We start from the raw sequence: 143,654 nt of genomic DNA, 5'->3' as shown, positions 1-143,654 counted from the left end.
TTGGTCAAGTTGTCTTTCTCCTTTACGCAGGAAGGTTCTGCACAGAGTCGTTCGGGTAGAATGATAGGAGGACTGCTTCCTGTTCATATACTCCTCCCACGTATCCGCTGCAAACCAAAGAGGAAGCTCGGCAAGGTGAATTCATAGAGCAGCATAAATATATTCCTACTTTGGAAAAACGAATCCAAGCACATGTGAGCCTACTGTAAGCAACAAAATCATAAAACTTGCTAGCCGTGGTTCTAGGTACCGTATTTCTATGATTATCACAGCCCACAGTCACCTCTCCTTTTCCCGCGCTCAGAAAGTGCTTTTCATCACGAACATTGCTTTCTTTTCTTTAATTTAATTTTATTTTTTTTTACACAGCAGGTTCTTATTAGTTATCCATTTTATACATATTAGTGTATATATGTCAATCCCGAACATATTAACGAACGTTGTTTTTTCATCCACCGTTCAGTTAGCTCTTCTCTCCAGAAACCTGAACGTTGTATTTGAAACCACGGGCTCATCCCCTCATTTCCAAGCAATCATTAAATCTGTTGATTTATTAAATACGTCCTTGCACTCTACGCTACTGCCATCCCGGTCCCACTGTCCCCTCTCGCCTGCACGACCGCAGCAGCCGCCAGCTTGTCTCCTGTGTCCTCTCTGCACCCCAGCCCACTCTCAACAGGCGGCCGCGGTGGCCTTTGTGAGATATCAGTCTGATCGTGTCATTCACATAAGTAAAGCCCTCAGTGGTGGTCCTTTGCCACTAGGATTAACCTTAACATGAGCTTCACAGTCGTGTAAGATCCGGCCGTGCCCACGTCTCCAGCCTCTTCCTGCCCCTCTTTCCTTGGAGCTGCACACTTTTCTCTGACTCAGCACCTTTGCACATGCAGCTCCCCCTCTAATGCTCTTTCTTTTCCTTCCCCTCACTAATTCCACCCAACCCCAATCCCCAGTACAAGATTTGTTCACATGTTTTTAGGATCAGTGATGATGGGAGTTGGCACTCATCTTAAAAATTGTCTGGTTCACCCTTATTTATTTTATTTTATTTTTTTTAATTTATTTAATTTATTTTTTATTTTTGGCTGCATTGGGTCTTCGTTGCCGTGCATAGGCTTCACATTGCAGTGGCTTCTCTTGTTGCAGAGCACGGGCTCTAGGCACACGGGCTTCAGTAGTTGTGGCACATGGGCTCAGTAGTTGTGGTGCACAGGCTTAGTTGCTCCGTGGCATGTGGGATCTTCCCAGACCAGGGCTCGAACCTGTGTCCCCTGCATTGGCAGGCGAATTTTAACCACTGCACCGCCAGGGAAGCCCCCTTTATTTATTTTTAAATTCACGAGTAAAATGACTCCCTGAGAGGTCAAAGTCTAGCTTGAGTGGCAGCTGGGAGACAGCACAACCCAAATCTACCACAATCTTGGATTTTTCTTAAAGCAATATAAATGCTAAAGGCCAATGAATTGCATGGTAGATGGAACCTACAGAAAATGGGAAATTTATTATTCCCTAGTATATTTTCTGTGCCTTGAATAGTACCTGGCACATAGTAAGTCTCTATAAATATTTGTTGAATAGGTAAATGAATAAATTTCTCTACTTTGTACAATTAAATCTTTCTGTCAAGTAGTCAGGCTGTGAGAAAGGTGCACCCCATGTGGTGCTTTCAACACCTCATCCTTGCCCATCTCTTGCTGTACTATCTGAAAGGCATAAATATGGATAAGCTCAGAAATGAGTGTCTAAAATAACCAAGCAACACTTTTTTAAAAGCCTAAAGATACATGAAATAAATATGACTGATTGGAGAAGCATTTCCTTGCCTCTCCTTGGCTATATTATAAAGCAGTGGTTCTCAACCCTGGCTGGACATTAGAATCAGGTGGGAGGTTAGACCAGTAAGATTAGAATCTCTGGGAGAAAAAAACAAGCATCAGTATTTTTTAAAGCTCTCCTGGTGATTCTAATATGCAGCCAAGTTTTAGAACCACTACTAAAAATGTTTCCTGCTACCTCTTCAATCAGCCCTCTGCTTCTTTGCTGGTTTTACCACCTCCTTCTAACCCTTCACAAGAGGTTCCTCAAAGCTCAAAGTAGGAACTCCTTTATCAGATATGGTAGGGACTGATAGTTGGCTAGTTATATAAAAGTTGATTAAAACAAGGAATCATTTTAAAAAAACCACACACACGTACATGCTGTTGTCGATGGCAAGAAAGCGGAGACAAATTCCTCCCATCCCTGTACGCCCACCCTTTTGCAGTATGACTTCACTGCTCCTCTCATTAAGAGCTGAAGTTTGTCTTCACCCTCCTAAGTCTGATGAGGTCATCTGACTTCCATTGGTGAATGGAATCCAGCCAGTGTGATGCTGTGAATTTCCACATCTAGGCATCAGGAGGCTGTGCAGTTTCCGTTCTTGCTCTCTTGGAATACTGCCCTGAGGCCACCAAGGGAAGAAAGCCAGGCTGGCCTCCTTGAGGACAGAAACCACTAGGAGAGCTGGCCAACCGATGGCCAACATCAACGCCATAATGTGGATGAGACCATCTTAGACCACTCAGCTCTGGGGAGTCAACATGACCGCAGCTGCATGAGTGACCCTAGGTGAAGCTCAACTTTAAATGTGGGCCCACAGACTCATGAGCAAGTAAGATGGCTTCTATTTTAAGCCACTAAATTTTCAGCTGATTGTCACACATAACCGATACACATGCCTTAGAGATTGTATTCTGGCTTAAACAATCTTCAGTCACATGATGGAGACCTTATAATTTTAAATAAAGAGTCACCAATTAGTGTTTTCTTTCTGTTTCTACATTATCTTAATTGCATAAATCACACCCATAATATGGCATCTGCAATTTCAAGTTTTGGGTTTTTAAAAATAGTTCAAGAGGTTAAAGACATTTGTGGAGTTATCTGATTCAGATTCCTTCCCAAATTTTACACTATTTTCCCAATCATTTCCAGTTTTCTCACTCACACATAACTTGGTAGCAATTTTATATTAATAGCTCACCCTCATCACATTTTTCCAAACTTGATTTTCCTAGAAATGCTTCTCTTTCTTTTTGTACTTACATTTAATCAGCTTAATCTTCAGTTAAATTATTTAATTATAATAAGCACAGTCGGCACAAACAGGTTTGAGGACAAATACTGCTTACTTTTGTTAAGCATAACACTGATACTGGGGCGCAGAAATGCGAGACACACTGGCAAGGAGTCACTAGTAGCACTTGCTCAACGTGCCTGAACAAGTGGCACAACGTATTACACCTCAGTTAGGCGGAAGCCAGTGAAGACATTATCTTTTGTACATGCTTCTCTGTTCTGTACATGTGCTGCACGCCCTCCCCTTCATTGTTTCAAATTAGTTTCAGAGGTAGATTTAGTTCCACCCTAAACATCTGCCCGCCCCCCCCCCCCCCCCGCCAGTTTCTCTCTTGAGATTCTATCTTTTGGCTCTGGCGTTCCGTCACATTTGTAGGCTGAAACGTTGTCTTCTGCACGGTGGTGTTACTCACTGTCCTTTCAGGTGTGTAGTTACCTTTATGTGCAACTTGGCTCAGCCACAGTAACCCCCGCATTTGGCCAAGCATCAGCATAGATGTTGCTCTGAAGGTATTTTTAGATGAGATTAACATTTAACTCAGCAGACTTTAAGTAAAGCAGATTGCCCTCTAGAATGTGGGTGGGTCTCACCCACCCAGTTGAAAGTCTTAAGAGAAAGATACAGAAGTCCCCTGAGGAGGAAGGAATTCTGCCTCTAAACTTGAGACTTCCAGCTGCAGCATCAACTCTTCCCAGCCCTCCAGCCTGCTGACCTGACCTGCAGAATTCAGACTTGCCAGCCCTACAGTCTTGTGAGCCACTTTCTTTCCCTATCTATCTATCTATCCATCTGTCTGTCACCTATCTATCTTGGTTTTGTTTCTCTGGAGAAGCCTGACTAATACAGGTGCCTTAGGCTTTTTTTTCTCTAGAATGTAAGCTATCTAATGCAATGTCCAGAACCATACCTTGTAGGTAATGTAAGCATGTGGTAGTTCATTGAGGTCAAGACTTTCTTTATGTGTCTTCATGTTTTAGTTCTATCACAGTGTCTGACACTATAAATATTTGTTAAATGAATAAATATCTTATAATCAGATGATTGATTAATAATGGTTGAGAGAAAATATAAGTGGAAATGTTTAAATCCATTAAGAGATGCCCAGATGAGCACTGCCAACCAGGCTATGTGCAACAAATTTAGCATTAAACAATCTACAAAGTTCTAAAAGAAACCCAACTTGGATTTTGACTTAATATTTTCTTTCCAGAAATAAATATTTACAGAAAGAAGATGAAGATATTGGAATTCAAAATAGGTAGTTTTATGGAAAATATTTTCTGTGCACAAGCATAGTAAATCTATAATATTTCTTACTATTAAAAGATTTTAAATATTGAAAATATAATTTCAATTAGATATGGATAGATTTGTGGTTTTTTTATTTCTTACAAAAAAATTCTGACTATTCAGAGTATACCATTAGCATTTTCAAGCTAACTTTGTAGAAAGTATTTCCATTTTTTTCAACCAAAAAACGTAGAAGTAGAGACTGAATTCAGGGTGGACTTTACTACAGTTTAATCGCATGTAACATTTTAATGTTCAGAATATGAAGATTAAAGCTCATAAGAGAGTATTTGTAAAAACTAAATGAACTCTAAAGTTGTATTTTTATGTGACATTTTCTTTTTACATTAACAGATTTTAACATATGCTACAACAAAGGGAAAATTCATTCCATTAGGTGGCTTAGGTATACAACAGCAAAGAGAAATTGGTTTTATAGTGTTTTATGGTTTTAAAGTGTCCACTGGGACACTTTCCTCACACAACCTGATAAAAATTCTGTGTTGGGACCCTTTCTTATCTTCACCCTGTAGATTCAAGGTCCCATGAAGCGTGGCCTAAGTCCTACCACCGCCATGCGGCCCCCTCTGGCCAGGTAGGCCCACCAGCTCCTTGAGAGTTCCCTCCAAACTTCCTGAGGCAGGGGGTCTCCAGCCCCACCGTCCGGAGCCGCAGCTTCTCCTTTCTGAACACTTTTTTCTAATCCCTAAAACTAGGCAGTCTCGCTCAGCACAAGGATTTTAGGGTTCTTTCTTTGAGGCTCATGTAAGTTCCAGCTTCATTAGGAGGAAATGGGAAGAAACCAGTTTTATCCAGTTTTCAAGGGTGTGAGTGGGGGTGAGAGGTGAAAATAGTGGGAGAGAGCATCCAACGAAAAACACGAAAAATGGGAATGGAGTCAACTGTAGAGGACCCCCGAATCCAGGCAGAACCTCAGCTTGATTTGGTCATTACTGGGGCACACTCGGAGTTCTTGATCAGGAGTGTGGCATGCAGACAAAACAAAATGATTCTTGATTTCTCAACCTGCCACAGTGCAGCACTGACCCCTGATTTAACTAGACAGGAGACGAGGGCCTGGGACAGAAGATACAGAGACCAGAGCTAGGCGAGGCTAACGGACTATGAGAAAGCGGTCAGCCTGGTACATTAGGAAAAGCTTGTTTAGAACAGCTGCCTCTAACTGATGTTTGCATGTCTCCCTCCATGACTAATTTAGTTAAGAAATTACGAGGAATTTCTGCTGGTTCTGAGAGACATGAGAATACTTTACTCAAGGCAGCTGTGAGATTTCCCTGTCTACCTGTGTTTCCCTGGGCAACACAGCAGTAACACCAGCCAACCTTGGATCATGTTGGTCGTTACCAAGAGCAGCCACAATTAGACAGAGGCCAAGGGGGATACAAGTGGTAGACTGAGGAGTAGCCAAGGTTAACATCAGAAGAGCATCACCAGCCATCAAGTTCAAGGGCCAGTGGGAAGCTGTTAGTAGGTGAGACCGCAGGCCAGGCACTGCGGCAAGAACGCAAAGCAGGATATATAGTCAAGACACTTCTGTGGCAGATGATAGAGATTACACTAAAACCAGTTGGCCAAAGCTGAATTTGTAGCTCACGTAACTGAGAAGTCCGGCAGCGTGTGAGGTTGTGGATGATGATGAAATCGAGACCTGGTCCCAGTCTCTCTCCTGCTTTCCCTTCTGTTCTGCTGTCTTAGCTCTGTCCTCAGTGCCCAGCTTACATACTGTCCTCTGAGCACCTGCGGCAGAAACGAGAATGGTCCGCTTCCCTGTAGCCCTGTTCAGAGCCAAGAGGTAGGTTTCATTGGCTCTACCAGGGCCACATGCAATCGCGGTAGCCAGGGGGATGCAATGCTTGAACAGCAAGGGCTGGGTCACCACAGTCCTGGAAAATGCAGAGAATAGATGTTTTCCCAACAAAAGTCAGGGTGCTATCATCCTAGGAAGAGTGATGAATGCTCGACAGGCAAAAATAAGAGAACGCCCATGACAGGAAAAGTGGTTCCCGTGGAGGATAGTTACCATTGGTGCCAGTTAAGGCCTCAGGCAAAGAGGCACTAGCTCAAGGTTTGGAGAGGATGTTGGGGATTTCAGAGAAGAGGGAGATAATTTTTCTTAAATGGTTTCCTGTAGACTTGGAAGTAGAGGAATAAACCACATGACAACCCTCCCCAATCTCACTGTCCCTGTCCAGCACCCTGATTTTTCTACCCTGGGCCATCTGTTAAATAGATTTAAACCAAACTAATTATACATTCTCTGGGCCAAATTAATTAATCATTTCTTCTGGGATTAACCTCTGGAAACATGCCAGATACTGGAGAGGTGGACCGGTAAAGTTCCTTTGGATCATTTGTAGCATCTGCCACATGGTGTCTTTCAAAACACATAGTTAGGATTAAGCTTTTTCTATCAGCAATGCCTTGCTGTCAAATCATAATATATAGTTTATGTTAACATCACTTACATTGCAGATTATACACAAACCTAATGACCTAATGACTTTTAATACTTGTTTATACAGTAGCTGAGTGTTTTTAAAATTTTTGCTGTATAACATGATAGCACCAATGGATATATTTTCATAAATCTGAAAAAATAAGTAAACTAGCTTGGAAAGATTTATTCTGAGTGAATCCAGAGTCACTGAGTTCTCATAATACCATTCAAATTTTGGAGCACAGGCCATATTTTTCCTTCCTTTTCTTTGTTATTTTATAGTGATCAAATATTAAACTGACATTAGGAGTTACACATGCAAAAGCAGAAACAGACCTCTCCAGTTAGAGGTCAGGGAGCATTGGCTCCGAGGTGGCGATGCCTGTGAACCTGGCAGGACATTGCGCTCTGGGTGCCCAGTGAGGGCACAGAATGGCCAACAGTAAAGGGATTCAGCTCGTTAAAGGGTAGATGCAGAGAAATATGATATTTGAAGTTCCATAATGTGGAAGAGAGACGAGAGGCCCCAGGGTTAAACTAGGACCGGGAAGAGAAAATTCAGGAAGGAATTTTGGCTCACTCGGAACTATCCAAAGGTAGCCTGAGTTTCCTTTGGTGGAAGGCATCAGGTATTTCTTAGCCCTGAAATGGTCAAGAGGAGTCTGGATGAGCACTAAGCAGTTCTGAAGGAGGAGTTTCTCTGTGTGAAACTACTCTCCCCGCTGTGCAAGGGACTCTGTCCTTCTTAAGGATCTTGATTGGTCAACCAACTTCAACCTCTATTCTCTGTGAGCTCCTTCCCACCGTGACTGAAGTTTCTCTCACCCTAAAAACAAACATAAACCCAAACCCTGATGTTGCTCATGCCGCATGTCTCCTCCAGCTGTTGATATTCCGGCCAAGCTTCTTGAAAGCATCGTCTAGACTCCGTCTGCATTACTGCACCTTGAATGCACTTCCCAGACCAGTCATCCTGGTGTGTGTTTGCACTACTCCTCTGAATCTGACCTTGCCAGGGTCATGGATGATGGTTTCCATGTCAGCAAATCCGGTGGACACATCTCAGCCCTTGGGCTGGATGATCTCTCGGCAGCTTCTATGGCTCTACACATTGCTGACATTCCTACCACCTCCCTGACCATGACTCCAGGTCTCGTTTGTCATCTCTTCCCCCTTTAAAGCAGAGGCACAAGATCTGCATCATCACACGCATCCTCAGGGGTTCCGATGTCAGGGATTCGTGGACCACACTTGGAGAAATGCTGCCTCACACAGTGGCATCCCCCAGGCCCCTTTCCTGACCCTACTTCCTCTCCTACACACTCCCCTGGCTTCACTTACCAATTAAGGTAATTATTCCCAAAGGACTCTTCCTTGGGTTCCTAAACTGTAAATACCACTTCCTTCTCAACATCCTCACTTGGACCTCAGATTAAATATACCCACAGCTTACTCCTCATCTCCTCCCAGCCTCCTCTTGTTACAGAGTCTCTATCAGGCCAACCTCTAGGGGAACAGAGCAGAGCAGGGTGCGAGATGGAGCCTGGAGGGAGGGGAAGAGAGAATAATTAGTAGGACCTGCCATTCATCTAGCAACCCAGAAACAGCCTTTACAGATCGCTCTCACTCATCCCCAGAAATGCAGTTAATCACCAAGTTCTGCTGAATGCACCCCTAAATGCTATTCTCACCTAGCCGTTGCTTTCCTTCTGCACGACGCCACCCTTTCTCCAATCACCGTCTTCTCTCCGGGGCTGCTGCACGGTCCCGGCTGGTACCACGTCTTCGGGGCTCCCATCGCCCCGAGCAGGAGCCACATTCTCGGTCTTGCCCCTGGGTCTCTCCTGCCCTCTCCTCACCCCACATCCCAGCACCACGGCCTCCTTCCAGTTCTCAGATGCCCCTCCTTCTCCTACAGGCTTCAGCACATGGCCTACTGTTCTTCTGTCTGGAACAATCTTTGTCTAAATCCTTATCATCACTTGGGTCTCAGTTTAAATGCCGGCTCCTCTGGAAGGCCGTTCCCACACCCCAGGGTCCTGAGTTTACTATTTATCCTCCCTGGTAAACTGTAAGCTCTTTGAAGACGTAGCTAGTGTCTGTATTCTCACTACGGAATTTGTAGTGTAGATTCAAGCTTCAGAGGCCCTTTAGGGATCAAATTCAGGAAAAATACAGATGTTTGCAATTGCCTAATGTTGTCTTGGGCAAGCGCATGTCTGTCTGAGCCCCAGCAGAGTATGAGGGGCCCGTCTGGAGACCTGCTTCCTCAGACACACACCCCGAGCTCACTTCCAAGGTGCTGGCTGGATGCCTGCCGACTGCCCCTTCCTTTCTGCTTAAGAGAATTTCCTGCCTTTGGCTTTGTCCCTGTTCCATCCAGATACACAGACCATCAGAATTACATCTGAATAGCCAGGCTTTATACCCAGGACTCCGGGGAACATTGAAAGACCTGGGAACACAGAAAATCTTTTACTGATTTCCCTCAATTCACTGCATGTCAGGATCCCTGTAACGCTGAAAGAAAGATATTAATAAGAAGAAAGACCTTGGAATTGAACACAAAATCTTGGGTAACGTGGGCCCCCTGAGATGATTGTCTGACCAGAAGTCCCTTAAAGACAGAAAATTTATCATAAACCAACAGGAGGGGTCACCCATGCCCAGCCCCCTGGGGCCTTCACATTATATCACTTTTGTGTACAACAGTACTGGAATGCCGTCCAAGTTGGTGGCCCGGCCAAAGGCTCCAGAACGCCTGGCTAGACAGATTATGCCGCCTAAGTGCCTTGAGGCCTTCGTGGTGCAAATGTGGCCCATATGCCCTGCTTTTGGTTGGCACCGTCCCTCGTGGCTTGCTGCTCCGAAAGCTGGGAGCCCCAGCTGCCTTCACGCATTAGCTGGGGTAAGCACAGAGCCCACATCACAGCCTGGAGGTTCTCCTGTGGGTGGTTGAGGATGAACAACACACAATTTGTCCCCGGTCCTCGGTTTCTAAGGGCATCCAAGGGAGAGGTGTGCTGCTATATGAGTACTTTATGAGGAGAGCTACTCAGAGAAAGATCGTTGATAAATTCATTGGAATGGGTGTGGGGAAGTGCTTTTAAGTGGTAATTTTTAAAAAGCAGATTGTCTAAACCAATACAGTTCAATGGCAAAAACGTTGGCCTGGCTGCTGGTCTCTACTTTGCCACAAGCTGTGTGACATTAGAAAATTTCTCAAACTCTCTGTGCCCCAAACCTGTGCAAGGAGGAGGCTTGCTCGCCAGAGCACCTCCCAGCTGTAAAAGACGAGGCAGTCTTTCCTGCCTCCCATACACTGGAATTCTAGAACCATCCTTTTAAAACTCTTACGTCAAATGTGCTTCTTAACCTCCGCTCTAGCCTGTTACCTCTGAGCACACATAAAAGCCAAAGCCAAATCCTGACGTTACTGGAGTTCTAATTGCAGATTCTTTTTTCCAGCTTTGTAGTTCACTGCAAAACAAGCATTTAAGAGGAATAAAATAACCCTCAGATCGTCACAGCTCCCTGCAGCCTCCCAGGATCCCTAACCAGAGAGAAGCCAGAGTCTCCAGGGCAAGACGAAGAGTTACAGGAGTTCTCGTCCCTGTGCGGCTGTGGCTGCCTCCATCTCAGCGTGGCTGCTTCTCTGTTTACCTCCCACTCTACTTGCTGTGCTCGTTTGCAGGACTAAACGATTGCCAGTCCTCTCAAAGTTCAAATTTATGGATAAAATTATTTAGTGCTTGTAAAATGGACACAGTGGCGTGAACTTGAAATTTGTGTAGAATTTATGTCAGTGGCTAAAGGATTGCTTTCCTTTCACGTGTCTCTCCCTGTACGCTCTGACGCCTCCCTCCACCCTACCCTGCCCCCACTGGCCCTTCTGTGGCACAGGCTGTCGCTCCAGTCACACCGGGTCCCCCGGCACTTCTTTCGCCCTGCCGCCTCTCCACCTCTAGACCTGAGTGCTGCAACCTCGGCCCACACTCCTGACACCACTGTCCCCAGACAGGCTCCTCCTGCAGATCCTGACGGAGGCTGTGGCCAACCTGGGTGAGTTATCTAGCCTCTGGCCTGTCAGGAAATCCATCGTAAAGGGCTTTAATGAGGCTCCAGTGAGACAGTGTACGTAAGGTGCCTAAACTCTTCTTCCTACATCTCTGATAATTCTCTGTGAGCAGCTTATTTTCATGTCATCCGCCTCCCTCTTAAAAGTCAAGTAAAGCCTCATTCCTTTAAGATAAAGTTCTGCATGGCTGGACTCATAATAAACTGGAACTTCCCTGAACTGTTTCACAGCTAAACTACTAGATGTTAGGCCTGGCTCCTTTATCGGCACCCGAAGGATATTTTCCAAGTTCATAAGTCTTGCATCAAGAGCACCAGATTGAGTGAGAGAGTAGCATGGACATATATACACACTACCAAATGTAAAATAGATAGCTAGTGGGAAGCAGCCGCATAGCACAGGGAGACCAGCTCGGGGCTTTGTGACCACCTAGAGGGGTGGGATAGGGAGGGTGGGAGGGAGACGCAAGAGGGAGGGGATATGGGGATATATGTATACATATAACTGATTCACTTTGTTATACAGCAGAAATTAACACACCAGTGTAAAGCAATTATACTCCAATAAAGATGTTAAAACAAAAACAACAAAGAGCACCAGATTGTGGACCTGCCCACCTCGTGGGCACTGTTGGCCAGGACGTGTGCGTGGGGCTCAGAGCTGGGGCCCCCAGCTGCTTCCCAACCATCTGGGGGGAAGACTTGATTATGTTCCTAATTTCCATGCCATTTAGACCAACACTGTTATAAAAGACAATAAATATGAATTATCAGAAAAATAAAAACTTTCAAAGATGTCCAAAAGCAAGTCCAGGTTTTTATTAGCTCAAAAAGACATAAATCATATTGCAATCAATATAGTTAGAGAAAGTATCGTGTAGACAAATTACCAAAAATACACAAGCAGTTCATTGCAAAATGGACACACTTGTACACGTATAACTCTGTCATTTTGCAATCAGAACTAAACAAGAACTTATGAAAAAAGCAATTGCCCACGTGCATGCTTGGAAAGGATACTGCAAACACCAGCATTTAAAGCCTTTGATGTGAAGAATGAGGCTTCTTGCCTTGTTTATCTACTCGAAGTAGGAGAGATGGACAGAGGAGGGCAGAAGTCAGGGTGAAGCCTTCGGAAACCTACAGCAGTGCAGCCTTGTCATCTGCCGATAAAAAGTTTGTCCCCTGGCAAGTCACATGACTTGTCCAAAAACACACCTGTGAGCACAGCCCAATCAGATGTCTCTCTTCTTGGTCCATTCATGTATCCAAAGAGTACATATTGAGCTTGTACAACAAGCCAGTGTGGGGATCCTCTGACCAAGCACAACTCCTGTCCTCATACAGCCCCTGGGGAACAAACAGGCAAACAGGTAGTTACAAGTAACAGTGATGGCTGAGATCAGCCTTAATGCCACTCCAGAGGCTGGGGAAGATTTCCCTGGGAGAGGTCCTGGGAGCTGAGTCTTAAAGGACCAGAAGGAATTAGCCAGACAAAGGAGTGAGGGAGGATGGGGAAGATTCCCACGGAGAGAGCAGGACACAGCAACCCACAGGGCTCCACAGGGCAGGGCTGGGGGCCAAGGGGCTGCTTCCTCAGCCTCAGGCCTCAGCCACACCTCACCGCCTTCCAAGGAGAAACAAACCATACACACGTTATCACCTTAGCAAGTACAGCAGGATACTCAGCGCATTGCTTCCTTGATTAAGGTAGTTTGTAAAAGTAATACAAGCACGTTTGAGAAAATTTTGAAAATATACAAAAGGGGAAAATTCTTACCTATAATCTTACCACTGAGCATTGCTAACATAACCATTTGGATAAATTTCCTTATATTCATTTTTATATGCACATTTTGTGCACAAAATGCAATCATAGTATATGTACGATTTTGTAATTTGCTTTTACAGTAACAGGAAGCATTTGTTCGTGTTACTAGTCAGTCATCACTGGTGCCTTTAAGTCCGAGAGGCAGCGACAGCATGGAAACCGTGCCTCAGCCTCTTGCTTCTCTCATTCCTGGAGGAGTGTCAGACCAGACACACGGCATCCAGGCTGGGAGGCAAGTGTGTCTGCCAGTCTTCGACCAACAGCTGAACACCTGCTGCCTGCCAGGAGAGTGACAAGAGAGGTCCCCATGTCACTGCCATTTCGGCATGGAGACATGGCTTAAGAAAACCAACAAAACCTAAACAAGATGACTACTAGGCATGTTGTATTAGCATTGTGAAGAAATAGCAGGGTGAAGAGGTTGAGAGTCCCAGCTGGGGCCAGGGGGTTAAACTGCTCTAAATTCAGTTGTTTCACATATAAAGTGGAATTATTGTTTCAAGGCCTATTTCATAGAATCTTTTCAAATCAAGATGATAAAGCCAAGCAGAAAAATTAATATTGGGATGATTATTATTAGTGACATAGGTCATTTCTATGTAGGGTAATTGATAGTGTCATGTTTAGACTAAAAATTTCACATGAAATATTACTGGAAACTCATGTTAAAGACAGAAGTGGTTAGGAAGGAGCAGGCTGCGTGGCCTTTTCTACTGATTCATTACCTCATAGAAGTTTCCAGGAAATACATTGTGAAAATACCATTTCCTGGTCCCTTTAAAGTGCGTCCCGGACAAGCAGCCAAGATGCAAACACTTCAGCTCTTGGAGGGTTTCACCACCCATCCCCCGCCCCCGCCCTGCAGCTGGGAGGCAGAGAACATACATCTTTGCAGGTGGAACCTGCGGCCTTAAGTCCCCCCCAGAAGGAAACAAAGTTGTTTAGAAAAACGGCTTCTCCAGGAAGGAGCTTAACCTGCCTTCATTTACAAGATCTTTCAGTGACACTCAGTTCTATATGTGTGACTCGACTTTTGTTGAATTTGACTAACATCTATCCTTCAGTTCCTCCAATCTTTCTGTTCACCTGGCAAGTTGAAGTATTATGTCTCATCATATCACTCATTTTAATTACATTGCATGGTGTGGCCTAATGAGAAGAAATACACATGATAGGGACCTCCCTGGCGGGCCAGTGGTTAAGACTTCGCCTTCCAATGCAGCGGGTGTGGGTTTGATCCCTGATTGGGGAGCTAAGATCCCACATGCCTTGTGGCCAAAAAACCAAAACATAAAACAGAAGCAATATTGTAACAAATTCAATGAAGACTTTAAAAAAATTAAAAAAAAAAAAAGTACACATGATAGAGCTAGATTTGTAATAATGGCTGTGACTCATTCTCCTCATCATTAAACTAAGGAAATGTCCTCAGGACCATATTGCTGTTAGAAAGGAAAACAATCACTGTGCAGGAATGCTCTGTCTAAAACTGTAGACGCTGTCCATATGCAGCTATTGAGAATTTGAAATGTGGCTAATCTGAATTGAGATGGTCTGTAAATATAAAATACATACATTTCAAAGATTCAGTGTGAAAAAGATTGTAAAATATCTCAATAATGTTTATATTGATTACATGTTGATGTAATTTGGATGTTTGGATTAAATAAAATGTATTAAAATTTTTAAAAAATGAAAAAAGTAAAACGGCTTCTCTGGGATTTGACTAGAGTGAGCATCCCTCACAGGGCTGGTCCTCAGCTAAACATCAGAGGCAAATTTATGCTCACCTCACACTGTCCCATTTACACTTTTCTGTTTTTCACTGTTTTCCCACTTTTTGATGAACTTTCCCCTGCTTGACTACTTCAATTACATGGTCTTCTTTTCCTGTTTATTTTCTTCTAATTGAAACTTCAGTTTCTAACATACTCTCATTATTGTTTATGCAAAGCCTGCTTTTTAAAATTAATTTACTTAAATAATTTAGCAAATACCTATAAAAGAACTATCCAAAATAAAAATGAGGACATTATAAAACTACCACCTCTGCCTAACTAGCCCCCAATCCATTCTGCTCCTTAGACGGCATTATCTTGTGCTACTTGCCTTTCCGTCCATATATTCCTAGCCTATACACATGTTCCTAAAAATCATGTGGCTTCAGTTTTAGTTGTTTTTAATTCTTTGGGGATTTTCATTCAGCAATCAAAATCAAATCACTAGAATTCATACATCTTGTTACATGTAGCTGTGGTTTCTGATTTGGGGTGCTAAAAATAATTCATGTTTGAATATAGGACAATTTACCCATTTTCCTGTTGGTGGTCATTTGGGTTGTTTCCAGACTTTTGCTATCACGTGAAGCACTCTCATTCATGTCTTTTGTGTACACTGGCAGGGAACTACAAATGTTCAAACTGACAGTGTAAGACAAGCTGCTTTCCACCCTCACCAGCCATGTGTACAGACCCTGTTGAGCCACATCTTTTCCCGCCTGCGGCATCGTCAGACCCATCACATCACCTGCTTGAAGGGGAGCAGATAGTGATTTGCATTTTCCTGATACTGAGCCCCTCTTCATTTATCTGTTGGTTAGGTATTTCATTTTCTGTGAAGCATGTGCTGCGGCTTTTGGACATTAAAAATTTTATTATTAGTCCTTTTCTTATTGATTTATAACAGTTCTTGGAATTCCAGTTACTAATCCTTTGTTAATTATGTGTTGCACATATCTGTTCCCGTTTTGTGATAGGTTTTCAATTTCCTTAAGGTAACTTGAGTTTCCGTTATCAACAACACTTGTGGGCTCATTTAAGAAATCTTTTACTGTCCAGGTCTGGAAGATACTCATCTGTATTTTCTACTGGTGTCTCCCTGTTTTTCACTTTTTTAATAAAACTGAGCAATACCGCCACATGCACAACTTCAGCTGTTTCTCAAGTTGTGCACAGCAGCAGCTGACGTGTTAGCTTCACCAAGGTCACTGGCTTTTAAAGCATTTTTCCTAAATGTGGAGTGGAATACCTGAATTCAATCATGTGATTTGACATATCAGCTTGTGGGTGAGAACCCTCTCTCACAGGGTCCTTGCAATGCTCTTCTGTCTACTTGGGGGAAGAGACAGATTCCTTAGAACTGGCATCCTCAAAATGCACGGGGCACATGGGTTCCCACGGTGGGTCTTGGGAGCGCTTGGTATGGACTGTATTTCCCTTGCACTAGAAACCTTTTTCTCAGAATTACTAAAACTGAATGATTTTCAATCATCCTACCCTCACTGCTCATGTTCCAAAATCAGCAAAATTCCTTCTTGCTGTGAAGAGCCTTTTAAAATATTAGAAACAAGGCATTATCTTGATTCATCTCAAAACCAAAATTAGTCTACATAGATGCACTACTACTAACATTAGTAGTAAGTTTATTACAAAATGCAGGCAACTTGCACTGTGATTCGAAAGGAATAATTTTGGTTTCAGTTAGTCAAAGCTTTCCATTCTAAAAACAGCACACACATTGCTTTACTCACTTCAACCAGAAAAGCAATAAAGGAAAGGAGTCCAACTTAGTATCTGAATCTTCCAAATTCAATGACTGGAAAATGAAGGCAGATGGGTTGCACCTGGGTAAAGTATTCCTCAACCAGCAAACCAGGAAATTCCAGGCTGTGTCAATATTCACAAGAGGTAAGCAGGAGTTCAGACGACCGTGTTTCCCGGATCTCAGAAACACTTGTCCTCTCCCAAATAACTTAACATTTTTTGAAGTATAACACACATGGGAAAGGTGCACGAAACACAGATGTGCAGTCCAATGAACTATCACAAAGCAAACACCACCCACATAAAAAAATAGGACATTTGCCATATCCTGTGCCCTCGCCCAACCAGTCCTGCTCTGTTCCCCAAAGGGAACTGCTCTCTAATCCTAGCACAACAGTCCGGCTTTGCCTGGCTTTGAACTTTGTGGGATGGAACACCATGCATTCTTTTGGGTCTGGCTTTGTTGGCCCAAGTAGCGTCTGCTGTGATGATCAGCTCGGATCTCCTTTCCTGATTCTTCCAGCTGCTGGAAGGGCTGTCAGCAGGGGGCCCACAGCCATCAGCTCTGCTCAGGGATTGCTTGGCATGTCCAAGGTCACATCTTTTCCCAGGGCACCTCACAGCCATTGATGGGTCCAGGTGGGGGTCAAAGTCCCAAATGAAGGGCCACTGCAAAGGGTCATCCCAGCCTCAGCATTTTCTGTAGTTTCAGCTGAGGCCTCTTTTGAGACTGTCCCAGCTCAGATTTGTCCTTTGCCCAATCCTGCCTTAAGTGAGGTGGAAATACCAGAATTGCCATGGAGAATGGTGAAGGAGGGATTGATGGGCTCAGAGAGGTGGGCTTGCTAGAGTGGAGAAGCACCCTGAGGAAACACCATTGACCAAAGCAAAGTGGAATTTGCTGGTGGAGAGAAAAGTGGTGGCCCTCTGTGCAAGCTGGACTGATGGTTGCAGGGGCCGTAACTGGATGGGCTCTCTGACAGCAATGGGATTACAGGGCCCTAAACAGTACAGACCAGGTGGCTTCACTTCACCTTCAGGAGTCAAGTGCAAGTATCTTAGTCTGTGACGAGGCTGGGGTGGCAGCCAGGAGGAGCCTGACCCAGAGAGGCTGTAGGGGGATTGTGGCAGAAAAGTGTCCCCAAGTGCAAAGTAGACTGGCAGTCAACAAAGGCACTAAACAATCTGTATAATCAAACCAAGGATGTTCATGACCCCAGTGAACGCTTATGAACTCCAGTTTGGGGACACAAAACCCCACTATTTGAAGGAGTCATCAGGCCCACAACAGGAAGGAACCAGATACACTGTAGCAAGTATACACAGTACTGATTTCCTTAGTCCTTCCCCCAAAGGAGCTACAGCCAATTACTTACGTAACCATTCAATAAGGAAGGATGGACAATGCAAATATTTCAAAGACTGTTGAACACTGCAGTCCAAGTTGACATCAATATCCAAAGATCTAGAATATCATCATGCCCCTCTGTTAAAATGGGAGCACTCAGGGCCAAGTGATGGAGTCCTGGCTCAGGTCCAGCTCAGAGTGGACCCACCAGATACCTGGACACACTTGTGGTGATTTCACCGTCCCCAGATGTGTCGTTGGAATGGACATTCTCAGGATGTGGTATAACTTACACAATGGTTCTTTCTCTGCACAACCCTCTTTCTTTCCCTTTCCTTCCACGAATGCTGATACAAAGAATGTTCCTTAATAAAACCCCAGCATGTTCACCTCCAGCTTTTAATTATGGATTAAATTTCTTTAAAACTCTAGAGCTACCCAGGTTTTCTATTTCTTCTTGGGTCGTATTTTCTCAGTTGCACATTTCTAGTAATATGTCCATTCTATCTAAATTGTCATGTTAATCTCATTTATTATTTCTAGTGGCTTTTTAAAGTAAATTCCATGAAATTTCCCATTTAGACCATTACGACTTCTGCAAATAGTGACAGTTTTTTCTCTCTTCCAATCTGTATGCCTTTTACTTATTTTTAATTGCTTTATTGCAGTTACTAGTACTTTCAGTAAAATACTGAATTAGAGTGGTACAGATGGACATTCTTGTTTTCTTTTCAATATTAGGAGGAAAACAATCGATCTTTCACCATTAAGGTCTTTTGTTCTTTATCAAGCTGAGAGAATTTCCTTCTGTTCCTAGTGTGCAAAGAATTTTTATCCTGAGTGGATATTGAGTTTTATCAAAAGCATTTTCAGCATTTATTGATATGATCATGCAGTTTTTCTTTTTTGTCCATAATACGATGTATTACATTGTTTGGTGCATTACTTTGATTATGATATAATATGATGCATTACATTGTTTGATTTTTGACTGTTGAACAAGTCTTGTATTTCTGAGATAAACCTAACTTGGTCATCATGTATTATCCCTTTTTAAATATGGATTCAATTTACTGATATTTTGCTAAGGACTTTTGTGTGTATTCATGAGGGATATTAGTCTATAGTTTCATTTTCTTGTAATGTCTTTTTCTCATTTTGGCATCAAGATAATGCTGGCCTCATAAACTGAGTTGGGAACTTTTTTCTCCTCTTCGGTTTTCAGGGAAAGAATGTGTAGAGTTGTTTGTTTGCTTGTTTTTCCTTTGAATGTTTGCTACAATTTACCAGTAAAACCATCTATGCCTGGAGGTTTTCTTTCTTGAAAAGTTGATAATTACAAAATTCTTTAGTAATATAGAGCTATTCAGACTATCTGTTTCTTCTTGAATGAGATTTGGTAGTTTGTATCTTTTAAGAAATTGGTCCATTTAATCTAAATTGTCAGATTTATGGGCATAGAGTTATCTATAGTAGTCCCTTATTTTCCTTTTAATGTCTTTAGTTTCTTTAGTAATATCCCTTTATTAGTTTCTGATAATAATAATTTGTGTCTTTTCTCATTATTTATGGAGCAGTCTGGCTAGGGGTTTATCAATTTTAGTGAACTTTTCTCAAAGTATAAGCTTTTGAGTTCACTGATTTTCTCTATTGTTTTTCTGTTTTTAATATTATTGATTTTTGCTTTCATATTTATTTTTTTCCTTTGTCTTCCTTTGTGTTTAATGTTCTCTTTCTCTAGGTGAAAATTTTTCTTTTTTTTTCCAATATAGATATTTAATGCTAGAAAATTTCCCTCTAGCCATTGCTTTAGCCAGATACCACAAGTTTTTAAATGTCTTATTTTTATTTTCATTTAATTCAAAATATTTTCTAGTTTTTCAACGTATGTTAATCAGGCCTAGTTTATTAAACTATATTCTAATATTTTTGGATTGCTTGTTCTATCAGGTACTGAGAGAGGTACTTGAAAATCTCCCAATATTATTACAGGTTTTGGGGTTTTTTTGCTTTTTTGTTTTTGTTTTGTTTAGTTCTGTATAGTTTTTCTTTATATATTTGAATCTATGTTATTTGGGGCATACATATTTAGAATTACTAGAGTGTCCAGTGAATTGTACTTTTATTAAGAAATCTATCTCTTTATCTCAAGTAACGCATTTTTTCTTAAAGTCTACATTGATATACAGATATATAATCTTTCTTTTGGTTTATGTTTGCATCGTATTTTTTCCCATCCTTTTACTTTCAACCTGTTTTATATTTACATTTTATATGAGTCTCTTAGAAGAAGCATATAAGTTTTGGGTTTTAATTTTATTTTATAATTATTTGTTCTATTTACATGTAATTATTGATATATTTTAGTTGAAATCTACCAACTTATTAATTGCTGTCAACTTGCCTCATGTGGTTTATATTCTTCTTTTTCTCTATTCATCTTCCATAAGATTGATTATTTTTTGTTCTTTTCTTTTTTCCTTTTAACTATTAGTAGTTATAGATTCTATTACTATTCTCTTTCTGAGACTCTCAGAAAGAGAGAGTCTCTTTTTGAGACTACTACAAGCATATTTTAATTAGAAAATTCAATTTTAAATTAGCATTTTTCTTCTTAAAATTTCAAGGAACTTTGAACACATTTAACTTCATTTACCACCTCACAAATCATATGTTGTTTATATCATGTATATTTTTTAAAACTCTCCATACATTATTGTTGTTGCTGTTACTTTATTAAATCCATCTTCATGCAGATTTACCACACATATTCACTCTTTTCATTGTTCTTTATTCCTCCCTGAATTTCTGGGATTCTATTGTCCAGTATCACTATCCTTCTGCTTAAAATATTTAAACAGACTTTATATATTTCCTTTAGAGAATTAGCCCTTCTTGTAACAAAATCTCTCAGTTTTGCTTATCAAAAATGTTTTAATTTTTATGGGCAGAAGACCTAGATAGACATTTCTCCAAAGAAGATATACAGATTGCCAACAAACACATGAAAGAATGCTTAACATCATTAATCATTAGAGAAATGCAAATCAAAACTACAATGAGATATCATCTCACACCGATCAGAATGGCCATCATCAAAAAATCTAGAAACAGTAAATGCTGGAGAGGGTGTGGAGAAAAGGGAACCCTCTTGCACTGTTGGTGGGAATGTAAATTGATACAGCCACTATGGAGAACAGTATGGAGGTTCCTTAAAAAACTAAAAATAGAACTACCATACGACCCAGCAATCCCACTACTGGGCATATACCCTGAGAAAACCATAATTCAAAAAGAGTCATGTACCAAAATGTTCATTGCAGCTCTATTTACAATAGCCAGGACATGGAAGCAACCTAAGTGTCCATCATCGGATGAATGGATAAAGAAGATGTGGCACATATATACAATGGAATATTACTCAGCCATAAAAAGAAATGAAATCGAGTTATTTGTAGTGAGGTGGATGGAGTTAGAGTCTGTCATACAGAGTGAAGTAAGTCAGAAAGAGAAAAACAAATACAGTATGCTAACACATATATATGGAATCTAAGGGGAAAAAAAATGGTCATGAAGAACCTAGTGGCAAGACGGGAATAAAGACACAGACCTACTAGAGAATGGACTTGAGGATATGGGGAGGGGGAAGGGTAAGATGTGACAAAGTGAGAGAGTGACATGGACATATATACACTACCAAACGTAAAATAGATAGCTAGTGGGAAGCAACCGCATAGCACAGGGAGATCAGCTCGGTGCTTTGTGACCACCTAGAGGGGTGGGATAGGGAGGAGTGAGAGGGAGGGAGATGCAAGAGGGAAGAGATATGGGAACATATGTATATGTATAACTGATTCACTTTGTTATAAAGCAGAAACTAACACACCATTGTAAAGCAATTATACTCCAATAAAGATGTTAAAAAAAAGTTTTAATTTTTAAATTTCCTTATTATTAAATAATATTTTTACTGAATATAAAATTTTAACTTGGTGCTGTTATTTCCTTTAGCATTTAGCAATAACATTCTGTTTGTTCTGGACTTTTTTTTTACCTGAGAGGTAAAGTATCTTCTAATTATTATTCCATTTAATAATTGTCTGCTTGAAAGATTTTCTTTTTATCATTAGTTTTGACAAGTTATACCATGATATGTGTAAATGTGGTTTTGGGGGGGATTTATAGTGACTCGAATTTGAGGTTTAATGTCTTTTATCATATTTTGAAAATTCTCAGCAATATTTTTTCAGATATTTTTTCTGCTTCATTCTCTCTCCCCTCTCCTTCTGCAATTACAATTATAGCCATGCTAGATTTTTTTCACTATTTCCCCTATGACTCAATCTCTTTTTCTGTATTCCATATTTTTGTTTCTTCATTCTTCATTCTATAAATTTTTTCCTAAACTCTCTCCCAATTCCACTAATTGTTTCTTTAGCTCTGTCTCTATTAATCTCATCCATTGAATTTTTAGTTTTGGCTATAGTACTTTTTTGTTCTAGCATTTCCATTTGGTTCTTATGTCTATTTCCATTTCTCTGCCAAAATACCAGCCTTGTCTTTTATTATCATTTTATTAAGAATGGCTATTTTAAACTTGTGGGTCTGTAGCTATTGTCTATTATTTCTTTCATTTTTTTTCAATCACATTACTTGTCTCCTTGAGACAAGGTTTTTTTTTTTTTACAGATGTATATTTTATATGGAAAAAAACAGAATGTTTAAGACCTAGGATGAAATTGTATTTCTTGAGAGAATTTTGTTTATTTTTAACAGTCAGCTAGGCTAAGAGCTTTAACGATTCCAGATCACCTTAATGTATTTCTAAGGATTGAGAGGATTTGAATCTGGCTTCAGCCCTTGCAAGGGCTGGTATATTTCTGAATTTCTTTTGTACTAGGTAAATCCCTGATACGTCAGGTCCCTCATTTTCTTGGAAGAAGCTATATTCCAATTTTCATCCCTCTTTCCCTGAAAGGCTATGCTAAGCTTCTGAGCCTTTCATTTGCCTTTGCCTTTTCAGGAATCAGTAAATGTTTCTATAGGAAAAGCATCTTTGGATTACCTCCTTTTTCCCAATCTTGGCCCCATAACTTTGGTAGCTCTCTGAGGCCTTCAAGCAAACGTTTTTATCTTTGTCCAGCTTTTCTAGTTGTCGTCAGTAGCCTTTTTCTGAATTACCTAGTCTACCACTAACAAAAGCGGAATTCCCCCAAAATAACTTTTAAATTTAACTCAGGAAACTTCTAAATGTATTACATATTGATTATGTTAGTTATAAGATTCTGCATTAACCACACTGCAGAGGTGAAAAAATACAATGGACCTTGCCTTTTGTGACAGAGGTAGCCAATATTCATTTGCCCCTTCATTTTCAGGAATAGAACATCTGGCTCTTTGGCTGGGTATATGGCCACCCAAAATATAGCCTAATTTTTCAAGCCTTTCTTATAGCTGAGCATGCTTGAGAAATGTTTGGTCAGTGGGATGTGTGTGTGATTTCCAGTCAGTGTCCTTAAAGGAAAGAACATGACTTCCTTCATTTCTTCTGCCATGCTGCTGTCTGGAATGGAGAAGCAATGGCTGGAGCTCCTTTCAGCCACCTTGGATGATTGGACGACCTTGGTGATGGAAGTTCTTCAAGACAACACAACAGAATGGAAGGAGACTGGATCCTTGACACGATAGACCATTGTGCCAATGTTCAAATTGACCACTTCTGGACTTCTGGGATGTTATAGAAAAGTAAAGGTCTGTCTTATTTAAGTTTCTCTTGTTTTCTTTAACTTGTGGCTAGAATGCCCCCAAGGAGCTTATCTACATGCATGAATTAAAAGGAAACCTAATATAAGATAGCATGTGATGTGTGGCAAATGGGTGATATAAATCATACGTATTATTAAAACTCACAGGAGGCAATTAGGGTCCTGTAAGTTACTTGAAGGTTTAGTAAGAGAGGAAGAATTTCAGTTTCACCTTGAAAGAGGGATAGGATTTACATATGCAAAAAGGAATGAATACAGTAATGAGCAGACAAAAGACATATTTATGACCAGGTAGCTGACCAAACTGGTAGAACAAACAACAGGATTCTAGCGGGGGAATGTGGCTGGAAGAATTGGTTGGTATGTGATTGGACAGACCCTTGAAAACAAGCCAAAATGACTGGATTCTATTTGCTGAAAACTTATAGACAAAGAACAAGCCTGATAAATATTTAAGTATTCTGAGAATTGAAGTCATCCAAGGACTGGTCCAAGCCATGAAATACCACCTGAGTCACCTTATTCTACTGTGCTTTGCATTAACACACTTGTCAAGAGTTTGAGAACGGAGATAAAGGATTTCCAGACCATGGTGTGGAAAACTGCTCATAAGAATCCCTTAGAGCTGGAGAATGGCAAGGAAAACAGTCAGTGGAATCTTTGTCTCGGGGGAGTCAGAAACCAAATCAAAATTTTTGATGCAGAGGAAAATTATGATAATTTAAACATTTTTTTTCTATCCCTCCAACAGGTTTTATCATTACACTGTCAGATGGGAAAAGTATTTGTTACAAAATTTTGATTTTTTTGCCAAGAAGGATATTTCATGAAGGGAAACCTGGCTTGAGAGATGCAGGCAGAGAATGCTCTGCTTATAAATTTTACTTTGTAGCATAATGTCTGATTACTAGAGGCAACTGTGAAAATGGGGCCAGAAGAAAGCCAACTCTCCATATAAATATGCTAAATAGTTTCCACAGAAAATTTTCTTGCAGGCACTTAAAAAAAATTAAAAATTCACTAGGAAAAAGTGGAATGTTTGTTGTTATAAAAAATATGAAAAAAGGCTGGTATTTGTGAAAAGGCCTATTTTGGAAATTATCACATCAACATAGGTAATGCTATTATTTCGACTAATTAGATTTTTCCCTTCCTCCTTAGGGACTACCTTACAGTTACACACCCAGGCCTGCGGGGCTTTGTGTGTTGTGGTGTGGGTCTATGTGACAGAACAGAGCAGAGACCACAGTTATTTTCATGGAATTTTTGGCAAGTATACAAAATACGAAAATTTTCACTTGGGTTATGAAGGGAATGTAATTTTGAACTCTATTATGGAAAGCACTACATTTTGAGGTAAATGTAAATACCCCATCTTAAACTTACTGCCAACTTCCTCAATAAATCCAACCAAAGCCGTCAGCCGTCAGTTGAGACAGCCCATTTCCACCAGAATTCTCTCCTTCTTTTATTCCAGTGGATTTAACTGAGACTGTAGCTGCCCAGACCCCGTGCAGTCAGGTGTGGCCGTGTGACGGCTGCTTGCTGATGGAACGTGAACAGAGGTGATGTGAACACCTGTGTCTCTGGTCCTTCACACCCACCCCCGACGCTGCTCCCATCTAGCCCAGCGGCTGCTGGAACAAAGCATCGACTCCACGCTTCCTTTTGCCCAAGCCCCTCACTTAGTGCCATTTGTTCTTCCAAGATCCGGGGCTGGTGGGAGGTTAGCAAGACTTCTCCCAGATGGAAGGAGGCCCCAGCTCCTCTGTGACACCTTCCTCAGGGAAAAGGAGACATTGAAAACTCAGGCCTGCAAAGAGACCACCATCCAGATGCTTTAGCCTTTTCCTGGATATACAGAGTTCTCCAGAGTTATAACAGGATTTCTCCTCTCACTGGGGGAGCACTAGGGTCTGAAACGGAGGGGAAGGGTAAATCGAACCTAACGCAGTAGAAAATGGCTTCATTTACTAAGCAGTATTAATTTCAGTTATTTTCACAAATAAATCTTTTAAAATTGTAAGTACCTGCTATGTTCTCTAGGTCCTATGTTGAACACTGGACATAAAAAGGTGAGTTATGTACGGAGCTGACCTCAAAATAGTAAGGTAGTTCATGACACAGTGTTTGGGGCTTGTTGACATCAGTGGGCGAGGAAGCACGTGTGCTGAAGAGGAGAAGAGACACTCTGGTTCCTCTTTTGAAAGCTCTGTTAAGAAGCTGAGGAGGAAGAGCTTGAAGGCAACTAGGTTGAGAGTACATTTGAGAATGTTTTATACTTGTTTGATGTCTTATTTATTCCCCCTGGGATGTAAATTATTTGAGAACATTAACAGCCTGAGGTAAAGAGCTAAGAGAGAAAGAAATGCTGAAGCCTCAAGAGAGAAGAATAAAATGAAAATGATGCCAGGAGGGAGGGAAGGTTATGGAATAGGTCAAGATTCCCGAGCGAGCTCTGCACACCCCCCATCCTCCACGGGCCTCTGAGAGACTCGCTCATCAGCCAACTATAAATCCTGGGAGTTTACAGCCCTTTTGAGAATTGTAAAAATGGGGAAACTTGGAAAATGGAAAGAACTGTAAAAATGGCTGTTCTTTCAAGTTTGGTATCTGTGACCTCTTTCATGTTTACCATTGCTCATGAGATGGGAGGGGTTAGCATAGGTAGTAAATAGCAATTCATATATTAATCTGGTTTGCCTGGAAAAATTCAAAAGTCAATGAGAACTTTATGAAAATCCTCCTATTTCAAAACCAAATCAGGGGACTTCCCTGGTGGTCCAGTGGTAAAGAATCTGCCTTCCAATGCAGGGGACGCAGGTTTGATCCCTGGTCAGGGAACTAAGATCCCATATGCCACGGAGCAACTAAGCCCACGCGCCACAACTACTGAGTTCACGTGCTTCAACTAGAGAGAAGCCCGTGCACCACGACGAAAGATCCTGCATGCCTCAACAAAGATCCCGCAGGCCGCAACTAAGACCCGATGCAGCGAAAAAAATAAATAAAATAAATATTTTTTAAAAATCAAATCAATACTTGCTCTATGTGTCCCTTTTTAGGGGATGGCAGCTTGGACACCCTCTACCACAGAAGGTCAACAAAGAAGGGGGAATGTGGTTGGAAGATACAGTGAAGGCGATACTGAAAGAACACCAGGATCTAAACTACAACCCAGGTTAGTCTCCTTCTGAATCTGGTTGGCTGAACAGCCCTTGTGTTTCATTCAATTTTCCTAACATAAATTTGTCAGGCGGTCTGTTCTCATTTTATTTCAGCCCATATGGTTTAAATAGAAATAGGATTCTCCTTTTTTTCTACATTTCCATCTAAATGAAATTCTATTTTTATTCAAGTGAAAATTTACTGGTGATCAGAGTATGTCTGTTCTAAAGATAGAGTTCACTGCCTAGAGATTCCGTAGGTGGTCTCACCTTGGAGTGGAGTCTTCAGCCGCTATCCACGTGAGACAGTGGGTTTCTGTTGAGGGGTTTCTGAGCCATCCAGGGCTACTCTTCAGTCAGACTTCATGGGTTGTTTCTTTTAAACAATTGGAAAACAAGAGGTCCTGGATTAACAAAACAAAATATTATATTGGGACCACTTGCTTCATTAACTTTATGTTAACATTGTCTCTGTTTTCTGATTCAGCTGTACAGTCAGTTTTCCTTTCAGCAAAAATGCTTTCTGTTTGCCATACAACATTGCATGGGGGATTCTCTGGTGGCGCAGTGGTTAAGAATCCGCCTGCCAATGCAAGGGACACGGGTTAGAGCCCTGGTCCGGGAAGATCCCACATGCCGCGGAGCAACTAAGCCCGTGTGCCACAACTACTGAAGCCCTCACACCTAGAGCCCGTGCTCCGCAACAGGAGAAGCCACCGCAATGAGAAACCCGTGCACCACAATGAAGAGTAGCCCCTGCTTGCCACAACTAGAGAAAGCCTGCGCCCAGCAACGAAGACCCAATGCAGCCAAAAATAAATAAATAAATAAAATCTATATTTTAAAAAATCGCACATATAGTCAACAATAACGTCTTGTGCACTTAAAATTTTCTTAAGAGGGTAGGTCTCATGCTAAGTATTCTTACCACAATAAAATAAAAAACTTTAAATGTTATTTTTTTCAACTCAACAGGAATTTCTACCCTTCTCTGTCTTTAAATTTTTTCAGAGTAAACTCAGGAGCAACACATAGTTTTAGCTTTTTTTTTATAGTCTCAAATCTAAATTTTTAACACTCTCAAATCTAAATTTTTAACTCTATCCTATGACAGTGAGATTTTGTACAATATCTTAATATGACAATTTCTTTAGTTAAGAAACAAGACCTTACTATCATCATTATTAATTTTATAGAATCACTAAGTTTCCTTATCTGCAAGTGAACATGCATTTACTTGGCGATTCCATGATGAGTGCGTTAAAGAAAAGCAACTGAAATTTTATGCCAGATTGGTAGGAAAGAAGAGTCACTTAAATATAAACTGTGCCTTTTGGGCCCATTATTCCTGCAGTATTTTCTATTTTACAAGCTCCATAGAATGCCGAGATGTGAAAGTGGCTGAAATGGGTTAACACAGGCTGAGGACAAGGACTGTCTTCTCCTCATTGTCCTTCAAAAGTCCTGATGCTTCCCACCCCCAAGGAAGCATAAACATAGGCGTATGTATGCGGAAGAGGTAATTGGACCACAGGAGATGTTTCAATATTGGGGGGAAATCTATTGGTCCTCCCAAATCCCAATATTACTTATTAAAATAGTTTTTTGGTTAATGACACATAGCCTAATGACCACAACTTACATTTATTCAATTTACTCTGTGCCAGACAAGTTAAAGTTCTTTCACAAGTACTGACTTATTAGTTCTAGTTGAATAGGTAGAGTCCTGATGCCACAGAGTTCACAAGTGTAGAGATGGAGACAAGAGCAGAGGTCTTTCATGCTCTGCATGAAAAATGAGAGAAATGTAGAGAGACCTGAGGTGTTGGGACTGGATGGTGGGAGGGGCCGGGGGAGGTGAAGATGGAGCCCTGTGGGGCAGTGCAGACACAAAGCTCAGCAAAGGGTTTTTCGCTCTCCAGTCTGTGAAATCAGGATTGTTTATTTGTTAATGGAGTGATCTCAAGGTCTCGTTGGGGGGATGCATCTCATGCTCACAAGGACCAGAAGTGGCCTGTTGTCCAAGAGAGCTGGAGTGGCAGATGGTGGGCCACTTTGAGTTTTAAATGCTCTGGGCTCTTACTGTGCATCTCATATAATAAGCACCTAACAATTATATGCAGATTGAATAAATAAAAAGTAAACAAATCTATGAAAAGACTTAGGAAAATATATATCAAAACATTACAGACATGATCCCTGAAAGATAGAAATGTAGACAGTTTTAATTTTCTTTGAGTCTACCAAGTTTTCTGCAATGAACGTTTATTATTTTCATGATTAGGAAAAAAAAAAGATTTAAAAACAGCATAAACAACAAACTCATCAAGTGAAAGTAGCATCAGAGTAAGAAATGATGGCAGGCAGGGGGACAGAGGAGGCACCGAACACGCCAGACTTTTGAGCACAGGTGTCCAGGGCGTGCGGAGCTCTCAGGGCAGAAGCTCGTGCTGCGAGGTGACTGCTCCTGGCCAGGTGCAGCTGCTGGGCACTTGAAAATGCAGATGTGTTGTACCTGCAAAATACACACCAGGCCTCAAAGAAAAAATGTAAAGTATTTTATTATGATAATTCCATGCATTTATGCCCTCTTTAATTCTCTCAGCATGTTTTATAGTTTTCACTGTGCAAGTCTTTCACCTCCTTGATTAATTCCTAAGTATTTTATTCTTTTTGATGCTATTGTAAACGGATTATTTTATAATTTCCTTTTCAGATTGTTCGTTGTTACTGTATAGAAATGCAACTGATTTTTGTGTGTTGACTTTGTGTCCTGCTACTTTGTTGAGTTCATTAATTCTAACATGGATTTTTTGGTAGAATCTTTAGGATTTTCTACATATAACATCATATCATCTGCGAACAGAGGTAATTTATTTCTTTTTTTTATTTTCTTTTTGTTTTATATAGCAGGTTCTTATTAGTTATCTGTTTTATGTATATTAGTGTATACATGTCGATCCCAATCTCCCAATTCATCCCACCACCACCACCACCCCGGCCACTTTCCCCCCTTGGTGTCCATACGTTTGTTCTCTACATCTGTGCCTCTATTTCTGTCTTGCACACTGGTTCATCTGTACCATTTTTCTAGATTCCACATCTATGCGTTAATATACGATATTTGTTTTTTTCTTTCTGATTTACTTCACTCTGTATGACAGTCTCTAGGTTCATCCACGTCTCTACAAATGACCCAATTTCGTTCCTTTTTATGGCTGAGTAATATTCCATTGTATATATGTACCACACCTTCTTTATCCATTCATCTGTCGATGGGCAGTTAGGTTGCTTCCATGACCTGGCTATTGTAAATAGTGCTGCAATGAACATTGGGGTGTATGTGTCTTTTTGAATTATGGTTTTCTCTGGGTATATGCCCAGTAGTGGGATTGCTGGGTCATATGGTAGTTCTATTTTTAGTTTTTTAAGGAACCTCCATACTGTTCTCCATAGTGGCTGTATCAATTTACATTCCCACCAACGGTGCAAGAGGGTTCCTTTTCTCCGCACCCTCTCCAGCATTTGTAGTTTGTAGATTTTCTGACGATGCCCATTCTAACTGGTGTGAGGTGATACCTCATTGTAGTTTTGATTTGCATTTCTCTAATAATTAGTGATGCTGAGCAGCTTTTCATGTGCTTCTTAGCCATCTGTATGTATTCTTTGGAGAAATGTCTATTTAGGTCTTCTGCCCATTTTTGGATTGGGTTGTTTGTTTTTTTAATATTGAGCTGCATGAGCTGTTTATATATTTTGGAGATTAATCCTTTGTACATTGCTTCATTTGCAAATATTTTCTCCCATTCTGAGGGTTGTCTTTTCGTCTTGTTTATAGTTTCCTTTGCTGTGCAAAAGCTTTTAAGTTTCATTAGGTCCCATTTGTTTATTTTTGTTTTTATTTCCATTACTCTAGGAGGTGGGTCAAAAAAGATCTTGCTGTGATTTATGTCAAAGAGTGTTCTTCCTATGTTTTCCGCTAAGAGTTTTATAGTGTCCGGTCTTACATTTAGGTCTTTAATCCATTTTGAGTTTATTTTTGTGTATGGTGTTAGGGAGTGTTCTAATTTCATTCTTTTATATGTAGCTGTCCAGTTTTCCCAGCACCATTTATTGAAGAGACTCTTTTCTCTATTGTATACCCTTGCCTCCTTTCTCATAGATTAGTTGACCATAGGTGTGTGGGTTTATCTCTGGGCTTTCTATCCTGTTCTATTGACCTATATTTCTGTTTTTGTGCCAGTACCATATTGTCTTGATGACTGTAGCTTTGTAGTATAGTCTGAAGTCAGGGAGTCTCATTCCTCCAGCTCCGTTTTTTCGCTCAAGATTGCTTTGGCTATTCAGGGCCTTTTGTGTCTCCCTACAAATTTTAAGATTTTTTGTTCTAGTTCTGTAAAAAACGCCATTGGTAATTTGACAGGGATTGCACTGAATCAGTAGATTGCTTTGGGTGGTATAGTCATCTTCACAATATTGATTCTTCCAGTCAAGAACATGGTACATCTCTCCATCTGTTTGTGTCATCTTTGATTTCTTTCATCAGTGTCTTATAGTTTTCTGAGTACAGGTCTTTTACCGCCTTAGGTAGGTTTATTCCTAGGTATTTTATTCTTTTTGTTGCAATGGTGAATGGGATTGTTTTCTTAATTTCTCTTTCTGATCTTTTGTTGTTAGTGTATAGGAATGCAAGAGATTTCTGTGCATTACAGAAAGTTGTATCCTGCAACTTTACCAAATTCATTGATTAGCTCTAGTAGTTTTCTGGTGGCATCTTTAGGATTATCTATGTATAGTATCATGTCATCTGCAAACAGTGACAGTTTTACTTCTTCTTTCCCAGAAGAAGTAAAAGAAAATCTTTTAGGATTTTCTACATATAACATCACAACATCTGCAAACAGAGATAATTTATTTCTTCCTTTCCAATTTGGATGCCTTCTATTTTTTTTTTTCCTTATATAATTGCTGTGGCTAGAACTTCCAGTACCGTTTTGCTCACACATTCTTTTCTTGACTTTCTCCACATCTTCTTTTTGTTCTTTGAGCACCTTTAAGGCAGTTGTTTTAAAGTCTTTTTCTGGTATATCTGCCATCAGGTAAAGGTACAGTACATTCAGGGATGGTTTCTGTTGATTTTTTTTTTTCCCTTTGAATGAACCATACTTTCTTGTTTCTTTGTATGTCTTGTGATTTTTTTGTTGAAAATTAATTTGAATCTAATAATCTGGTGACTCTGGAAATCAGATTGTTTCCCCCTTCCCTAAGGTTTGCTTTTTTTGTTATTGTTTTTGTGTATTGCTTTTGTTTGGTTTGCTTTGGTTGTTATAGGCCGTCTCAGTGCCAAAGATCAGCCTGAAGTGTAAACGTAAGATCTTCTCAGGTCTCTTCTGAGCCTGCACCTTTCCCAGGCATGTGTGGTCACTTTCTAACTTACCCTATATATGCAATCATTTTTGAATGTCCTAGTCTTAATGTCTGGTTCCCAAAAAGTGAAAAAGAGAAAACTGTTCAAGCCTTCAACAGGCCCAAGATAGTTACATCAGACAGATTCTGCCAGTGCAGCTGTGGTCTAGGTGGGGAGAGAGACCCCTGGTGCTCCTGCTCTGCCATTTTCCCAGAATCCTCCTGCATTCAGCTCTGATGCTTTCTGTCTTTCCAGGAATTTGTTAATTTCACCCGAGTTATCAGTTGCTCTTGTACTTCCTTGTACTGCCTTTTATTTCATGAGGTCAGTAGTGATGTCCCCTCTTTCATTCTTGGTTTCAGTAACTGGAGTCATCTTTCTTATTCCCCTGGTCAGTCTAGCTAAAGGCTTGTCATATTGATATTTTCAAAGAACTGACTTTTTGGTGTCACTGATGTTTCTATTGTTGTCCTATTTTCCATTTCATCTGGTACTGCCTTAATCTTTGTCATTTCCTTCCTTCTGCTTCCTTTGGGTTTATTTTCTCTTATTTTCCCAGTGCCTAATGGTGAAAGTCAAGGTTATTGATCTAAGATCCTTCTTCTTTTTTAATATAGACATTTAGAGCTATAAATTTCCATCTAAGAAGCATTTTAGCGGCATCTCATAAATTTTGGTATCTTGTGTTTTCATTTCCATTAATCTCAAAGTATTTCCGAATTTACCCTCTGACTTCTTTCTTGATCCATTGGTAATTTAGAAGTGTGCTGTTTCATTTCCACACATTTGTGTGTTTCCCAAATTTCCTTCTGTTAATGATTTCTAATTTGATTCCATTGTGGTTGGCAAAGATACTTTGTGTAATTCAATACTTTTAAATTTATTGAGGCTTGGTTTGTGGCTGAGCATATGGTCTATCCTGGAGAATGTTCCATGTTCACTTGAGAAGAATGTGTGTTCTGCCGAGGTAAGGTGGAGTGTCTTAAAGATGCTACTAGGACCCATTGATTTATATTGTTGTTCACGTCTTCTGTTTCCTCGTTGATCTTCTGCCCAGGTATTCTACCTAGTATTTAATGTGGAATACTGAAGTTTCCAACTATTATCCTTGAATTGTCTATTTCTCCCTTTAATTCTATCAGTTTTTGTTTCATGTATGTTTGGAGACATGTTGCTAGGTGTATATATGTTATAATATCTTCCTGGCTGGTTGACACTTTAATCATTATGCAACATCCCTTTTTATCTCTAGTAACTAGTTTTGTTTGTTTTAAAGTTTATTTCATCTAATATTAGTGTAGCTACTCCAGCTCTTTTATGTTTGTTCTTTGCCTGGTATGTTTTTTCCCATTCTTTTACTTGCAATTTGTTTGTATTTTTCAATCTAATGTGTGTTCTTTTGGACAGTACATAATTGGATCTTGTTTGTTTTTTTTTTAATCTAATCTGACAAATTTTGCCTTTCAACTGGATTATTTAATCAATTCAGTTTGAATGCTATCATAATATTGTTGAATTGACATATGCCATTTTGTTTTTTGTTTTTATATGTTTCATATTTTTGGTTCAGGTGTTCCTCCCTTATTGCCTTCTTTTGCATTTAGAGAATATAGTGTAACATTTGAATTCTTTTAATTATTTTTAAATATAATTTTTGTGTTATTGTCTAGTGTTTGCTCTAGGGCTTACAGTATACAACTTAAGTCATCAAAATCTACTTCAGATTTATACTAATTTATTCCAATGACGTATAGAAACTTTATTCCTATATAGCTCCTTTCCCTCCCGTTTTTGTGATATTACTGTTATATATGTTCCAAGTCCAATGATACATTTTATTAATTATTGCTTTATATAATCTTATGTCTTTTATCAAAGCTAAGATAAGAAAGGAGCATAAGTATGCATTTGTAGCATCTGTCATATTAACCTTTTTAATTAATTCTTTTTGGTTTTCTTAAGTTATTTCTGTGGATTTGAGTTAGTCTGGTCTCATTTCCTTACTCCAATGCACTTTGTTCCCTCCCAGTCCATTGGCCAGTATATTACATTTCAGTATGTTATTGGCCCCCAAATGTAATATATACATATTGTTTTATGCAATTATTTTTTAATCAGTCAAAAGAAAAATGGAGAAGAAATGTGCAGTGTTGCTATATTTTGTAATTAGCTACATAATAATCTTTTCTGGTGCTCCTTTCATGTGTGCATGAATTTGAATTACTGTCTTGTGTCCCTTGTTTTCAGCCTGAAGAACTTATTTCTTGCAGGCAGGTCTTCTAGCAAAAAAGTCCCTCAGTTTTTCTTTATCCAACAAGGTCCTTGTCCTGACTTCATTTTGAAAGATACTTTTGCTGGACTCTTTTTAGTTTCCACACGTTGAATATGCCATTTTGCCTCCTCTGGCCTCAACTGTTTCGGATGAGAAATCAGCTGTTAATCTGAATGTTTTGGGATGAGTCGGCTTTCTCTTGCTGCTTTCAAGCTTATGGCTGTCTTCAGCTGTCAACATTTCAGCCATGATGTATCTATTTGTGGATTTCTTGGCTTTTACCCTTCTTTCTTTTCCTTTAATTTTTTTGATGGGTAGATTAATGGTTTTCCTCATGTTTGGGAGGTCACCAGTTATTGTTTCTTTGAATAGTTTTTCATTTTCTTTCTCTTCTCCTCAATTACCTCCTTTGCACATATGTTGTGCACCTAATGGAGCCTCAAATTTGTCTTCAGTTCCCCCCCTCTGTTCTGCAGTGCTGCAGTGTGTGATCTCTACCGATCTTTCTTCAAGTGTGCTGATTCTTTCTTCTGCCAGCTCAGCTCTACTGTTAAGCCTCTCTGGTGAAGTTCTGATTTTGCTTATTGTCATTTTCATCTCCAGCATTTTTACTTTATTCTTTTCAATAATTTCTCTCTTTATTAATATTCATATCCTCTGTTTAATGAGACACTGTCATCATACTTGCCTTGAGTTCTTTAGGCATTTAGTTCTTTGAACATCTTTATTATAGCTGCATTGAAGTCTCTGCTAAGTCTACCATTTGGGCCCCTTCAAAGGCAGTTTCTCTTGCCTGCTTTTCTCCCTGTTTATGGATCACACTTTCTTGTTTCTTTGCATATCTCAGAATTTTTGGTTACAAACAGGATATTTCAGATAATACATTGTAGCAACTCTGGATACTGATTTTCCCTCCCTGGTGTTGTTGTTTGCTTGGTTGTTTATTTGTTTAGTGCCTTGGCTGACCCAGTTCTCTGAAGTCTATCTCCCCACCAGCTTGCCCCCCTGATAACAGGTGCAACCCCTAATATCTCCAACCAGATTTTCCCCCCATTTATTTTTATTTCTTCTAGTCTGGCTACCTAAGTTTCACCTCTTGGTCAGCACAAGTCACTTTTTTGTCAAAGGCTGTGTTTAAGCCCCCTTAGTCAGGGAGATTTTTCACCATTGAATATGTTATGTGTGTGGGGCTTGGAAGCAGCTAACACAGCTCAGAAAGTTTACCTTCTTTGCCTCCTATTCATCCAGACAGCGGTAGCTTGTGTTTTCCCTTTCTGACCTCTCCTGAGAGACACTGCATGAGGCTTGAATACAGTCTTCCTGCTGCCAGGGTTGACTCGCTATTACTTACAGGCCTGGCTCCCTAGGAGTTACCACTGGGTCAGAACAGCTTACTGTTTGCTCAGTTTTGGCCACAAGTCCCTTGTGCCTGTGTGACTCTGCCATGTGTTGATGGTCTGTGTGTGGCTGGGAAGTGTTTTCAAGTCTGCTGTTCTTGACGTGTGCACAGCCTCATGGATGCCCAGGGTTGATGTGAGCCCAGCAGAGCCCCTGCTGTCCCTGGTTGTCTCCACGAAACTTTGGCTGCTCTGGCATTTTGCTTACAGCATGGAGCTACCAGCCCTCTTCTTAGTTTCTCTCTACCAAGATGTCTATAATTGTTGACAAGGCGCTTGGGCGAGGGGTTCCCAGTGAAGTCAGGCCCTCGGGCAGGCTGCAGAGATCTCCAGGTTGTGTCCTGCCTTCCTTCTGCACCACTGCCGCAGAGTGGTGTGGGGAGGGGGCCCTCTTTTCCTGGAGTGACACCCCTGCTCTACAAGTGGGTGCCAGGAGGGGAGAGGGGGCAGCCCTGATCTTCTTGCTTGGTTGCCCTCCCAGCATGGAGTCTCTGCCCTCGAGTGGGCTGGGGTGCAGATCATGGGGCTCAGCTGCTGGGGAAGAGCTTCCCTCCTACAGATGGGAACTGAGGAGAGGAGAGACTGGTCCCCTCGGGTGCACCTGCTTCGGCCACGTGGTGCAGGGGGAGGATGAGAAATGGCGGCAGCTCGTCCTTCCTAGGATGAAACCACAGCCCCAGCCCGGGAGCTGGAGGAGAGGGAGGCCATGTGCTCGGCTGAACCTGCCCAGGATGAAGCCTCTGCAACACAGAGCCTGGGGGACGGGAGGAATCGGCCTGGTCATGGCTCAGATGTCTCTACATTAACATGGTAAGAAGTAGGCAGAGAAGTTTTAAATCATCGTGGCCAATGCCAGTTGAGGCTCCATCAGAAATCATGATATTAAGTCACTATAGACGCTTGTACCTCAGCAACGAGTGCTTTTGCACAGCTTTAGTAAGCTAGTCTCAATTTTCTAAGCAGATGAGAGTTTTGACAGGCCCCCCAAAAGGCAAGAGGAAACGTGCAGGGCAGGGTGGGCGTCCCTCTGGGACAACCCACGGCCCCCAGGCAGCTCAGTGTGCACAGGTGTCCCAGACAGCGTGGAGGGAGAAGGCAAGAGAGCCAGAAGTCACGATGACCTGCTCAAAACTGCCCACAATTGACGCGAATAAATCAAGAGTCTCCTGCATGCTTGGATGAAAAATCTGCAAACTTTAAGAAGCTAGAATTTCTTCTGTCTGGAAAATAAAATCATAAATCCTGGTCAGGCAGGTCAGTCCACCCACAGGAAGTTCAGAAGCACTTTCTCTGGCTTGGTGTGTAGGAGCTTCTGGTTTAGATGAGGCGGACAGTAATGTACCGCTTTTCAGGGAAGATGGAACATAGCAGGGCCCAGGCCCCTTGTTCTATTAATGAGGCCCAGAGAGGCGAAATGATTTGCTGACGGTCCCCCAGGCGTGAGGGGCCAGTTCCAGCTCCACTCCCTCTATCTGATAGCGGAGGAGCTGGAGGACACAGCACCCCTCCAGCAGCACTGGGCCAACAGGCTTGAAAGTGGAGACGTCTGCTCTCCCACAGAGACTGTGTCAGACTCAGGAGGGCTGGTTGGTAAGAGAGGTTCTCCAAGATTAAAGTGAAATTTTAAAGCTTAACACATTAGTAAGTCTAGCCTCTCCCATCTCCACGTACTTTCTTCCTTTAGCTTTAATTTTTTAAAACTCACTCCTTTGGGTTAAAGCCTTGGAAGCTGGTATGAAAGGCCAAAAGCAGGTCACCTGAGTGGCTTGCCATTGTGGCCACCATTAACAGCTTGATGTTTAATACTTTGTTGGATTGAAGCTTGCCCAGTTGAGGAACGTTTGGGAAAAGGCTCAGTGTGAGGAAGACCCAGGCTGGTCAGTCCACATGGAAGCCCCCAGGCAGGTGGTGAGGATGCAGGTGGGGAGATAGACCAGGGCCGTTAACAGAAGCAAGACCACCACGAGCAACTGCTAACTCCTGCCAGGTCCTTACTCTGTGCCTGGCACCGTTCTTATTTATGCTTCACCTTATTTAGTTTTCACAGCAACCTATGTCAGTGACATTATTATTATCTTCATTTTGCAGCCCAGTACCTCTGCTGCCTTACACACAGTGATAGCATTGGGATAAACTCAGGTTACGTTCTGGGTCAAAAGCTATGCTCCGCTCCACTGCCAAAGCAAAGCAAACACGATGATTTTCCCTAATGCCATCTCCATGGATTATTGTCTCCCGGGGGTAATCTTTATAAATGACTCTCAGTGACATCCCAAGTTACAGCCAATGCCATAGGAAAGGCAAGGTGAAGGAGATCTGACAATGTGCAAATCCATCTCCACTGCTAGAAAAGTATACCTAAGTACCAGGCTTAGCATCAGATCCCTGGTTTCATTTAGTAAAGGGTATGGAGCTTTATATGTTCCCTCAAAGTTTATTCCAGGATGTGACAATGCCAGTTTCGGAACAGGCAACGGTAACTCTCCCAGGGCCAACAATTGCATCTCTACAGTTTCCAGCCACCCAAACATCTTCTGGAAGTTGGCCTGAAAGATGTAAACTTCAGAGCACTTGCTTGTATTTCCTGGTCTTTGCCGTTGGTCGGGCTCCCGGCCAGACCTCCTGCGGTGAGGGCTGTGTTGTACACACAGCAGGGTTTTGCGGACTGAACTGAATTCTGGCTGTAAGAGTAAATAGAAAAATTTTTTTTTAATTTTCGAAGTGTTTCTCTATCCTGGAAATAAATAAAACTTGAGCTTGGGAGGTCTTCACAGAGTCCTAACGGTTTCACCTTGTTGTGCAAAGCACTGGAGACTCCGAGTGGAAGACCCCGAGGGGAGAGAAGCGGCAGACCGCGCCCCACACCACACACACACACACGCACACGCACACGCGCGCACACGCATGCACACACACGCACACACACACACCACGCACACACACACGCACACGCACACGCGCGCACACGCACACACACACACACGCACACACACGCACGCACACACGCACACCACGTACACACACACACACGCACACGCGCGCGCGCGTAAATGAGACATTCAGGAAAGGACTTCATTTGCACCGAAATCTTACTTTTTTACATCAGGAGTAGGGAGATATTGCCTGAAATACCTGAGTAATTATCTCCACTTCATTTTAGGTTTAAACACCAAATTTGTGACTTAAGAAAAAGTGATGAAGGTAAAAAGAGGTTTTTTTGTTTTGTTTTGTTTTTTTATGTGGGCCATTTTTAAAGTCTTCATTGAATCTGTTACAATACATCTTCTGTTTTATGTTTTGGTTTTTTGGCCGCGAGGCATGTGGGATCTTAGCTCCCCGACCAAGGATTGAACCCGCACCCCCTGCATTGGAAAGTGAAGTCTGCACCACTGGACCGCCAGGGAAGTCCCAAAGGGAGTTTATTTTTATTTTCAGCTGTAACTTAGAAGCAGTTCTGATGTCTGAGCACAGGGTGCATTGGAAACGCTCTCATGACCTCAGCATCCCCATCTCCAGGACATGTCCACCTCAGGCAACCCCAAGCCTCCACCTGGGACCCGGGGCGGGGGAAGCCCCAGTGGCACGTGAGAACTGGAGGAGAGAGGCCTTGGCATTGGCGCCCCTTGGATGGGACGACCCTGGGGCCCCTCCCGGTCGTCCACAGCAATACTCCGCTTATTAATGACCTTCTCCTCCCCACGGCCCCACCAGTGACTCAGGGGCCACCTCCCAAATAAACCACTTGCTCAGAGTTAGCTGCAGAGTCATTTGTGACATAGAGAAAAAGCTATAATTTCCTACTGATGGAACCAAGAAGGGCATTGTTAAAAAACAGTGCCTGCTATTTGCTTCAAGAACTGTTTTTGATTGGCTTTTGTAGTATTTTCACTGTCTCTCAAAGCCATGTGAATGTATAAAAATATAAAAATATTCTTAAAATCCAACTAACTGGCTGAAAAGTATTCAAAAAGTTAAATGTTAGAGTTCTCAGTCCTTCTCCAAGTGGACTTGAGTGGACGCCATGATCTGGGCAATGAAGCCACTTGCCTGTGACGACAAAAATTGCTGCTTCAAATTTCTGGAAACTTCTGGAAAAAAGCACATAAAATGAGCAAATTGTAAGTACATAAGTCAATGAATTTTACACACACATACAACCCCATGTATCCAACCCCCAGATCAACATATAGAACCTTTCTGACACCCTCGCCACTCATGATTCTGACCTCTATCACCGTAGTTAGGATCTTCTGCTCTCAAACCTGGTATCGTTGGGCTCACCCTTTCTAGACTCTTCTGTCTGGTTTCCTTCCCTTTCTGGTTTTCCTGTCGTGAAAAGTCTTAGGGTGATAAGCTGACGACGAGCTGCCCTGCGCCTAAACGGTCAGAGACGCTGAGCCGCTGAGTCCCAGCCACGAGAGTCTGCATGGAAACGACACATGCGGGGCTCAGCCTGGTCCTACAGCGGTGGAGTCTTTGGTCCTGTCATCTGCATGACCGCGGTGGGTCACGTGGACGTGCAGGCACAGGTTCTCCCTTGTTGAAAGTTCACAGTTCGTGGCTACTGCGCTTCACCTACAGACACGAGCTGGGCATCCAGGTGCCCCCTGCTCCCCTCCCGTCCCTTCTGTCTTCTCAGAAAACAGCCTCGATTCCCATTTCCATAGCACCGTGCTGTCCAAACGCAGCCCCATCATGATATGATTTATTCCCGTGGTGACCTTTGAGACAGATGATGGGCATGACATGGGTAATCTCCACGGTGAAGCCGAGACAAAAGAAGAGCGGGTTCCCAGCCGACGTGAAGCTGAGGGGCCTGAAGACAGGGCTGTAGAAGGGCCGTGTCTCTCACTCTGGCAGCGTCTCGGCCTTGCTCTTCCCTGCCCCACGCGTCACCAGGTGGCACCCGTTCCTCTGGGCACCGCCCGCCAGGTCACAAGCAGGGGAGCCCCGACGCCACCTCCCCTGCCGCTCAGGGGCTGGGAGAGGCCCCAGGTAGGAGAGGCCACTTGGAGAGACAGAGATGCGGACACACGAGTGAGAAGCCGCATGAGAAGTGGCTCCTCCGGCCTCAGCCAAGAGGGTCAGACAGCGGCCCCGTCCTTCCTGCACTCCTGACCCAGAGTCACGTGCAAAAGAAAACGGCTGTTTTAACCCCCTAAGTTTTGCAATAGCTTGTTACAGAGCAAAAAATAACCAAAACACACCCTGGTGGGGAGGGGCGCTGCCCACCTACGTGCTCTTCTGAGCTCACAACGCAGCAGGGAGCAAACACCCAACCACTGATTTCATCCCAGAAAAGGCACTAAGATCTCTGCCTGGGGCTCAGCGACATTGTGTCTTCTGCGCTCTTCCCGTCTCGTCTTCAGTGACGTAAACCTAAGGAGTGGACATCGGGGAAGCTGAGAGGGGCCTCCGGTCAGGCAGCCGTGGGCTCTGTCAGCTCCTCCAGCAAAGTGAAGACAGAGGCTTGAGCCTCCTTCCTTAGGAACAGCCGAGCACGTGTGCAGTGAAGGGCTTGGTAAATGACACCCTGGTAACCAATGGCTCTAATTACGGGCGAGTCTTCTCTTTTAATGACTTCTAGCTTGAGGCCTAAGGCTAACATCCCAGGGGCTGCGTCTGAATCAGAGGCTGACCAGGAGCCTTCAAGGAAGGTGCTGGGTTCATGGTCCCAGCTCACCTGGAGGCCCTGTGTTTGTGGCCCGAGCAGGACCCCTCCCTGAGGATCAGGTGAGGAAAGGGATCATCCGTCAAGTTCCTTTTGCAGCTGCAAGATGTTCGACATCACTAGGACCTGTTTCGGCTACTTCTGCAGAACAAATTACTTCAAAACTTAGTGCCTTCAAACAAGCACTTTATTTTGGTTTTACACAAAACTGGGGAGCCAGGAATTTGGCAAGAACGTGGCTGTGCAGTTTTCACTTGGGGCCTTTCATGCAGTTGTGGCCCAATGTCAGCAGAGGCCACAGTTGTCCAAGAGCCCTGGGGCCAGACACCCACGGGGGGCGGGGAGCTCACTTCTGGGAGCACGGCTGGGCACGGAGCAGAGACCCTCATCCACACGGGTAACTCCTCACACGGCCTCCCACGCTGGCTCTCCCACTGAGTGTCCCAGGAGAACCAGGTGGAAACCATGGTGACCCAGCTTTTAAAAAGTGAAAAATTCAGAGTTTATTTTTAAGGACAAATTGGCAGACTATATAAAAATACAGTGAATAAAATAAACTTAAAGAGCAAAATTATTTCATGAACTTTAACTTCAAAAATAAGTTACAATTTCATTGGTTATTAAATTTCCTGTGAAATTATTTCTTCTTGTGTGGAGCTTTGCCAAGCTCATCCAGACCTGCCGTAAATGTGTCACTTCGCTGGGCTATAACCGCCTGGCGTGCAGAGGGAGGGCAGACGAGAGCAGAAGCGACGGGGCCAGGTGGGCTTGGTCACTACAGGGTGATTCTGAGTATTACTGAGGAAGGAACAGCGAGGAAGGAATTCCAGCGTGGGAAATGGCTCCAGAGAAGTCCCGGGTGGGAGTTCCCCACTTTTACTTGGACTGAGCAGAGTGTCGGAGTGAGAAGGTAACGAAAACGCGTCGTGCAGGGGAGAAGTCAGGAGAAGAGGGAAGAGGCCAGTTCTCGGCGCTGAGCCATGTGGCTCTGGGGAAGCACTCAAGGAAGAGCCAGCAGGTCTCCCCAACCCCCGTCCCTCCACCATCACCACACTGACCTCCTGAGTCCCCAGCCTTGGGCTCCAGCTCGAGACATGGCACTTTATTTTTCTATTTTCCTAGGAATTAAATTCTAAGAAGATGGCATTAAAATTGCATTTTCAAAAGAGCATTTCATAAACAGAACTGTAAGGAAATGGGAAATTAAAAGAAACATGTTCTTATTCAAAGGGAAGAGAATGAGAGCAGTGAAGCTGCATTAATAAAGGTCACATGGGCCTGTTTCTCATGGATTCTTCAATCTCTTTAATTTGTCCTAACTTACTCTGATTCCCTGTCCAGAAATTAAGGGCTTGCTACAAGCCTTTTGGGTGACTATACACTTTGGTAGTGAAATCAATAATTAACAACAAAAAAAAAAATTCCTCTTCCACCTAAAAAAAAAAAGAAAGAAAACAGGTCTACAGCATCTGCGTCAGTGGCTGGGCTGGGCCTTGTCTCCAGCTGCACAAGTCATGTGGCTTCTAAACGATAATGACCGTTTCTGATAACTGAGGTTTCCTTCGTCAATGAACAAGCAAGGACTCGCGTGTGCAGCCGGGGAATCCTCTTTGCTCCAGGGCAGAGGAGACGGTCGGCAGCGCGGGCCCCTCCTGGTCAGCCTGCTGGCTGCGCCGTCCTGATGCTGCGCCTCCCGGCCGGGCTTCCCTCTGGTCCGTGAAGGGCAGCGGCTCAGCCGGGGCAGAGTTAAATCGCCAGGTCCTCCTTTCTGAACCCCAGACACGAGGTGCCTCAGGAGGAGGCAGCACGAGGCAGACGTTAGTTATGGGCCCTAAAATCAGACGCTGGGCCTCCCCATCGGGCTCGCCTACCTCACTTCTGCTTCCTTGTCACTGAACCGGGACCGCTCATAACGTTACTCGGCAGGGCTGCGGGACTTCACTGAGACAGTCCCCGAAAGGGCCTCCCAGTAACTACTCGCTGCCGTGCCTCTCGGGCGGCACTGGCCTGGCGGCTGGCAAGGACGCAGCCCTCCCTCGGCAGGGGCCGCCCCCGCCCGGCTCCAGCATCTCCCAGAACCCGGAGCCAGACTGAACGCCAGCCCTGGGCTCCCGAGGCCTCTCCCTTCTTCCTGCCCTGACAGAGGCTGGCCATCCGGCGCCGTCCTGCCCTCCGGGCTTGGCCTCCAAATCCTCGCAACGTGGCCTTCCAAGAAGGTTCGACCAGCGGGTCACAGACAGCCACGGCCTAGGAGGCGGGCCTGGGGGGCTGCGAGGCCGCTAAGCATCCCCGCCCGCGGGTGAGGCAGGCCGCCCTCCGCCGGCCCGGGCTGCACACCAGGGCTCCCAACACCCTGGTGGCGGCGAGAAAACACCAGCTGCTGCGGAACCCGCGGGGAAGCTTCGCCGGCGACGACATCACGACGTCCGCCGGTCTCACACAAGCCGGTTACAGCCGCCCACACGCGCTGCGGAAATCGCCTTCCGCGGTCTTCCAGTGGCGGAGGCGGCGGCGGCGGCGGCGGCGGAGCCGGAGGCGGAGGCGGGGCGATGAACCGTCCTGCCCGCACCGCGCCTGCCTTTCGGTCTCCTCTTCCGGTTCCCCGCGTTCTCGCACTTTACAAGCTGCAGGGAGAGGGCACTGCATGAAGAATTAAAGCAGGATGTGAACCTCTGAGGCACGAACACCTTAAAGCAATCAGCTAAAGTGCCCTCAGTTACAACAAGGCACATTCTCAGGAGAAGCGTGGGTTGCTTTGTGGGTTAACGGAGCTTCGTTTTCTGCAGTCACATCACGTCCAACTTGGTTGTTGATTCATAAAGGCATTTGAGTTAAAGCTCAGTGTTTACTTCATGTATAATCATCTGAGTTCTCTGTGATGGGCTGGTTGAGTTTACCGGAACGAAGCACAAGGACGGCACAGCTTTTCCTGTCTCCCAGCAGATGGTAAACCTCCGAGGCCCGTGATAAGTCCCCAGTTCTCAGGGTTGCTTCTCCTCAAAGGTCGAGCACTGCCTTGCGCGCACTGGGTACTGACTGGTTGCTAACCAGTTGGACATTCAGGTTTTCTAAATTGCATGATCCTCCGAAGATGGGCTGGGGGTGGAATGTTGCACATCAATACGCAGCAAATACTGCATATTGAAGGCTCGACCCTCACCGTAGGGGGTGGCAGAAATGTGGGTCACGGCCCGCCCCTGAGGACTTTTCAACCCGGCTGAGAGGGGCGGACCTAAAGCAATCAGACAGCTGCGCAGATCGGTGTGTGATTAGCTGTCAAAATGAGTGGGACAGACTCCAGCCATCATCTCTGCTGAACGGTCACTCAGCCCAGGTCCTAACAGTGTCCTCCTCGCTGCCTTGCAGCTTCTGCACAGCTCTGTGGGGCCGTGAGACGGGACAGTGGTGGGAGGGGGACCGCGGAGCCCCTGGGTTCTGGAAATGCCCTTGATCTGGTTCCCCAGCTGTTTACATACGCAAAACTCGTCAGCTGGACATTTGTGCATTGTGCCCGTAGCTGTGTGTGATTTACACCTCAATTTTTTAAAGTAAAGAGGAAAATGGTGTTTTTAAAGTACGGCCACGTGCACCATTTAGTTCAGTCTGGAAACTTGTATATTCCTGCCACACAAAAGCCTCGCTGGCACCTGGCAGTATCCCCGGGGAAGTGACTGGCCACTGCCGTACTTTTCTCTCAGGTGAAGGGCTGACACCAGATTGCAGGTTGTGGGTCACATCGCAGTGAGGGTAACACCCTGCTTTGATAACAGGCTGCTTTCTCTGCTTCCAGGTGTGAAACAGTCCTGAGCTTTTGTCTTTTAAAGATGCAGAATAAAATAAATTATAGTAAAGGAAATTTTTTCCAGCTTTGAAAGCACAGAAGGTAAAAAGCCTCATTTTGTTCCTTTAAAGACTATAAATAAATAAGAAAATGCAGCTGAATCTAATTTTAAGTATCGGTTTAGCTTGCTTCCAGAGTGTTGGAGGTATCCAGAATAACCTCTGAGCCTGTCTACCAGCTCACTGTACAAGTGGGAAGGCTTATGTCCGAGAGGTAAAATGATGATACCATGGTCACGTGGCAGGACCGAGACAAAATTCCCGGATTCCAAGGCCCTTTATTCTCAGCTACCACGGCTTACTTAGGGATTGGGCAGCTTTGTCCTCAGTGAGAGGGAAGCTTTAAGTAGCCACTAGCAGTACGAGGTCTCGGGAAAGCCTTACGTAGTTGTGGACAGGGACTGACAAAATATTCTGTGTTCACTGTGTGACTCGCAGGACCCTCTCCCCTCCCTTTTCCAAAGTGCATCTGGAATTATGGAAAGGACCTCATAACAGAAATTAGAGGATAGGAAAAAAGACTAAACAACAGCAAATATACAGCAATATTTTAATGAAAGGAACTAGGACCAAACTTTCCAATATTTTTATTAATACCTCTGGTTTTGTGTGTAGAAGGAGTCAGGGATGGAGAATCATTAGGCAAGAAAATCCTGCACTTTCATGTGGTGCTTCAGATGCTCCTGGGAGAACATTGTTAACCATCCAAAGGGGCCTGAGTCATTAATTATCCTCCACTGTTCACTTTAGAAGCCAACTTTTAAATTTAGTCCCATTTGCCAGTTTACTCCCCAGAGTCTTATTTCTGCTGAATATGCTGTTAAAAACATTTCTTTATTTCATCTTCCTTTAAACTTACTCATTTTCTTCTCTTCTCCCTAAAAAAAAGACAGAAACAAGCCATTCGAAAGGCAGCACCATCTTTCAGATCCTGTGTGTGTGAGGTCTGTCCACGCCGCGGTCATGGCTGCCCCTGTGAAAGAAACACCAGACGGGGCCCTTCTCAAAACCTTCCAGCCCTTTGCTCATGGGGCTCAGCAAATCCCACCGCGTGGTGTGGCCCCCGGATCCTCCAGATCTGCTCCACATCCCAGCCCCACGCTCCGCCGCCCCCGGCCCTTCACTGCCCAGTCCCTCATCTCTGCCCTCCCAGTCTCTCCCTTTTCTCCTTCTGGCCCTGCTCTCTGGACCTGTCATCCCGTCGGTGCCCTCTGGGCACCCCCGCCCCTCTCCCCACCAGCCAGCTCTAAGGGAAGGACCCCGACCTTGCACAAAGCAGACACGTGACAAGCCGAGGCTCCGCCATGGACGTGGACGGAGTGATGAGCATCCTCCCTCCCCGCCCCCCCAGGGCCCCCAGATCAAGGGCATTTCCAGGCCCCCAGGGCCCTGCGGCAGGGCGCTCTCTGCCCAGGCTTCTCCTCTCAGACAGGAAGGGTCTGAGTTATCAATTCATGTTAGACATGGGTGCTTTAACACCTGTCACCTGCGCCCCAAAGCCGGGGCCTGGCATAGACCACAGCTTCTCCTCGCAAAAGCTGCCGTCTTGGCCTCTGCAGGTCCCGCCCGGCCTGGTGAGGGAGAGCTGGCACAGGGGGCCCTCCCCTGGGCCCCCTCATGCCCAGCTCCCCGCTCTGTTGGGTGAGGACCCCGGCCTGGCCTGGGACTAAACTCTGCTTAGATGGGTGGAGGATCTCCATTTTTCCCTCAGCAAGGAAAAACAAGATACTTGCCAAGCCTGGGGGTCAGGGCAGGCTCTCCTGTAGCAGGGACACTGGAGCTGAGAAGGGAAGACGGTGAGGTGCTCACCTGGGGCTCGGTGGGACCGCAGATGGCCCAGTCAGAAGGAACAGCAAGGCTTGCGCGCAGCAGGTTAGGAAGCAGGGTGAGAAGGGGGTGAGGGTAGGGAGGGGCCAGATCACCTGTGGCCTTAAAGGCACGGTGACTGTGGAATAAGTGCAAACCAGGACAGGTCTGAGAATGCAAGGGACACTGGTAACGGTGGTGCTGGGGCAGCGGGAGGGGCAGGCGCGGGCTCAGCTTGTGGTGCTGAAAGGCGTGTAGGTGGGCAGCGCAGAAGGGTGCTGGGCAGGGAGGTGTCGTGCGTGGTCACTGCGCATTTTGAAAGTGGGTTTGGAGGGTGTTCAGCAGCGCCTGTGTCTGCAGACGTCCCCCCACCCTCCGCCCTGTCACTGCAAGGAGCTCTTCATCAGGGCTCTCCTTCGAGCTCTGCAGGGAGTCCGGGCTCACGCGCTCTCCTGTCACGGCCCCGACCACCTGCGTGCCTGCGCGGTGCCTCCCTCGGGTCACACCGTCAGCACCCTGACTCTCACGGTGGCCTCAGGTAAGGTCCCCACGTCACTAGATCTTAGCTTTCTAAGCCGATGATGAGTTTCCGTCGAAGGCTGTGCCTCTCCAGTGGCTTTGTTGACAGTTTTGGAGGGTAGGTCTTTACGGTGAGGAACTGTTTGCTGCATCTCAAGATGCTGTGCCCCTGGCCTCACTGGGCTGACGCTCACAAGCCCCTGCCTTGCTGCACACACCCTGGGGGGACGGCTCCACCCGAGACAGCCAGTGGTCTGAGGCCTGTGCCCCCCTCCCTCACAGCTCGTCATCCTGGCGGCCAGCGAAAGCCGAATCTGCCTCCCAGGTGGACCCTAGAGCTGGGGGCGAGGAAGAGGGTGCGGGGAGGAGGGCGGGCGCGCAGGGCAAGTTCTGCCTGTCAGGACATCAGCTTCCGAAAGGCTGGCCCCGCCCCCGACCCAACGTCCTGGGTAGAAGCGGCCCTGAACCCTCGCCGGCCCCGAACCCTCGCCGGCCCCGAACCCTCGCCGGCCCCTTTACAGAAACGTGTGTGACTCAGGCACCGGAGACGCTAACCGCCGCGGAGAGGCTTGTGGAAGAAGAGCCGAGGAGATGGCAGCTTAACGTGGAAGCAGCTGCCTTGTGTGGCAGTGACCGAGAGGCAGGGGCAGGGGAGGCCCTCGGAGCCCCCGGGGCCCCCTCTGAAGGCTGACCCTGCCTGGGCAGCTCGGGCGCCAGCAGGCAGCTGCGGGGGCAGTCACGGCACCGTTCGGGGTAATTTAGAGCAAGAGGTGACAAGAACATGTCCAGATTGCAGAGCGTGCGTCGGGAAGCCAAACAGACTTCGAAGGTGCGTTGGAAGCTTTGCTCTGCTCTCCCCCTTCCCTTCCGCTGGGAACGACGCACAGTCTGCGCTAGTCCTGAGGGTTCGACCAAACGGAGTCAGTGGAGTGGACGTAAAAGGCACCCTTCAGTCGAGGTCCCTACACTCTCCAGGCTCTTAATCTTAAGCTTTTTTTTTTAATTTATCAGCTCTGGAAAGTCAGCCTGCCATGTAAAACGTTAAAGCTACAACTACCAAGGCTTTCCTGGTCTTAAAAAAGTACAGAATATCTCCTTGCTTTGTCACTTAATCGGCTGATTGGTTAATCAGTTGATCTGTTTTCTCTGAACTTAACCAAATATTGAGTAAATGTTGGAGTCCATCTGATTTATACTCTGGAAAGTACTTTGAAAGGTAATCCAGTACATTTATGAAGATATCATGCTATATTCCACCCACCTCTGGCTTCCATAGGCTTCCAGTTTCTAATTTGGGGCGTGGGGAGCTTGGAAGCCATTGCTCCTGCCTTCATAGCACGAAAAAGCTGAACAACCTGGACATCAAAAACTCATCTTAGACACATCAGAAAATTGAGGTCAGAGGGCAAACCACTGGCCCCCCAAATGAGAGACAGACCTGCTGGTACAGAGAACTACAGCTAACCAGACAAAAGCTCAGGTGCAGACACCTTCGTGGGAACCAGGGCTGGGGTGGGAAATCCTAATCTGTAATTTATTAATTGATGAAGGTTCACTGTGGACAAAGTTGAGAGTTAAGAACTCCAGGGGGGGCCCGGTACCAGGGGGACCTCACACTTTTGTGACTTTTACCTTCCGGAAGGACCAGGTGCTCACAGTGAAAATGCCTTCGTGCTTCCAGCAGCGGGTGGAAAGAAGGAATCATTTTTCAATACTCCAGAGTGCCCTGTCCCTAACAAGGCCTGCCTCTGGGGGGCTGGCTAACCAGAGCCTGACCTACCTGCAGGCAGGGAAACACTCAACTCCAGCCCCTGCTGGCCACCCCACCCTGCTTAAGGGGAAGAAGAAAACTGAGAAACACTTGTGAAGTTCAGTCCAGGGACATGGGCTTCCGTAAAGACTGAGGCCTCTCACAGGCCTGTAAGCCCCCTCCCCACACCTTACCTCTGCCACATCAGTAGGACCCCTGTGCAACAGCTGGGAAATACACTGAAAGACCTGCACACCTCAGACCTTTTTAAAAAAAGAAATATCTAAGGAAAACCAGAGACAACAGAGGAGGAGAAAACCAAGGACACAAGAGGAAATTTTAGCCTCCAATACCTACAGCTATAGCACACAGTCGACATAGCCCAACTCCTAGCCAGATGATCCTAAAAACTAATACCAAAGGCCAGTTTACTTTAGTTTTTTAACCAAGTTCATCACGTTGAACTTTTAACCAAAAAATTACAGGACAAACTATAAGACAAAAGTCAAAGTTTGAAGAGGCAAAGTAAGCATCACTGGAATTATCAAACGTGGAAATTAAGACAACTGTGATTAATATGCTAAGGACTCTAAGAGAGAAGAGGACAACACACAAGAACACACAGGTAACACAAGCAGAGCATGGAAATTCTGTGAAAGAATCAAAAGGAAAGTCTGGAGAATTAAACACCATTAACAGAAACGAATGTTTTTGATGGGCTCATCAGTAGTCTGGACATGGCTGAGAAGGAGTCAGTGAGCTTGAAGAAATGTCCATAAAAATGTCCCCAACTGAAATGCAATGAAACAAAAGAATGAAAGAGATGGAACAGAAGCTCCAAGAACTGTGGGGCAATTACAGAAGGTGTAACATGCACATGATGGGAAGAGCAGAAGAAGAAGAAAAGGAAAGAGAGAAATGAACAGGAAATATTTGAAGCAGTTACAACTAAGAATTTTTCCAAACTAATGACGGACAGCAAAGATCCAGGAAGCTCAGGAACACCAAGCAGAGCATGTACCAAAAAGTCTACACACAGACACAACATATTCAACTGCAGAGCGTGCACCAAAAAGTCTACACACAGACACATCATATTCAACTGCAGAGCGTGTACCAAAAAGTCTACACACAGACACATCATATTCAACTGCAGAAAATCAAAGACAAAGAAGAAATCTTGAAAGAAGCCACAGGCAAAAACTCTCTTACATATAGAGCAGCAAAGACAAGAATTACACCTGACACATCTTCAGAAACCATGCAAGGGAAAAAGCTTCCCTTGTGGACTCAAATCAAGATGGCAGAGTAGGAGGACACGGAACTCGCCTCCCCCTACAAACACATCAAAAATGCATCTATGCGTGGAACAATTCTCAGTGGAAACTAACTGGAAACCGTACAACCAAGGCTGCAAGAAAGATCCTCATGGAATCAGGTAGGAAGGGAAGAGAAGCGATCAGGCCAGGACCTGTGCCCCTAGAGAGGCTCAGAGGGAAGGGCAATTACTCAGGCAGAGACCCTCCCTGCGGCGTGAGCAGATCAAGCCACATATTGAGCACCTCGGTCCTGGGGTCCGACTGAGGAAAGACAGCCCCCTGGCTGGTTGGAAGACCAGTGGGACTAACGGGAGGGCCGTAGGAAGCCTGGAATCTTGTGAGGAGCTTGTGAGGGGGGACAGATGCGTGCTGGCTCCTGAGGCCGGGGCCGGGGGGTGGGCAGAGAGGGTGGGTTGAAACAGTGACTAGCTGACTGCCCAGGCGCGTGCCCCAGCCCGAGCCCAGCAAACACTCCAGCACCGCTTGCCTCACATGGCAGGCAGCTCCACACAGCAAGGGCCGCCATGGCCGAGGAAGAAGCCTGGCCGAAAGACGTGGAGACAGCTCAAACCCTACGCAGCGTCTGGGCAGGAAGGGGGCAGCCATTGCTGGTGTTTGCACAGGCAGTGACCAGAAGCAGACCAGATCAGTGGGCAGACTGCCACAGCCCATGCCCAGACCCTCGCTGAAAACCCACACCAGCCCCTCTTGCTCCAGCACTGCTCCCCTCTGGGCTCCCCTCTGGAGCCAGTGCTGGGAGGGGGAAGAGCATACATTTAAAGGAAACTGAGCCAGCTCAGACCTGAACCTCAGGGCTCCTAGGCCGGCAACCTGGAAGCTGACCCTGGCCCTGAGAGAGTGGCGATGTCCCTGCGCAGATGGAGAGCCCTGCCTCACTCCTGGCCGCAGCCCTAGCCCCTCCTTCTCCAGCCCCACCTCCTACCGAGGCGACAGCTGCCAGCACACCCTGAGGAAAGACGTGACTCGTTCACATCACATCCAGCTCTCCCGCCAAAGCCGCTGGGCACACGCAGACTCTATAGGGATGCTCCCGCATTAGGACACCCTTCAAGACTGCCAGAGGAAACTGTTTCTCCTAATTTCATAGAGAGAGAAAGATAAGCAAAATGAGAAGAGAGAAGAATTTGCCTCAACTGAAAGAGCAAGAAAAAAACTCTGAAGAAACAACAAATGAAACAGAAATAAACAATTTACTAGATAAAGAATTCAAAGCATTAGTAAGAAGAATGTTAACTGAATTAAGGAAAAGACTAGATAAACACAGTGAGAATTTTAACAAAGAACTAGAAAATATTGGGTTAGCCAAAATGTTTGTTCGAGTTTTTCCATAAGATGTTAAAACCCAAACGAACTTTTTAGCTAACGCAATATTAAAAAGAACCAATCAGAAGTGAGGAATACAATAACTGAAATGAAAAACACACTAGAAGGAATGAACAGCAGGTTGGGTGATACAGAAGAATATATAAGTGATCTGGAAGAGAGAATAATGAAAATCACACAATCAGAACAGCAGAAAGAAAAACAAGTTTTAAAAAATTAAAAGTTTAAGGAATCATTGGGATAGTATCAAGCATACCAGCATTCACATTATAGGGGTCCCAGAAGGAGAAGAGAGAAGGAGGTCAAAACTTTATTTAGTGAAATTATGGCTGAAAACTTCCCAAGCTGGAAGGAGGAAACAAATATCCAGGTACAGGAAGCACAGAAGCTCCCAAACAAGATGAACCAAAACAGACCCACACCAAGACATATCATAATTAAAATGGCAAAAGTTAAAGGGAGAATTCTAAAGGCAGCAAGAGAAAAACAAAGAGATATACAAGGGAACCCCCATAAGGCTATCAGCTGATTTTTCTGCAGAAACTTTGCAGGCCAGAAGGGAGTGGCATGATATACTTAAAGTGCTGAAAGGGAAAAATCTGCAACCTAGGATACTCTACCCAGCATGATTATCATTTAGAAAGGAAGGGGAGATAAAGAACTTTTCAGACAATAAAAAATCTAAAAGATTTCATCAATGCCAAACCTATCCTAAAAGAAATGTTAAAGAGTCTTCTCTAAGTGGAAAAGAAAAGGCTATAGGAAGAAGTGTCTACAGGAAAGGAAAAATCCCACCAGTAAAGGCAGGTATATAGTAAAGGCTGACAATCAACCACTTAAATAAGTTAGTATGAAGATCGAAAGACAAAAAAATGTAAAATCAAGAATAACTACAGGGACTTCCCTGGTGGTCCAGTGGCTAAGACTCCATGCTCCCAATGCAGGGGGCCTAGGTTCGATCCCTGGTCAGGGAACTAGATCCCACATGCATGCCGCAACTAAGAGTTCGCATGCCGCAACTAAGAGAGTTCACATGCCGCAACGAAATCCTGCACACAGCAATGAAGATACCACGTGCCACAACTAAGACCTGATGCAGCCAAATAAATTTAAAAATAATAATAATAACTATAAACTGTAAAGGGATAAACATGAAGATGTATAAAATGACATCAAAAACACAAAGTGTGGGGGAAGGGAGTAAAATATATAGATCTTTCAGAATGTGTTTGAACTTAAAGGACTACCAGTTTAAAACAAATAGTTATAGGTCAGGATATATGAACCCCATGGTAACCACAAATCAAAAACCTATAATAGATACACAAAAACAAGAGAGAAAGGAACACAAGCATACCACTTCACCGCCAAACCACAAGAATAAAAACAAAAAAGAAGAAAAGAAAAGGGAAAAACAAAAACAACTAGAAAACAACTAACAAAATGGTAATAAGCATATACCTAGAAATAATTACTTTAAATGTTGTCAACTAAAAAAAATGCACAACGTGAGAGGTGTGAGTTAAGTTTTATTTGGGGCAAAATGAGGACTGCAGCCTGAGAGACAGCATACCAGATAGCTCTGAGAAACCGCTCCAAAGAGGCAGGGTGAAGGTCAGTATATATGTGATTTTGGTGAAGGGGGAGTACATGCAATCAAGCACATATTTTTTACAGGTTTCTGCTAGTCTCGTGCAGGTTACTGCTAGTCACGAGGACCAGGCATCACCATGAAGGATTTTAGTGCTTTTCTAGATATGAAGAGATACAAGAACTGGGCTCATAAAATTGGCTCCTGAAAATATCTAACTATCTGAAGGCCTGTCCTGACAGTTTTTCCCAGAGCACAGAGCACCTCATTCCTGATCTCCACCCTGAACTCCTTTCAGGGGGTGTTGAAAGTCAGCAGCTGCAGCAGCACACGATTTGATCCTTGTAGATTAAGGTGGCAAATGCCAATGGAAAATACCAATTTGTAGTTGACAATGTCAATGGACTAAATGCACAAATCAAAAGACATAGGGTGGCTGATTGGATAATTATTAGAGAAATGCAAGTCAAAACTAAAACGAGGTACCACCTCACACCAGTCAGAATAGCCATCATCAAAAAGTCTACAAGTAATAAATGCTGGAGAACGTGTGGAGAAAAGGGAACCCTCCTGCACTGCTGGTGGGAATGTAAACTGGTGCAACCATTATGGAGAACAGTATGGAGGTCCCTTAAAAAACTAAAAGTAGAACTATTGTATGATCCAGCAATTCTCCTCCTGGGCATATATCCAAAGAAAATGAAAACACTAATTCGAAAAGATACATGCACCCCAATCTTCATAGTAGCATTATTTACAATAGCCAAGATATAAAAGCAACCTAAGTGCCCATCAACAGATGAATGGATAAAGAAGATGTGGTATATATATATGCAATGGACTATTACTCAGTTATTAAAAAAAAAATGAAATTCTGCCATTTATAACAATGTTGATGGACCTGGAGGGTATTATGCTTAGTGAAATATGTCAGACAGAGAAAGACAAATATCATATAATATCACTTATATGTGGAACCTAAAAAAGTAAAGCAAATGAATATACACACACACACAAAAAAACCAGAAACAGACTCACAGAGATAGAGAACAAACTAGTGGTTACCAGTGGGGAAAGGGAAGTGGGGAGGGGCAACATAGGGGTGGGGGTTAGGAGACACAAACTACTATGTATAAAATATAATAAGCAACAAAGATATATTGTACAGCACAGGGAAATATAGCAATTATTTTGTAATAACTTTAAATGAAGTATAATTTATTAAAATATTGAATCACTATATTGTACACCTGAAACTAATATGATATTTTAACTATACTTCAATTACAAAAAGAAACCATGCAAGCAAAAAGAAAGTAGAGGGAAATATTTAAAGTTTTGAAAGAAAGAAACCCCATCAACCTAGAATTCTGTTTCCAGCAAATTAACTTTCAAAAGTAAAGGAGAAATTAAGACTTTCTCAGACAAGCAAAATTGAGGGAGTTTGTTGGAAACAGTCCTGCCTTGTAAGAAATGTTAAAATAAATTCTTCAGAAAAAAAAAAAATATTATAGGTTAGAAATCTGAATCTCCATAAAGAAAAGAATAATGTTAAAGAAGGAATAACTGAAGGTAAAATAAAATCTTTTATTTATTTTTATTTCTAATTGATCTAACAGGTAACAATTTGCTCAAAATAGTAAAAGCAACAGTGTATTTTGTTATAGCTGATGGACGAGTAAATTGAATGACAAATTATAAAGGACAGAAGGATTTATGTGGGATACTTTGTTATAAGGTACTTTCGTTATTTTTGGTTCACTGTTGGTTTATTTTTTATAACTTTGTGAAATAAAACTTACTCAAAAGGACACTTCTATACTTTAACAGTTTCCCCCAAAAGACTTGTTAAAATTTCAAAGTGTTAGAACCAGAGTAGGGCTTGAGAGATTGTCTTGGCCGACTTCCTTATTTTACAGATGGAGACTCCCAGGCCTGAGAGAGAAGGGCGACACAGTAATGCCGGTCCCCATCTGGGATGCAAACCCAAAGCTCTTGATTCAGTGGGTTTTCTTTCCTTGTGTTTTGACTGTCTTGTGGTTACACCTATGCAGGGATATGTCCTCTTTCATAATATACCATTATTTGAAAGTGGACTTGAATTAGTTGTAAATGTATATTATATACTCAAGGGCTACCACTAAAAAGTAATTTTAAAAATGTATAATTGACATGCTAAGAGGGGATAAAATGAAACCACATAAAATGTTAAATTAAAACCAGAGAAGAAGAGCATGGAAGACCAAAGAACAAAAACAAACAAACAAACAAACAAAAACACCCCAAAAACGCAAGGAATAGAAAACAGTAACAAAAATGGTAGATTAATCCAACTATATCAATAACCACTTTAAATATCAATGATCTTAATATACACCAATTAGAAGGCAGAGATTGTCAGAGTTGATTAAAAAACAAGGCCCAACTATAGGTTGTGTACAAGAAACTCCCTGGTGGCACCGTGCTTAAGAATCCGCCTGCCAATAATGGGTTCAAGCCCTCGTCCGGGTAGATCCCACATGCCGCAGAGCAGCTAAGCCCGTGCGCCACAACTACTGAGCCTGTGCTCTAGAGCCCGCGAGCCACAACGACTGAAGCCCGCGCGCCTAGAGCCTGTGCTCTGCAACAAGAGAAGCCACTGCAGTGAGAAGCCCACGCACTGCAACAAAGAGCAGCCCCCGCTCGCCGCAACTAGAGAAAGCCCGTGCGCAGCAACGAAGACCCAATGCAGCCATAAATAAATAAATTTAAAATAAATAAATACATAAAGATACAGCTAGATTAAAAGGAAAGGAAAGGAGAAAGATACATCATGCTAACACTAATCAAAAGAAAGCTTGAGTAGCTATTTTAATTTCAGACAAAGCAGACTTCAGAACATGGAAAATTATCAAGAATAAAGAGGGGCATTACATAATCATTAAAGGGTAAATTCTGAAAGAATATATAACAATCCTGAATGTGTATGTGCATAGCAGCAAAGCACCAAAATACATCAGGCAAAAACTGATAGAACTGCAATGCAAAGTAGCTGAAACTATTTCTGTTGGACTTCAATACTCCTCAGTGAGTGGTTGGCAGATCAAGCAGGCAGGTAATCAGTAGAGACATAGTTGATCTGAACAACACCATCCATCAACTGGATCTAATTGACATTTATAGACTATGCCATTCAACAACAGCAGAATACGCATTCTTCTCCAGCCTACCTGGAACATTTACCAAGATAGATCACATTCTGGGCCATAAAACACACTTTAACAAATTTAAAATAATAGAAATCATACAATGTGTGCTCTCAGACCACAGTGAAATTAAACTAGAAATCAGTAACAAAAAGAGAGTTGGAAAACCCCCAAATCTGGGGAGATTAAACAACATACTTCTAAATAACATGTGGATCTAACAGAAGTTTTGTGAGAAATTTTAATATATTTTGACCTAAATGAACATAAAATCCAACTAATCAAGTTTTCAAGATACAGGGAAAACAGTGCTTAGAGGGAAATTTACAGCACTGAATGCATACATTAGAAAAGAAGAAATATCTAAAACCGGTCATCTAAGCCTGCACTTTAGGAAACTAGAAAAAGAAGTGCAAATTAAACCCAAAATAAGCACAAGAAAATAAATATAAAAATTAGAGCAAAAATCAAAGGAATGGAATACAGGAAGCTGAAAGAAAAAAATCAATGAAACCCCAATGCTGTTTTTTTGCAAAGATCAATAAAATTGACAAACTTCTAGGCAAGTTAACTCTGTGAGTTAACTAAAGAGAGAAGATACAAATTACTAATATCAGAAATGAAAGAGGGTCTATCATTATTGATTCCATGGACATTAAAAGGATAACAAATATTATGAACAACTGTGTGCCCACAAGTTTGATAACTTAGATGAGATTAACCAATTTCTTGAAAGACACAATCTATCAAAACTCATATAAAGAGAAATGGATAATCTGAATAGGTCTATAACTATTAAAGAAATTGAATCAATAATTAATACCCTTCCAATACAAAAGCACCAGGTCCAAATGGGTTGATTGGTAAATTCTACCTATCATTTAAGGAAGAAAGTATACAAATATTCTACAATCTCTTCCAGAAAATAGAAGTAGAGGAAATATTGCTAACTCATTCTATGAGGCCATCATTACCCTAATAACAAAACTAGACAAAGACATCGTAAGTAAAGAGAATTACAGACTAATATCGCTCATGAACACAAATGCAAAAATATTCAACAAAATATTAGCAAATCAAATTCAACAATGTATAAAAAGAATTATGCACCATATACAAATGAGATTTATTCCAGGTATGCAAAGCTGGTTCAACATTTGAAAATCAATTAATATAACCTTTCACATCAACAGGCTAAAGTAGAAAAATTATATTCTCACATAAAGTAGATGCCGAAAAAGCATTTAACAAACCCAACTCCCATTCATGATAAAAACTCTTAACAAAGTAGGAATTGAGGAGATCTTCCTCAATTTAATAAAGAATATCTAGGAAAAAAAAAAAAGCCTACAGCTAATATTATACTTAATGGTCAGAAACTAGATGCTTTCTTGCTAAGATCAGAAAAAAGGTAAGGATGTCCCCTCTCACCACTCTTATTTAACATCATACTGGAAGTCCTAGCTAATGCAACAAGAAAAGGTATACAGATTAGGAATGAGAAAATAAAACTGTCTTCTTCACAAGTGACATCATTGTCTATGTAGAAAATCCCAAAGAATCAACAACAAGAAAAATCACTTGAAGCCAATAAGTGATTACAGCAAAGTTACAGGAAAGAAGCTTAGTATACAAAAGTCAATTGCTTTCTTATATACCATTAGCAAACAATTGAGACTTGAAATTAAAAACACAAAATACCAGTAACATTAGCACAAAAAGTCTTGAACTACTTAGATATAAATCTGTAAATCAAACAAAATATGTACAAGATCTATATAAGGAAAACTACTGAATTCTGATGAATGAAACCAAAGGAGAGCTAAATATCAACAAATGGAGTGATATCCTATGTCCATGGGTAGAAAGACTCGATATAGTCAAAATGTCAGTTCTTCCCCCACTTGATCTATAGATTCACTGCAATCCCAATTTAAATCCCAGCAAATTATTTTGTGGATATGGACAAACTGATTCTAACATGTATATGGAGAAGCAAAAGACCCAGAATAACCAACACAATACTGAAAGAGAAGAACCAAATCAGAGGACTAACACCACCAGACTTCACAACTTACGATAAAGCTACAGTAATCAAGACCGTATGATATTGACAAAATAATTATCAAATAGATCAGTGGAACAGAATAGAGAACCCAGAAATAGACCCTCACAAAAACAGTCAGCTAATCTTTGACAGAGGAGGAAAAGCAATTCATGTTAATCTTTTCAGCAAATGTTGCTGGAACAACTGGACATCCACATGCAAAAAAGTGATTCTAGACACAAATCTTATACCTTTCACAAAAATTAACTCAAAATGGATCATAGACCTAAATGTAAAATGCAAAACTATAAACTCCTCGGAGATAACATAGGAGAAAATCTTGGGGACCTTGGGTTTGGTGATGACTTTTTAGATGTAACACCAAAAGCACAATTCAGGAAAGAAAAAATTGGTAAGTGGAACTTTATTAAAATTAAAAACTTCTGCTCTGAGAAAGACACTGTTAAGAAAACGAGAAGATAAGCCACAGACTAGGAGACAATATTTGCAAACCACTTATCTGGTAGAAGACTAGAATCCAAAATGTACAAAAGATTCTTAAAACTCAGCAATAAGAAAACAAATGACACAATTTTTAAAAATCAATAAAAGATCTGAATAAACACTTCACCAAATTAGATAGACAGATAGCAAATAAGGATATGAAAAAATGTTCCACCTCATATGTCATCAGGGAAATGCAAATTAAAAGAATGAGACGCCACTGTACAAACATTAGAATGTCCAAAATCCAGAACACTGACAACACCAAATGCTGGCAAGGATGTGGAGCAACAGGAACTCTCATCACTGCTGGTGGGAATGCAAAGCGGTGCAGCCACTTTGGAAGAGTTTGGCAGTTCCTTACAAAACTAAACGTACTCTTACCATACAATCCAGCGGTTACACCCCCTAGGTTTTACCCAAATGAACTGAAAACTTTTGTCCACGTAAAAACATGCTCACAAATGTTTTTAGCAGCTTTATTCTTTTTTTTTTTTTTTTTTGCAGTACAGTTAATCTACAATGTTGTGTTTGTTTCTGGTGTACAGCACAGTGATTCAGTTATACATACATATATACATTCTTTTTCATATTCTTTTCCATTATATTGATAGTTTATTACAAGATATTGACTGTAGTTCCCTGTGCTATACAGTAGGACTTTGTTGTTTATCTTAGCAGCTTTATTCACAATTGGAAGAAACCCAGATGTCCTTCAGCAGGGGAGTGGATAAATAGACTGTGGTCCATCCAGATACTAGAATATTATTCAGTGCTAAAAATAAATGAGCTGTGAAGCCTCCAAAAGACATGGAGAAGACTTAAATGCATTTTATTAAGTGTAAGTAGCCAATGTGAAAAGGCGACACACTGAGTCCAGCTTCATGCCACTGTGGAAAAGGCAAACCTATGGCGACGGTAACCACAGACTTTAGTTAACAATAACATTGGCTCATCAGTTTTAACAACGTGCCACGGTACAGCAAGATGTTAATAAAGGGAAAATGTGTGTGGAAGGGTGAGGGATATGGGAACTCGGTACTTTCCACTCAGTTTTACTGTGACCATGTAATGCTCTAAAAAATAAAGTCTATTTACAAAACCACAACTTTCCAGATGCGTCTCATACACCACCACCTTGCTTCCTTTCCTCTTGGGAACCCCTGAGGACAGGTCTCTCTCCAGATGTTTCTGAAGGCCTCCGGGCCGCGGGCCTGAGAGGTAATGTAACAGACCTCGGGGCAGCTCAGCCAGTCATGTCGGTGTTTAAGCCCAAAGGCCAACACGGTTATGATCAAGCCCCCCACATCCAAGTTGAGGGGCTAGACCATCGACAGGGTATTGCCAGGAGCGTGACCCCGAGGGTCTCTGAGCTCCAGTTCGGGACCCACCTCCAGGCTGGTTAGAGAAGGCTCCGGCAGGGGGAGATTCTCGGCAGGAAGTGTCCACTGAGCTCAGCATCTCCCTTCTCCATAAAGGTGCTGGGGGTACTTTCCCGCCCTCAAACCAAGTGAAGGGGCCTCAAGATCCATTTGGGGAGCTCGGCCTGAGTCCTCTGCAGGCGGAAGGGATGGCTCTGACTCTGGCCTGGGAGTCTGAAGGAGAGGCCACAGCTGGAGGGCTGCCCAGCTGCCGCAGCCCGCTCCCCGTTTGGCAAAGCAAAGGATGCGCTTTTCTTCTCATTAGCCAGATGTCGACACCGAGGACCATCTGAAGGTCTTCTCCTGAGAGGACCGTCTGGGGAGGGAGGCTGATCCCGACGGAAGGGAAACCTCTGGGGGCAGCAGGCGTCCTAAGAGGCGTCCTCCCTCTGCATTGAGGGGCTGCAGGACGCTGGGTCAGGAGAGGCCTGAGGAAGTCACAAAAGCAACCCCAGCTGTACCAGTAAGTAGGGCTTTCTGATGCCTCCCACCCTCCTTCTGACCCTGGAGGACGCCCAGCCTGCGGCAGTGAAGGGGGCAGAGGAGAGATGCCCCACCTCACGCTCACGCCGCTGTCCACAGCTCCTAACCGCAGTTTCAGGGCCTGATGCAGGACCGGGTTGGGGGGAGAGACCTTTTACCTTTAAGGAAGTCAAGAGCTTTGCCATCCCTAGTACTGGGCTTTTCGTGTCTGGAAGAAAGACTATCACCAGAAAAGGGCCCAGGACCACCGGGGTCTTGCAGGGTTGCAGCTGTAAGGGAGCTTTGCCCTAATGAATCCGTCTCACTGGACAGGTCGGTGAGAGTTGAAAACAGAAGGGCCTGGAAACCACACAGGGCAGATGAGCAGGTCAAGCGGGTCGCTGACCTTCCTGAGGCCAGAGCCCGGGCTCGGCCTGTGAGCGCCGAGGCGGGCACAGAGCCGGCAGTGGGCCAAGAGGGGCCCATCCCTAAGGCAGCACTTCACATCTGTATACTTTAAAAAATGTTCGTGAAGGCTTTCCATGGCTGGTATTTGATTTTATCTTCATAATCACCTTGAGAAGTAGGCCAAGCACATATTAGGAATTCTGCTCCACGGCCTGGGGATCTAATTCAGTCTTACGCGACAAGCACGCGTGGGACACCAGCTCTGTGCCACAGTGTAGCACGAGTGCTGGGGCCACCGAGGGGCCAGGATGCCCTGTGCCTATAGGAACCAGGACACAGCCAAAGAAGACGTGCTCTAAGTTTGCTTCCAGGAACCCACGAGGCACAAGGCCAGAGTCCAAGCTCAGAAGAGTGCTCCCCTGACCGCCTGCGGATCCCCCCAATCACAGCTGTGAGTGGGCAAAGGACTTAAAGCTCCAACTCCCCTGGCTTTTTTAGGGGGAGGAAGAAGTAAATTTTTCATTGAAGTCTAGTCTCCCAGCTTTCAAAAGACACGAAAAGAGGGACACAGGCAAATGCCGTGTTTCTTCATAGGTACAAGTTAAAAATGCACCTGGGGGTTGTGGGCATGTCCCCTCCCTCCAAGCAGATGTGGGCCCAGAGTTACTCATCCAGACAGAGCGGAGGGACCAGGCGACCCTCAGAGTCACGTGGGGCTTCTGTCCTCTTCTGGACGAAGTATAAAGTACCAGCATGGCATTTATTTCTGAAGCGATTTCACTGTCTCCTGATCACGAAGGCCCAAGTCTTCTCTCACTGAATCCATAGGTTTCCAGGCCTCTGACATGTGGGGTCAGCTTCCACCATCAGAGATTTGGTTCTCTCCCCTCAAAGCTCAGCCTGGAAATCCGGGGAAGCCGCAGGTGTGGGAGCGGAGAGGGGCGAGGGTGTCCAGGCAGGAGGGTGAGGGGGGCAACTGACAAGTGCCTCACAGGGTCCGCCCCTCCTGGGCCCTCAGAACACAGGCAGGTAGGTGCTGGTGTCCAGGGCCGCGTGGTCCGGGTCAGAAGAGGCCGTGGGAGCAGGAGACAGAAGTGGGGTCCTTGTGACCAGAGCTGGGGCAGGGACCGAGGCTTCCGCAGGCATCAGCACAGCACAGCCAGGGGGCTGCCACACCTGAGGGGGCCAGTGCCAGAGGTCCAGAGACAAGACCACCAGTCCCACCACATCAGGCACCCACAGAGGAGCCCTTCTCCCAGAAGCCCTGAGGACACACAGACCACACTCCCTGCAAGGGGAAGTGGAAAAATTCCTGGAAGAATGGCCATTTACCCAAAAGAAACAGAGTAAGCTTTAATTGACAAATATAAGTACCATCCATCCTAACATCCATTCTGAACAAGGAAAGAACAGTCAGACCATAAAGAACCTTGTGCTGTGCATCCACAGTGTGTTAAAATTTCTACTCTCGTATAATTCAGATTTTGCTCTCCATTGAGTGAAGACTGTCTTTCAGGGCCCCAGGCCTCCGGAGTTGACCATCTTTCTTACTCTGATGCTCTCAGCACAATCCTTGTCCCTTGGGCTTCTGTCCAGGTGCTCCATCTGATCGAGATGCCTTCTCCCTCCGTTCTGATCTCTCACCCTTAACCATTTTTCAGTCCCATTTAGACATTCACTCCTCCAAGCTCCTCCCAGGAAAAAAGGACTTCTCCTCCCCCCCTCCTCCTCCCCCTTCATCCCTCCTCCTCCCCCCCTCCTCCTCCTCCCCCTTCATCCCTCCTCCTCCCTCCCCCCTCCCCTCCTCCCCCACCCATTTGCCTGTATCTTGTTCTTACCACACTTACTCTCCGCATCACACACCCCCATCTGCTGGACTAGAGCATAGTATTTACACACGCATAGAGAATCTAGATTCTCACTGCAACCCGACCCTTGAGGTGGGGAGCAGGTGTCACCATTCCCATTTACACAGGCACTTGGCTCAAAGTTCATTGCTTGTCCGGCTTCAGATAGTGAGTAAAAGAAATATTTGTCAAATTGGGTCCAGAGTCAATAAGCTTCCAGATCCCAAGCTGCATACCCAGAGCCCAGATCTCACCCTGAGCCCAAAACCTGTCTCTACTAGTGTTCCCCACCAGACAGAAAGACAGATGATAGGTGATAGATAGATGATTAATAGCTGATAGACAGAGAGATGACAGACAGATAACAAAGTTATTGATGGATCTATTGGGGGATGAGTGTGGTCAGAGAGAATACAAACGACAAAGCCAGTGAGGTAAAACTTTAATAGCTGAATCTAAATAAAGGGTGAAAAGATGTCCTTTGTCCTAGTCTTACTTTTCTGTTAGTTTGAAATTATTTTCAAATAAAAAGTTAAAACCACTACAAAATTTCCTGTTTTATTTTTCATTTCCAGCGCTTCTCCTCGTGCCGGATAACAACTGGCTTTTACGCCACACTATCCTTCCGGAGGTTCCAAGGCAGGTGTGGGATGAGGCCGGTCCAAGGCCCCTGCAGCCAGCGCCACCCACGGCCCACCTCTGCAGCAGGGGGAGACAGGGGCAGGACTGAAGACCAGCCACCGCGCCAAGTCTGCCCCCCACCAAGATGCACTCCACGCGTCTTTTTCTAAGTTTTCGGTTGCCCCAGCCAACTCCAGTGGCTTCCAAGGCAGCCCACATGCTCTTCCTGCCACCTTCTTGGGGGTCTTTAGGTTGTTTAACAAGGACACAAGTAGGGGCCGGTCTCTGACCCCAAAGCGGGTCCCTCCGGAGTCGCTCTCCCTCCGAGCTGTGCGGGCCCAGCACGCCCACCTGTGCGCACCCCTCACCCGCTGCTGAACGGTCGGGGGAGCGAGCCCAGCACGGGGGTTACGAGGGAGGGGCCAGGGGCGCGGGGAGGGGGATACCGACGGGGGGCGGTAAGGGAGCGGCGCGGGACGTGGGGCGGATACGCGGCGCCGGGACGGAAGGGAGCTCGGGGGCGGGGGGCGCGGGGAGCGAGGGGCGGGGACGGGGTACCGCGGGGGCGGAGCGGCCGCCTCGGGGCACAACCCGGGCGGGCGGGGGACTTGCCGGCAGCCGCCGGGTGCCGCGCAAGGACCTCGGGAGGCGGGAGACGCGTCGCTGCGCACGGGCGGCCCGGCCCATGTCCGTGCCGCGGAGCCGGGATGAGGGCGCCCGCGCTGCTGCCGCCCGCGCTGCTGCCGCCCGCGCTGCTGACCTGCTGCGGCTGGCTGCTCGCCCCAGTGAGTGCGACCCCGGCGCCGCCCGCCCTGCCCTGCGCGCCGCCCCTCCCCGGAGGGAGCGCCCCCGCGCCCGGCTGCGCTGCGCTCCCGCGTCCGGCCGCGGGGCTGGGCCGGGGGCGCGGGGAGCGGGGCAGGTCACGGGGTCCCCACCTGCCCGCCGGGCTCGCGGGAGGGAGCAGGGCCGCCGGGGACGCTCCGGACCCTCCCCGCCGAGCGCGAAGAGCCGAGCTCCGCGCTCGGCCGGGTTGGAGACGGGCTGGGAGGTTGCGTTTGCTCTGTCCCCTCCGCCGTCCCGGGTTCGCTGGGAAAAGGATCCAATTTCTTGCTCGACGCCCTTCCCAGCGGAGCGGGTCCGGCCGCGTCCTCCCGGAGGCTGTGGCCGGCGAGGACGGTTCGCGGGTCCAGGGACGCCCGAGTCGGGTGGTGGGTAGGGCTTGGTCACCTCCGCAGGCCTCACGTTTCCGAGGGAAATTGGAGTTCGCTTTGTCCTTAACTACTTCCCCTTCCATCTCCTAGTACTGTTGCTGCTGTTTGTCTTGTTTAGGTGTGTGCCAGGGAGACGCGATGTAGCTACAGAAAGTTGATGTTTTTTTATCATTATTTAAGAGCACCAGAAAAAACGACATGCTGAATAGAAATTTGTTAAATGAGTGCATTTGTAGATTATTTAATTCTCAGGAATTCTTCCTTTTATTTGAAGACCCTTAAAAAAAAAACCACAAAAACTGTGAACCCTATTTCCTGCTTCCCTCTCTGCCAGACTAGAGTCAGTGTTGGCGTGTGTACACATTTCGCATTTTATATTGCGGCCAGATCACTGTCTGTATTGACTCATATCCCCTCTTAAGGTTGCGAAGCCAAGGATGGAGCTATTTAGGGAAAGTTGTAATTGCTGAGGATATTTCGGGTTCCAGGAGGGCATGAACCTAGCCCACCCCTCAGGGTTGCCAAACTCCCTTGTCTAGTGTGAAGACAAACGGAGTCTTTCCTCCCTCAGAGGGATGCTGTGAGGATAAGAACCTCCCTACTAATTTTAGTGCTTTGAAAGAGCTAGTTAAAAGTACCAGGAATGATTATGGTTAATGCTGCTTTAACTTCTAGGATGTCCCAAAATAAGTCATTGCTGTGCATATTCCAAGAATGTCAGATATCATGGTGTCTTTTAATACCTTAACAAAAATCCATTTTTCTTTTTAAGGCAAAATAATTTCCCTAATTCTGAAATTTAAGCTATTGACTTGTTCAGGTATGAAAAATACAGCCTGCTTGAAACCGGGAGTTTGTACAGTGGTGGTTGCCCAGTGATGAGCCGGGGGGAAGGGGGGGAACCCAAGCTTCAGATCTTTAAAAATGAGGGTAAATGTGGCAAAAGTATTCAGCATTAAGTTTCTTCTCTTAATTTTGTTAGGAAATGTTATTCCTGGTTAGAATTCTATTGACTTATTTCAATAGTAGGATAATTAAACATAGATGGCCATAATATACGCAAGAGTATGGTTTTCTTTAATAAAAAGTTTGTTCTTACATGAGAGCGGGGGGCACAGCTCCATCCTACAGCGTGAGTATTTGTGGGTGGTGGGAGGTGGCAATAAAAAGAGAGAACGTTGGACCTTTGTGAAAATAAAGACCAGAGAATATTACCTTCCAAGACTGAAGCAGTATGTGGCTTTGTCTTCTGCTCACGTTGATGGACAATGTTCGTCACCGTTTGTGTCGCATCTTTAGTTCCCGTGATAGAGCCTGACGTGAAGTCCCCCACCTCTTGCTCAGTGGAAGCCTCAGTGCTGTGACTCTCGCCCAGGCCTCTCCCTACTCACCCCTCATCTTTTTGAAAAGCTCCTTCACACCAAATTCTAAAGTTCAGTTTTGAATGTGACCTGCAACCTCTAAAAATAAAGTTGTCCCATTAGGGCTTTCCAGTGAACGCAGAGCCTGGCCTTAGATGAAGCACGCCGGCGTCTGGGGTTGTGTGCAGTCATTAAGAATGGGCTTATGAGTAAACATGTATTTACTTTGATTAAATCAAGGGCTATGAAATGGAGGACTCGAATATTGAAAGATTATTGGATTAAAGAGCTCTATTGCCACCAAATTAGTACTAACAACATAAAATGTATTACGTTAGTAAGTTTAGAACTACGTAAGTAGTTTAGAACTGTGAGGTTTTGGGGGCTTTTATGTAGAAATTTTGCTTGACTTTCCCATTATAGTGCAATTTTCAGTTATTTCTATTTCTTTTAACCTTGAGCAGGTGAACAGCATTCACCCGGAATGCCGATTTCATCTGGAAATACAGGAGGAAGAAACAAGATGTGCAGAGATTCTAAGGGCTCAAACAGAAAAATACAAAGGTAAGGCAGATGCCTGGTGAGTGAGACTGTGCCCCGGATGGTGTGGATGAGCTGACATGCAAGTAGCTTGCACCTCACTCGGAAAACTGGTGTTTAAGGTCACCTGTGTGTTTTAAAAAAAGTCTGCTTCCACTGTTTTTTAATGAACTGCTGGCAAAACTCATAGCATTGTGAGTAATGGGCAGCGGGGTGTGTTTGGGGAGGGGATCATTCACACAAACCTTTTAAAAGAAAGCCTCACCCTTAACAGTAATAGTTTCCATGGTCTGAGATAATAGCAGCAGTTACTAAAGTAATTTCTTTTTTTTTTTAATTTATGTATGGCTGTGTTGGGTCTTCGTTTCTGTGCGAGGGCTTTCTCTAGTTGCAGCAAGTGGGGGCCACTCTTCATTGCGGTGCGCGGGCCTCTCACTATCGCGGCCTCTGTTGTTGCGGAGCACAGGCTCCAAATGCGCAGGCTCAGTAGTTGTGGCTCATGGGCCCAGCCGCTCCGCGGCATGTGGGATCTTCCCAGACCAGGGCTCGAACCCGTGTCCCCTGCATTGGCAGGCGGATTCTCAACCACTGCGCCACCAGGGAAGCCCTACTAAAGTAATTTAATGGGCGTTGTTACGCTTTGCAAAAGCAACTCCATTTTCCATGGAATGAGTATTTATCCGATTTCTTGCATTTAAAATTCTTAGTTACATCACAGATGATTTTGATCCAGTTAAGAATGGTGGGAATTTATCAGAAATCAAACAGGAAAATGAGACTTTTGCTTTCCTGAAGAACAGACCGGTTATGAGTACAGTGAGCTTGCTGACTTTATTTCTCTACGTCCCAGAAGCAATGCCAGGACAACGTGCACTCACCCTGGGCACCTTCTCATGTCTGTAAACTTTGAAGGTTCTGGGATAACATCCAGATCATAAACAATAGCAAAAACCTCTTGTCCTTCAGTTTTCTTTTTCTCTGTTCTGTCATTATTTTGTTCTCTTCAAGAAAAAAAATTAAAATCAAAGTACAACCATGTGTTAAAAGTCTGGTGTCCTGCAGAGGACCTCAGATGGGAAGTCACAGATGTGGGCGTTGTTCTAGACCAGTGCTGCCCAGTAGAAGCAGGATGCAAGCCTCATGGGTGATCTTGAACTTTCTGGTAGCCACGTTAAAATAAGTGAAAAGAAACATGTGATTTTAATTTTAAAAATATATTTTATTTATCCAAATATATCTGAATCATTATCATTTTAACTTGTAATCAATAGAAAATATTGATGAGAAATTTTACTTTTTGGAAGATTAAGTCTTGGAAACTTGGTGTGCATTTTGCACTTACGGTGCATCACAATTCGAACCACACATTTCAGGTATTCATAGGTGGCCAGCAGCTCTGGTGTGCCCCTTCCTGTGCCCCTGGAGCCTCCACTCCCTCGCCTGAAAAATGAAGACTCTGGCCCTAGGGTTCCTTCCAGCCTTCAAGGCCTGTGATTCTGCAGTGCACACGAGATCCCGAGAGCCATGTGTTCCAAAAGGTCTGCTCGAACTCTGTCCAGAGGAGGGCAAGCGAGGTGGCTCAAACATGGCCTGAGGATCTACCCTGTACAAAGCCACGTGTGACCACTAGCCAGCTACTAGGATCCATGAGGCCGGGTCTTGCCAACCAGGGTCTCAGGACAAGACGGTTGTCATGGCCACTGAGGTCTGTTCCCTTCAGAGAAAATTAAGAGACTTAGGGGAGCTAAATGCTGAGAGGAGACAGGCTGAAACCCTTGGGAGCATCTAGTCAGTGGCAGGGACCAGGTCCCGTCAGCACAGGTCCCGTCCACGAGGCCTCCTGAATGGGGGGGGGGCCACTGTCCACCACATCCGCAGTGGGTGATCCTTGGCCTCTGTTGGGAGACTCCCGAGGGAGGGGCCTCTGCCCCCTCACACCATTATTGGGCAGTCAAGTTGTTGGGCTCTGGGGCCGCCCATAAGCGGCGTCTGCTGACTGGCATGAATCGGGGGCAGCCGTGAACAGAACCCCTTCTTCACGTGGGGCATCTGCGGGCACTGAGCGGGCTCACGGCTCTGCTTCCTCTTCCCGGGGCTGAGTACCCCCAGTTCCTACAGCCGTCGCCAGACACGCTGCCGGGCCCTCGGCCACAGGCTGTGGACACACGCAGACACTGGCGAAGCAGGAAGGGCGCAGAACTTTCCCGCTGACATAATGGAAGGCGGACCGAATTGTAGTCAGTTGGTGACTGTTGATAAATCCTCTGCCCACAGCCCACCTGTCCCTCACTCACCTGGAAACTGCTCACCTCCCCTTGCCCCTCTCACAACTGCTGTTTTGGGGGAAATCTCCCGAAATACCATCTTAGTGTTTCTTTCTTGTCGCTCTTCATTTCCCACACTCACCAAGAACATTTTGTTAACAAGACAAAACTGGCACAGCAGGCGGCAGGAAACACTTAACTTTTAAGGGATGGAGTTTCGCCGTGACTTTGCCTTGGAGGAGACCCCCTCGCGGTGGGTCAGGGTTGACCAGGCATCGGGGGGAGCACCTGCACGTCTGTGTCCACGACTCACCTGGACAGATGCGGCACCTGGAGGAACAGGGCGAGTCCAAGGAGGCTGGTTCCGTCCATTGCGGAGTAAGATGTGTGGTCCTTGATCAGGTTTCTTTGATAAAAAGGCTCTTGCTCTCTGGCTGGCTCAGGTGGATGGAGTGTGGCCTTAATTCGCTCAGAACAGTGTCCTTTTAGTTCTGCTCGTTCCGAGGGCTCGGGTCTGTCCCTGTCCCCGGGCCAGCGGCGCACGAGTGTGAGCTGTGGCGTGTGGCCGGGCAGGGTGACGTTTGGCCGCGGGGATGTGGGGAATGTCCCTCCCCACCCACTTCTTGCTGTGGAGAAATGCAAGCGCCGAATTGCCCAGCTTCCTATTTTCACAGGACGTCAGAAATGCAAACTTTAGGTAAAATGTTCCAGTTCTTAAACTTTGCAACTAGTACTTTTTAAAAAGTTCTGCAGGAGCAGGCAGACCTCCTGTGTGGTCGCTGCCTCAGCTGCCAGGTTGCTCTCTGTGTGGCAGCTGGGCCAGGCGGGCCCCAGCTGGGGAGCCCCTCGCGGTGCACAGATGGGCCGGGACGTTTCAAACACTCAGTAGGGCTCCCTCGCAGGCTCTGCCGCCTGGCCCAGCGTTCCTCAGGGTGACCTGTGTGTGGCCCACACAGACGTGCTGGACAGTGTGGACGGCACAGCCTGGGAAGATCTTGGCATCAGCTTGAGCAGAAAGAACGTCTTAGGTAAAGGCCATCAAACATCTCCCCTGTTTGGAGCTGTGGGGAAAGGTGTCATTAAGTCTTTGCAATGACAAGTGTCGGTCCTTGGACATTTTCTTATATTGCAGGCTCTTATTTTAATATTAGCTCGACAGCAAAGATACCTGCCCCTGAGCCCTTTCACCTTTGACCCGTGGCAAGAGCTCGCAGATGGCGGCCGCCCTCGGGAAGGAGGTGGCGCCACGGTAGCCAGCCTGGCGCCCTCGGCTTTCTGTAGAAAGGCAACTCGTGTTCTAAATTCCCATTTTTCTTTTTGCTCTTTGAAATCTGCATGGCTCGAATACCAAGGATATAAATAGTAATGAGTTACCAGAATGAAGATACTATAGATGAAGTGAAGGCCTTCTAGCTGGATGGGATGAGAGCGATTCCAGGGTCAACACTGTGCACCTGCTTCACGAAATTGAAAGTGAGATGAGATACTGAGGGTCTGTAGGAGCTACAAGAAATTGGTGTGAAAGAGCACCAAAGACGCCAAAAAACGAGTTTTCAGTTCTACTGAGATAATTTGTATAAGTCTAACAAGGAATTCTTTTTATTACATGTTGAATCCAAAACAAATTCAAACAAACCAACACATAAATCTAGACAAAACCAATTTTAATTCTCAACCCCTTTAAGGGATTCACTTTGTAAAAAAGAAAAGCTTAGGAGGTATTTAGAGCTTTGTGAGTTAATACTGATTCATCGCTAAGACTAACTTAATCCTGCCAATGAGGCAGTCAGGCCACGGAGGCCTGAAAATATAGCTCAAGGCAGCTCTGTCCCCGCATGGGGGGTGCTGACCGTGGTGGTAAGCAGTGACTCAGCTCTCCAGCTCTGCCCCGTGTTCCTGCCTGTGCGTGGGTCACATGGGAACTTTCCTGTGACTTTACATCATTTTTGCCCAGATCGGGGCGGGGAGGGGGGGCGGTGGTGGTGATGGTGGAATGTGGCCTATATTTCGGAAGGACAAGGAGGTACCTATGTTTCTTGACAGCTCCACAGTCTGGGCTGGGTCCTGAAGGTGCGTGGCTGAGGTAGGTATGACAGTGAACATTAGCTCAAGACCGGGGCCCTAGGAGGTGCTAGACTAAAAAACTTACTTTTCTCTGACGTTTCTTAAACAAAGAATACTGGACTAATTTTGATCCACTTGTCAAGGAGCTCTGGCGGGTTTGGATTTTGCCCCCTTCAAGCTAACAAGTTACCCTGCCACAGTTTTCTGGATGCCTGCAGAAGGCACAGGCCCTGTCAGCATCATCAGAGGTAACCTGCTCCTGGAAGAGCGGGCAGTGTGGGCGTCATGTTCCCACTCCTGTGGGTTCCCTTTTCCCCAAGTCCCTCAGGACCTGTGTGGAGAGGCCCACGGTGCATTTTTGTCCTGGCTGAGGAGCCCTGAGCTTGGTAGACCCCAGTGTCACAAGGAGGCTGCTGGTGTCCTGCCCAAACTTCGCTCCAGAGAAAGATGCATTCTTGGTTACTGAGATCAGCCTGAGGGCTGCACTCTCTTGTCTGCCAAGGCTGTTGCTCTACAGACGTCCTCAAAAAGAGCCCGGAACAAAGCTGCCAGTGCCTTTTCCCAAGACACGCCCATGCATTGTCCCCAGCTCCAGGAGGGCGGCTCTCAGGTGTGGACGTCCTGCTTCTCTTCTCCAGGGCGTGCTGTGGCCTCTGGGCCATAACTCCCCACTCTGTGCTCTTGGTCCCTCTACCACGTTGTCCACTGTCCTTGCAGCCACAAGATCCTGCACAGCACTTAAAAAGGTGTCAAATAAGCTTTTGCTGAACAAATTAATGAAAAACTTCATACTAAAAATTGATATATGCACATAGAAAAGATGCCATACATACACAGCATGTGTGTCCATCCCTCTTAGAATTCACGTGTGCACAGTGTGTATGTGCATCCCTCCCCATTTCACTGTGCAGATGGAAGCCAGCTCTGGTCTGTACTTTGTTTTCCTTTTTTTTTTTTTAACTTTAGCAATGTATTTGGCAACCGTTCTGAATTGGTTTATACTTTCCTTTTAAGAGCTATGTAGTATTCTAACAGATTTCCTTAGTCTGTCCCAGGCTCCTGGACTTTTAGGTAGCTTACAAGCAATACTCTAGTGACTGCATTTCTTCATGACAATAAAATATTTCACCAGCAATTGAGGGTTAACTTCCAGCCACTATGCATGAAATCGGAACATCCTTCTCATTATGACCAAATAACATCATTTTAAGAGACTTGCTTATTTCTGTGATGGTTGTGTCACACAGAATATAACTAATTACATCCCACTTTTCATCTCGTCTTTCCTCCCTGCACCTCTTTGTCACAGAGGAAACTAGGCAGCTTCATGAGCGTGTTCTCTTCAGAAAGTCCCGTGGGAGAATGACCCTTGTCTGCGACTCTTCTCTGACCGCACCACCCCCAGGGGGAATGACCCTTGTCTGCGACTCTTCTCTGACCGCCCCCCCCCCCCGAGGGGGAATGACCCTTGTCTGCGACTCTTCTCTGACCACCCCCCCCCCAGGCAGCGCTGCCTCTGGCCCAAGGGCAGGTGGTGGTGGTTGTCCCTCTCCCTGAAGAGCGTCTATTCCTCGTCCTTAGCTGACCTGCGAGTGGGTCGTGTGAGCAGACTTCCCTCCATCTTACATCCTTACATCCATGTGGGGTCCGAGGGCGCCTGCTGCCCTTCTGAGTTCAGTGTGATGTGAGGCCCATTATTCCCTTTCAGTTTTCTCTCTGATGTAGGTACGTTCTTGTTCTCGTCCAAGTAGCTCTTTGAGCTGATAAGGCAAACAGCCTGATCTGTTTTTTTCCTTAAGGTGAGTCTTTTTGTATGCGATTTCTTCTAATTTCTAAACTCAATAAGATCAGCTACCGGCCTTGGATATTTAAATAATAATTAAGTATTGGTTTGATTTTCTGAAAGTAATGGCTTTAACTTTACTTTTTATAGGAAACAAATCTCGCTGAAAAAATTCTACTCTGAGTTAAACTTTTATGCTTAAACTCATGAAAGGAATCATGCGCGAGAAGTCAATTACTAGCAGGTAGAGCATCAGCACACCTGGAAGCCACAGGTGAGAAGGAGGCTGGGTCACAGGAAGGAGCTTTGTGCCACTTGGCATTGCTGCTGATGGGAACCAAGCTACTTCTCCCGCCCATCTTTCTAAGGTGCTGGTGACCCCAAGACACAGCTCAGCCAGCTGCTCGCGGTCTCCTCCCCCGCGAGCACCTCTCCGCCTTCCCTGCCCCCACTTAGTGTCACACAGGCCGCGTCCTGAAAATGTCCCGTCACTCTTCCCGCGGGTGGGGCTGGTTCTGAGGCTGTGGCTCCCCCTCCAGATGAGCCTGCGGTGCAGGTTCCAGCCTGTTGAGTGGTTTGATGTGGTCCACCGTCTCGCGTCCTGTGATGTGAAAGCACAGGGTCCCTTTCTGGGGTGGGAGAGCCTGCTGGAGGCTCCTCGGCACACTGCACTTCAGTCACAAGTGGCCAGTGAAGCCGCTGTCCCGGCTGCAGTCCCCGCCGTCTGGCGCTGGCTCGTGGGCTCGTGGCTTGTGCTGCCACGATGGCGGCACAGTTACACGTGTCAGCCACATGCCCCCCCAGGTTCCTGGGGCTTCAGCTGTGCATGTTTTGGTTGCTTGGGCCGGTCGCAGCCCTTCCCGGGCACCCATTCACTTGCGAGTTTTTGTAGAGTTTTCTGGGTCAAGCATCCATTCCAGTGGTTGTCCCTGAGCCCTCATAGCCGGGCCTGTTCCTGGGGGGTCGCCTTGGATCATGGAGTGGACTGTCGTTGCTGGAGCCTTGGCTGGCTCTGTCGTTCACTGATTTTTCCAGCATGTTCTTACTGAGCAGATACCAGGCTAGAAGGGTGATGAGAAATTGGGCAGGACATGTCATCGCCTCTGGGAACTCCAAATCAAGCCCCCGATGGCGATGCACCGGGTGGGGAGCAGGGATAACAGGGCTTTGAGTCAAACGACTGAAGGATTTCTGAGGGGAAATCTGAGCATCTGAACATGGAATAGCATCAGTCTACTCTGAACCAGAAGCTGACCGTGACAGAAAAATGGCTAAGGACTTATTTTATCTCTACTTGGAGATTAAGGCAGAAAAACGGTGAGTGGGGAAACTACCAAGAAGAATGGAAGCTTTTTGATCATAAGCTGATTGGTGGTCAGTACTTTGGTAATTGACTATATAAATTTGCGGTGTGTTCGGGGACCGTGGTCTTGGCGTCCATGTGTGTCCTGTGCTCGGCCCTGGAGTGGATTCACTCCATGCAGCCCTGTTCCGCCTGCAGCTGGTCACCACCACCCGACCCTACCCGCCGCCTGGCCGAGGCCCCCAGCCTCCGTGGCCTCTGCACTTGGTGTTGCCTTCCTCGTGATGACGAGCGCACCCTCTTGTATTCCAGGGTGGGGGCCCATCTAGGTGCCCCTCAGCCTCTGGGCACCAAGGCATCTGCCAAGGACCCTCCTGTCTGGCGTCTGTTGACCCAGGAGCAGACGTGCGGACCCTTCCCGGTGTCCAGGGCGGAGGGAAGGCTCCGAGGGTCCACTCTCAGGACAAGAATGGGAGATGTCCACCGAGCAGGCGTTGGGGGTCCCAATCTTGATGCTGGAAGGTGGTCGTCAGCCCATCAAGGTGAGGAAATGGGAGTGGACTTTCCAGTCTCTCATCCAAGCTGGTGGCAGAGCCCAGCTCCCTGGACCCTAAGTCAAGCACGCTTTTCACAAAGCCATACTTGGCATCTTAGAAAGAGAGGCATGCTTTAGATGAAGGTCTTCTCCCTCTCCAAAGCCTGCTTCAAAGGTGAGGGGCCTCCTCTGAACCCCCACGGCTACAGGGAGATTGACCTCATGTCCATCTAATTGTCTGCACCTTCCGCTGAAGCTTCCCCTTGGGATGAGGATCCCCACCAGTTTACTGACTTAGTGACATCAGCCCCTTCTCTCCTCCGGCCCACGGCGAGGGCTTTGGGGCCTGGGGCAGCACGTTGATTTGGTGAGTCCTCCTCGATTTCCTGGCCGTCAGCTTCCTCACGACACGCCTGGTTCTCTGTGTATCAACAGGAACCGTCAGAGGCGGCCGGGGTTCAGCTGCAGGCGGAGGCCCTGCAGTGCAGGACGTTGAATCAGGGCCCAGAGCGCCCCAGATGTCTGCACCTTAAACATCGCCCTGGCTGTGACCTGCCCTGGGTGGGGCTCCCGCAGCTCAAGAACTGACACTTTCAAGGCACTTCTTATCCATCCCAGGGAAGCGTTACTACCGCTTTTCAAGCAATCTCTGACTTCTTACAGCTACTTCCTTCTCTGCAACGGAAGGACTGAGGCCTGTGTGAGTGGACACTGAGGGTGAGGCCAGGCCTCCTGGCTGCCCGCTGGGCCCCAGTGACAAGGACAGCACGTGCCTCCTGTGTCCCCCCAGCAAGCGCTGTCGCTCTGCTCCTGCGTGGCCCCGTGCAAGGCACCCAAGCTCACCAAGTTCGGGGGGGTGGGGAGCGTTTGCTCCTGGGGCTTGTTCCAGAGCTTGGAGCTGGTGGGCTGGCCGTGCGGGCAGGTAGGAGAGGTGTGTGTCGGCACACAGATCAGCTGGGTCCAGCCGCCGGGAGGGCTGGGGACGCGAACACGGAATGCGTGGGTGAAGGAAGGAGAGCAGCGTTGACCCGCAGCCTGGAGCTGGGCCCCAGAGGATTCTGAAAAGCGGGGTGTCTGCTATGAGCTGTGTTTCGGGACGGTTCACAGAGCAGACACTTCTGAGAGGAGTTGGGGGGCCTTGCAAGCGGGTCACGTTGCAGGTGGAGGTGACGCAGGCGTGCTCGACGGAAGAGGACAGGAGGCTGGCGGAGCAGAGGCCGGGCTGCAGGGAGATGGTGGCGGAGATGGTCCCACGGCCGCATGGCGGTGGGGGAGCCACCCCAGGAACGCAGGAGAAAGAAGATCACACAGGAGGAGCTGGGGCCCGGGGAGAGCGCCTTCGGGGGGTGTGGTGCTGCGGAGCCTGAGCAGAGGCAGAAGGGAGGGCTGGGAGGGAGGTTGGAGACCGCCCACTAGTGGGACCATCTGGGGCAGCAGGTCCTGGAGGCAGGAGGAGTGGCCAAGGGCAGCCCTGAAGGGCTTGGCCCAGAAGGAGGAGGAGGGAGGGGACTGAGCGGCCGGCACAGCTCCCGGGGTGGACGGGGCTGGAGGGGCCAGCACGATGGGACCCAGGGCACTGAGCTGTGGACGTGCCAGGGGCCCTGGGCCCCCAGCCCTCGCACACAGCCTGGGAGGATGGTCCCGCACGAGGCCGGTCTTGGCCAGGAGCTGTGGACGCCACAGCCAGGCGTCCTGCCCTGGGGGGCACGCGCAGCTGTTGGCTGCTGTACTGTATGAGGACGATCTGTCTTAGCACTGGTAGATGGATGTCCCGGCTCGATCCCGGGACGTCAGCCAAGTCCTGCTCATAAATCCACGGAAGATTATCCTGGGAATAACATGGCAGGACTCCCCACGCATCCAGTTCCAGCCTGTCAGCTGAGTCCAGACTTCCCCTGTCGGACGCGGCTCGGCTCTGCCTGCCTGGGAGCTCATGTGGCACCACCAACAATGCCCCAAGTGGTCACAGACATTGGAGGGAAGGTTGTTGAGGATTTGTACAAAGGACAACAGCAGACATCTCGATGGGTGAAAGGCGCAGCATCTGCACAAATTTAGCTCCCCATCAGTTTTCCTAAACTGACCCCATTGCAAGACCTCACTGGGACTCCCGAGGGCCCCCGTTGTACAGATGTCGGGAGAGAGGCGTGAAGGTGCTGGGCCCATCTCGGAGGGACCTGCGGTCAGTTCTCGGGCAGCTGTGCTGGCCGGGACCCCGACCGCAGGCACTAGGTTCACTCAGCTCAGTTTGGAGGACATTTTGATGTTTGGGGTTTATTGGATTCAGCATATTCTTTAAATAGGTTCAAACTGGATCTCTGTATGTTCCTTTGAAAAATTCTTTTGTTCAGTTAACAGCTTTGGTTAGTTCTGGGTTTCGAGTCTTAGTTTAACGTTAGTTCAAGTCCCAAAATATGACTCCCACCAATGGAATCCATCTGAACTGAAGTCAAACTTTGCTACTTTCATATTCAAAGTTCCAAAGTGATTTGATCGAGGTGCCATCTGGTGGCATTGTCCCCCCAAATGGTCTTTCCCAGGCCTTGTTTCATAGTTCACCTCTAGCCCACCAAGGGTGGGATCATTGTAGCACCCTAGTTAAACAGAATATTGGGGTGTCCAGGAGTTGTCTGAAGAATGAGTTCCCGGTAAAATACTCCTTGCAGCCCTCTAAAGGCATTTGGAGTCGGAGCTTTGTCGCGGCGCCTGGGTTTGCCCCTGTGTAAAATCCAGGCTCTCATACAGGGGGCCTAGGAAGCTGCGTGGCCCTGGGCCTCGGTCCACACCCGAAGGCTTGACCTGCTGTGTGGACTCAGTTACAAGCTGGGGGATGTTGAAGAGCCAGCCCATGTTGGTGCCCTTGTCGGCTTGTGAACTTGCAGTGTTCCTGCTGCAGGAAGACCTGGTGAGGCCCTCCTGGCCCAGGTGCCTCCATCAGGTACCTCGGGCAGCCTCAGACCAGTGGACGCTCGGTGAACATTTGTTGGAGAGACGAATGCTTGTCACTGCAAGTTTTAAGAGGGTATGGCTGCAGCTGGTCCAAACGCTGTGCCGAGTCATGAAGAAAGGACAGTGCGCTGTTTGGAAGATGAATTGTTCCATCTCTGTCTGCACGGGTAGGGGGTTGTTATCAAACGCCCTGAGCTTGTTCTGTAAGTTGCTTTTGAGTCCTGACTGCAGCAGCTCCCCTCCCAGCACGTAGCCAGATTTCACCTGCACTGACTGTCTCTGAGAAGTGCACATCCCAGACATAGGCTGTTATTAGTTCTGGTGGGTTGTCACTCTGGGCGTTTCCCCTCAAAAGGCTCCTTTCCACTCCATTTCTGCCACTAGCAAGTACTGTCGTCATGCCTGACTGCAGCATTTCTAAAAAGGCGTTTGGCTCCATACCCAGCATGGATGTAGCTCTCCTTATCTCACTACACGTATTTTAAGAATAAATGATGTAGATATGCATCCTTAGAGCAACAGAAAGAAAGACCCCTCCATTTGGTAGAGTTTGATCATCCCCGTTAGTGGTGAGATTAGCTGGACTCTGTAGGACGCAGAGAAGCAGGATATTTATAATTGGGCACCCGGACCGGAAGCATCAGAGGTGCCCAAAGAGCAAATCCGAAGCTGAGGGCGGGGCTGACGGGGGTGGGGGCCAGCGTTTCGGAGCTTCCAGATCCAGGAGAGGGTTCGCAGCGATCGCGTCACCATCTGCAGGGCTGGGGGTCTGGACCCGCTCAGCACCACGTCTGCTTCCTCGGTGAGCGCTGAGACGCCGGGACACAGCCGCTGGAACAGCGGGGCTCCCTGTGCCGCCGCTGCGGGGATAACGTCCACGTCTCGACCTTGCGCACCCTGAGGTCAGGAAACAGACCCCCGGGGTCCTTCTTGTGCTGTGTGGCCAGCTCAGACCGCTGGGGAACCGTGACTTGCCAGGAATGGAAGTATTTTGAGGGGTGGTCTCAGCAGAAAGTCAAAGCAAGGTGGTGGTGAGCTTATGGAGAGATTTCTGCCGGTCGTGACTGCAGCTGCCCTTTGAAGGATCCAAACGCAGGACGAGGGCTGTGAGTAGAAGTTGCAAACAGCCTCATTTTGGCCGTGGGGCATAGGACAAATTTGACAGTGACCGGAGGCCCCAAGGGGATGGCTGCTCATGGCCGCGCTGTTCTCAGGGCCCTGGGAGAAGTGAGAGGGTCGGGGCTGCCCCGGGCCACCTCTGTGGTCTTTCGAATCGGGGCGCCTGCTGGTCTGGGGAAGCACGTTCGTTGGTCAGAGTCCTCCTGGCCCCGGGGGCCTCAAAGACTGGCTTGTGTACTTACCTGCAGGAAACAGTAAATCACGTCCCCATCTGTAAGCCTGAAGCAGGGCCCTCAGACAGGCAGGCGGCTGCAAAGCTGTGTCTGCACAGGTGGCTGCGGTTTTATTTTAACAAATACAGTTAACACCCTGCAGACCAGCCCGGTGGTGAGCACGTCTGTTTTGCTGCCCTGTCAGTTTTTATCTGGTTTAGTATTTCCCTACGAGAACACAGAGCAGAGGCCTCGTCTTCAAGGAATGAAAATAAGTGAGCTGCACGGAAGCAAAAGAGAGTAACTTGCTGGGCGGCGTTTTCGGGGCTCTGAGATTGGTCCCATCAGAGCATCCCCACGGCCTCATCTCCGCCTCCACCAGGCGTGGCTTTCTTCTGTTTTGTGTGCTCTTTGCTCGTGGCCACAAGGGTCAGCTCGCGAGGCCTGAGGCAGGCAGCTTTCCCTCCCTGGGGGACCCTGGGGCCACCTCCCTCCCGCCCAGGGCCAGGATTCCATGTTGCGCCGGCTATTCTAGGCCCACACATGGCTCTGCGGGTCGAACTGTGGCTTCCCCTAATGATCGTAGTGAGCAGTTTTCCAACAGAAAGGCTGCTCCTTTCTGTGTGATTGAAAATCTGTATAATCAACATGTTGGAAGGGAGGTGTAGGTGCCACCACCCAGGTCCAGCAGTTGTCAGCCTCCTGCCCTTGCTGTGACAGCTTGTGCAAGACACGTTCCGTGGACCGTTTCCGCAGAGCTGCAATGCCCTGACTCTAGGGTTGCTTAGACTGTGCCTCTGAAAATTAAGGCAGCAGGTCAGCTACCTCGCAGAGTGCCCCACGTTCTGGGTGAGTCTCGGTGTTTCCTTCCGGGTTGAATTCTTCTAGCCCCTGTGTTTCCTTTACGCTGCAGTTTGGACATAAAGGTTTGATTTGACTCAGGTCAAGCCCTTTGGGAAGAAGGCGTGCAGGTTATATGTGTGCTCTGTGGCGTCAACATTCTGGTGCCCGTTATGTCCCTCAACATCCCATTATGCTGTTTGGTCACCTGCTTAAAAGTGACCTCCAGAATCTTGAAAATGAAATTCTTTTTTCTCTTTGCAATTGGCAGGTGGTCTGTGGGGCTGCTGGGCTTTCCCAGGCTTTCCCACCTCCTGGCTTTCGTGCCCTGTGGATGATTCATGCTTGAATCAGCCGGTATTTAGGGTCCAAAATGTCAACTTTTAAAATTCTAACCATTCTTTACACGTATTAATTAACGTTCTCTGTAAAGAAGAGCTTTTCCTCATCATTTGGGGAAGAATTACAGTTCCTTCCGAAAGAATGGGATAAAAGTCCAAGCACCTTGGGGACACCTATTAAGTACTTAATAACTAGAATTCTGATCAGACAATTATTTCATCACTGCTATTTATATCACAAGTAAAGTGGGTGTTGGAACATGTAGCCATTAAAAATGATGGCACATCTCACAAATGACATGAAAAATACGAGATGTCTGTTGTTAAGTGAGAAAGCAAGGAATACGCCAGCATATAGGATATCCTGTGTTTGTGAGAAGAACGTACATAACGTCTCTGTGTACGTGGTGTATGGGCAGGTGTATAGGATGTCACCAGGCCCTGTAGGGGCAGGAGCCAGACGCCCAGGAGGGGCCAGGGGGAGGCCACTCCGAGGAGGTGTTTCCCCAACGCTCTCAGCGTAGAAGGCAAAGGGGGCGGGGGCAGGACTGTTTGGGGAGAGGGTTTCTTTGGGGAGAGTCCTTGGAATGCTCTGTGATGTCTGCTCCCCTGTGGATGGGAGGGGGGTCCCCCACCCAGTGAGAGGACTGTCTTGTTGCTGGGGGACACAGGGATGAGAGGTGGCTGGCAGCCGTCTTGGTGCAGCTGGGCAGAGAGGTCCACTGGGTCTGTAATTGTCCTCTGCTCAGGAGGACAGCCACCAGGGCGAGGGCCAAGAGGGGTCGGGGCCGCAGCTGGGGGGAGGCGGCCCCTGGTCCATGGGAAGAGGAGGTGCTGGCTTCCACCACGAGCACCTGTGCCAAGACCCCTGAGTGCCTCCAAGCCCCCTGGAGCCCCGAAAACCACCACCAGCAGATCCAAACCCCAGTCTGCCCTCCACTCCCACTAGCCTGAAATAAGTCAGGTGGAGAAGGCATGTTAACTAAGGAGACCAGACTGTGCCTTAGACCAGAGTGGTCAGAAACACGAGGGGCCCCACCTGAGTTTCCTGCAGGACAGAGACTGTGCCCTGAGCCAGTGTGAAGGGCCCGGCTCCACCTGCAGCACAGGCGTGTCCCCAGGTAGTCCATAAACATGAGCGGGTTCACCCGCCGCTGCAGGCTGCACACGGGCTCGCAGCACGGGCCACACCTCCTCGTGCCTGGACTGACGCACCTGAATGCACGGTCCGGGGCGTGTGCTGCTTTCGTAGTTTAAGATCGCACGCCTGCAAGAGTCTGTCGAATTTTAAGGGTGTCTCAGTGAGGGGCTCGTATCGTCCCCTTAGGTACTGAGGAGTTCTAAGTGGACAGAGCCTGGTGTAACAGGATGTGGCAAAGGCTCTGATGTGCGTGTAATGGGTCTCAAGGCCTTGGGGGGGTCACTGAGCCTCTTTAGGCGTGCACCCCTGCTGTGAAGCAGCGTGTTCGCCGAGAGCCAGAAGGCCCTTCCCGACTCTGAAGTTCTGCGGTCTTTCTTTTTTTTTTTTTAATTTATTTTATTTTATTTATTTATTTTTGGCCGCGTTGGGTCTTTGCTGCTGCGCACGGGCTTTCTCTAACTGTGGCGAGCGGGGGCTACTCTTCGTTGTGGTGTGCGGGCTTCTCATTGCGGTGGCTTCTCTTGTTGTGGAGCACGGGCTCTAGGTGCGCGGGCTCAGTAGTTGTGGCGCACGGGCTTAGTTGCTCTGCAGCATGTGGGATCTTCCCGGACGAGGGCTCGAACCCGTGTCCCCTGCATTGGCAGGGGGATTCTTAACCACTGCGCCGCCAGGGAAGCCCCTCTGTGGTCCTTTTAATGACCCCACAGCTGGCCCTCTGCCCCAAAGTTCTTGTTCACCAGGCAGAGCCCTGGCACTTATTTAAGGGGCTCACGAGGAGAATGACAGATGGAGTGAGAAAACGTGACATTCCTTCTTAAAGTGCTTTTTTCCTGTTCAGATATGTCTAGTAACTAGTGTGGCCTGAATCACCCCAGACGGAAGCACAGGAAACAAGAGCAGCCGTGACAACAGATCCTGTCCCCGAGGCACCGCCCAGCCAGCGCGTGGCCTCTCCATCCTCAGCCCAGCAGCGGGCTCTCGGACCCCACAGCGGGGACAACAGCCCTCACCAGGGGCTCCAGGGTCAGGGGCCCTGGGGGCCACACTCCGCCCAGGAGGTGCAGGTGGATCGGCGACGTTCCACCGTGCCCACCCCCAGGCCGAGCCACCTGCCCAGTGCTGCCAGGGACGGCCAAGGGCGAAAGCGGCCTGGCTGGGCTGGGCCCCGCTGTGTGTCTGTGCCCCACCCAGCCCAGCCCACAGCACAGAGGCGCTGTGGGCAGGGCTGGGGAGCCTCTGGCAGCTCAGCCCAGCTCCGTTCAGTGCCTCATTTACTCGTCTGTGCGATGAGCCTGGGGACACCCCAGGCCTGTGAGTTTGGGGGATGGAATGAACTCATGAGGGCGGCACCCGGCCCCTCTGCTGCTGTCACCGTTCATCCGGGGAGCAGTGCTTTCCCCAATGGGCTCGTGGGCTGGGCTGGTCATCGGCCCTGCCTTCTGGGTCTGTGGAGGTGCCGGGGGCCGTCGAGTGAAGCGTCCAGGGACGCCCGGCCCTTCGGCGGTGGCGTGAGACCGGGAGGCACCCCGCCGGCCAGACGGGCCTCCCTGTGCCAAGCAGGCCCCTGGTGAGCCGCCCGGTTGGCTCACCTGCTCTGCATGGGAGGAAGCCAGGCTTGACGAGGTCGGGGCTGTGGCCTGACGAGCTGTGGGCTCCGAGCCCACCCTCCCTCCCGTGCCAGGTGGGGCGTGGCTGCCGTGCGCCCCTGAGCGGCTCAGCACCACCTCAGGGACGGGGGTCAGCCTGGGTCTCTGGCGCAATGGCCAGGGGTGGGGCACGGGAACGTTCTAGCAAGTCCCCGGGGGCTGCTGCTCTGGGGCCCCGTCAGCACCCGCACTCGTAATCCTCGAGGTCCCGTCTAGCGCCTGCACCCCAGGACTGTGGGTCTCAGCCCTGGGTACACGTTGGAACCTCCAAGAATCTTAAAAACCGAGAAGCGCTGTCCGGGAGAATCAAACCAGAACCCTGGATGTGGGTACTAACAGCAGGCCCCGGGGGCGTGTAGGAAGGACCCGGGCATACCCTCCACTGCCGCTTGGCTGCCGCATCACCAGCCTGGGCTGAGGGGGCGCTGGCCTGCCCTCTGACGGGGTCGTCCACGGGGCACACGAGGTGCTGCCGGTCACGTGAGCCTTGGAGACCGCGTCGTTCTGGCCACGGCAAATTCTATACGAGGAGTGACCAGGGAGCAAGAAGCGCCATTTCTCTGCTTTCTCTCGAGCAGGGTTAAAAAAATAAAAAGCGAATAAAAATGTCCGTAATGAAGGGACTTGGCCTGGAGGGTGTGCTGGTCATGGTGCGGAGGCCAGTCGAGCTGAGCTGACCCCCAGCTGAGGCCTCTGCGTGGCTCTTCCTGCCATCGAGTAGCAGCTGCTTTTCAGTGTCCCTCGCCATCTGCCCTTGTGTCATCTACACACTGACACCCGCACTCGGCCGCCTGCCCACTGGGGTCGGAGCCAGGAGACAGGAGAGGAGGTGACGGGCCCTTCTTCCCATCTCGCTGCGCCTGTTCTCACCTGTCCACCGACACAGGCGTGGCTGATGCACAGAAGCTCCTGGAAACAAGTAAACGGTGTCCAGCGCTGTGTCCGCCACAACCAGGCAGTTGAAAGTCCTCTGACGGGACTGGGCTGGGCTTCCCTGGGGCTCCGGCTTCATCACCGGGGGCAGAGGAAATGGGGTTGTGAGACCTCCACCCCAGGAGCTGCGGCTTGAGGAGTGTTTACCCACCCGGTCATGAGGTCCCACCAGCCCATCACAGAGGAGGACGGATGGACCAGGTCAGCACCTGCTGTCTGCAGGCTGGGGATCCAGTGACCAGCACGGCTCTGGCCTCGGAGCCCGAGAGCACTTCCTGGGCTTCCCTGCAGCTTCCGATTCTGGAAGAAGCTTTGCCACTTATGACTTCAAATTTAAACTAAACTTTTGAATGGAAGGTGTTATTGGTAATGTTAGCTGTTGCCTGGCCTCCTACATTAGTGCCAGAAACAGTTTTATTTCTCCTTTTCCTTTCCCCATGCCCCTGCTCCTGCAGCACTTCCCCCGTGCTCCGTCTTGAGCAAGGTGACCCAGGGGATGAGGCCTCCTGCCACTGGGTGCCCGGGTGCTGGTCTGCCCACCCTCTCCTCGCAGGCCGGGCCGCAGGAGCGGAGACCCCTCCCTGGAGCTCCTGGTCGCGGTGGGAAGCGCCTCCATCACACTGTGTCCACCGTCGAGAGTCAAGCCTGCCTGGGTACCTCTGCTGTCCCACTGCTGTGCTGTCTCTCTCTGTGCGTTGGTGTTGGTAGGGGACTGGCTTTCTCTCTTGGTAAAAACGTGGACAGATCAGAGCACGGCCACTGCTGGGGATGCCCCGGGAACCTCACCCAGAGAGGGCGGGAGACCACATCAGTCGTGGTCACAGCCTCACCTGAGACATCAGCCCTGCGTTCGCTGGACGAGTGCTCAGAGCCGTCCTTTGTCTGCTTGCGCACCTGGATTCGGTTCATGCCTCTGGCTCTGTGTCCAGGGCTTCCATCATAAAACACCTTGAACGTGGAAGACTGGAGTGGTAGGAGCACATCTCCCCAGGTCCCAGGAGGTCACGGAGGGCCAGTGGGGACAGTGGTCTTCCAGGGAGAGGGCAGTGACAGCAAGACAGGTTCTGGCCCCAACCTCGCTCTGCGAACCCATGAGCAGGAAACACAGTGTTTGTAAAAGCTCTGCCCTAGATGAAGTGTAACACCTAAATAGTGAGACTCACCTGATTTTCTTGAAAATTAATTGCTGTTTGTATCATTGAAATAATGAGAAAATAAACCCAGGACTCAAAACAACACGTGTACCATCGTCTGTGAGAGTATGACTTGCCCGGGGATATTTTGGAGAGAAAGTTGGTTTTTCGGGTACAAGTTTCCTTTCCATGGTGGCAGGTTCCTCCCCCTTCATAAGACTGCATCGGGCCAGGTGAACTGCAGCTGTCTCCCCTGAGTTCCAGGATATTGACAGGCACGTGTTCTAATAGCAGCCTTTCCTGAGCACAAGTCGTCCGTGTCCCGAGTGTGTTCCGTTCAAGTTGCCGTGAAGTTTAAGAAAGGTCTGGAGGCTGCACCGTGCGTAAGACCAGTTTTTCTGAACCTCTTGATCTAGAATGTTCCTTTCAGGGGACTAAGCTGCCTTCCCAAGAGGAACTTAGGAGGCCACCACCGCCGGTTTACGCTGGGCTCCTATGCGCTCTTTCCCTGCGAAGCCTGGCGGTTGGTTCACGGAGGCACCTCGGTCAGGCCCTGGTCGGGGCTCCTCCGCCACCTCCTCTCTGCAGCTTCTGGGACACTTTGCCAAGTTTACAACGTGTCAGTGCCTCCCAAATCTGTTACTCACCCAACTGCTAAATTAAACAGTATGGAAGCTGAGGAGTACAAAAAAAGCACTTGTTTCTGGGAAAACCAATTTGTGTGCTTTGGAAAAACTAAAAAAGTGAGTTGCTAAGCAGCCGTAGGGTTGGAGGTAAGAATGACGGCTAGGATGGAGTCTGGAAATCTAGCTTTGCGGGAGCCTAAGTCAGCCCACTTTCAGTGCTCTGAAGTTGGAAATCAACGATAGGTCAGAGTATGATTTACACAAGAAAAGCAATGAGAAGCCCAGTCAACAAGCCCACACGCAAAGGAAAGGCTTTGGCTGTATGTTCTATGTTTAAGTAATAACACACTTCGTGTTTCAATTAATGGAAGATATTTAAGGCATTAAGCACCTACTGTGCTTTTCAGTTCCCCAAGCCATTGACCCCCACTTTGGATAAGAGACCTCCTCCTCCTTGTTTTGGGTTTTGAAATACGGAGAAGATTTGTGTGATAAGTGATAAATAAATGTTTACCAAAAAATTCTCATTCTCATTTATAATTTATTCATAAAATATTTCAGATAATTTATATGGCCATTTTTAGCTGAAAAACCATGACATGAAGAAAGTTGCATCTGTTTGGGCTAACTTACCCCCAGCAATAGTTTATGTACGGTAATGATGGGTTTGTTATTTTCTCTCTTTGCTTTGTTTCTTGATAGTTTGTAAGAGTGGCTTTTTAGTTTTATTTTTTGCTCGTTTTAGCTACAGCTCGAGGGTGACGCTGTCCTGGGATGATGGAAATGTGTGTCTGAGCTGTGAGATGAGAGCCACCAGCCACATGTGTCTACTGAGCATTAGAAGTGTGGCCACTGCAGCTGAGGAGCTGAATTTTCCATTGCATTTAATTTCAGTCGATTTAGGCTGAAACTGATACGGCCACATGTGGTAACCACATTGCAAAGTGCAGTTCTAGGATTTTTTTCCCTTCTTTATTTTAGCGAATCTGTTTAGTTCATTTTATCTATTGTTTTACCTAAAGCGCTAATATATTGTTGAAGCATGATGGTGACAGCAAGTGCCCAGTAGGTTCCTGGTTTGGGTTGTACACTGTGCTTAACCTTTTCTAATAATAGCTACTTCTTTTAACAAATGGTCTTTGCTATGTTAAGGCAGTCTCAGTATTTCGTTATTTTATTTAGAGCTTTTAAAAATTAGGAATGGCTGCTGAATTTCGTCAAGTAACTTTGCAGTCTATTGATGTGAACAAAATTTTCCTCTTTTCAGACTGAGCCTTGATTTTATTATCACCATCTCAAATACCTAGGTTGCTACCAGAGTGTAACAAAAATAAATTCTCACGCAGACCCTGGTTGCCTCACCCACGCCACTTTTTCTCATGCAGTCTAGACTAGTCACCACTTTTCAAACAAGCCTTTTCTACCCAGTTTTTCTCAGCTCCAGCTGACCTCTGTTGGGAGTGACCCCTGCCTGTCAGCTCTCTCCCCTTTCTCCAAGCTGCCCCCCGCCGCCCCGCCCGCAGAGTCCCATCACGGTTGTGGTTTACGTTATTGTGATCACAGTTGACCCTGTAACAGTCCCAGTCTCCTTTCTGGTGTAGCTCTGTGTTATTCCTGGAACTATAAGTTCGTTTTCCATGTCTCTATCAATAATTAGCATCAAACTTTGTACCAGAACAACAGCAAGACTGTCGCGATGATCTAGTACACAGGGCGGTCACCGAATACTGTTCTCAGAGCCACTCCTGCACCCTCCGCCCCGTGCCAGGCGGCCGGGTTGGTCCGGGGCTCCCTGGTGCTCCTCCAGCAGAGCTTCCAGAAACACCCAGCAGGGCAGGGAAGTCTGGAGTTCTGAGAGTTCAGAATTCAAACTCGACGTGATTCTCCCAAACATAGGCCACCTGTGCCCTTTAAGTGCGCCCCCATTGCTCACTTCCTGCGGGCTGGGCTGCCTCCCCCTTTGCGCTACCTGAATCTTTAACACACATACATGCTGTCTGTCTTCAGTTTTATGACATCTCCAGGAACTGCCATTTCAAATTTCTCAACTGCCATTTTCATGAGATTTGGGAAGTGGAGCGAGAAGCTCATATGTCCCCAGTTGTCTGTCTCTTGCCCTCATTGCATAGGCACATCCCTCCTTACCACCCTGCTCATCCGAACACTCCCAGGCCTACAGGCTGCACCGCCCACCCGGCTGGAGGTGTGTTTCTAGTGATGTCTTTGTCCTTGATGATGGGCTCTAAGTAATTTTTCAAAAAGCAACATTTTCTTTAAATATGTAAGAATGTTAATATAGTATGAATTTATGTACGCAATCTTCGGTATGTAATACAGTTTTTAGGATGAATGTATTTTCATTTTATTTTAAAAAGCCTTTAGAAAGTATTTTCATCTTTTTTAAGGGTTTTCTTTATTTGTTTTTTTAGCCGCACCACGCGGCATGCAGGATCTTAGCTCCCCAACCAGGGATTGAACCCAATCCCCCTGCAGTGGAAGCGTGGAGTCTTAACCACTGGACCACCAGGGAAGTCCCTATTTTCATCTTTTTTTTGCAAAACTTGGTTTGTAGCCAACTTTTCATTACCTCTGTTCTTAGAAGTAAAACATTCCCATGGTCAAACCAAAAATGCATAGTTCCATTGATGTGTTTGCGCAGTGATCGTACAGGTGTGGGTGGCGTGTCAGAGAGCAGAACTGTTGTTTCTTTCTTTGTTTGAATTGAGGCTAGCACCCTGCTCCTCCAATACTGAAGTTTAAATGAAGTATAAAAGTTTAGAGGTCACAAAATATAGTAGAAACACCTTGGACTTGTAATAAAAAATTCCTGGGTTCAAACGTGGATTCATTTACCGTCTGTTTAATGTTGAGAGGCCCCTGGACCATTCAAACCTCAGTGCTCTTTGTCAGTGAGATGATTAATACAGTGTTGATATGAATAACCATCGTGGGGTGGGGTGGTTATCAAACCAAATAAGAGATCTGAAAAATGTTTTAAGCTATAACATTATGCAAGTTAAGTTTTGATAACTCCACGAGGGTAACCTAAGATTTCACCGCTAATATGTCGTCTTGGCTGCTGAAATCAACTAAATCTTTTCAAATATTTAAATTTGCAAATTGTCCTTGAAGTCAGAATCCATAAACACACAAGTGTATGTGCATCTAGGGGACCCTTACCTCTAAGACTTACACAATACCCAGTGTTGCCCATTTTATCACATGGGGGGTGGGGGGGAAGCACTTCAGCAGGAAAAAGTAATGATTCTACTGCAATTCAAAAGTGCGCAGTGCATGCTGGGTTCCTCAGAAACATTCTACCGCAGATCTGCTTATTCCTCCAAAGCTGATTACAGTGAACCCATGCCGTGTATATTCTCAATAATATAGTGGTGCGAGTTTCACAGAAAAATAATTTGCAAGATAATTACCTAATTAACAGACTTTCTATTTGAGAAGCTTCTGAGCAGATCCGGTCCCACCACCCTGGGCACCCCACGCGTGGCCTGAGGGTGCTGCCCCTGTGGTGGGCAGAGGGCCTTGCTCACCCCCGTCTCCCCTCCAGCCTGCAGCGGCGTCTGGGACAACATCACGTGCTGGCTCCCCGCGGATGTCGGCGAGACCGTCACGGTGCCCTGCCCAAAACTGTTCAGCAATTTTTATAGCAAACCAGGTACTGTCGTCTGTGTTGTTTCTGAGCCTTGCGGGGGGGTGCATATGGGGGGCCGGCTTCTCCATGAAGGCACAAGAAGCAGGGCGTGGGTTTCCTTGGCCCAGTGAGTCAGGGAACAGCTGTGCTGAGCTGGCCTTAGGGGCTGGGAGCACAGAAGGCTTCCTGCCGGGTCGTCCACCCTACAGCACACACGGTGGGACAGACAGGAGACCCTGAGCAGGAGCCAGACACACAGGTGCCCAGCGCAGACGAGGGGCCGTAGCACCAGGCAGGGAGAGAATAGAAACACCTGCCGCACGTGGGCACCCGTAACCCTCAGAGAGCGTCCTCCAGGGTGTCCCTTCCCGCCGGGAACGCACTTTCTCCTTCACGGGAATCATCTCCTTTCCTGGACCGACTCTCTGGGTTCTCAGCCCCGCCCTTGACCCGGCCCCCTGTCACCTGAACACCTGCAGTCGCGGAGCTTCCGGCCTCAGAAGGTGCTGGCCGACCGGGATGGGCCGCCCCCTCCTTCCGGGCTTGCTCTGCACACAGGCCCTAGAAACCCAGATGTCTGAGAAATAGACCTGTTTTTTATAAGAAGTTGTGGGTGGGAAATTGGGGGTCTCTCCACGTATCGGTGCATGTTGTCATGGCAACCAGCACGTTGCTCTGCTGTCCCCATGCGGGTGAGCCCTGGGCCCCACGTGAGGTCCCCCTGAGCCGGGCTAGGACAGGGGATGTGAACAGGCGGGTGGGAGACTCTACCTCTGTGGGAGGGGAGAGCCGGGGGGCTGGGCAGAGTTCCGAGAGCAGGTCTTTGCAAGGGACAGTATCAAACCACCAGGTGGAGGAGGGCCAGGTTCCAGGACTCGGAGATTTATTCTGACGAATTGGAACCTTAGGGCATCATGGATGCCTTCAAGTATTAGTGTTCTCTCAGCTGGGGAGAAGGCGCCTATGCTCTGCGTCCAATAACGACACGGCCAGGAGCCCGTGCCCTCGGCCAGGCAGCCCAGTTCTGAGTTCTGCCCCCCCTCCTCTCCAGAAGCCACCTGGCCAGTCCCCAGAGGGCTGCGAGGGCCCTGGCCCGCCCCTGACTCGGAGCCTGAAACGGCCCACGATGGGAGCACATCCGGTGGACCGGCCGCAACCTGGAGCCTTCCCATCACCCCTGCCTCGGTCCAAGCCAGGACCCTCCTGACAGGGTCTGAGCCCAGGTGGCCGTGCTCAGGGCCAGACGTGTGACTGTGGCCTTTTCAGGACAGTCACACTCAAACATGCACTTAAGGACCGAGGACAGGAGTGTGCAATCAGCTTTAGGGAGCTGGGGTGGGGCTACCTACACTGCCGTGCTGAGGCCCCAACACTGCAGCTAAACTGGGGCCACGGTGGGGAGAGGCATGGAGATTGCGGGGGTCCTCACAACAGGTGACCAGACTTCTGAGTCCTAAGCTGTGCCCCACTTTTGTTCTCAGGTCCCTCTCTCACCTCCATGCCTCCCCTCACTTCCCTGCCCTCTCCCTCATCCCCCAGATCCTTCCCTCACCCCCCGACCCCTCTCCCTCACCTCCCACACCCTTCTCCCTGAGCTCGTTGGCCCCGCTCTCACCCCTTTGTCCATCTTTCTCCCCTGACCCCTCTCTCACCTCCATGACCCGTCCCTCACCTCCCTGCCCCTCTCTCATCTCACCTCCCTGACCCCTCTCTCATCTCACCTCCCTGCCCCTCTCTCATCTCACCTCCCTGACCCCTCTCTCACCTCCCTGACCCCTCTCTCACCTCTCTGACCCCTCTCTCACCTCCCTGACCCCTCCATCACCTCCATGACCCCTGTCTCACCTCCCCAGCCCCTCTCTTTACTTTACCGTCTCAGGCATTTCCTGGAAGCCCACCTTCCACTTTTGCCTAAGGTTTCACTGAGGAGTGTGAAGCCAGGCAAGATGACAACCCTGTGGGCGAATCTCGACTTCATAGGATGAGGTTTATTTAAATGTCTTCTTTAGTGTTTGCCATATAATAAGTGAGGAATGGCCAGCTCAGCACCCACTCCTTGCCCTTGCACAGAGCTTAGGGTACAGGTCCCAAGAGCAGGTAGGTAGCAGGTGTGCTGTGCAGGTGAGGAGCTGACTGCCCAGGTCTGAAACGGGCACCTCGCTTGTAATCTGTGTAGCTTTGGGTGGGTGACCCAGCTTCTTTAAGCCTCAGGTTTCTCATCTATAAAATGGGATCATCAAGGGGCCTCCTCTCATAGCTGTCAGGATTGCATGAGTTAAGTACGGAAGAGCCGGGAGGAGCCGGTGGGCCCTACGCTGCCAACACCACTGTTATTCTTGTTCTTTCTTGTTCCCGACTCTGACGGGCAGGTCATTCTCTTCTGTGGGCCTCAGTCTCCCTTCTGTGAGGTGGGGCAGGGAAGCCAGACCTCAGCAACCTTGCCCCTTTCAGGGCTCTGTCTTGCCCACAGCGCTGCAGTCCCTGTGCCCGAGCTGCCCTCAGGCCCCCCGGGAGCTGGAGCAGGAGGTTTCAGGTCTGGAATCAGAGAACCCAGGGGATGGCGGTGTTGGAGTGAGGCTGGGCCGGGCGAGCCCAGGTGATGTTTTCCAGGGATTTTGCTGAGACCGACCCAACCCACTTCCTCTCCAGTGGATTGGGGTCTGGACTCCCCCGGCCTCTCTCCCCACGGGGAGCAGAGTGGCTTATGCTTATCTTATCTCCTCCCCAGTGTGGACCCACTGTGCTCTTCATCCCACCTGATTCATCAGTCAGAGCAGGTGAACAAGTGGGCTGCCCTGGGGTAGAAGAAATGAGGGATTTTTAATCACAAAACTCAGTTGTTACTGACCCTCAGAGCCTCACTTTTCCATCTATAAAATGGGAACAGTGATGCCACCAAGTGTGCAAATAAAAAGAGATGGTGTGAGGAAACGTTTGCTATTCTGAAAGCCCTGGGCCTGTGGTCCCAGCAGGAAGCAGAGACAGCAGGGCCAAAGTTGCCGCACCAGCCTGGGTCTGAGCTCCCAAAGCCCACCCAGCAGGTCCATCCCCTTCCCCTCACCACCCTGTGTGTCATCTGCTAAAGACGCCTCTTCCTGTGCAGGGGACCCTGCATTGCTGAGTCTGACGTGAAGTTAGGTTCTTAGGAGCAAACAGTGGGGTTGTAAAGTCAAAGCTGCCTTTATCTCACGCCACGCAAATCTGACGTCCACGGTCTTTGCTGCAACCACGGTGACCAGTGGTGCCTGCCCTGGCTGCTCTGGTCACTGTGCCTCGGGGCAGTGAGGTGAGGACTGGCCCAGGGGAGCGGGAAAGCGCAGGGCAGAGCAGGGCAGAGCGGCCAGGGTCTGCCTACGACGCCTCTCATTGGACAGAACAGCCTGTTGGCTTCCGCCCCGATCCGTAGTGAATAGAGCACACGGGCACCTCTATCCCGTCATAACCGCCCCCGACACCGCGCCCGTGCTTTGGCGCAGAATCCACTCCCTCCAGCCGCCGAGGCCCCGGGGCTGCAGGGGCCGCTGCCCAGGCTTCGTGGGTGAGGAGGCCAAGGAGGGGGACGCACCCTGAGCAGCAGCTGCCCTGGGTTCAGGCCCGGGCCCCTCGCCGGCCCCGAGGGAGAGGGAGCCTCTCAAGCCGGCGTAGGTGCAGGCGGGGGCCCTGGCCACCCAGGCCAGTCCTGACGCGCAGATCAGACACCTGGCCTTTACCTTCCAGGAAACATAAGCAAGAATTGCACCAGTGACGGGTGGTCAGAGACATTCCCGGATTTCATGGATGCGTGCGGCTACAATGACCCCGAGGATGAGAGCAAGGTAAGGGCTGCGTGGGCCTCCCTTTCTGGTTGTTTTTCCGAGGTGCCTGGTAAACCGTGACCATTTGCTGCTCCAAGCCTAACTCAGGTGTTCTTCCACTTCTGGCCAAATCCCGCCAGGTCCCTGGTTTCAGTTCAGCCGCCCGGCCTTTGGAATTATGCGCTGGTTCCGTAATTTTGGAGCTGGGAAGGGCTGGTTTTCTCCACCTGCTGTGGTGTATCTGGAAGATGACGCCGAGAGTGGCTCTACCTGCCGAACTGAGCTTAGCCAGTGTCCCTTCTGCCGTGAGGGTTTCTTTGTTCCCTTTAAGATGTTGCCACCCGTGGGCTGTCGAGAAGCCATGCGGTTGTTTTCTTAGCTCTGAGCCGGCAGCAGGGAGGGAACCAAACTTGGAGCATCTCTGCAGACTTAGAGCCCGTGTCGCTGGTGTGGGCTGCCCAGGCTCGGCTGGCCGCTGGTGCCTCTGTCAGGCCGTGGTGGGGACTCAGCGAGGGGCAGGCGTAGTGTGAGGAGAGCCTTTCTCCGGGAACGCGGTCCTTTAAGCGGCGAGCACCCTCAGCCCGGCACCCGCACCCGGCCGTGCCCGTGGTGGGGTCTGTTTTGTTTGCCACCAGAAAGCCAGGTCAGTGTCTCCCCTTGAACCCCATCGCTCGCCCTGTGACCCCGTGTGGACGGGTTAGGGCCTTGGGAGCCAGGAGCCGGGCTGTTTCAGACCTGCTCCCTGACGACGGGTGTGAGGCCCTGGGGAGTGCCTGCCCCCCACGCCTGAGCCCACGCGGTGCAGGCAGGCCGTGTCTGTGCGGCGAGGCCCGCCTCCTGCCCCCCGCCCGTGCCACCTCACCTCCGCTGTCCCTGGGTCCTGCCCCCAAGTGAGGCCCTCAGGGATGCGGCTGTCCCATCACTTTTCCTGGGTAACGAGGGGCTTTCTTTGCTCTCCTCACTAAGAGTTACAATTTAAAGCCGATTCTTTTCCTACCAAATTAGTAAACCCTAGGAAAGGAAGTTCCTTGTATTTTAGCCGGTATCCCTCTAACTGGATGACAAGTGACCTGTGACCGGTGGTCAGTGAGGGTAACCGTGGTGGTGCAGCTCTGAGCCCTGCGTCGTGTGCTTCTTACTGATGGACGTGGTATATATTTAACGTACACGATGTGATGTTCTCACATGTATACAATATAAGATGATTCCCCAGTCCATCGCCTCACAGATTCCCTTTGCTTTTTTTTTTTAATATATACATTTTATTTATTTATTTATTTATTTTTGGCTGTGTTGGGTCTTCGTTGCTGCGCACGGGCTTTCTCTAGTTGCGGCGAGCGGGGGCTACTCTTCGTTGCGGTGCACAGGCTTCTCATTGCGGTGGCTTCTCTTGTTGCGGAGCACAGGCTCTAGGTGTGAGGTCTTCAGTAGTTGTGGCGCACAGGCTTAGTTGCTCCGCGGCATGTGGGATCTTCCTGGGGATCGAACCCGTGTCCCCTGCATTGGCAGGCGGATCCTTAACCACTGCGCCACCAGGGAGGCCCCTCCCTTTGCTTTTGGTGAGACACAGAACCTGTTCATCTTATCACTGCAGGTTTGTGCTTGTTGACCGATGCCCCCCCATTTGCCCACCCTTCATCTCATTTAGTCTGGGTGACAACCCACTTTACAGATGGAGAAACTGAGGTTTAGAGAAATGATGTGACGTGGCCAAGGGCCCTGCCATTCTGACTAGAGCCAGCCCCTTTGACCCCCTCCTCAGAGGCCACTCCCAGGCCCCCCGCTCTCCCTACACAGGTGGAAGCAGCAGCAATGGGCCTGGGACACACCTGGGCGGGCAGCGAGGCCAGGGCTGTGCTGACCCTTCCCAGCCATTGTCCCCCCCCTCCCCCATGGACTTGTGCCCCTGGGGCATTCTGCACGAATCCCTTTTGTTCTACGGGATCCCACAGAGAAGGCCCAGCCTTTCCCCATGGGCGTGGCCAAGAGGCAGGTCTCACGCGGCCCCCATGACAGCAGCACAAATGGTGAAGCCCCTCCAACGCTGGGCCCGAGGCTCGGGCAGCGTTTAGCCTCCTCCGCTGTCAGCCGTTCCCCTTCCCGCTCCCTGGAGGATGGGCGTAAATGCCACTGCCCACGCGCTTGCCGGTGGCTGGGTGCACAGCCGGGTCAGAGGCCACTCGTGGAATCAGGGTCCGAGCACGTTTTCATGGGACAGTGAGGGGATCTCAGGTTCCAGACTCGTAGGAAACTGCTGTTCAGCTACTTAAATGTGTCCGAACCAGGAAGCTGTCTTATTGGTGTCTAAGAATAAGACCTTAAATCGTGTAGAATTTAACCCCAGTTTCAGGGCTGTTTCCATAGAGAAAAGCGTCCCAGGCCCCGTTCTGAAGACCCTGAACTCTGACCAGGGGTGATGACAGCCCCACGATGGCCGGGACCCTGTCACATCCCGCCTGACTCCCAGGTGGCCCTGCGGGACGGGGGCAGCGGCTGGAGAGTGTCCAGACTTCTGTAGGGGGTGGATGGGGTGGGGTCCCAGCAGCCACCTTCCATCACCCACATCTCCCTTCCACCTCGGCAGCCAGCCCAGCATTCGTACCTCCGAGGCCTCAGGACACACGTCAGGGCGAAGAACACAGCGTCCTGAGGCCTCGCCAGCAGCATTTATTCAGAGCCTGTGCTTGTTCCACAAGTAAACATTTCCCGGGAACCGCGACGTTCCTACTCTGTCCTCGGGTTACAGAGAGCCCATCGTCGTGGGAACCATGTCAGCTCGGAGCCCATGAGGACAGAGCACCTGTGATTTCCTGATGCTTTTCTGTCCGGTGCGAAGAGCTATTTTTGTTCTCAAACATTTCAGAGATTCTGCAGTTATCATGAATGCATATTCCCTGCTAATGGATTAGAAACTCAAAATATTTTAATGTGCGAAGGCGAAGAAAATAATGGCACAAGACCAAAATGAATAATTTTCTTCCTGATTGCAGCTTCCACTGCTCTCACGCTTCGAATTCTCGGTTGTTTAAGGAGTCGCTTGGAAGATGAAAACCGCAGCACGCTGAGCTGCCCAGAGCGAGGCCGGGACGGGCCTCCCCCGGGTGGAGGGAGGGAGCGGCCCCTCGATCCACGGGGACTCCTGCTTCCATGTCACTGTTCATCTCATCAGCCACTCTCTTTCTTCCCAGTTTTACGATTTTAGTTGGATTTCCTGTGCTCATGCAGCCAAACTCTGCCCTGGGTGCCGTGTGTGCAACCTTTGTTGGTTTCAAAATTAATTAAATTCAAGGGAAAAAATTAGCTTCCACAAAAGCCACATACAGTGAGGGAATTGAGAGACAAAGCAGTCGGGAATGGCAGTCCCGTGAAGGAAAAAAGAGTTTGAAGACCCCAGAGGACCCCTTGGACGACGCGGGAGCCGTGATTGCGAAGCTCTCTTCGTTTGGACCAGGGAAGCCCGCAGAGTCATGGCGGGGTGGCGGTGGCCCGGGCCTGCGTGTCCTGGTGCAGTGAAACCCTGACGCCAGCCAGGCTCGGCTCAGGACGCCCTGTCACCGCATCCCGCTTTCCATAAAGCAGGGTCTCCCCAGTCTGTGTCCCTCTCCCAGCAAAACCTGCCTCAGGTGTGCGCATCTTCGTCTTAGGCCTTTCTTCTTTCAATCCTTGGATAAAGGGTTTAATCTCATTAAGAGGCTTTCAGGACCTCCCTGCCAACCACAGACCCATGGGGGCCACACCGGCAGCTCCCCTCCCCCTTTTCCCTTGTCCCAGCCTGCTGAAGCCTGCGGGGAGAGCAGGCCAGCCGGAGACCACGAGCCCCTCTCACTGCCCCCACCCTTACCATGGGAGCCTACGGGTCTCCCGAGCCAAGGAGGTTGTTCTGGCATCAAGGTCTCAGCCTCAGGCGGGCGGTCGTTCCACCTGGTGTCGTCTGCCTGGTCACCTGCCCCCCCAGGCCCCCTGACCCATCATGCCCCAGACCCGGGGGCTCTCCTGACCCGGTGGCTCGTGCTGCAGCCCGTCGGGTGGACCCTGGTGTCCTGACTTCCTTCCTCCGCCGACGGCTGTCTGGAGGCTTCTGGTCAGAGCGCTCCCTGGCCAGCCTCCCTGCCTCAGTGTCCCACCCGCTGCCCAGTGTTCCCGCCTCTCTGATCTCCCAGGGATGCTGAGAGTTGGCAAAACATGAAAAGTGCTAGAAATGAGCACCCATGACAAGTCTCATGGGCCCAGAGTGGTCTCCTTTTCCCTGTTATTGGGAGTCTCCCAGATGAATCTAGAAGGACCCCAGGGCTGTACCCCCTCTGTGGCCACCACCCGTGACTCAGTCACCACATAGGATTCTGCGTCCGGCCTGCTGCCCCGCCGCCCTGCCGAAGGACAGCAGCGTCAGTGACACGCAGGCACCCTGTGCTGGGTGGACACACCAGGCAAAGCAGTCCATACGTCTCCTGCATTATATATTTGCTACTATAGTTCTTAAATAAAGAGCTCTTCTGCTAAATTTAGCCAAGAGAACTGTTTGGCATTTCAACCTTCCCATGCTTCGAGTGAACACATTTCTTCCATGTTATGCCATATTCCTAAAAATATTTTTGCAGTCTCTTCTCAGCTTTCAGACCATTGCAGTAACTCTTTCCCACTGACCGCTAATGTCACCTCCCCAAGGGTCCCCATCCCTGGCGTGCTCAGTCCTTCCATGTCAGGCGCCCTCGACCTCTCACTCCCAGGCCCTGCAGGACCCCCGATGTCCCCATGTCAGAGGACGGTGGGCAGGGACATGCTGAGCAGCCTGTGGGAGGTGGAGGGTGGGACTGGACCAGGAGTAGAGCACCCAGGGGTGCAGGAGGGCCTCACACTCTCTTCCGGTACGGTGGCCGATTGCGTTCCGCTTCCGGACAAGCACCCAGGGCGGTGGCTTCGCTTCATTTTGCATCAAAGGGCGGGAAGGAGCTGCGCCGTGGTTTTCAGGGGCACGTGAGGGCCACACTCTCTCCTGGACCGCTCATCAAACGATGGGGAAAATCCGTTTTCCTCTGACCCGTCCCCGCCAACAAAGGAGTGCTCCCCATGGTGACTGAACAGGGGCGGGTTGGGTCAGCAGCAGCGAGGCAGGCAGGGCAGGACCTGGGGCGTCAGGGCGGGGAAGCGGTGCCAGCGGGGCTGGGCGGCAGCCGTAACCAGCGCTACACACCACGCCGCCCGCTGACGGTCCAGGCAGAGATCTGACCGCCGGCAGAAGCGTGATCCGAAGGTTCACGAGACAGACACGATTACTAGCCAGTTTCACCTGAACCTGTAAGCGTGATGCTTAACATTTGCCCGATAAAGGAGTGAGTCTTTCCAAGGCCAAAGGAGAAACAGGGTGAGGCAGAGGAGGTTAGCCAGGAAATCTACAGAAACGGGGTAGGTGCCTGGCTCTGGGAGGTTCTCCTACAAGAAAGGAGATGAGGGTACAGAAATTAGGGGCGAATAATAGAGAAAAAGCTCAGGAGCGCGTAGGAAGCAATACAGGTGTCCAGGGAAATACAGAGAAACAACCTGTCTTCAGGGAAGGAAACGCAGGGTGCCTGCGAGGCAGGCAGCCCCAGCCTTGCAGGGGTGAGGGGGCCGAGCCACGAGCCCACCCCACTGTGAACACCAGGCCGTTTCTGTAAGACAACCATGGGGACCAGCCGTGTCCACAGGGCTAGGGCATCAGGCAGGACTCGGGGCTGGGGCCCCGGCAGAGGGCTGGGGGCCCCAGGCCGGTCTCAGCCGGGAACAGGTCTCTGAGGGACGGTCTGACCTCCCTGATGCCCCCCTCTTCATTGGGCTTGTACGTGACAGCCTTGCCTGGGGAAACATACATTTGGGGCCCAGGCAGCTGGCAGTTGGCGAAGCTGGGCGCACCGGCCGTCCCAGCCAGGCCCTCAAGGTGGGGACGGGAGGGAAGGCACCGTTTCTGGGGCAGGTTGGGGGCAACCAGGACATTCACTGGACAATCCAGTCAGTTTCTCCATGTGACGTACAAGTTCAGGACTAAAAGTTTGTGGTCCTATGAGATAACTGAAGAAAATATGGAAATTAGCAATATTTGTTTTACTGGGTACTCGCAATCTCTTTTAAAGACCTAGAAAAAAGAAGACAGAGTTTTGGAAAGGTTCACCTACCAATTGTCAAGTTGACACCACCTGTCTCATGGGTGTGGTTTGGGGAATTCGAGCGGCTGGACATGGGCCTGGAGAGGCCACAAGCCAGGAAATGTGCTGATGAAGGACCAACAGTGGCCTCGTTACTGCGGGTTCCCTTTAACAGTTTGGCTGTATTTTCTACTTTCTCAAAAATCAGCAAATACTTTACTCTTGTATTCAAATAAAATCAAATTTTAGGTCCCCCCAAAACACTTAAGTTTATGCTGTTGGACAAATCATTTCTCAGTGACATTTGCTTCCCACCAGGAACCCTGCCAGGACAGCGAGGAAACTTCCCTCTGTCGTGCGTTTCCTGAAACCTGCTTTGAAGCGATTTAGTTGCCGGGATGGTGCAGGGGAGCCGACTGGCCGGGGACGCCCTGCAGCCTTCATGATCTGTGCGCGGGTGCATGGCGGGCGTGCACGCGGACGTGGCGCCTGGGCTGCACACATGCACCCCCTCAGCTCGTGAACCGCGAGCCTGTCTTTCCTAAAGGAGGGTGTGCTGTGCTGTACCCTCAGCACCGGCACCGGACCTGGGAGATTCCGAGTTTTACACAGCGTCATCTAACCCGCTGGCTCGGTCCCAGGACGGTTCTCAGGGCACGTCTACCAGCAGAGGCGGCACTGACGCGGGTGACCCAGCCTCTTCCCACCCCTGGGCCTTTCTCTGTCTTTCACATGTCGTGTTTGAAGGTCGGCCTCGACCTCACAGACCTCACAGGCTCTCTGAGGGGTTTGTCTGATGTTTCTAGAATCACATGCGGGTTATCTGCCAAAGGTGAGGACGCTTGCTAGCAAAACAAAGGCTCCCAATCCCTCTGTCGGTTGCCTTTTCTTTATCATAAACTCGTGCTGTAAATAGGTCTCAGTGGGAGAAACTGCTCCAGAATATCTGTGGATGTTTCTTTGCCTCAGAAACGTCGTATTTGGGTTTTTAAAAGAAAATCCGTTTTCCTCTAACACGTTCACACCAACAAAGGAGTGTTCCCCGTAGTGACTGAAAATAGGGGCTCTTTGCCAGCCAGTCACACAGTCCTGGCGACACAGACCCGCACCCCCAGCGCCACCTCCTCTGAGATGTCACCGCCGGGCCCCCGGCCGAGCTGCCAGGTCCCCTGCTCCCAGCTACACAGCAGTGCAGCTTCCATGGGAAGTCAGCCCTGTGGCGAGTGGGCATCAGTCATGGTGACCATGTGGACGCCGCCCTCTCCTGCCCCCCCCCCCACGAAGCATCAGACACCTTCCCGACGTCTCCGCTCATCCTCAGGAGAGAGGCGATCTCGGGGACAAGGACAGCGATGTCAGCTGTGTGTCACCCAGACTGGCTGTGACGGGTGCCTGGTCGCTTCCGCCCAGGGCAGTGCTGTCCAGGGCCCTCTGACCTGAGAGCCCAGCGCCCCCCTGGGGTCAGTCCGCTTCCTCAGACGGCCCTGAGGGCCACAGCGAGGCTGGAGGAGGCCCAGCGCGAAGCCAGCGTGCTTGCATCTCCCCTTTGGGCTCCTGCAGTGCCTCTGACCACCCACAGACTGAAGGGGGAGCCGCCGTCAGCAGGAGCTCTGCCTGTCTGCCTGTACTTCCGTCCGCCCGTCCCCTCACCCTCCCCCGCAGCGCTGGTCAGGGCCGCGCAGGCAGCGGGAACCACGCTGAGCGTAGGGATGCGGGGCTCCAGGTCCTCTGTGAAGCAGACTGTGTACAAAGGAGGCTTGACTCAGGAGGACTCGGGTCCTTGGACTTAATAACCTTGAAGATCTCTTTCGTCATAAAAATGATTTTCATTGTGAAATCAAAGCCAGTAACATGAGTCACTTAGGGGCATTTACCAAGAGTGTTTACAAGCTCTTTACATGGATTATCTCATTTAATCCCCCGACAAGCCCATGAGGTAATGCGCTGCTTTCAATCATCCTTTTATGGTTGAGGGAAACTAATCCACAGTCTCATCAGTGAATAGAATTTAAACCACAAGCCCCAGAGAGTCCCCAGGCTCCAGTTCGCTGTGGATTTTACTCTTGGTTGAGTTCGTGCAGCTGGATGACACCACGGTCTGTGCTTCGGTGTGGAGCATCTTTTCATTTGCCCATTTGCCATCCGGTCTGTTCTGTGGCGAGGTGCCTGTTAAGGCTTGTGGCCCGTTTTTAGTTGGGTTGTTTATTTTCTTATTGTTGAGTATTAAGAGTTCTTTGTATGTTTTGAATAACAATCCTTATCAGATGTACCTTTTGCAGATATTTTCTCCCAGTCTGTGGCTTGTCTTCTCATCCTCTGAATTTCTTTCACGGGGCAGAATTTTTTAATTTTATTGAAGTCCATCTTATCAATGATTTCTTTCACGAATGGTGGTGCCTTTGGTGTTGTATTTTAAAAAGCATCATCAACTCAAGGTCATCTAGGTTTTCTCCTATGTTATCTTCTAGGAGTTTCATAGTTTTGCACTTTACATTTAGGTCTATGACCCATTTTGAGTTAATTTTTGTAAAACTGTAAGGTCTGTGTCTAGGTGCATTTTTTGCATGTGGATGTCCAGTTGTTCCAGCAACATGTGTTGAAAAGACTGTCTTTGCCCCATTGTATTACCTTTGCTTTTTTGTCAAAGACCAGTGACTATTTACATGGGTCTGTTTCTTTACTCTCTTCTGTTCGTTGACGTGCTTGTCTGTCCTTTCGGCCACACCAGTGTCTTCATTCCTGCAGCTTAACAGTCAGTCTCATGACTCTGCTCTGGGAACCCCCAGCTGCTGCTGCCGCCTGTCTCCCCACTGTCCTGGGGCAGCTGTTTGTCCTGTGTCCTCCCTTCTCTCGTGGACCCAAGGAGATGGTTGATTTTCCAGTCCTTTCAGAGTTCTACTCATTGTTAGGATGCAGTGGTGCCGTCCGCGCCCCTTACGTGCAGAACTGACCAATTCCTCTTAAGGGAAGAAAGCTGAAACAGACAAGTAACGTCCCCCAGGGAGGGCGCCCTCTGAGGGAGGGGACACTGGGGTGCGGGTGGACTCTCAGCCCTGCGCCTTGGTGGCCTCGTGGTCTTAAGCTGACCTGTCACGCCGGACTCAGGCCCCCCCTCTGTGTGAGGGGAACGTGGCAAAAATACTCTGTCTGCTCCTTCACAGGCCGCGGGGAGGAGTGAACGAATTAACTTCTGTGTTATATTTTGTAAATTGCAAAGCACCCAGCGCTGTTCGGTGATCATTACAGTCTCCTAAGCAGAATAAGTGGGTCTTAAAAGATATTTGCCAACGACTTTCGGGCAGAAAAATTCAACTCATAACATTGTTGCAAATGTGACAGTGAGCCTCACGCATCCTGAATCTGAGATGCTGCGTGAGTCTGGGGAGTAGCTTTGCTGACCTGCGTGCGCTGTGGACCACATTCCCATGAAAACAGGCTGTCATTTCTGATGGTCTCTAACACATTTGTTTTAAAACAAAGAAGCCTCAGCCTTCCATTTTTAAGGAGAGAACGGGCACCTCCTTGCACCCGAGACAGAGGCTGTCCCTGGGCCCTGGCGAAGGCTGCCGGTCCCCGGGCTCCGAGATCCTTCCGCAGCCCCGCTCCAAAGCCGCCACGAGATGAGGCCCCGGACCGGCCACTCTACTCAGCGCGCTCTGGCCGCTCGGCCCTCTGCCTGCCGCCACACAGGACGTGGCGTGTGGGGGCCCCTGCAGCGCCTTCGCGGAGGAGCCCAAAGACCTGGCCGAGGAATCAGAGCTGAGGCGCTGCCCTGGGAAGCCAGGGAGCCGGGGAGAAGCAGAGTACCACCCGTGACTGACGCCTCCACGGGGAGCCCAGACGACCCTGCTGCACCGGCCAGCGACGTCGCCCAGGTCCCCAGCACCTGGCACATCTCCTCCGGGCCACCCGCCCGTCCGTGCTGCCCTTCAGCTGCGAGGTGCCCCTGCCCTCTCCACCACCTGCCCTCCGGCCCCTGCTCTTGCCTCGGCCACTCGCTCTGAGTTCAGAGTGAGAGACACAGGTCAGCATTTTTCGGGGTCTGTGTTGGTCTTATTTACCCAGCAAGACCTACATACCCCGGAGACAGGGGCTGTGCCTTCTGTTCAAGGGGGACCCGTCCTTAGACAGATGCTGGGTAGCAATGGTGGTTTCACTTGCATCCCCTCGGCCCTTCGTGCGAAGGTTAATCGTTACTAAAAGGTCTGGGAGAAGCCACTGTTTCCCAGACAGCGATGCACGTGGCATCAGCAGCTTCAGAAGAGAACACGCAGGGTGTTTCACATCAGCCGAAGAGTGAGGCGACGGGCCAGGCGAGGTTCTAATCAGAAAGTTTCCTGCATCAGGAGCCTCTGGTCCAGCCAAGGGGCTTTCAACTTTTTTTAATTAAAATCCACAGTTGGAAATGCATTTCACACTGTGACCCAACACAAACATTTCACAAAGCCACATTTTCTATGCTACCTTCTTTAAATGTTGGTTGTTACCTAGGAAATTGATTGCATGACCCACTACTGGGTTATAAATAGGGTTATCGTATAAAAGGTCGGCCAAACCTGGCCTCTCAAGAGAAAAAGGGGAGCTATTAATAGTCACTCCGGGACAGCAGACATAAACCAGGCCTGGCCCAGGCAAACGGAGGCTTCAGTCGCCTAGTTATGACTCAGTGTTTGGAAACACTGGCCGGCCCGCAGTGTTCCTTGAGAAGGGCTATGCCGTGTAGCTCCAGGGCGATGTATGATTATGGAAAGTTAGAGCTGGAAGAGGACTTGCACGTCACCCGGTCCCACACACTTGCTGGGGACTAGGAAGCCGCCCTGGGTGACAGCCAGTGGGGAAGGGCCGCCATCTCCTCCCAGGCAGGACCCCCAACGGAAGGCTCAGAGCGGTGGGTCCTGTGCTTGCCCACCACAGGCCCCTCAGAAGCGTTGAGAAAGGGGAGCATTCCTGAACTGTTTTCCTCGCTGCCTGATCATGGGATGATGGCGACACATATTCAAGTACTTTTTTACAAGTAAATCCAGTCTCAAACTTGCGATTGTAACGTGTGACTGTTTGAGAGCATCTTCCCGGGTAAAATCTCGCGGTGGCAGGAATCCTGGTACATGTGCATCCGGTGTCGGGGGGGGGGCTTATGCCGAAGCCCTGGAAATGTGTCCCCCGCCTGCCCCTCGGGCGTCCCACTGGCGACATTCTCAGACCCACCAGTGCGGACCGGTGTTCGTGGACACCTGTCATTTAATCACCTTCGGGAGCAAGTGCCCCCCACCCAGGTTCTCCTCTGCTCTCCACACCAAGTGAGGCCACACGCCCAGGAATCGTCCTGTGGGCCTCACGCTTAAACAGTATGAGGACTTTCTGTAAGAAAAAGAATACAACCTTAAATACAAAAGTGAATGTTTATTCAGGATAAGAAAGGAGATGGCAGGTTCCTTTTCATGGACCTCAAGCATAGTGGATGCCCAAAATACTTACAAAGAAAAGAGTTAAAAACTGCAGAGTGTCCTACATGTTCTTTGATCACCTTTTGTTGGCTTAAGGGAAACAACTCCTTGTAGATGTCTAGTCCTAAGACTTCTATAAACTCATAAATCTCATAAGAATGAGTTTTGGGAGGATGTCATCCTATTATCCTGATAGGGTCAAAAATGAATATTAAATTCAGCCAGACATTTGGAATAAATCTTTTGTGTATCAAAAAATTATTACAATGGAACATTTAAATAAGTCCCTCACCCAGAAGGGGAGCAGCACATTCTCATCTCAAAGAAGTTAGGAGGGGAGGATGAGCCCTGGAATCACTGCGTTTCCCGCAGGGGTTTGCACCTTTAATTCTGTTTTGTGAAGTCTGTGGTGCAGATTATGGACGTTACAAGTGATGATAAAGAAAATAGGTATTTTCTCCCTTAGGGACTTGATAGTAATTTTACCAGGAACTGAAGACTGAAGGCCTTGTTACAAACCCGTGAACAACCACTGTTCTCGTGTGGTGCGTGCGTTACCGGTTCCCGTTTCTGCCCCTCTGATCATACATGCACTAGTGTGAACAGGAAAGGGGGGACCTTCCAAGAGGAACACGTGAGCAGTACACCACCCCCGTCTCTTCCCCGTTTTTATGTATTTACTTCAAAATTACCATTGTACTTAATGTACACTCTGCTTGTTTTGTTTTATAAAATACATCATGAACATTTTCTTAAATCAGTCAGTATCCTTCGAAAACAAGATTTTTAAGGGTAGTGTGATATTCTATTTTATGAATATGCTGAATTTACTCAGTTGTTCACAAATTAGGTTTTTTCTAACATCTTGTTATTTTAATCAATAAACAAACCTGTGCACAAATCTCAGATTCCTGGTTAAAGAATGTGACGTAAGACAAGGATATTTTTAATGTTTTTAATTATACTGTTAAACGGCTTTCCAAAAAATGTGCCAGTGCATGTTTCCACTAGGAACAGATGTGATGCCCATTTAGCTACTACCTTCACCAGCAGTTTCATATTTTTTCAGTTATCACCAATTTTATAAAACAAACAAAAATGCTATCTTATTATTTTAGTTGCACCTGGTTCATTGCTAATGGGCTCAGGCTTTTCCTAGGTCATGATTAACTTGTTTCCTTTGCCAGCTCCCCTGTTGGGGTGTTTTCCTTCCCATCTACCAGGTTTTCCCGAGAATCTGTCATGACAGGTGTGCCTTCCTCCAAGTTGGGTTTTCTTGTTATGCTGCCCACTATGGAAACTCTGAGCTGAGACATCCAGGTAGAGCATTCCTGAACTGGTAGCACTGAGGAGCCTGGCAGTTGCAAACACGGGTTCTCCTGGAAGGAAATCCTTGCCCAGGCCTCCCAAATTCCCGTATATCAACCCCAAAGATGAGCTCACACCTAAATGTACAGACTACACAAAGAACCAGTCAGCAGATGACGAACAGTGAAATTACATCCTCGAAACTGGAGACAATGGATTCATCAGGCAAAGAATACAAATAAGTGCGTTTAAAATGTTTTGTTAGGGCTTCCCTGGTGGCGCAGTGGTTAAGAATCTGCCTGCCAATGCAGGGGACACAGGTTCGAGCCCTGGTCCAGGAAGATTCCACATGCCGTGGAGCAACTAAGCCCGTGCGCCACAACTACTGAGCCTGTGCTCTAGAGCCCATGAGCCACAACTGCTGAAGCCTGTGCACCACAACTACTGACCCCGCGTGCCTAGAGCCTGTGCTCCGCAACAAGAGAAGCCACTGCAATGAGAAGCCCACGCACCGCAACGAAGAGTAGCCCCCGCTCGCCGCAACTAGAGAAAACCTGTGCACAGCGACGAAGACCAAACACAGCCAAAAATAAAAATAAACAAAATAAATAAATTTATTTTTTTTAATGTTTTTTTAAAAAAAGAGGAAATTGAGAATAACCAAAAATGAGATACTCTAAAAAGGACCTGATCTGGGGGAAAAAATAGGCCTTAAAAAAAAAAAAAGAAAATTAAAACATACAGAAATCTGTTGCATTTCTTTACAGTAACAATGAAATATCAGAAAGGGAAAGTTAAAAAAAAAAAAAAGATCCCTTTAAAAATTGCATCAAAAAGAACAAAATACTGAGAAATAAACCTGACCAAGGAGTTAAAAGACTTAAATGCTGAAAACTATAAAACATAAAGGAAATTACAGATGATTTTTAAAATGGAAAGCTATCCCATACTCTTGGATTGGAAGAATTATTATTGTTAAAATGGCATACTACCCAAAGCAATCTACAGATTTAATGCCATCCCTATCAAATTACCCATGACATTTTTCACAGAACTAGAGCAAGTAACCCTAAAAATTATATGGAAGCATAAAAGACCCAGAATTGCCAAAGCAATCCTGAGGAAAAAGAACAAAGGGGAGGCATAACCCTCCCAGACTTCAGACGATACTACAAAGCTACAGTAATCAAAACAGCATTGTACTGGCACAAAAACAGACACATGGATCAATGAAACAGAATAGAGAGCACAAAAATAAACCCACACACTTATGGTCAATTTATCTTCGGCAAAGGAGGCACGAATATACAATGGAGAAAAGACAGTCCCTTCAGCAAGTGGTGCTGGGAAAGCTGGACGGCCGCATGTAAATCAATGAAGTTAGAACACTTCCTCACACCATACATAAAAATAAAATCAAAATGGCTTAAAGACTTAAATATAAGACAGGACACCATAAACCTCCTAGAAGAGAACATAGGCAAAATATTCTCTCACATAAATCAAAGCAGTGTTTTCTTAGGTCAGTCTCCCAAGGCAATAGAAATAAAAGCACAAGTAAACAAATGGGACCTAATCAAGCTTATAAACTTTTGCACAGCAAAGGAAACCATAAACAAAACGAAGAGACAACCTATGGAATGGGAGCAAATATTTGCAAACAAAGCGTCCAACAAAGGCTTACTTTCCAAAAAAAATAAACAGCTCATACAACTCAATAACAACAAAAAAAACCCCAAACAACCCAGTCAAAAAATGGGCAGGGACTTCCCTGGTGGCGCAGAGGTTAAGAATCCGCCTGCCAGTGCAGGGGACACGGGTTCGAGCCCTGGTCCGGGAAGATCCCACATGCCACGGAGTAACTAAGCCCGTGTGCCACAACTACTGAGCCCCCGTGCCACAACTACTGAAGCCCGCATGCCTAGAGCCCGTGCTCCGCAACAAGAGAAGCCACCGCAATGAGAAGCCCGTGCATCACAACGAAGAGTAGCCCCTGCTCGCCACAACTAGAGGAAGCCCACGCGCAGCAATGAAGACCCAACGTAGCCAAAAATAAATTAATTAATTAATTAAAAAAAAAAAAAACGGGCAGAAGACCTAAATAGACATTTCTCCAAAGAAGACATACAGATGGCCAATAGGCGTATGAAAATATGCTCAACATTGCTAATTATCAAAGAAATGCAAATCAAAACTACAATGAGCTATCACCTCACACTGGTCAGAATGGTCATCATTTAAAAAAAAATCTACAAATAATAAATGCTAGAGAAGGTGTGGAGAAAAGGGAACCCTCCTACGCTGTTGGTGGGAATGTAAATTGATACAGCCACTATGGAAAACAGTATGGAGGTTCCTTAAAAAACTAAAAATAGAATTACCATACAATCCAGCAATCCCACTCCTAGGCATATATCCACAGAAAACTATAATTTGAAAAGATACATGCACCCCTATGTTCATAGCAGCACTGTTTACAATAGCCAGGACATGGAAGCAACCTAAATGTCCATCGACAGACGAATGGATCAAGAAGATGTGGTACATATATACAGTGAAATACTACTCGGCCATAAAAAAGAATGAAATAATGCCATTTGCAGCAACATGGATGTACCTAGAGATTATCATACTAAGTGAAGTAAGTCAGACAGAGAAAGACAAATATTGTATGGTATCACCTATATGTGGAATCTAAAATAAGATACAGATGAACTTATTTACAAAACAGAAACAGACTTGCAGACATAGGAAACAAACTTATGGTTACCAAAGGGCAAAGTGGGGGAGGGATAAATTAGGAGTTTGGGACTAAGATATGCACACTGCTATATGTAAAATAGATAACCAACAAGATCCTACTGTATAGCACAGGGAACTATATTCAGTATCTTATAATAACCTATAATGGAAAAGAATCTGAAAATGAAAATATATATGTGCGTGTGTGTGTATATATATATATATATATATATATATACACACACACGCACATATATAACTGAATCACTTTGCTGTACACCTGAAACTAACACAACATTGTAAATCAACTATAATTTTAAAAAATGAAAATCAAATAGATACATCAAACAACGAATCAGATACAGATGAAAAGAGAATTCTGGAACAGGGAAGGTAGATCCAAAGAAACTGCCCAAATGCAGCAGAGGGACGAGGGGGTGGGAAATAGAGCAGCTTCTGGGCATCAGGTGGAGGCCCAGCATCAATCTGATCACAGCCTCGGCAGGAGAGACGGAGACCCCGACCACCCCAAGCACCGTGAATAAGAGGAAATCCACAGCCAGGCAACTGTGATGAAACTAGAAAATACCAAACTGCGGAGAATCTTAAAGACAGATTGCCCACCACAGACTGCGCGGACGCAGCCGCCTCCCACGTGGGGGACTCGTCCTTACTCAGAACCCACCCGCTGAGCTGCTGCTCAGAATTGAAAGGGAAACAACACCGACGGGTCCACAACCAGCAGAGCCCACTAAACGCGCTAAGGAGTGCGCTTCGGGGGAAAGAAGACGCCAGAAGGAGGAACTGAGAAGCAAGAGAAATGTAAGAAAAAAAGGTAGGCATGGGGAAACCCAGCAAAGACAATTTAAAGCAATAATAAAGGGCGGGTAGCTAAAAAACAGGGTGAAACGGCGCAGGACAGCAAGCAGCGCAGCTGATGAGGGTGGAGGTGCGTGTGCAGAAGAAACCACCCGATAACCCCGTCAAGACCGCAGCACAGACGCACGCGTGAAGGTGCAAGGCACACGGGGGGCGGGGTCAAGCCTCGGGGTTGGCGGTGGGCCCCCGTGGTTTTACTCAATTGCCGGTTTGGTTCTGGCGTCCGTCTGCAGGTGTGTGTGTGGTCATCACGTTGTTTTCTGTGCTTTCAGTGGGTTTGAAATATTTCATTTTCCAACTGTGTAACCTGAACTGTTGCCACAGGTGACGCAGTGGCAGCTGCTCCGAACACCCCAGTCCTGCCTGTAATCCTGCGTCAGGAGGAGAACAGGAGAGGGACAGAACCTAAAATCAGGGTTTCCGAGGACAGTTCGGAAGCCCAGCTCGCCCTCTGCTTTCTCCCCCGCAGGCTGGAAGCCACGAAGTGACAAATCCCACACGCCGACCTGCGAGGCCTCGGACGGGGTCACTCGAGGCGGGATTTGCCATTTCTTCACGCTTAGCTCCGCCGTCTTCGCTGACTTAAGGCCCAGATCACTCCAGGAATTCACTGGGGAAGCAAGAACACACCCTGCGGGAGGCGGCAGCCCCTATGTGGGGCGCTGGCTTCCTGGTCCAGACCCGCTTGGTTCTAGCGGGAGCTGGCAGGGTGGCCTCGGGGAAGACCGCAGGGCTGGGCCAGCGCCCGCCTCAGTGGGCTGCTCACTGCCGGAGGTTAAGACGAGCTCGGTGGTTTTCCTCTCTCCCACCTGGAGGGCTGAGTGCGTCCAACCTGCTGCTTCGGGGCGGCGCCTCGAGGCCTCCTCCGAATGTGGTCCCCACGTCCAGGCGGCTCCCTCCAGGCAGGTTTGCTTTATGGAAACCATCCCAGGTTGTTCACAATGAATTATAAGGGAACAGGTGGGTGTTTAGAGTGCCATTTTTGGCTCAGGATGGAGGTAGAACTCCAAGACAATGCTGCCTCGTGTGTTCCAGCATCAGCAGCCCACAGCCCGACCTGAAGGGAACGCACGGTGGGATCAGGAACCCGGCCCGTTGTCCAATGCCGGCCACCAGGAGCTTACAGGTGCATTTTCCTCTCTTTCAGATCACGTTTTATATTCTGGTGAAGGCCATTTACACCCTGGGCTACAGTGTCTCTCTGATTTCCCTTACAACCGGAAGCATAATTCTTTGCCTCTTCAGGTAAGTAGCAGAAATGAGCAATCCTGCCAAAAACGTGAGACAGGAAATCATCCATTTAAACCATCTAGGCCCATCAGAGGAGGGCAGAAACCACTGGCTCCAAGCCCTCCTCTGTGCCGAGCCAACCAAACCCCCTGGGAAAATGCCAGCATGAAATATGATGCTAATGTTGACGTTTGTATTTAAATACTCTGCATTTCTCATATGAAGAGACAATACTGACGATGGATAAGAATGCAGTTCAACTGTTATTTACTAAACAGCAATATGCAAATGCTTTGAAAATACAGAGGCACCCTGGCCTTCCCCTCCCACTCAGAAGCACCCACATCTGGGCCTCACAGTGGGTGCTCTGTTAAGAGACACTGTCATGTGTTCAGGAGCATGAGGACAGGTTCAAATCCTGGGTCAGTCTCTTAGCAGCTGTGTGACCTTGGACAAATTGCTTAACCTCTCTGTGCGTCTACATGGAGGCTGATGGAGCCTACATGGCTTGTGGGAGGTGCTCTCTGAATGGCTCCTGTTTTTCCCCTGCTCCTGGACCCCTGCTAGGTCTCTGGGAGCTAATGACAGACGTTGTGCCGCTGGTGGTCAGGGTTCAAAGGGGGGAGGTAGACGCTTCTATCTGGGAAAAGGTTCTAGTTTTTAGGATTAAATCCATGTCTTAAGCATCACTAGCCTTGAGTAAAATGGGTGATATCCAGCTTATTTTAACAGGGTTTTGATCACCTGTCAAAAAACAATCTGTAGAGAACGAAGAGCATTATTTGGGGTCTCAGGAATTGCAATTCGAGAAACACAGCCTCAGGTAAAACTGAGAGGGTTCCAGGGAAGAGAAGGAGTCGGGGGCTTGTAAAGGCAAAAGCCACAGGTTGTTAAAGTTGTCTGGCAAGAGTTAGGATTGGCTCTGATGCAAAAGGAAATACTGTCCTTAAGGGACAGGCTGTCACGAGTTATTCGGGGGGTGGGATCTGATATGTATCTGAGTTTCTGGAACACTGTGCAGACCTTCTGGACACCTCGTCAGGACAGTGAGTGGTCAGAGCTCAGATCCCGTCCGGCTGAGACGTGGTGGCCTCACTTCCTTGCGGCCTCTGGCTCCATCTGGAGGTTCTCTTGGCAACACCAACTCCACTTTTATTTTCCTCCCACACACCACATATCTTATTTCCCTTTGCTAAAATATAGTTCAAATGTTGGCCAGTCTTCATATAAAATCAGTGATATAACAAATGGAGTGTTTTTAGAACATTAGGAGATCCATACTTGGAAGAAAAATGAGTGAGTGGAGGTGATGGAGCAGGTAGCGGAGATCTCAGCAGACGTTAAGAGGTGCTCCTCTATTTCAGGCATCTCGGCTGTGTCAGGTAGTTGATAATTCTCAGAAAGAATGAGGCAATGCCTTTAATCCAGAACTGCACTTTGAAAAGTGTGGGGAAGACCTATCATATTTTATATGATTTTAAAAAGTCCTTAAAAAATCACTGGTATTGTATTAATATTTGTTCTGCTATCTTCTGTATTTTATTGTACATTTTTAAATCTTGAAATTGTTAAATATAAAAAAGAAAGAAAACATTTAGGGAGGTAAGCCAGCACAGGGTAACTTGAATTAGAAAAATTTCAGTTTGTTTTTGAAGAGCTCCTATGTTGAGCAATCCATATTCTTGACACAGCAATTTCCCTCAGGTTTGTACTTCATGACATATTTAACTAGCCAGCAATAGCATTTTGGAATTATTGCAAATATGGTCATGATCCATTAAGAGAATCTCAAATGGTTTTATGCATATCACAGTCTTCTTTACATGGACATCGTTCTTCACCTGCAGGTGACACTTCTTAGTTAGAAAAAGGACGTGTCTCCATTGGCTGTCATTCTGCTGGTTCAGTGTGTAATGATCCCAGGAAAAAGTGCCCAGAGCCCAGGGCTGGAGTACAGTCCCAGGCTCTGCCTTCAACTCGGGCACCCTTCCCACTTCCGTCTGCCGATGCCACCTCCCTGGAGAGCTGAGAGACTGAGTTAATTCTAAAATCCATGTTATAAAAATAACACGCTCCATTGTCCTGGTGATTACACCCAGGAAACAGAATTCTTTGCAGTCATCGAACATTTATTCTCCAAAATATAGCCCATAAGCTAAGAAAGCATCAAGCAACCATGTTCTTTTTTTTTTTAACATCTTTATTGGAGCATAATTGCTTTACAATGTTGTGTTAGTTTCTGCTGTATAACAAAGTGAATCAGCTATATGTATACATATATCCCCATATCTCCTCCCTCTTGCGTCTCCCTCCCACCCTCCCTATCCCACCCCTCTAGGTGGTCACAAAGCACCGAGGTGATCTCCCTGTGCTATGCGGCTGCTTCCCACTAGCAATCTATTTTACATTTGGTAGTGCATATATGTCAATGCTACTCTCTCACTTCGTCCCAGCTTACCCTTCCCCCTCCCCGTGTCCTCAAGTCCATTCTCTACGTCTGTGTCTTTATTCCTGTCCTGCCCCTAGGTTCATCAGAAGCTTTTTTTTTTTTTTTTAGATTCCATATATATGTGTTAGCATACGGTATTTGTTTTTCTCTTTCTGACTTACTTCACTCTGTATGACAGTCTGTAGGTCCATCCACCTCACTACAGATAACTCAATTTCGTTTCTTTTTATGGTTGAGTAATATTCCATTGTATATATGTGCCACATCTTCTTTATCCATTCATCTGTCAATGGACACTTAGGTTCTTACTTTACAGCGGAGAAACAGAGCATCTCATTTCGTCATCTCTTTCTTTCCCGAAGGTCATGCAGACTTGGGTATCAAACGCAGGGCCTAGTTCTGTGTGGGAGTCGCGGGTGGTCACTGTTGCTGGCACCCTCGAGCGCGGCCTGTGGTCCAGGCACTGACGAGGCAGCCCCGGTCCTCACAGGCCCAGGAATAGCAGCAGTAATTGCTAACACACTGTGCCATGCTTTTCATAGGGGCTTGTTAATTTGGTCCTTACGACACCTCCACCAGGTAAGTGCTCTCACGTCCCAGCTTTACCAGTTAGAGAAGGAGGCCTCGGAGGTGCCGTGTGTCCCAGGCTGCTGAGCGGATGAGCGCAAGGCCCGGTCCATCACCGCCTTCACCCTGTTCACCTTCGGGAGTCCATTCGTGCCACCATCAGGGGCGGATTCCAGCCTGGCTCATCTGGAGACACACTTTCGGTTACATCCATCATCCGTTAGACCTGTACCTGGAAATGAAACTTTAAATGTGTGGTGAAGGTGTCGCTGAGAGACCCAGCAACGTGACACGTTTGGACAGCTTGCTGACCTGGAGGGGCTGTGCCCACCTGGGGGGCAGCAGCAAACCCCAGCCCCACTCAGTGGAGAGACGTGGTGAGAGGGAGAGGGAAGAGGAGCAGAGAAAAGAAGAAAAGAAAGAAAAGGGTTTGGAGAGAAGAGAACTCCCAGCACGAGAAGCACACAGAGCCGAGGCAGCGTCGAGTCTGCAGCCGTCAGACCACAGCGCAGGGTCACTGAGCTTCAGAACTGCTCCCGTGTCGTATTTAATGTCGTCATTACTGAGCTCCGGGGTCGTGTTGAATACACAGAAATAGACTTTTCTGAGTGACGTGTGCGTGCAGGGACGTGGGCAGTGCTCCACGTGCAGTGCGACGCTTGTCCCCAGAGAGCACAGCGCCCAGGTCGGGATCCAGCAGGGTTGGCACCGGGAGCCGATCTCCAGGCCGCTGCGTGTCCGTCACCACCCGCTTCCCAGAAGGTGACCGTCATTCAGAGTTCTGACACCACACGTTGCTTTTGCCTATTTTAGAATCTTACAGAAGGAACGCCCCAGTCTCCCCAGTTCAGCATTTTGCAGGGAGGTTCATCCGAATTGTTGCGTGTGGTTATCCTGTTCTTTTTTATTGCTGTGTGAAGATAACACAACTCATTTATTCATTCAATGTCCACGAAGACGTGGGTGCCTCTCGGTTTGGGACGACCACAGGCAGCGCCGCTGTGAACATTCTTGTGAGTTCTCTCCTGCACGCGTGTACACAGTTCTTCAGATGTGTGTGTGTATGTGTGCACACTTACATTTATACTCACATTTATGTTACGTTTATACGTCTTTCCTGTCGTAGGCCGTGCACAGGTGTGGTCTCTCCAGGTACTGCACGTGCTCACCTGCCTGGCGGAGATTCCCTCCACTCCACCTCCCACCCCCGTTGTCTGTAATGATATAGAATTGTGTTTTTAATTTGCATTTCCCTGGTGAATAATCATATAATGTGTTTGGAAACTTTTTTTTCTGCAGGACCATTTCAAGTGTTTGCTCATTTTTCTATTCAGCTGTCTCTCTTTTTTTTAAGTTAATTTTTGGGAGTCCTGTAAGAGCAGCCTTTCGTCAGATATGGGTATCACAGATTTTATCTCCAGCACTGTGGTTCAACTTTACACCCCCCTAATGAGTCTTTTGATCGGCGAAAGTTCTTCATTTTAATGAAGCCTATTGAGCATCTGTCTTTATGGTCAGAGCTTCCTGAGCCTGTTTAAAATATCTCTGGGATGTTCTTCTTTGTTATCATCTAGAAATTTTTATTATTTTAACTTCTCATGTATAGGTTTATGATCCACTGGTGATTTATTTTTGTGTATGGTGTGAGGTAGGGGTTAAGGTTCATTTGCTTTCTCTGTATGTGTATTCAGTTTCTCCAGGACCATTACCTGGAAAGCCCACCTGTGCCAGTGTGTTGCAAAGGCATCTTTGTGACTGTGTATCAAGGAACTGGATGCCCTGTTCTGTCCTGTTTCCCTCTTTATCTATCACATGCCATTTTTACATTGCTGTAATTGCTGTACCTTTATAATAAGCCCTGACTTCCAGCAGTGTAAATCTGTCAGCTCTTCTTTCTCACTAGGAAGAGCTTGGTCATTTGCACTTACATGTGAATTTTTTTAATCAGCTTGTCAGGAGCCATTAAAAAAACTCTTCTGGGATTTCATTTTGGATTGCATTGAATCTGTAGATCAGCTTGGATAGACTGGACATCTTTACAGTTTTGAATCATCCAACCAGTGATTATAGTAGATCCTTCCATTGGTTTGGGTTTTCTTAATTTCTTTCAATAATATTCTGTGGTTCTCTGAGTAAACATCATGGACGTCTTTTGATAGTCATGCTGAGGTATTTGTTTATGCTTTTGTATATATTTGTGTATACATAACATTTAGAAAAGGAATTGATTTCTGTATATTGATCTTGCTTCAGCAGACTTGCCAAATTTATTTATGCATTTTATAATTATTCTGTAAATTCATCGGGATTCTTCTTATATGCAACTCATGTTTTTGTGAAGCACAGTATGAATAGAAGTGATGATAGAGGACCACGTTTTCTTATTTTTGAGCTCAGAGTGCAAGTTCTCTATATTTCACTTGTATGCATGACGTTTGCTGCAGATACTTTGAAGATACTCTTCACTAGATTAAGAGCATTCCTTTCAATTCCCAGTTTTCTGAGTTTTTAATCATGAATGGGTGCTGAATTTATGATGATTTTTCTGCGTATATTGAGATGAGCAGATGGTTTTTATCATTTGTTCATTTAATGTGAAAAAATACATAGGTAGATTTTCTGTTATTAAATCTACCTTTCATTCCTAAAATTAACCCTAGTTGGTTGTGATATATTATCCTTTTACTATATAACTGGGTTTAGTTTACGAATGTCTTGCTGAGGATTTTTGTGTCTACATTCCTGAATTTGATATAATTTTCCTTTCTCATAAAATAGGCTTTGATATGACAGTTGCGCTGGTCCATAGGTGAATAAGAAAGTGCCCCCCTTTCCTATTCTGTGGAATAGTGTGGGTTAGATAAGGTGCTATTTCTTCCGTAGCGTTTGTGGAATTCACCAGTGAAGCCATCTGGGCGGAGAGTTGTCATGTGGGGAGGTTTTCTTTTTAGGTTCAAGTTTTTAAAACAGACATATGACAATTCAGGTTCTCTGTTTCTCCTTATGTTAGTTATAAGTTGTATTTTTCAAGGAATCTATTCATTTCATCTACATTTCTATATCTCTTATTATATTTTTCATGTATGTAAGACCTATACTTATAGCTCCTTTTTCATTTCTGGTATTGGTAATTTTTATTTTCCTTCTTTGTATCTTGATGAATCTTACTGTATAAAGGTTTATCAGTTTTATCAGTGTTTTCCAAGAACCAACTTTTGACTTTAATTTTCTCTCCTGTATGCTTATTTATTAATTTACTGACTTGTGCTCTTATCTTTATTATTTCCTTCCTTCTGCGTTCTCTGGTTTCGATTTGGTATGCTTTTTCTAGCTTCTTAAGTTAGGTGTATGTTCAGCCTTCCTTTGTTTAAAATGCATTTATTTATACCTACACATTTCCCTCTCAGACCTGCTTAAAAGTTCCATCTTTTAAGTTTAAATATGTGTTTTCCATTATCATTGAGTTCTGATTTTTCTGTACTCTTTTTTTATTATTTTTTAACTCATAGGCTATAGAAGACTATAGATTAATTTCCAAGCTGAATAGAAAATTAGTAACAAGTTGGACTGTGGCTTAATTCATGGTAATCTGGCTTAATTCATGGTAATCGGAAAGCATACCACATGAATTAAATCCTCTAAAATTTGTTGAGACTTGATTTATGACTCAAAATGTGGTCTATTTTAGTAAAAGTTTCATTTTCATTTGAAGACAATATAATTTCCACAGTTATTGGTTTGTATGCTACATATGTCATTTACATAATTTTGTCAATGTTATTTAAATATTCTAAATTTTACTATTTGTTTTAACCACTTGTTCTATCAGTTACTGACAGACATGTATTAAAATTTCCAACTATAATTGTGGACTTGTCTATTTCTTCTTTTATTTCTTTCACTGTTTGCTTTATGTATTTTAAGGTTATGTTATTAGGGGCATACCCATTTAATGTTTTTTTTCCTATTAAACTGTCCATGTTTAGTAATGTCCCTTGACTTACAAAAATCTACTTTTATATTAATGTAGTTATATTAGCTTTCTTTTATTTGATATTTGCAAGATATATTGTTTTCTGTGCTTTTACTTTGAACTTCCCTGTTTTATATTTAATTTGAATGTTTTACAAGCTCCATTTATTTTTTTTTTACAAGCTCCATTTAATTGAGATTTGCTTTTTATTTCCAGTCTATTTTTATTTTTACATACAGTATTTTACACTCACATTTAGACTAGTTACTGACAACTTGGAGTTTCAATCCGCCTTCTATCTCTTTTCTTTCAATTGCTTCAGCTGCTTCATTGCTCCTGCATTCACTTCGTGTTTCTTTTTTAAATTGTCAAGTATTTTTATTATTCCAATTTTCCCCTTTCAGATTGTTAGTTATATATTCTATTATTCTTCTTCTGGTTTTCACCCCATATTAACAACATGCATCATTGTCTCATAGGTGTTAACCTCCAGTTACTATTTTTACTGCTTCCCAGTCAACTCAAGACTTCACAGCATTTTATAAGTACCACAAGGCATGATTACTGTTGTTGTTTGAAAGTCAGTGTTTATTTAGAGTTGCTTGTCTTTCTGTCTGTCCTGGTGCTCTTCATTCCTTCTTAAATTTTCATGTTTCCATCCAGGATCATTTTCCTCCTGCCTGAAGATCTCCCTTTAGTGTTTCCTTCAGCACAGGCCTCCCAAGAGTGAATTCTCATGATTTTTGATTGCCTGAAATCATCTTAATTTTGCCTTCATTTTTGAGGATATTTTTGAGAGTATTGAATTCTTTGTTGGCAGTTATTTTCTTTCCTCACATTAAAGATGTACATCATTAGTTCTTTTGAAAAAGTCAGCTGCCAGTCTCACCATTATTCCACTGAAGGATGAGTCTTCCTCTGGGTGCTTTGAAGATTTTTTTCCTTGTCTTTGGTTTTTAGCAGTTATACTATCATGGGCTTTAGTGTGGTTTTCTTTGTAATCCTCCTTCTTGGAGTTAGTGGAATTTCTTTAATCTGTTATTGTATTTTATCAATTTCAAAAATTCTTGGCTAGTAGCTCTTCAAATATTGCTTCTACCTTATTCTCTCTCTTCTCCTTCTGAAACTCCATTTTCACGTATGTTTAACATTTTCATCATTTCCCATATATTTCCTATTGTTTCTTTATATTTTACATTATTTTGTTTCTCTCTACTTTCGTCTAGACACATTCTACTGATCTGTTTTCCAACTTATAATACTCTGATTTACAGCGTCTAATCTAATGTTAGACCCAGCTATTTAATTCTTAATTTCAGGGTTATTTTTTAAGTTTTCAATTTTCCATTTGATTTTTACAATTAATTCCATCCTCTAATAAGGTTCTCCATATCTTCACCAATTTTCTTGGCTATATTAATCAGAGTAATTTTACAGTCCATGTCTTAAAATGCCAGTGTCTGGATCTCCTTCTGTTCTCTGTTTATTTTTGTTTTTGTTTTTTCCTTTTTAACTGTATTTGATCCCTTGGTACTGTTTCTAGCATACTTATTAATTTATTGAAATTACATATAATTAAATTGTAGAGACTTTAGATGATCTCTTACTACAGAGAGGATTTAATTTTTCTAGCAAGATGGGCAGACCAGCCTGAGCCAGGCAGGGATTGAGTTGACTTGAGGCCATATTTCAGGCTCTGTGAAGGCTGGTTTGTCATTATTCCTACATCATAGCCTTTTAGGGGTTTCAGATGAAAACCTGGGAATCTTTCTACTCATCCAGCACATGAACACTTTAGGAAATGGAAAAAGGAAAGGAAAACCTCAGTAGATAACTGCCTGCTGAATTTTGGGCTCTCTGTGTTTTCCTTTTCTCCAGAATCATTGCTCCTGGAGTCTGTTAACTTGAAAGCCCTTAACTTCCTTTGCTGTCCATTCCGTCCAGTGACGATGTTATAAGCTCTGGGCCCCTGCTCTCTAATTGGCTGCTGTGCCCTGAGACATGGGTTAACCAACAGCCCAGGAGACAAGAGGAGGTGGGTGCCCAAAGAGCCTCGGTGCCTCCCTCCTCACCAGGGCCCTGTCCTTCGAGTCCTAGCTGCTTCCGCTGCTCTCCAAAGCTCGTAGGCAACTTTTTAAATCACATTGACCCCTTAGTGGGAGGGAAGTCAGATAAGCTTCTCTTCATAGCCACAGGTGGTAGTCTATTTTAGTATACATTTTTTAATGTTCTTCAAAATTTTTAAACTTTACTTAAACCTAAAGAGTTAATGTTTAACAATGTTGGAAGTGCATCTGTGTGGAACAGCTTGTTTCTTAAAGACTCCAAACAATTAAAAGTCAGAGTTAAAGCAAATATCCAATTAAGTCTTCTCCAAAGCAGAATTTAAGTGTTGTAAAATAACTATAAACAAAATGTTCTGAGCATTTTTTAGAGAAGCAAAATATCACATAAAGTTAAGTTCAGAGACAGGTCCTTTGATGTGGGTCTTGCCGGAAATTTGCTGCAAAGATGGGTGGTCTGCACATCTGTGAAGTGGGGGCATGCCACTGCAGGCTCGACTCAGCACGGCTTTGCTTTATACTTTTATGCTGAAATCCTGTTTCTAGGACTGATCTAAGGCGCTAAGTCAGAAATAAGGGAAAAGGTTTATGCACAAAAATATTTATCATAATGCAAAGCTGTAAACATCTTAAATATACCATAAGAAATAGTTAAATAAATGATTAACTTCCATAAAAAAGAAGCCTTAAGATTAAAGCCACACAGGCAACTATCAAAGTGTGCCCGAAATCAGTGTTTGATTATCTATCTCCTCCCCCTTCCCATCCCCCTCCAATTCCCCTCTGTCCCCATCCACGCCTCCCCCCCTCCCCGCCATTCTACTCCCCTCTCCCCTCCCACCACCGCCTCCCCCTCCGCAGGAAACTGCATTGCACCAGGAACTACATCCACCTGAACCTGTTCCTCTCCTTCATCCTGAGAGCCATCTCGGTGTTGGTCAAGGACGACGTTCTGTACTCCAGCTCAGGGACTCTGCACTGCCCTGACCAGCCGTCCTCCTGGGTAAGGCTATCCCTGTGGGCGGGGTCCTCTCATGGGGGGCGGGTGCCTGTGTGAACTCCAGCCCCACCGACCTCCCTCCCCACCGCCCATCCCTTTGCTCCATCCCCACTTGGCATCGGGAAGAAGTACCAGAGCCAGTGGTCCCCATCAGGGCGCGGGAGTGGGCCTGAGCTCGGAGCAGGCCCACGGTGGCCGGCGACACAAGGTGGGCACGTGGGCGCTGCCTGGTGGGAGGTCACGGCCGGAGTGCTGGCCCCAGGCAGAGCCGGCCTCCCAGGAGGCCGCTGCCCCGAAACACCAGCGGCAGCTCGAGCCGGACGATCCTGGCACGGGTGGGCACGCACGACGCCGTTTTCTCCGCAAATGCCCGGGATTCTGAGCAGTAGATGCTTCCCCCGACTGCTGGGTGGAAATCACCTGCGCGGTGAGTGCGTCCCCGCAGCACCTGCTGGGAGCGCAGTGCGCGCCCGTGACCCGCGGGCCCAGCTCTTTGCACGAGGATGAATCACCTTAACTGTTAGCAGGCTTGGCTTGCGGTGGACATTAGTGGGCCTTTAGGGCGTAGTTCAGTTTAGTGCGTTTATATTGAGCTCCTCTGAGATAAGTCCTTCTACCCAGTCTTCCGACACCCAATCGCACCCTCCACCTGGGTTCTACCCATCACCCTAGTCCTGGTCACAGCTCTTCCACACTAGCCGGAATGCTGTTCTCCACCCGCATCCCAAGCGGATGGATTCATGTGCTGGCACCGTTGCTCTGGACTGAGCAGATTTGAGTCAATGTCGTTTTAACATAGTAAAGCCTTTATCACACTGAACAACTTCAGCTGCTTCTTAGGTCTGCAGGTGCAATAAATATCAATATACTCCTGGGATAATCTTGACCAGGAGGCATGTGGACTGAATATAGTAAAGAAATTAGCAACAAGATCCTCCACCTGGCAAGTCCCAGCCGCAGGTGGGAGTGCGGCCCCTGGGCTCTCGTCCCTAGATCGAGCCTCTGCTGCACAGCTGGGGGTGCACCCGAGGCCTGGAGCAAGGATACCTGGCTCTCCTCCCGCTGAGGAGCCTTCGGTCCCGTCTCTGTGTGTCTCAAAGCTCTGCTCGAAGCAGCCTTCCTTACTTAGCTCTTCATTAAAGGATGTAGTAACCCTGACGGACCCACAGACAGCAGGCCCTTGACCTGGAGCAGTGCTCTCAACCTTCTCCTGCTGTGTAGACGGAGGATCTGGCTGAGGGACGGGCAGCAACAGGGGCCTGGGTGTCCCTGCCCTGAGTCCCACCTGCCTAGGGGTAAACTCGGAGGCCCTGGGCTCTGCAGTGAGGCTGAAGCATCTAAACAGGGATGCACCCGGCCCAAAGCTGAATGCTGACCAGGCTGCTGCTTGCTGTCCCGGGTGGGTTGGGGGGAGGGGGAGAGCCAGAGACAAGGGCTGGAGGCTGGGCTGGGGGTCTGCACATTGCAGAGGGTCCTGGGCCCCCTGAGCTGCCATGTAGGCCCACAGCCCGGGTCAGAATGGCAGAGGGGGCAGGAGAAGGGGAAGTGAGAAGAGCCCATCAACACACACAGGTGCACAAGTGCACACACACGCAGAACCCATGCACACAGAGGTACACAGGCACGCAGAAACACACAGGCATACGTACGCTCACACAGAGACACAGGTGCACAGACCCAGGCGCACACACACCCTTCAGACTCTGTCCCATCACGAGTTTGGCTCCATCCCTGGAAAGACGGCTCCAAAGGAAGGGGCTTTGTGTGGTGCTGGGGGAGCCCATGTCCTCGAGTGTGGAGCAGCTGTGGACACAGGACGAGTGAAACTGCACACGTGGACGTCACCACGGCCATCACCTCTGCTGCTCGCTGCACAGTGAGGGCTCCAGGCGTCAGACCCACAGAGGCGCCAAGGCCCATGTCCCCAGCCCTGCAGCTGTCATCTTCACACGTTTAAATAAAATATCCTGTTGACCTGCTCTTAGCCAGCACCTACAGATGCTGTAAGTCTCCCCAGAACTCTAGGGAAATGCCATCTGTCCCCGTAGAGCCTGAGAGGACACGTATTTCCAGGTGTGACACCTGATTTTGCCTTTGACAACGCGGGTGGTAGGTGCTGTTTTCTCGTCCTTTTCAAGGAGTTGGGCCTCAAAGAAGCCAGTGTCTTTATTGGATCAAAACGTGGACCAGGAGACAGAACCCCTGCCTCCGTCCACACCAAGGCCAGCCCGCACATGTGTGGGCGCCTCGTTCTCTGCACTTGTTGGTCTGGGTTTCATCTAAACCTGTGGAAACCGTGCTCCAGTCTAGAGAAAATGAGCGACCAGAGGGCCACCTGAAGCTGACCTTCAGGACCCCCGCGGACAAAGGAGATCGGCCCCCTGGACATCTGGCCGTGAGCAGTGATGGAGGCTCCGAGACAGGGGACGGGGCTGGCTGAGACCCTGCAGGGATCTGTGCGGGGCGCTGTCCCAGCCGCATGGCCATCGGCCTCTCCACGCTAAAGAAGACGAGGTCAGCCGACAGCCCGTCAACCCCCAAAGCCTCCTGTCCTCAGGGTGTGTTGATAGTGGATGAGCAACAGGAAAGAAATGCAGACATGGCGTTTAAACAGTTTATCAAGAAAATGGAATTGGAATCATCTTAAACACACTGTGTCCTCTTTCCTCCTCCAACAGGATATCTTGGAAATCCTCTGAGTCTAGCGGTGTCTCAGGGCCTGCTTTGAATCTAGTGTGCAGGTGTGACATAATCTGTGCGACCGTCCCACCAATAACAGGCACACCCTGTTTTTGTATCTTCTGTTCCCCACAAGCGTCAGTGTACGTGTATCTTCGTGCACGAGTGCTCTCACCTCGGTCAGGTGGCTCTGGAGAGAGACTGGAGGGACCAAAGGGCACATGTGTTTAAATTGCAACAAATAGTGCTAGACAGCTTTCCAAAGGCGGAGATGCCACGGGTGCTGCGTGCGCAGGACGTGCCCTCCTGCGCCGGCCAGCAGGGCTCACCACCCTCCACCCGTGGGTGTGGACCTCTTCCTCCTCGACACCCAGCACATGCCTCTGTCACTGTTCCAACGAGGTCTTGGGTTGCTTCTCCTGTCTCCACAGCAGTGTTGTTATGTGCGTCTTTCCACTTACGGCGGCCCAGCCCCGATGTCCAGTGGGCCGCCTCCACATGCAGGCCCCCTCCCCGCCCTCAGCATCAGTAAACCGTAACCACCTTAGAAAGAGAAGGAACCACACTCCACTTAGGCAAGAGAGACCTGGTGCGAGGTAAGGGGGTGGAGCGTCCTGGAGAGGATGGAGCCGCTGTGAGTTAAAGCTCCTCACAACCCCGGGAAGCCAGCTTGAAAGCCTGCTGTGCATTTCCTGCAACTCTGTCCACCCCGTACACGTGTATGAGTATATCCACATATATATAAGTACATCCACCCCATCCATCCACATACACATATTAGGGGAGGCGGCTGCAAAGATACAGAAGAAGAATAGAAATAGAAGTACTGTTCTTTTTTTCAGCTCATTTATATAAGCTCAGTGATTTAAAGCCTCAATTTCATGTTTGCTCATGACGTGGAAATACCTGATATGTTTACTTATATGAAGTTCTGAGAGATCAAAAATGTATTTATTTTATGTAATACATAATTTTTCCCTTTCAAAACTCCTGGGGAAATAATTTATTTGGTGAGTTTCTCTTGTTCATTCCTTTATTTTTTCATCTCTTGTTAAGAGTGCACAGTGAGGAAGAACAGAGGAGGAAAAGTGGGAGTGAGTGGAGGGTAAGGATGCAGGGAGGAGAGGGGGATGCAGGATGGAGAGGGGGATGCAGGAGGAGAGGGGGATGCAGGGAGGAGGGGGGATGCAGGGAGGAGAGGGGGATGCAGGATGGAGAGGGGGATGCAGGAGGAGAGGGGGATGCAGGGAGGAGGGGGGATGCAGGAGGAGAGGGGTCAAGAGGAAGGAGAGGGAAGTCAGCCAAGCGTGCCAGGCCCCACATGGTCACTCTCAAAGTTACATGTCACCCTCAGGGACACTGTGTGCATCTGCCTGGGCCCCACGCTACCCTCCAGCGGGTTCCAGGGCCTCACCTGAACAGGCACACGTCTCCAGGCAGCGCCTCTGTGTTGGGTATCCATGCGCCTCGCGCAGTACGGGCTCGCGTTGGGACCTGGAGCAGGCTGCCTGCCCGGAAAGTCCTCATCCAAACGCAGTGTGCTCTCTCACTCTGTCTGTGGCATCCAGGTGGGCTGCAAGCTGAGCCTGGTCTTCTTCCAGTACTGCATCATGGCCAACTTCTACTGGCTCCTGGTGGAGGGGCTGTACCTCCACACCCTCCTGGTGGCCATCTTCTCCCCCAGCCGGCGCTTTGTGGCCTATCTCCTGATCGGATGGGGTAAGGACTCCCCCCGACAGCCCACTGCCACCCCCAAACCCACCAGGTTCCTGATTCCTGTCCTCTCTGACCTATAAATGCAGATGCTTTCAGCTCAGAAAAGTGCTGTGCCGCCCCTGTAGGAAGAGCTTTTCTAGAGCCAACAGCTTAGTGTTTCTGGGAACCAGGACCTGATGTAAAACTGCTCTGACTCTCATTCCTGGGGCGAACCCTGATGGTGGGCAAGTCAGAAGGAAGGGGCCTGGGAGGAGAAGGAGTAGGGAGACCATCCATCATGAGGTCCCACTAACGTGCCCATCAGCAGGGCTCTGCATCAGCTGCGGGACCCCCACCTTCACAGCGAGGGACTCCCCTTCAGGTCATTGCCAAGTCTGAACACAGCCTCTCCAGCACGTTGATACCGACACCCAGAAACACAGAGATGCGTTTCAGGACCGTGAAGCCTTCAAACACATACTCAATTATCTTCACTGCTTAGTAAGGCATGAGCATAAGCCTGTATGTATTTATGAAGAGTTTCCACTGAATCTTTTCATCAGAAAGCCCTTGTCCTTGACCATCAGGCTAGTGAAAGCTCCCACATGTGCCCCTGCCGGGCTGGTCCAAGTAACCAGCGCGGGGTTGTGGTCACCAGGTGTCTTTCTGCAGGCATCCCCACCGTCTGCACAGGTGCGTGGACTGCGGCCAGGCTCTCACTAGAAGACACAGGGTGAGTGCTGTGCCCGTAAAGAGAGATCGAGCAGCACTGACTGAGGTCCTGGCATCGCTGGTCTCGGGAAACCAGAGAGAAGCTTCGTATCTGGTCGAAGGCAGCCTTTGGACACCGAGGGGGAGGACATTGAACTTCATGGGGAGGAACTCGGGTTGGAGTGCTTGGAGAAGAGCCAAGGGACAGGTGGGGCTGAGCTGGGCCTGGCAGCGGAGCTGAGGTTGGGGTCAACCAGGCAGAGACGGAGCAGCCCAGCGAGGAGGCCGGGTTGGGACGGCCAGCTGGGGCCCAGCTCTCTGAGGTAGTGCGGTTGGACCAGGGCCCAGAGCGCTTCTGCTTTGTGTGCACAGTGAGCCAGACCACGGCCCAGACTCAAGCACCAAGAGCTCCCACCACGGATGCTGTGCCTCATGCAGGACCCCAGGGTCTACCAGTTGTCCACTACCAGTAACAAACCACCCAAAGCTGGGAGCTCACATAGTCCCAGTTGACTTGGTGTGTTTCTGTCCCTGGCACTTGGGGCAGTTCTCCTGGCGTCAGCCTGGCTCACTCACGCCACAGGCACCTGCAGGGGCAGCCAGGGCCGTGGGTCTAGACGGCGTACGCTGGGTTCCAAGGACTCCACATCCTGCTGTCAGAACCAGCTAGGATCCAGGACGAGGGTGGGTCTCTGCCCCTGCTGGGAAGGGGTGTGGGTAACGGAGTGAGCCTGAGGCATTTTACAAGCCGCCCACCCCAGCTTCCTGCTGGAGAGAGCACGTGGCAGTTAGGAGGGAACACCTAACAAGCCGCGTGAGTGAGAGGGCTCACGGTCGGGGGGCGCTTTGTTTGGCAAGCCCCCGTGTAGAGGGTGAGTCTGCGGTGTGCTTATCCTCCTGTGCTTGGTTTGTAGATGGAATTGGTGGTAACGTGATTTTCCTTCTCTCTTTTCAACAGTTGCTGGGATACCAATGACCACAGTGTTCCCTGGTGGGTTATACGAGCACCAATTTTAATTTCTATTATAGTAAGTCATTTCTGTATTGAAACGTGAGTTGCCTGCCGGGTTGTACACTTGGGCAGAGGGCGAGCCCACTGTCTGGTAGTAAATATAAATGGTCCGTTCTACTAGGTCTTCTGAGACAAGTACCCTGAGGCTGAACTCTTGCATGGTGGGCTTGGCCCACCTTCAGGACGAAGTCTCAGTGAAGCGGAGGGCGAGAAAGAGACAGTCCTCCAGGGGAACCTCGGGGTGGGGGGTGGGTCACAGTCAGGTCCCCCAGGTGTGCTGCCTTAGAGCAGAACTGGATTTCCACCTGTGGATTTCATGTCTCAAAATTAATTTTCTCAACTCAGCTGCCGCAGCCTGGGGTCAGAACGTATGTGATGCAGCAGAGAGACACTGGCTCTGACTCAGGGGGGCAGGGCAGGGAAGAGCAGAACCAGGGGGGCAGGGCCCTGGTGCCTCTGAAACAGCGGTGCCTGGAGCCCCGTTTAGGGTGGGGCTGAGCCACACAAGTCCCGGCCACACCACCTCCCCTGCAGGGGGACTTCACACACAAACGTGTCGTCTCTTTTTTTGCAGGTCAATTTCATCCTTTTTGTTAGTATTATACGAATTTTACTGCAGAAGTTGACATCCCCAGATGTCGGCGGCAATGACCAGTCACAGTACAAGTGAGTATTTGTTTAGCTCCAGCTCTGAGCCACCCTCACCAACCTCAGGCAGCCTGGAAACTTTGAGTATACGTGTGGAGAGCAGAAAAACTGAGGTGCGAGGACCCTGCAAATGACCCCAGCTTTTCTCCTTTAGTCGCAGGAGTGTGCTCTTGGCCACTTTACAGGGACCCCCGGAGATGGACTGTCTTGTCCAAGGGCCAGCGTTGCCATGGCAATTATTCAAGCCTGTTCCTCTCCTTCATTCCAGCGTGGATGTCCTCTAGAGAGCTGCTTATTGAAGTGTTCTGCCCACTCTCCTGTTTTGTAATCTGACTTTTTTCTCCTTGGCCACACATTGTTTGTATTTTGTATTTAATTCTTTCTTCCCCGTCAGACCACAGGGTCCAGGGGACACCTCATGTCGGGCCTTGTACTTAATAACTCAATTGATGTTTGTTGCCTGAATGATAACATGAAGATGGTTATCGTCATCTCCCTCATGGGAAAGAGAACAGAAGTTAAGTAAATCACTCACAATCGTCCAGCTAATTAATAAGGATCTGAGAACTCTGTAAAGGAACTTGAAGATCATATAAATTTCTATCAAGAATTTATAAAGAAAAGATAAAGCCCACAACTCGAGTATAAAATAAAGCTAGTTTAGTGTAGAGTGGTTGGTGCAGCTGATAGGAGCCTTGGGTTCAGGCAGATTGGGGTTGGAATTGCAGCTGCAGAAGCTGCGTGACCCTGGGCGGGTTACCTGACTGCCCCTGCAGGGTGGGCCCTCCCTCAGCTGTCTCCTTCCCTCCCCTCCTTTAGACAGCAGGGTGGACCTGGGGAGACAGACAGGTGGCATCCCCTGTGGTCAGCAGCCCAGTGCTGGGTTATGTACCAGCTGGAGGCCTGGGGGAGGTAACTGCACTGCTCTGCCTCGGTTTCCTCACCTGTGAAGTGGAAATAATAATAATAATAATTGTCACAAGGTTATAAGGATTGATAGAGTTAATATTCAAAAGACATTTAGTGGCCGGCACCAGTAAGTGTTGCAATAGAGTTTCGTAAACATATACATATAACTGTGCCCTGAGGTGTGACAGTCTCTGCCCAGCCCACATTAGAGGTCAGGCCTAGAGATAGGATTCCACGTCAGACCACAAAGGATAAAGTGGTTTCAGCCAGACCTTCCAAGTAGCATTTTTACTGCTCAGGTGAGAAGCCGGGCTGGTTCCTGGACTCACCCCATGCCTGCAGCTCAGGCTGCCCTTCAAACTGAACTTTCAGTTTCTGCACGTCTTATTCAGGGCCACGCTGACCTTTCCTTTGGGCTCTTTGGGAGTGTTCCTAAGTGGATCTTAGAGATGGATGCTTTTATTTTGGAAACAAAATAAAGTGGGGATGATAGAATCTATTCTTTTTCCAGGAGAACAAAAAGGCAGAGCACATCTTTTCTGTGTATCTGTCTCGTAACAGTAGTGGCGGGTCTCCAGGCACAGGGCCCCAGGCGTCCAGCTTCTAAATCCCTTTTCTAGAGACTAGCACAACAGCAAATTCCGGATGGATCAGTAATGAGAATCCAGGCGGGTTCTCGCTACCGTTTAACCAAAGGGCAGCTCCCTGCAGAGTCCCGGCCTTCACTCACTGGGCTGACAGAGACCCGAGGTGGTGAAGGCAGCAAGTGCACCGTGGGTGTTACAAAGTCAAATGTTCAAAGCTGCACGTGGCGGCGGCTGGGTGGTCAGTGAGGCCTTCCCTGCCCCCCAAGGCCCAGGTCATGCTCACATCTGGTGCAGAGCGGCTGGGCTTCAGAGTTTGTGCAGATCGCCCAGTACGGAGGAAATCTTCTTGTTGTAAATGCCACAGTGCCTCAAAAATATGTAAAGAAAATGGTGACTTTTTTCCAAGTGTGGGCTGGGGTCCACCAAGCAGAGACGGTGGGGGAGGAGCACGGAGGCGCCTCCCGCCTCAGTCCCCACAGCTCAGAGTTGCCAGGATGAGGCTGGTCGCTGGAGCGGCTGCTGGTTGCTGGGGTCACCCGGGGGCCTGGACGTGCACACATACCGCCTGGGGACCACGCCTCTGCATTCCTGACCAGCCCCCTGGTGATCCCAATGCTCCAGATCCTCAGAACATGGTGGGCTTGCTACCTCAAATAGGGCCAGGTTGAGTCACCTGGGAAGATGCTGGGCCACCTGCAGAGAACTGATTTAATTGGATGAGGGGCAGCCTGGACTTGAAGAGGTTGAAAAGCCCCCCAAGATGATTCTCATGTGCAGCCATGAGAGTCAGAAGTGGCTTACAGAAGTGGTCCTCAAAGTGGGGTTCCAGACAGCAGCCTCAGCATCTCTGGGCACCTGAGAGAAAAGCAAATTCTCAGGTCTGCGTTTTAACATGACCTCCAGGTGGTTCTGGTGCAGGTGGGGCCTGCGAAGCCCTGACTTAAAAGAATGTGACCTGTACCTGCTCGGGGAGCGGGAGGGGCTTCGAAGGGGTGGGGGGGAGGATTGAGGTCAGCTATTTTATTTTCAACACCAATGCAGTGAAAAGAAAATCTGCTCTTTGATTAGGGAGAGTAAGAGCTCTTTGCTAGGCAGAGAAATTAGATCTGGTCCAGGTTCCCCGATTCCTCAGACTCTGTGCGATCCAGAGCAGGGTCGCCTGCCAGGACCCATAAACAGCCGTCTGTGGGAACACTTCCTGTCACGCCTGTGCTCAGGGGGCCACCCCTGCTGCGTCTGCTCTTTTTTTTTTTTTTTTAATTTTATTTATTTATTTATTTACGGCTGTGTTGGGTCTTCGTTTCTGTGCGAGGACTTTCTCTAGTTGTGGCAAGCGGAGGCCGCTCTTCATCGCGTTGCGCGGGCCTTTCCCTATCGCGGCCTCTCTTGTTGCAGAGCACAGGCTCCAGACGCGCAGGCTCAGTAGTTGTGGCTCATGGGCCCAGTTGCTCCGCGGCATGTGGGATCCTCCCAGACCAGGGCTCGAACCCGTGTCCCCTGCATTGGCAGGCAGACTCTCAACCACTGCGCCACCAGGGAAGCCCCTGCGTCTGCTCTTTTGATCTGAAAGTAAAACTTGCCCCCATCCTCCAAATGCTGGGGATGGGTCTCCGCTATTAAAACCAGTGGCACACGGGGCTGTCGGACCTGCTCAAACCAATGTCATCCTTGGCAAACTCGTCAGGATTTCTTGTAAGAGCTTTGCTGCTTTATGGGGCAAAGCGGCGGTCATCATCGCGTGTGCACACTCTGCCCGTAATGGGGCGGGCGGTGTTGAACTTAGGGGCCCCTGGGCTGGCCAGCACGCGGCCGCCGGGTCCCCGCGGCAGCTCAGGCCCTTGCTCTTCGCGCAGGAGGCTCGCCAAGTCCACCCTGCTGCTCGTGCCTCTCTTTGGGGTCCACTATGTGGTGTTCGCCGTGCTCCCCATCGGGATCTCCTCCAAATACCAGATACTGTTCGAACTGTGCATCGGCTCCTTCCAGGTGCGTGGGGAGGGGCTGCGCGTCCCGGGGAGGGGTGGGCGTGAGTGCCCTCTGACCCACGGCCCTTCTCGCTTGCAGGGCCTGGTGGTGGCGGTCCTCTACTGCTTTCTGAACAGCGAAGTAAGTCCTTTGACCTCCTCGGGAAGCACAGGTTCTCGGCTTGTGAGGGAGCCCCTGGAACGCCCCTAAAACCCCTGGGGAGGGCCCACCCTGCTGTGGGGTCAGTGCCGTTGCCCGGCGCCCGCGGCGCTGGGCTCCGTCTTCCTGCACACTTCGACCACCCCCCGCCGACCCGCACCGTCCCAGAGCCTGTCCACCTGCGAGCTCCTGGCCAGCCCCCTGCGGCCGCCCCCCATACCCTCGCCTCACCTGGGCCGTGGCTGCCTTTCCAGCGGCACGCCCGGCGCCTCGCTCGTCTTCCTTCTTGCCCCGCGCGCCCCTCAGGCTCCCCTCCCTCCATCGCTTTCCTCGCCTCCTTCGGGGCTGCCAAGCGGGAGCGCCAGCCAGCATCAGCGGCGGGAGGAACAGGAAACTTCCAGCCGAGGAAAAGCGCCGGCTCTGCTGTTTAAACGTTTCCTCTCCCTAAGCAGCACCTCCGCACAGGGATCGCTCAGATAGGGGAGGGGTCATCCTGGAGACCCCCCGCGCCCAGAGCCCCAGCTCTGGACCGAGGGCGGCGGGGAGGCGGGCAGGGACCCCGGGCTCCCACCCGGCCCCGGCCCCCGGCCCCCCACCCGGCCCCCCACCTGCCCCGGCGCGTCCCAGGTCTCCCGTCGGGCCCCACCCCGGCTGTGTCCAGCCCCTGCTCCCCAGGACATCCCAGCGCGGCTTCCCCAGGCCGAGCCGGCGCCTGCTGCGTGCTCGCTTCCTCCCTGTCGCGTGTCGTCTGAGCGCCTCCTGCACCTCCCTCCCCTCGTTCTTGCCGGACTCCCCTGACACCCCCGCCCACCGGGAGCCAGGGGGCAGAACCAGGACCGGAGGGCAAAACGCTGCGGCCCCGGCTTCCACGGGAGGTCTTTTCTGGAAAGCCCAATCCGCCCTCTCGAGTTCTGGGTGTAGCAGCCGCTGCCTCTGGACTGAAGCCTTGGGCTCCGTAGTCTGACCACCTTTCTCTTGGTCCCTCGTCTGGTCTCGCAGCCTTTTCCGCCTCTTCCTTCCCGGGCCCGTCTGTCCCCGCCCCCCGCCCATGGATGTCACACCCTCCACACCCAGAAAAGGGCCGAAGGGGAAGCGGTTCGTTCACGGGCGTTCGCTCTAGCGGGAAGCCGGGGTCTCGGTCCCAGCTTGCCCGACCGCCTGCTCTCGCCCCCCCCACCCCCACCCCCAGGTGCAGAGCGAGCTGAGGAGGGTGGGGCGGAGTCCGTGCCCCAGCCGGCCCTCCGGCCGGGACTACAGGCTGCACAGCTCGTCCATCTCGAGGAACGGCTCGGAGGGCACCCTGCACGTCCCCCGCGGCTCCCGCGCCCTGTCCTTCCCGCAGACGGAGACCTCGGTCATCTAGAGGCGCCACCACACCGCAGCCCGAGCCCCCAGCCAGGAGTGCTGGGGTGAATCAGCTCGGACCCCCTGGAGCTGGGCTTGGCTTATCCCACCCGTGGAACCGGCTTACCTTGTAACCGCCCGGGATTTCAATCTAACGATTGTTACACTCCAGCATTTAGGTAACTTTGTTCTTTATGTTGTTTGGCCGTGCAGACAGACCCATTTTCAAAGAGACCAGGAAAGGTCAAGGTGGTAGTAGCCCAGGACTTGGGTCTAGCGACTGTGGAAGAAAACGGGGGGTTTTCTGATCTCAGTGCCTGTTCTCAGGGGGCACAGGCCTGAGCTGGGATGCTGGCCCTGAGTGACGTGGTCACCCTTCCTCTGCATGACCTGCATCGCCAGCCTCAGCCCCCAGGTCCCACAGGGCAGCCCCTTGTGTGCAGGACACACAGGCGCCCGCTGAAGGCTTCCGTGGAACCCTCCCGCAAGCCCAGGTGGGCCCCACCTGCCCCAGTCCTGCTCACGCCGCCATCCGGGCTCTTCTTTCTCTGCCGCGGCACTCAGTTCTCCAACCCCTGTATGATACTGGTCCCCTTTAACAATGAGGCCACAGAGTCTTCGTCCTGAGGCATCACAGACCTGAGCGCAAGTGCCAGCGATATCCAGGGAGCGGGGCCTGGCAGGCAGGGCCGGGCTGAGGAGGCGGGCTGGACGTCCGGGGGCGGGGGGTGGGCGCTGCGAGGCCCGTCGCCCTGCAGCGTCCCTGTGGGGTGTGCACCCAGGCCCCCTGTGAGAGAAGCCTGGTCAAACAGTGGCAGCGTCCACCTAGAGCCCCCAGCGGTCCGGCTCCCCAGCTCAGATGATTTGCTGTGACCAGATCTGCACGACCAACTGAAGAGCCAGCTCCCAGGGTACCCGGGGCCATCGGTGGAGCGTGGGCGTTAGATGTGCACCTGGACGTCCGTCAGCTGGCGGGAGCCAAGGCCATGAGCCTGGAACTGGGCGGTCTGGCCTGATTGACAGCAGAGGGGAGAGTGAATGTCACTCCCTGTTAGCAGAGGAGGGGGTGACCAAATAAAATGTTGTAAACGTGTGTGGAATGTCCCCAAGCCGCCATGCGTGACCGCTTGAATAAAACCCATTTCGTGTCTGTTCGCTGGGTGACTCTGACCAGCAAATCCTGAGGCCCCAGGATCTCAAACTGAGGACATTTGGAGGAAATCTTCCCACGTCTAAAGCGGAGCCTGGATGGCATACGGGGTGGGGAGAGGGGCACCTGGCAGCTTGTGGCCTTTGGAAGCAGCCACCTTCCCCAGGGCACTTATGCCGTCTGCCTGGACGTGCTCCTTAGAGCATCCTGTCAGCGGTGGGGGTGATGCACGGGGCACCCAGCAGCCCTGCAAGGTTTTCAGGTTAGAGAAATTATACAGAGGAGTTACGAAACCTCAGACATTATAGGCCGATATTACCCAGAAAGTGAAAAAGCTCTGAATTTCGTCCTCCATCTGGCTCTTACTGCTTGAGAAGTAAATATCAAGAGTGAATGATCTTGTTCCCAATAGTTTCCTCTACGTCTATGCAAACCTCTCTCCCTCCCTCCCTCCCTCCCGCTCTTTCTTCTTTTTCTTCGTGGAAAGTAGGTCATATTGTATAGAAGTTTCTGCAACTTGCTTTTTTAGTGAAGACAGGCTGTGTGGATCTTGCCTATCCGCACACAGAAGTGCTTTACTTGTAACAGCTGCGTGATGTTCCATGGCACGGATGCGCTTGGTTTATTCCACACCTCCTGTTGACGAATGTTTGAGCGCTTCTGCATGTGCTGGAGCATTGCCACAGAACAACGTCCCAGAAGCGGGAATGGGTTGGGGGCCTGCGCATTTGGCTCTGGGCGGGTACGGCCCCGGAAGAGGTGGCCTCAGCGCCCCTCTCACCAAGCTGTGGTGTAGACACCAGCGTCACTGGGGTTCCCATCTCTCTTCGCCCCAATCTGCTGTCTTTAGCCTTGGGGACAGCGAGCGTCCCTTCTGTACAGAAAGCTTTCTCTTTAGTTCTGAGCCTCAGCCTGACCCACTGATGTAGACGTCAGGTAGCCAGGCCCCTGCTCCTCCAGTCGGCTGCCCCACCTGAATGCAGGTCCTGCTGAAAGTTTACAGATTAGCTTCCTTATTCGTGGAAATGGGGACAAGACTCAGCAGAGGTCGTGGGCGGTGTGTCATCGTCATCTGTTTGCATCGCCGACTGCTGGGCCCTGTAAGAGGCCCTGCTTAGCCTGGGGACATCACAAAGGATTTAGGGCGTCGTTTATACCGAAGAGTGTTCTTTGGCAGATGGAGAGAAAAGGGCCTGTCACTTCCATTATCTTCTCTAAAGGTTTAATGAGGAAAGTGGAGCAGGCAGAGGTGGTGGGTGGCCCCCTCACTCGTGACAGCAGTCCCACCTCCACCTGCCCAGGGGCGCCCCGGACTGAGCCCTGGATAGCAGGCCTCAGTGCCAACAATGACCCCAGAGCTGTCACTGGGATCTTGGTTAAAGCTACTTATATTCAACCCCTGACACTGAAGAACCAACAGGGGGAAATAAACTACTGGAATATAATTACAAAATAATGAGTCCAAGTAACACCAATCTCTCTTTTGGAGATTTAGGACTTTACAAGTCCTTATATGCTGAATGCTATAGATAGCAAAGTATAAGAAGCAGCAAGTAAACTCAATACACCTGAAAAACACAAGCTTTCCTGGTTTTAATCATTGTAATCATGAATCTAGAATATGCAAAATTTGTGATTTTCAAGTCATAACAAAAATAATTAAAATTCATTCAGATTTAAAGGCCCACAATATACTAAACCCCGTCATAAGGTGACTCATCACTCTGCAGACTTTCACATGCATGGGCACATGTGTTCTCCCAAACCTGTCAGCCTGCTGTGAAAACCCAAGTACCATCTGTGCTTGGCTCTGTAGGCGCCCCATCTCTGTAGGTTTAGTCCCAGCCTCTGGGCGTGCATGAAACACACGCATGATTGCTGGAGTAGGCGTTTCCGGAAGCGGCCCCGGCACCTCCCTGGGGCCTTGGAAAGGGTTTTGGCTGGCTTCCCTCCCCCCGAAGAGAGTCCCTCCTTGTCAGACAGGCTTAGGGCTTGGGTATGGAGAAGCTGAAGGAAGAGGAGGCGGGTGGAGAGCGTTTACTCTCGGGGGGTGGGGGGGGCGGCGGCGATGGGGCAACTTAATAGAGCAGCGCCGCAGACAGCACGTCTGTGCACAGAGCAGGGGTGGAGGGAAAGGGAGCTCGGGAGTTACCGGACCCACCAGGCGCCCGCTTGTACAGAAAGTAGAGAGGGACCCAAGTTACTTAAATTACCTTCGTGGACTTCACTGTGGCTCACGGTCCTCGACCACATCTGGTCTGCATTGTGTCTCCTTCTCCATCCCTCCATTTGTCCATCTGTCCGTCCATCTGGCCGTGAGACCGCGCAAGGCTTTGCGGACAACAAAGCCGAGAGCTCAGGCGGGGAAAGAAGGGTCAGAGTGCAGGGCAGAGGCAGTGAGGGGCTTTAAGCCCCCAGGAAGGAGAGGTGGCGGGCGGGGACAGCTGTGGCCGAACACAAGGCTGTGAGGGCTCAGCAGCCCCACACCCTGTGCCCAACTGGCCACTGCTGAGAAAATCTGCGAGGCCGGGGCCTGGCTCGGTGCTCAAGAACCATGACCGGGTGTCCACTCTGTGTCCACCAGCCCGGCAGTTGGAAAGCGCATCCTGGGGCCACCTCTCCCGGCGTTCACCTGCTGGCCCGTGCCCTTGCAGCGCTTGGAGCAGGGGTCAAAGCAGACTGTCGGTGATGGCACCGACCCCCATCCCCACATGGCCCCCGGGCCTTGGCTCCGGCCTGGCGACAGCCTTGCAACGGCAGAGGGAGGCCACAGCTCAGGAGGGAGCGGCCTTGGCTAAGCCCACGGGGTAAACGGGCCGAGCTGGCCCAGGGCAGCCCTGCCCTCAGCAGCCCGCGGGCCGCGGCATGCTGGTCACTGCAAGCTGCCTAGGCTCTGTTTCAGGTGGGTTATCCATAAAGCACCAGTCCTACTGCGTGCCCAGCCCCTCGCTCTGGTCCCCGGGCCCCGCCCAGGGCGAAAACTCAGCAGGGAATGAGAAAGGCAAGTGAGGGGGGCTTGAGCTTCTTCAGAGTCTGTGCGGGGGCACCTTCGGGCAGATCTGAAATCAGATGACGTGAGTGGCCTCTGCCAACCTGCCTCTATGATGTCCCAGCTGCTCCAGAAATGCCAGGGCTCGGGACACAGGATGTCACCCTCCTCTTTGGCTTCGGGCAAATTTCTTGAATAATCTGGGCTTCAGCCATCTTCCCTGCAGAACAGGAGCGGGGGAGGGGAGGGCACGCGGGAGCGGGTTCCCCTACATCCCCCCAGCGCCTCCACCTGCGTCCCGCCTGCTTCCAGGGCCCTCCCATCCCTGCTCACGCCCCCCGGCCGTGTCCCCACACTGATGAGGCCCCCGTGGAGACCAGCGGGCAGCTTGTCCTCCAGACGCAGCGAGAGAAAGACCAATCCCGGCCAGTCCCGCCGGCGACACTCGAGGCTGCCTGGTAACTGAACCTGGGTCAGCGAGAGGGGTGCTGGGAGGGGTCACGTGCCCCCCCGCTGATCCTGAAGGCACCATGGTGGGCAGTCAAGAGGGTGACCAGGGGGCTTCCCTGGTGGCGCAGTGGTTGAGAATCTGCCTGCCAATGCACGGGACGTAATAGTCCTAAATGTGCCAGCACCTGGGGACAGAGCTTCAGACGCAGGAAGCAATGGACAGAACTAACAGAAGAAATAGACGCATCTATCGTCATAACTGGAGATTTTAACACACTTCTCTGTGACTGATAGAACAAGCCTGCCAAAAAGTCATTGATATAGAAAATGTGAACAAAACATTAACCAAAAATATCACCCAGCTTGGCCTAATCAACATATATAGAACATATACATAGAGAGAACATATATATAACATACGAAACATAGAGAACATATAGAACACATGTGTAAAGAACACACATAGAACATATCTACATATGTAGAACATATATACAGAACATATACATATGGAACATATATAGAACACGTCAGCCAACAACTGCAGATTGTGTATTTTTCAAGTGCACATGGAATGCTCACCAAATAGACCACATGCAAGTTTAGACAAACTTCACAGAAATAAAGCAAGTCTAGACAAACTTCACAGAAATAAAACCATACAGAGCAGGTTCTCTGTACGGAATTAAGCTAGAAGTTGATAACAGAAGTTAACTAGAAAATATCCAGTATTAAAAGTTAAACAACACATGTCTAAATAGATCTGAGAAGAAATCACAAGGGAAATTATAAAATATTTTGAACTGAATGATAACAAAAATACAATGTATCAAAATTTGTAGGACTGAACTAAAGCAATCCTTGGAGGAAATTTTATAACTTGAAATACAGATAGAAAAAAAAGAAAATTAGGAAAATCAGTGACCTAAGCTTCTACTTCATGAGAAGAACAAATTAGCGTCTTCCTCCCAAATCGGTTTGTCCTGTTACACTTTCAAGCAGAAGCCCTGGAATCACCCTGTCCTCACAGCCAGTTCATCAGGGTGTCTCGTCGGCTCCACCCACCACCTACCCGGGGCTCCTTGTGCCACCTCCCCGCCCCCCATCCCCTCATTTACAGCCTCATTTTGTGGGTGTTAACCAGCAGCTTCTTAGCTGGTCTCTCAGTAAATCTTCTCCCCCCATATTATTCCCCAAACCAGCCACAGGGTGACCGTCCTGAAGGGCAGGTGGGCTCATGCTGTGCCCACCAGAGCACCTGCCAGGGCCTTCACCCCCTTCGGCGGCTCTCGCCGTCATGAACACTCTAGCCCCTTTTTCCGCTGGACTCTAAGTCTCTTGGGACAAATGATGTCTTGGTCACCTCTGCACCCTCCGAACTGAGGCGCCACTGCAGAAAGCAGGTCCTTATTAACTTGCTCCTTGTTAATTTGCTGGTGGTGGCCGAGGCCGCATGCCACCTACAGAAGTATATAGGGATCTGGCCCAAGTTAGAAGTCACCCCTCTCTGCCCATGTCATCAGGACTTGTAAACTCAGGAGGCAGATATTTTGGGACACAAAGAAACAAACGGGCCAAGGGTCTCCTGCCCCTTCTATTTCCAATGAAGGGCAACGTCCAAAGGATTCTTAGACGTTGACCTGCTAGCTTTCCTCTCTGCTTGGAAGTAGAAAACCTTAACTCAGTAACAGAATTCCTAGAGATTGGCCCTATTAGATCTTTCCAGGGAATAAAGATCCGGGGGACTCTTAAGCCAGTTCCTTATAAACCTGTCAAAGTCACAGCACACACAGCACTGCCTGTCTGCGCTCAGTGGTGAGTAGATGAGGCACCTGAAGACAAGTGGCCCAGGGGCCCCAGGGCCGCGGGGTGTGGTCCCAGCACACCTGTGATTAGGGGCTGTACCTGAGATAAAAGGACAACCTCCCCTCAGGGAGGCCAAGGCCAAGGGAGAGGCCAGCTGGGCCCCTGCACCAGGCATCTGGGGATTTGTGTAAATTACCCGTCCTTCCTCAAGGCAGGCAGCAAACAAGCTGCAGAGAAAGCACGGGAGCCTCCAGGCTTCGTTTAGGAATAATGACCACAGACGTTTTAACTTAAGAAAGAAAAAAATAGGTCTTTGAGAAGTTCAAGCTGTCATTAAAATTTTCCCTAATGACAGGATAGGTCACAGGAAGGCACCAGCGGGCTGGAGGGGTTCTGTGACCACCAACTGACCCACCGCCTGGCCGCCAGGTTGGCGGCCCGCGCCTGATTAGGCCAAGACTGTATAGGCCTTGGGTTTATTTTCCTGTGACTACATTTGAAAGTATATATTTCTACGAGAAAAAACCAAAAACCCAATTTAAAATAAAGTGACTCACTTCCTCAAGTGGTCACTTTGGTTCCAGCTACCTGCCTTAGCACAAGATACTTATTGCCATAATACAAGTGCGGAATGAGAAATTTCAGAGTTCTTCCTCAGAAAAATGTTTTGGTTTTGTTTTGATGGGATCTTTTCATTAAGATGGCTCTGTTCTCAAACGGCACACGGATCTAGTTTGGCGCCAAGGTCAAACGGAGCAAATGTTGCCCAGCCACGCAGTCTGATCACGTTTCCCCTCCAGCACCCCAGCCGCCCCGCTGCTAAGAACGCGTCAGGTGAGGAGCGCCGCCGGGGCTGCAGATCCTGGGGTGGCATTGCGCTGGCTGGGGTCTGTGACCCAGGCCCACCCAGTGTCCCCCGCTCGTTCCGTGGCTCTGCTCCGGCCCCTCGCCGGGAAAGGTGCAGCTCAAGCCAGGCCCGCACCTCAGGAGGAGCAAGTCTGAGCTCACGTGTGAGGGGACTGAAGCTGCTCCCAAGAGGCCCCGGCGTCCATGGGCTGCTCACCAGCCACACCCATCCCGCCAGCATCTCAGGAGCTAGTCACACTTCACCTGACAGGGGTTCTTGAGGGCCCTTTTCAGAAAAAATACCAAAGTTCATTTTAAAACCAAAAAAGAAAAACATATGCTAGTACTTCACATTATGGATAAATATGAACCTCAGATGGATTAAAAAGTTAAAAATGTATTAAAAATCAAAACCAAAAAATATTACAAGAATATACAGGTGAATTTTTTTTATCATTAGTTGAGAAAGCTCTTCCTAAACTCAAAGAAATATGCTCCATTTTACCACATAAACATTTTAAATGTCTGCACATCCAAAAAACAAAAAGCCATAAACTAAATTAAAAGGCAAACAATAATATTGGAAAATATTTGCAAGAACTATGAAAAGGAGTTAGTATTCCTAAGGTTCAATCAGTAAGAAATCTGCCAAGACTCCAAGAGATAAGTAGGCAATTTACATAAAAAGCCAATCCACAAAGTATGAATGAAAATGACTAATAAATATGTGGAAATTGTTCACCCTCACAAGTAAGCAAAGTGATGCATTTTTATTTTTATTTCCCAATACTTACAATAACTTGTAAAATAAATAAGTAATATTCAACTCTGTGAGGCAGGACCTAGAATGTGACTGACAGGATTAAATTGGTCCAAAAGTTCAAGAAAACAATTTGGTAAATACAGCAATAACTTTAAAAATGTCCATGAACTCTGACCAGATAGTTTCACTTCTTAAGAATCTATCCTAAGCAAAAAAACGCAAAGAAGAAAAGGTTTTAAGCAGATATGTATGCACAAGGGTGCACACAGGGCGAGAGCTGGGAACAGCAGACAGAGGGACCAGATCAGAGTGCGCCTGTTCACTGGGTTATAACCTGACCACAGGACGCTGATGATGCAATGGTAAAAGATCATGCTCGGGAGGTGAGATGAAAACAGAAAACACTTAAATTGTGTGTAGAATCCCTATTTCATACAAGATGCATTAAAAATATTGATAATTCAGATTTCCATCAAGTGGATTTGGTGATAATTCAGATTGAAAGTATATGGGAGGTATGTCCGACAGCAGGAATTGAACTTCAAATTACTCTTCTAAATTATAACTTGACTTTTTTTTGGTAATTAAAAAAATTTCTATAAACACTGAAACAAATTACATAGAAAGGCTAAAAATCAGTCTACCCTCAAATTTCTCTGCAAAACTAGATGCCAGATTTATACCCAGCCAAATTCTTTTCATGTATAAAGGCAAGAAAAGATGTAAACATTCAGAAAACATAAAACTCAGACATCACCCAGGGACTCTATTTTTTTAATGAAGATACATGCCAACAGTTTGACAAATGGAGAAAATGAAAATTTTCAAGAATGAGAAAGTGATGGTATTAAAAAAACCTGTCGGGGGACTTTCCTGGTGGCACAGTGGTTAAGAATCCGCCTGCCAAGGCAGGGGACATGGGTTCAAGCCCTGATCCGGGAAGATCTCACATGCCACAGAGCAACTAAGCCCATGCACCACAACTACTGAGCCTGCACTCTAGAGCCCGAGAGCCACAACTACTGAGCCCGCGTGCTGCAACTACTGAAGCCCATGCACCTAGAGCCCGTGCTCTGCAACGAAGAGTAGCCCCCGCTCGCTGCAACTAGAGAAAGCCCGCGCGCAGCAACGAAGACCCAACGCAGCCAAAAATAAATAATTAACTTTAAAAAAAAAAAAAAAAGCTGTCGGCACCAAGTCAGTCGAAATAGAGATGATCTAAATAATTAAACTGCTTTTTAAATTAAATGAAAATGTAAGAAAAGAAAATCTCAATATTGAATTACATGAATAAGATTATATAAAATAAAGATAATAAACATTATTATTTTTAATAATGATAATAAAAATTATAAACATTTTAAAACAGTAGGTATTTCCACAAATCCTGAGCGGTGGGCATAAGCAGGGCATGTGTGTGAAGAGGAAAGTGCTCTAAAGACGCATCTTCAACAGCAGGGGATTCAAGAGAGATCACATCACTACTGACTCTACTACTTACAGGGTATAGGCTAAAGAATGCCTTTAAAAACTAAAAACAATCACTCATTAGCACTGAATATAGTACATATTGCTTCTAAAACATAGAGAAAACTAAAGAAAATATATTGGGTCGGCCAAAAAGCTTGTTCAGTTTCAAGTAAAACTAAAAGACACGTTTTTCATTTTCACGAAAAACTTTACTGAACAAAGTATTCACTAACCGAACGAACTTTGTGGCCAGCCCAAGGGTTCCCATACCAAAAGAAAGAAGCAGCATGCAACCCTAAACTAAAATGAGAAAACAGTATTTACATTAGCTATCATTATAAATCACTCATAGGTTAATTCTCAGTAGAAGGACAAATCTCAAATCGTGTCTAAAACAAAAATCCAACTACGTGCTATTTTTAAAGGTCACACCTAAAATAAATGATACTTGAAACATTACTATATTTATTTATCTATTGGCAAAGTATCCGGGCAAATACAGTGCCGAGTAACTCAGGGTGGCGGCGGAGTTGGTTATTGGTCAAGTTTCCCTCTGACAGTAATTTAGCAGGCGCCACCTCCCGCCCGCCCATGTGTCTCTGGGAGGACCCAGAGAAAGTTCCCGTGTCCACGAACTTCACTGTTTGACGCCCCGCGCCCCGGCAGCTCCCCTCTCCCCTGGGGGCCTTGTCGGAGTCGGTGCTCTGAACGGATGCCCCGCATCTAAAATCTGCTGGGCGACCATGCAGGGAGGAGTCGGGGGAGTGGAGGGAAAGCGCCCCTGGAATGCAGGCTCCCTGAAAACAGCCCCCAACACGCGCCCCGCTCAGAAAGACAGCAGAGTATGTGGCTTCCCACCAGGGGCGCCGCCGGGAAGGAAGAGCAGCCGCGGGTCTGGGGGACCTACGAGGCAGGGCTCTGCTGGGGCTGGGAGAGCTCTAGGGGCACGGTGCGGGCGGGTGACCCAGAGGCTGGGGCCCCCAGGGGCTGTAGAGGAGTGGCCGTCTGAGAGGCCAGCTGTCTCTCCCAGATGGTATCTGTCCTTCAGTGAGGGTGACTTGAGTAAACCATTGTTTCAGGAAGTTCCCAAAACACAGTGATTTGCGGTTTCTCCTTCCCAGGCAAGCATTTCTTGGACGGTGAGGGCGGCTGGACCTGTGGGCTTTCTCTCGCCGCGGGAAGGGGTTTGAATCCAGGCTCAGATCGCGCTTCTTTTAGTCTGGGTTCCCCTCACGCCAGGAAAAGGCTT

At 48.1% G+C, this 143,654-nt stretch overlaps 1 protein-coding gene across 2 annotated transcripts; it reads left to right on the top strand.

Annotated features, from left to right (window-relative positions):
- The first annotated feature begins 64,616 nt into the window (after positions 1-64,616).
- On the top strand, positions 64,617-134,086 carry VIPR2 (vasoactive intestinal peptide receptor 2). Of its 2 annotated transcripts, XM_061199013.1 has the most exons (13): positions 64,617-64,792; positions 67,044-67,143; positions 89,574-89,681; positions 93,375-93,472; positions 111,091-111,188; positions 121,087-121,228; positions 125,473-125,623; positions 126,272-126,332; positions 127,269-127,338; positions 127,897-127,988; positions 131,320-131,449; positions 131,528-131,569; positions 132,777-134,086. In XM_061199013.1, the coding sequence occupies exons 1-13, from the start codon at positions 64,715-64,717 to the stop codon at positions 132,948-132,950; spliced, it is 1,344 nt and encodes a 447-aa protein (XP_061054996.1). In that variant the 5' UTR covers positions 64,617-64,714; the 3' UTR covers positions 132,951-134,086. The 2 variants fall into 2 exon arrangements, with proteins under 2 accessions (XP_061054996.1, XP_061054997.1); XM_061199014.1 differs by lacking the exons at positions 64,617-64,792; positions 67,044-67,143 and adding an exon at positions 79,111-79,123.
- The last annotated feature ends 9,568 nt before the right edge of the window (positions 134,087-143,654 follow it).

Source organism: Eubalaena glacialis, chromosome 8, assembly GCF_028564815.1.
Source record: "Eubalaena glacialis isolate mEubGla1 chromosome 8, mEubGla1.1.hap2.+ XY, whole genome shotgun sequence".
NCBI lineage: Eukaryota > Metazoa > Chordata > Mammalia > Artiodactyla > Balaenidae > Eubalaena > Eubalaena glacialis.
Note: the sequence above shows the minus strand (reverse complement) of the source record. Positions and strands in the feature narration are given on the sequence as shown.

Bases quoted from the DNA above. Each gene is read 5' to 3' on its own strand.
- VIPR2 (XM_061199013.1), top strand. From the start codon at position 64,715: ATGAGGGCGCCCGCGCTGCTGCCGCCCGCGCTGCTGCCGCCCGCGCTG. The intron at 64,793-67,043 runs GTGAGTGCGACC...AACCTTGAGCAG, and splicing joins GCGGCTGGCTGCTCGCCCCA to GTGAACAGCATTCACCCGGA. The intron at 125,624-126,271 runs GTAAGGACTCCC...GTCTTTCTGCAG, and splicing joins CTATCTCCTGATCGGATGGG to GCATCCCCACCGTCTGCACA.